Here is a 144,179-nt window from a genome sequence, read left to right on the forward strand (position 1 = left end):
GAGTTTCGAATACCAATCGATTCAACTAGACGAACTGAGCAAATGTCAATATGTGTGTTTCTGTATGTGTGAACAGAAGAGAGAGGCATAGATCCAAGAGATTTATAGTTTCTCAAATTAGGCTATCATCTATATTATTCAGACTAAAGTCTATCATTCTCTTAATTCATATTCACTATTCTTAAGCTTCTGTTGTTTACACGCTTAGGTTCCATAACAAATTATTCGCTGTTTACACAAAACAATACTAGCGAATGTATAATCCGGCATCCAAGTATGCAAAATAACTAGCAAGTAAACGAGACGATGGAAAGCTGCGGCATTTCTCGCTGTTGATCGATCGAACCACCTCGAGCCGAATCGTCATCGTTAGAATCAGAAGTGCCGGTTTTCGCTTGGAAACACAACCTGTTTGTGCGGGTGTACCTGCGTACCCTATAAAAGGCAGCTATGAACTGGCGAACGGAACATGCTACGAACTGACCGCGGTCTGTGACGGTGTTGAATATACTACTGGAGAGAAATATATTCTGTCTCATTAGTTGTGAAAAAAGGATCTATGTTTCTTAAAGCTAAGAACAACGTGTAGATTCACCAACAGGATAAAGGAAAACAAATTACTACAAATCGAGTACGACGAACGTCATCCTATTCCATCAAGTGATAATGGTGAGTGAAGTGGTGCACGAATTCAAGCAAACATGATTTCAAAGAGAATTTAGAGTGAACATGTTTTTCGAAATATGAAAACAATAGTAAGCAGTGTTTAGTGTTATAGGTAGACTAGATCCGAAAAAACATGGGGACGGTTATAGCGTGATGGGTAAGTCAATACCTTTCATGCATGCCACTTGGGTTCGATACCCAACCCCGCACATAGGGTCAGAGTTTTTCTGGCCCGAAGAGGCGAATGACCTTAAGGTTAAAACCTCTATAATCGAAAAAAACAATCGAAAAAAAAACATATTTCTTTCAGGTTGGCTTTTTCCTTTTCCTTCAAAGGAAACCATTTTTCTTGCGTTCGTAAGCAATCAAAGTCGTCTAATATTCAGTGTCAGTGCCAATTCTGAGGTTTGTAAAAGTAATTGTAGTGTAATCGTATTCTAAAAAAGACTTCTGAACAGGACCGTCGAGAGGAAATCTGGGAGGACGAAGTTTCTTAAAAATTTGTGGGCATAGAAATATCATCGAATTAAGAGTTTTAAATACATCAACTTATAAAAATAATCTCATTGCCAAATGTGTTTTTGTTTTCAATATTTTGTCGAGAATCGGATATGTGGTCAACAATTTAGGATGAAACTTTCAGTAGTGTGAGATAGTCACAAATAACTCAAAATTTAAGTTTTCTAAAATGCTTGGTATGAGCGAACATTAAGGTGAAATTCAGTGCCAAAATAAGGTGCGTAACCGCATGAATTGAACGAATCATCGCACAAAGCTTATCATGTAAAACCGACACAAAGAAATATTGAATATTTTCAGTGGTTGAGTGCAGTGGGTTTCAAACATATTTTGTTCGCTAGTAAAACATACACTAACTGGGTATTTTATTTGACTAATATAAGGGACACACATTTATGCATGTTGTTCAAGACGGTCAATTTGTTCATTCAATTAGTAACCAAAATACTCTTTCAATTGATTCCCCGCTTTCAACGAAATCGTGCATTCTTCGTTACAGATAAAAATTTTTGGCATGTTGACAAAACCTCACCTAGCTTATTCTAACTATGTATCATTTTATAAATACTGAATAATATTCAAACAAGATCTTTATTATATGGAATTACAACTGGCTTGTAAGATGTTCACTAAAAATATCTAGGATGGACGCAATATTTTTTTAGATATGTTCGCTTTATTTTAAAAACAGTTCTTTTGAATTTATCTACGTAGAATCTACCTCTATTACATATTTCGCATCAGCACAAGGTTTTCTAAGTAAAAAAAGGTAAAATGATGTATAACTTTTCCAGAAAAAAATAAACCTATGCATTACCTTCTACAAAATAACTCGAAACAAGTTATGATTAGAAAACTAGTTTTAAGGGGGTTGCCATAATTCAATAACTAAAACTAACTTTAAAAAGGCCTAAAAAAAGTTCCATCGAGTTCCACTTTGATTAATTTTTATAGTATTGGGCATATCTTTTCCTATAAATTTTGTAAAAATCAGCTGCATAAAGTTGCATATTTCGCTTCGGTGCAAGGTTTTATCATAGGTAACAAAAGGTAAAATGTTGTATAACTTTGCCAAGAAAGAACAAACCTATGCAAAAATATGGGATTTTCTATTTTCTACAATTATTCCAAACAAAGTATGCATAACAAAATAACAACAAGTTATGAATAGAAAACTGATTTTAAGAGCGTTGCCATAAAAACGCTTTGCATATCCGAAACGGTGCAACCTAGACTTTTGGTATATTTGACAAAGTAAATTATTTTTTAAAGTTCTAAAACTTTGTAAAAGAAAATAAATTCTATCTCTGCAGAAAAAAAGTTTTGGTTATACTACCCTACCCGCATAGCGTTTTTGGCTACCTGGGCAGCCATGGCCACCAGGCGGCTACCAAAATTGATTCAGTGACGGTTGTCAAATCCAATTTGACAAAACAAAGTCGCCTGTATCTAAGTTAGCCGAGCCTTTTCATCTTCTCACCTTCGCTTAAAATGTCAAAGATTTCAATGTTCATTTGTTATCTGGCAGCGGTGAGGCAGTCGGTCACCAGAATGTCTGCCAGCCATATTTTTCCAGCTGGCAGCGTTTAGTCAGCCATCTGGCAGCCATGCGTATGCGGGTATATGCATTAAAAGAACCGTTTGGCAGCTACTGATTTATGTCCACGTTTTTATTGATTCGAGCCACTGTGCAACGCTTCATAATAGTGGAAATTTATTTTCAAAATCAGTGTTCAACTTAAACTGTTTATAGCGCAAAATTCTCTTAAGTGATAAGGCGTATTTTTGGTTGAATGGACACGTCAACAATCAGAATAGTCGCATTTGGAGCAAAGGTATTCCACACACCGTTCAAGAATTACCTATGCATCTTGATACATGTACTGTTAGGTGCGATCTGTGAGCTAGTGGTCCTTTTTTCTTCGAAAATGAAGAAGGGCGACGCGTTGCAGTGAATAGAAATCGATACAGAACCATGATCAATGAATTTTCGTTGCCGAGTCATCCAGATATGGATGTGGACGAAATTTGGTTTCGACAGGTTGGTGCCACTTCGTCATGCTGCGACCGAAACAATCGACTTATTGAAAGAGCATGTCAACAACAACATAATTTCAAGAAATTGACCCGTAAATTGGCCTTCGCATTCGTGTGATTTACCGCCACTCGATTATTTTTGTTGGGATACGTAAAGTCATTGGTTTTTGTGGATAAACCAGCAACGATTGATGCTTTGGAAACCAATATTCAACATGTCTTTGCTGAAATACTACCTCAAATGATTGAACAAGTAGTCGAAAGTTTGACTTGCAGAATGACCTTCGTGAAAAAGAGCCGAGATAGCCATATGCCAGAAATTTATGTTAAATGCCAAGAAATCTACCAAATAAAAAATATTGCCATATCATAATTTGGCATGTGTTCTATCAAAATTTCAAATCAGCCATCTTTTAAAAAACACCCTATACGTCAGTTCTCGGAACAGATAGAAATCTGAATGTGTTGTATCATGGGATAGGTCCAATTTCATTGATGCATTGTCACGGATTGAGATGACATTGTCATGTCTTTTACTAGTTTCCGATCGCTCCTGTTGTAATGCTTAATTTAAACGCAAAAACTGCCAGCCAGGGCCGTCACTAGAGCCTCAAAATACACCTAGGGTGATCTATATAACGTTTGAGTTTCCAGTAAGTATAGGAGTTTCGAGCACTGTTCGATACCCCAATCGACGCGAATCAGCTGCTCCCATAAGATGCTATTGACAAATAAAAGTCAATTATTAGGTGATTTTTTCTAAATAAACTTCATTGTCAAGAGTCGAATGTTTCATTAAAATGAAAGCAAAATCTTGGCATTACATTCCTTTTGTGGAATTTGGCCTTTCTATTTCAACAGACTTCGCAGCCGAAATAGCATACAGAATCATTACATGGCTAGTACTACGATCCTACTGCCACTAGGAACCCTTTCAGGTCGAGGCTCGAACATACGACAACTAGATTGTAAGACCCGTAATAAAATCCAGTTCGATAAAATATTCATATTCAAATGAAACGGTAAACTTCAGGAAATTGTTAAATTTAAGTATTTTCAATTTACTTTACTTTACTTTACTTTACTTTACTTTACTTTACTTTACTTTACTTCACTTTACTTTACTTTACTTTACTTTACTTTACTTTACTTTACTTTACTTTACTTTACTTTACTTTACTTTACTTTACTTTACTTTACTTTACTTTACTTTACTTTACTTTACTTTACTTTACTTTACTTTACTTTACTTTACTTTACTTTACTTTACTTTACTTTACTTTACTTTACTTTACTTTACTTTACTTTACTTTACTTTACTTTACTTTACTTTACTTTACTTTACTTTACTTTACTTTACTTTACTTTACTTTACTTTACTTTACTTTACTTTACTTTACTTTACTTTACTTTACTTTACTTTACTTTACTTTACTTTACTTTACTTTACTTTACTTTACTTTACTTTACTTTACTTTACTTTACTTTACTTTACTTTACTTTACTTTACTTTACTTTACTTTACTTTACTTTACTTTACTTTACTTTACTTTACTTTACTTTACTTTACTTTACTTTACTTTACTTTACTTTACTTTACTTTACTTTACTTTACTTTACTTTACTTTACTTTACTTTACTTTACTTTACTTTACTTTACTTTACTTTACTTTACTTTACTTTACTTTACTTTACTTTACTTTACTTTACTTTACTTTACTTTACTTTACTTTACTTTACTTTACTTTACTTTACTTTACTTTACTTTACTTTACTTTACTTTACTTTACTTTACTTTACTTTACTTTACTTTACTTTACTTTACTTTACTTTACTTTACTTTACTTTACTTTACTTTACTTTACTTTACTTTACTTTACTTTACTTTACTTTACTTTACTTTACTTTACTTTACTTTACTTTACTTTACTTTACTTTACTTTACTTTACTTTACTTTACTTTACTTTACTTTACTTTACTTTACTTTACTTTACTTTACTTTACTTTACTTTACTTTACTTTACTTTACTTTACTTTACTTTACTTTACTTTACTTTACTTTACTTTACTTTACTTTACTTTACTTTACTTTACTTTACTTTACTTTACTTTACTTTACTTTACTTTACTTTACTTTACTTTACTTTACTTTACTTTACTTTACTTTACTTTACTTTACTTTACTTTACTTTACTTTACTTTACTTTACTTTACTTTACTTTACTTTACTTTACTTTACTTTACTTTACTTTACTTTACTTTACTTTACTTTACTTTACTTTACTTTACTTTACTTTACTTTACTTTACTTTACTTTACTTTACTTTACTTTACTTTACTTTACTTTACTTTACTTTACTTTACTTTACTTTACTTTACTTTACTTTACTTTACTTTACTTTACTTTACTTTACTTTACTTTACTTTACTTTACTTTACTTTACTTTACTTTACTTTACTTTACTTTACTTTACTTTACTTTACTTTACTTTACTTTACTTTACTTTACTTTACTTTACTTTACTTTACTTTACTTTACTTTACTTTACTTTACTTTACTTTACTTTACTTTACTTTACTTTACTTTACTTTACTTTACTTTACTTTACTTTACTTTACTTTACTTTACTTTACTTTACTTTACTTTACTTTACTTTACTTTACTTTACTTTACTTTACTTTACTTTACTTTACTTTACTTTACTTTACTTTACTTTACTTTACTTTACTTTACTTTACTTTACTTTACTTTACTTTACTTTACTTTACTTTACTTTACTTTACTTTACTTTACTTTACTTTACTTTACTTTACTTTACTTTACTTTACTTTACTTTACTTTACTTTACTTTACTTTAGCATACGTATCCATTTAATTTTAACGCGTTGAAATTCTACTGTGAAATAATTCGTCCGTTCCTATAATCCTCAGACCACCTATTCCGACAAAGGTCCAAAACCGAACGGCGGCAAATTTTTATGTTTTGATCATCTCTCCTTCTACGTTGGTAATGCCAAACAAGCGGCTAGCTACTACACCACCCGAATGGGTTTTGCTGAACTGGCGTACCAAGGACTGGAGACTGGTAACCGAAAACTTGCAAAACATGTAGTTCGGCAAAACAAAATCACCTTTGTATTCATCTCGGCATATGAACCGGAAAACACCGAGCTAGGAGCTCATCTGGTTCGTCACGGTGATGGTGTGAAGGATGTAGCTTTCGAAGTCGAAGATCTGGATGTGATTATAAAGCGTGCTAAGGAACGAGGTGCCACCATGGTGCGAGATATTTGGGAAGAGAGTGACGAATTCGGAAAGGTTCGATTTGCAACCGTCAAAACCTATGGAGATACTCAGCATACGTTTGTGGAGCGAAAAAATTACCGTGGAGTGTTTCTGCCAGGATACAAAGCTCCACTTTATGATGATGCATTAGGAAAAATACTATCACCAACTAATTTGGACTTTGTTGATCACGTGGTCGGGAATCAACCTGATTTACAAATGGAATCAACCGCTGCGTGGTACGAAAAAGTTCTGATGTTCCACCGATTCTGGTCTGTAGATGATAGTCAGATTCACACCGAATATTCCGCACTACGATCAATCGTGATGACCAACTACGAAGAGACTGTCAAAATGCCTATCAACGAACCAGCTAAAGGTAAGAAGAAATCTCAAATTGAAGAGTACGTGGATTACTATGGCGGGGCTGGAGTTCAGCATATCGCCTTGAACACTAGCAATATAATATTAGCCATCCAAAATCTTCGCGCAAGAGGCATGCATTTCCTCTCTGTGCCGGACACTTATTACGACCAGCTGCGAAAACGACTAGCATTGAGCAATATTAAGATCATTGAGGATATGAATGTTCTACAGAAATTGAACATTCTGATCGATTATGACGAAAACGGATATTTACTGCAAATCTTCACCAAAAATATGCAGGATCGACCAACACTGTTCTTGGAAGTTATCCAGAGACGCAATCATAATGTAGGTTTTTTAATCGTTAAACTTCGGAGTGGTGTAACAGTTTTATTATTGGTTTTTACAGGGATTTGGCGCCGGTAACTTCAAAGCATTATTCGAAGCAATCGAAGCTGATCAAGAGAAACGAGGAAATTTGTAATGCAAGCACTGGTCGAAACCATAAAGCATCAAATTTACATATGCTGGAACATACGGTATTTTTAATTCGAACCGCGAATCTCTAACCTGTTGAAATTAATTTAGAATAAATAAACCGCTCTTGATTATAACATATAGCTTAACTATTTATGAAGAATTTCGTACTTCAAATCACATTGAGTACATTATACTTAAATCTGAGATCCATAGGGTCCAATAAATTCAATTGAAATGTTACGGTTTCGAGGTAAATTATCGTGAGACTGGAATATATAATTGTTATGGACCCAGTAACAACAATAAGAATCTTCTTTTCTAATAATAAATAACGCACAGGCCTGGTTTGAAGACATTCTGTAGAATTAGTTTTTGATATTTATTTTGAATGATGTTCACTTCTTCAGAAACGAAAACAAACGTAGTGCGGCTATCTTGGATTTTGGTCCAAACTATCACCGATGCTGGTTTCTGACGTCTGGTGGCCGTCATCACATCGGCATTAATTGTCCATAAATAGGTAAATATGTTCACTACCAACCAACCAACATTGCAAAATGGGCTTCTTTGTCATTCTGATGAAAATAATATGTTTTGATTCCATGCACGGAGAACCCTTCGATCATAAAATTGCGATATCGCAGTTTTTGATTTTTTCGATAGTTGATTTAACTAATTTCTTTTTGATTCAACCAATATGGTTTTTGATTTGCATATATTCAAGTAGTTGAAAAATATGTTGTTTTGAATGCTGTCAAATGCCGGAGACAGTTGAAAGCAAAACAATAATTGCAATGCAAAATCAACAACTTTTTTAGTTGAAATCTGTTCGCGTCGCTTCAAAATGTCAATGAAAACAACATCGATGGTTAAAGCGTTTGGTGAAATTGTGTTCATTCGATTTGAGAAATTTATGATAACAAGTGTTTATCTAACAGCAGTGTTGTGATAAAGTTAACCTTGTTTAAGATGAAAAAGATTTGGTGACAAATTAGAAAATGTTAATGAATGATCATCTCGTAATCTTTCAGGTATGCGCAAAAATTTTATGCTTCAAATTCGATCATTGATTTACTTCCAGCAGACTGTTTTACTTCCAGCTGTTTGATACCGATGATGATGTTCATGCATTTGCAATAAAACGCTTTTTGACATGACTTTAATTTATGAAAGTAACAGGAGCGAAGGGTTTCAAACACACAGAACGCGCTGCGATTGAATGGCGCGTTTGAATTGCCGTCGCAAAATTCCAATTCCCAGCGGTTGATGCACCCAAGCTCATATAAATTGACTAAAATTTTCGCAAATCAATAACATTGTTCGAGTTGATTCAACTATTTGCAATATCTTAAACAAATAAAACCGATTTATTTTTCAACTAACAAAATTTTGTTTCAATAACAACACCAGTTATTTCAACTAAAATATTTGTTGAAATTGAAAGGTATATGTCCTCACTAATTGACAGCATTTTTTTTTCTCAAACAGTTAAATTAGTTGTTTCAACCATCGTTTCTGCTAATCGAAAAACAAAAATGACAGTTTAGTTAAAACAACAATCGATTAGTTGTACCAAATTTTAACCAATCGAATTCAGAAAATCAACTTATATTCTGGTTTAAATTGGATCGCGGGTGGCCGGAAGTCAAGACAGGATAAGAGCTTCGGAGAATCAATATCGCCGTTGAGTATTTTCGCAACAAAAATTGCTTGCTGATTTTTTCTGCGCCGTTCCAGTGAGTCCAGACCAATCAGACGACTGCGATCGGGATACGATGGAAGATCATGCGGATGTTGCCAGGGAAGGTTTCTTAGAGCAAGTCGAACAAATCTTTTCTGCACGCGTTCAATTCGTAAACTCCAAGCTAGCTGATACGGACTCTAAACTATGCTAGCATTTTCAAGTATAGGTCAAACTAGCGAGCAATATAAAGCCTTCAAACAGTGAGGATCCTTAAAATCCCATCCGATTTGCAATATAATGAGTTGGTTGTAGTAAATTGGATTGTTTGCTCACTCAGGAGCTAAACTGCTGAATTGTCCGACTCTCTTCAAGAGAAGAATGCCGAAATTGCTATGTTAACTGAAACTCATCTTAAACCTGAAATTTCTATTTTTATCTCCAATTACAGGATTCACAGGCTCGACAGGACAACTACGAGAGGAGGGGGAGTTGCTATTGCCATTAAACGATCCATTCAGCACATGCTTCTGCCTGCCTTTAAATTGCAACTTATAGAAGCCATCGGGATCAAGATTACAACGACGATGGGACCCATCATCATTATTGCAGCGTACTGCCCCAAACAAACCAATCTTCGAGATGGTAGGTGTGCATCGTTGAAGCGAGATTTGGCTATGCTCACTCGACGACAGAACAAATTCATCATTGCTGGGGACCTGAACGCACGACATGAGCTGTGGGAAAACAAAAGACAGAATCGAAACGGTCCACCATCTTCATTGGAACTAACAAGATCTTTTTTTTTTGTCCCTAACTATTCGTTCACCCTTTCTCCGTCTCTTCACCATCTCGATGGCAACTAATTAGATCTTTGTAGTTTTCAGACATTTTGTTTCCATACCCTCTTTTTACCTCGGTTTCCACAATATTTACTGTTTTTTTTTTATTCTCTTCCGTAACATCATCATCACCGCCTACGGTTCTACGCTCCAGTCGATGACCAGCATGCGGGCCACCCGCCGGGCCTTCGTAGCCTGGGGGTGTTTCTCGCGGATCCACACGAACCGAAAGGAAACGGCCATAGATAGCGCCATCTGGAAGACCCATGCAACATACAATGGATTCTAGAAAATCAAAGACGACATAATCTAATGATACTATTCTAGTTTTAAGTTAGTCGTTAATTAAGATTAGAAAATACCCTTGGCATCTTAGAGCTTAAGCGGTGTGCCTGAAAATATATTATATTATTGAATAAAAAAAAAGAATCGAAACGGATTCGTACTTGCCGAAGATTACGAATCTGGACAGTACAAAATCCTCGCTCCGGATCAACCAACACGACTTTCCAGATCGGGAGTTCATTCCATTTTGGATATATTCATCAGCAACATCACCATAGACAGCTCTCCGGTTGTCTTCAACGAGCTCTCTTCCGGCCACTTTCCAGTAATATTGACGTTGGGATCTTCACCAGAAACAGTGCCTATTCAACCTCGGAAGAAACTATTATCGCACCGACTGGGTCCAATTTCAACAAATCGCCGACCAACTTATTAATATCGATTTGGCACTAGATTCCCCGATGGAAATCGATGCGGCCCTATCTTCCTTCCAGCATTCAATCACAGTCGCTCGTGATAGGACTGTTTCAGTACAACATATACCGAGTTCCTCTCTTCAAATTGACAGTGTCACCAAGAAACTCATCCGACTTCGAAATATCTACCGGAGGCAGTATCAACGAACTGGCATCCTAGATAAGAAGACTTATTATAACAACTTAACTAAGATAATCCAGGAAAGGATAACTGAGCTTCGCAACAGGAACTTCCAACAAAAGCTTCGAGAAATTCTCCCGCATTCAAAGCCCTTCTGGTCCTTAACGAAGGTGCTTAAGAAAAAACCGAAGCCTATTCCTCCTCTGATATCACCCCAGGACGCAGCTGAAGGAATACCTTTAATCGCACCAGTAGAGAAGGCAAATGCGCTAGGCCAGCAATTTGTGTGTTCTCACAATTTAGGACTCAACATTGTTAGTCCACATGAAAGAGCCGTTGCTGATAGCGTAGCTGAGGTTGACCAATCAGCTTGGTTCCTAAGGAAAGTAGAGTCACTGCGAATGAGCTGATGGCTATTGTGAAAAAATCCAGAAATATGAAGGCCCCCGGCTTCGACAACACATTCAACATTGAGCTGAAACATTTGAGTATTCGCTCATTTGTTTGCTTAGCTAAAATTTTTAACAGGTGCTGGGAGCTTGGCTACTTCCCTTCAATGTAGAAGTTAGCTAAAGTTATCCCAGTTTTGAAACCGGGGAAAGATCCTTTTCCAAGAGTTATCGGCCCATCAGCTTACTCTCTGCCCTATCCAAGCTGTTTAAAAAGTCAATGTATCCCATGTATCTTATTAAAATTATCAAAAATTATCTAGCAAATAGATTCCAGGTTTCTCTAAATAATGCACTTTCAGACAGATTTACTATTCCTGCTGGTGTACCCCAAGGAAGTATCCTAGGTCCCATCCTATACAACATTTTTACATCAGACATCCCACCTCTTCCGGGTGATGGTTTTCTGTCACAATTTGCTGATGATACTGTCATTCTTTACAAAGGTCGTGTCATCAATGCTCTGAAGAATAAACTACAGACAGGTGTGGACGCTCTAAATGAATATTTTACAAGCTGAAAAATTGTGATCAATGCAGCAAAAACTCAGGTCATCTTGTTTCCACATTCAAGATCTCCAAAACTTGTTCCATCAGACGAATGCCGAATACGATTCGGTAAACAGGTCATCCAATGGTCCGACGAAGTTATCTATCTAGGACTCACCTTTGACCGACATTGGATATTCAGGTCACATGTTGACAAAATCGTTCAAAAATGCAGCATACTCATTAGGTCTCTGTATCCGCTGATTTGTAGAACATCTAAACTGTGCCTGTCTATAAACAAATCATCTACCCCGCAATTGAATACGCAGTCCCTGTTTGGCGGGTCTGTGCAAGAACGCACAAACTTAGGCTTCAGCGCATTCAAAGTAAGAGCTTGAAGATGATTCTAAATTTACCCCCTTGGACAAGGACTAGTGAAGTACATGAGATGGCCTCCCTGGATATACTAGAATAAAAATTCGAACAATACTGCACGAAATTTGAAGAGAGGTGCTCAATCTCTGTAATACAAATAATTCAAAATTTGTACGTATTAGGATAGGAATAGTTGTAAGTAGGAAGATATTTTATTAATAATTAAAATAAATATTATGATTAAACATTAGTATGTAAAACAAGAGTAACTAAAACACCTATTATTAATAACGAATCGTATGGACAACAAAGATGAAAGGCCAAAGGGTCAAAACACTTGTACTGTAAAACGTTGATGTAATACACAAAAATAAGATTAATAAACTTATGCTGTATGTTTTTGGTTTTGGAAAATTTTTCAAATTTTCCTTCGAAATTTTCCTAAAACCATCCGCGCGTGGTACTTGGACGATGGCCTTAAGGAATTAACCTGAGTTTTTAATTTGTGTATTACGTACATGTTGTTTGGTTTGGATGTCATAGATCTATGTATTCATATATGCAGTGCAGCCAGTTTATCAAAGTGGCTTACTCGATTGAGTTTTAAACAACTTTTTAACAACAATTTTTTCTCAAATGAATGTTAAGCCTGACTTTTTGGATGAAATATCAGACACGATCAATTTTTCACCAACGTTTGATGGAAAATTGTTTACATTTATGAATGTAGATTTTAATTCCCTAATAAAAAAGTTAGCAACACTGCTTCAATGCATTTATATTAGATTGCGCTACTCAAAATAAACAAAAATAAATATTTTCTGTTACAAAAGTAGTTTTCCATAAAAATAAATAGTTTAACGACAACATTCCATATCCATTGCCTTTCACGTGTTAAATTAAAGGTTCCTATTTTGCGGGTTTACTTATAGAAGGTACGTGAATCCAGTCACGTACCAAGAGGGGATGCCCCTCCCGAAATCAAAAGCAGATATATAATTATTTAGAAGGTCTCAGACATATGTTACAGAAATAGCAAGACAGTACACGTAAGGAAATGTAATACAATAACAGTTCCAGTGGAAAAGTTAAAAGTGTCTGTTAAAAACACCCGTAAAAGGCACACCGAGAAGTAAATCTATAAGCAATCTTCAGTAACATTATTTTTTTATCTTTGGGCCCCTCCCGAAACGAAATCATGGGTACGGGCCTGCGTAAATCACTATATCGCAATAATTACTGCAAGAGGAAATCCATATAGGAATGTGTTTGTTGCTAATCAAATGTGTTAGTGGAAGTAAGCTGAACAGTGCTGTAAAACTTCATTCAATTCAATTGAAACTGAATGTGGAACACATAGACGATCTCTCTAATTCAGTAAACTTCACTCTCTGACACACATAATTTTTGCTGACGGCCCGAACGGGCAGCATTCAGTTCATCACTCGTTTCTCTTCAATCGAGGCTCAGTTTAACCACCGTCAGTTGATCTCTTGAAGTAACAAAATATCTCTTTCAATAGTGTGAGAGCGGCCTTCAAATGAGGTTCATGTGAACATTCGAATTGGTTCAAGATAATAGATGAAAGACAAACCAGGCAGCTGAAATATCAATCACATAATACACATAAATTAATTGTTTCCTCCTTCAGTTTTCATTTTTAATACTTTACCCCATTTAAAATTCCATTCGTTCGAATTTGCTTACTACCAAGAGCGAAGGCAATGAAGCAGGTAGACTACTTGGCACTCGAAACTGAGCGAGCAAAACTTCAAATGACTAGGTACGATTAATCAACTGACGATGAATTCCGGGAGCTTCACTTGAAAATGGCAGCAAAAATCAAATGAATTAGTAGGGATATGCTGACGGTCAGCGGCCAGAAATTTCATTTTCATCTTATATTATTCGATTGAAAATGAAATTTTACTGCACTGAAGCTGAAACTGAAATAATTTTTCTCGAGCAGTTTTGAGGAAAACGGAAGAGTTTTAGACTAAGATTTTCGTTTTTCTTGAATAGAAATTTTAATCAGAATGAACTGATTGGTTTATTTTTCAACCACATTGAAGATTTGATTAAAATCAGGAAAAGAAGCGCCGGAATTTGTTTTTACGCACACATTGTTGACATTACTCATACGCTTGCAAAGAGTCTTGCTACTTAACTCATAAATGAGTGATAAGCGGTAACTCAAGTTTAGAGTACGTGCACTTTTTATGAATTTGAGTGGTGTGTCACTCAATTTTGAATTATGTCTAATGAGCGTGTAGTGTCTAACATTTTCAAAAAATCATATTTTTTCTTTTGTATTTTGTTATAATGCAACATTTCAATGTTGTTTCGTCAAGTCTTTAAATCAATCGAAGCAGAAATCTTGGGCCTGTGCGCCGAGCTCTTACTTCTTCGCAGTATGAGATGAGCAAAGATATCCCAATTAACAATTTGAATGCCTTATGGTTGTGATTATAATTCATAGGAGTTTTGTAATGGAATTTTGCAAAGTTTATAAGGTAAATGAGGGCTTAAGTAAGCCCTCATTTACCTTATAAACTTTGCAATTTTTTATCAAGCTTAAAAACACTGCACCATTTTGTCATAACCATAAACTAACAGACCGCTATGACCAATATTTGAAAACTTATCAGCGGCATCTTAGAGCTAAGACATTTTCGTTAATTAAAAAGGCATTTCGTTAATTAAAAAAAATATTTTTAAATTAATCGTCAATAAATTATGGGATTACGTTGATAATATATTTAACTTTATAAGTGATGTTTTGAGGCAACAATTTATTTTTCTCAACGTTGGCCTAAAAATGACTTCTCAGATACATGAAATCGATTATTGATTTGTGGTATATGTAGGTATTAATAGCTGTAATATTTATTTTTTTGTCATGAATACGACTTACTTTACTATGGGGTGCCTTTTCAGAATTTGCACGGTACGAGAATGGGTAGAACTTTATCGCGAATATCTCTTGATGTACTTAACCTAACGGCATAATTTTTTCTACAAACTATCGGGAATATGATCAGGAATTTGTGATTAGGTTGCGATTTGTGAAATGAATCCCAACTGACGTGAAGCTTTTGAAATGATCAGTGAATCAAAGGTCAATTTTTCATCCAACGATCGATGTGATTCAAAGGTCAGTTTTTCATCCAACAATACTCCGAATCGCTCACCTGGTTAACTCTAGTCAGAACAGATCCACCAATACTATAATTAAATTTCACAGGATTCAAAATACGGTGGAACGTAATCACCTGACATTTTGTCACGTTAATGATTAGTTTGTTTCTGTGACACCAATCTACGAACAATTCTAGTAGATATTGTAACCGCTGGCAATCCTCTACGGTACGAACTACGATGTACAATTTTAAATCGTCTACATGGATCAAATGAAGACATCGTTGAAAAACAGTACGAAAAGCAATGGTCCCAAATTACCACCTAGAGGAACTCCTGAATTGTTCGTAAATTGAGATGATGTGCAGTTATCCAACTTCACTCGTAGTACTCTACCAGTCAGATACGATCTTAACCAGGACTCGAGCTGCGCAGAGAAGCCGAGACGATATAATTTACAAAGAAGTATTTTGTAATCAATTTTGTCAAATGCTGCTTTTAGATCAGTGTAGACAACATCAATTTGAGTTTTTTCCTCCATGCTAGCGATACACTTAGACGTGAATGTTAACAGATTCGTCGAAAATGATCTTCCTGGTATAAATCCATGCTGATCAAATGAAACGTAATTCCTCACTCGATCTAATATGGCATCACTTACAACCATTTCGACATTTCGTCGATGGTCATCTTTAAATATGGGACAAATGGACGATTGCTTCCATATGCACGGGAAGATCGACTGAAAATTTTACTCAATGGCCAATGCACCAATACATCGATTTAAAACAACAGCGGGTAAACCGTGTGACCCGGGAGAATATGAGCATTTCAACTTTTTTGCAGCGTGTGAAACCATCTCAGAGGTAACGATGAAAGTATTCAAGCTAATTAGGTCAGCAAGAACATCAGTAACAGCGATTTTCGTCTCTTCATTTGAAGTCGGATTACTATAAAACACACTTGAGAAATGCCTGGCAAACATTTCACAAGATTCAGAAACTGATTGGGCAGCCTCATACTCGAGGAAAACATTGGTAGGTACAGAAGAGTTTTTTCTTTTCGAATTAACGAATCTCCAAAAACTACAAGGGTTACGTCTTAGACTCTTAGTCTGCATGCGAAATACATATGCTTTGTATAAACTAGCATTAAGAGCACTATAAGCATTGCCAGATCCCATTTTGGTACTAAAATGGTATTAGGGCATATCGTGCGATAGACCCTTATAAAAGATACGAAAAATAATGCTAATTACTCGAGTTTCAAACATGGAATTTAATCATATTGCGCGTGATTTTGTACACTGGGCTTCCATCTACGTGATTTGATCAATTATTGTGTTTATAAAAGTTGTAGAGTCGAGCAATGAGCATTAAATTTTATAACATTCGCAAGGGCCTATCGTACGATATGCCCTAACCACAAGGCAGTACCGATTTATCACACTTAGTAATGAAGCCAAAGATTGAAACGCTTATTTAAGTTAAATTTTGAAGCTAATTATTCGCATCTGATGATATTTGCAATACCGTCAAGCCCACCAACCATGGGTGGGAACTAAACACATGAATACCCATATGATAATCAAATAAAAATATTGTTAAATTGTGTTTGAATTTATTGATTGTTTTTAGTTCAGATTTCATTTTCATCGTTCGAAAAATCTTTTTGAATTTTATATTTATTCATTCCTCAGTATCTCCAACTCCTCTGGTATCGCGTGAATCCTTAACTGTTTTTCCATCAGCAAATCCAGCAAGTGAGTCAATTCCTGTGGAGCAAAGAAGGCTCCGTCGAGGTAAAGTGCTTTGTTCCATGGACATGCTTCAAGAGACATATAGAGTGTTTTTCGACATTGCTCCAAAACGTTATCTGCACCATTGCCAACCGAAGCCGGTTGATCAAACAATTCTCTCAAATACAATCTCCAAAGCAGCGCATTTTGTCGAAGCAATGATTCCCGCCGGACTGCATGTCTTAACAGGTTGAGTATGCGCCGCTTATAGAGTTCACCCTCGCGCTGTTTCTCGGTGATATCATTGATGAGGTACAGATTTCTAATACGTCCCGCGGTTGTCATCAATAGAACCGATCGTACGGAAATATATTTGCCTAGAATGGTGCGAATCTGAAACCACGATAGAAATTCGGAAAAACTGCACATACGTATGGCAGTTAGATTCTCTGGATATTCATGCAAAACGCGATCCACCACCTGTAGAAGGCATTTGTTGGTAAATTCTTCCGTTCGAAACTCAACGATTTTAAGGTAGATTTCAAAAATCTGTTCACGAATATATACGTGTCGTTGGTCATCCAGTTTATTGAATTGGAAAAGAAACCCTTCGATTTTTTTAATTGTTTCCGATTTGGATTTGATCAGTGCTAAGTAGTAGAGATAAGCTTTCAAGCTGTTTATCAGTGGATTATTTTTGAAATATTCTTCTAATTGCATGAGCTTCACCTGATCTTCAGATTTAATGAAACGAGAAACGCGTTCGCTGTACTTTTTCAGAGCCATCAATTTCATCGAATCTTTTATCTCGTCGTTCGTCACTTGAAATTTGATCTCTTTGGGGTTCAGAGCCAACTTAGTCAACAAATAGATTGCCTGTAGCTTTTGATTATTTTTCAAAAATATTTCCACCATCCTAAGCACCAAAGTAAATAGATCGTTGTCTTCGAGCTGATCATCCTGGCAACAAAACACTTCAACGGAGGTTTTGAATACCTTAAAACAGCTTTCTCCCAGACCTTCCATTTCGAACTCAATCAATCCGTATTCAATGTATAAATTAAGATCGTTTTGATACTTGCATTTTTTCAAAAGATTTTTTACGCGAGATCGACTAGCTTTTTTTCGCTGATCATTCAAGCTTCCAGCAGTTTTGTCATATACAACCAGTATTCTTTCTAATTTCAGGTACAGCAAAAGTAAAATTATATTTTTTTCGTCGGAGAAATGCTCGGAAGTAACTATCAGTAGCTCACGCATCAGCTCCAAGAACGATTCGAAAGCAAGGTTCGTATTAATGAACGTTGGAGGTGTATTGAGTTCTTTGATCAAGTTCAGGATGAATGGATCATTTTTTCGACTTCTGTTCAGATCCAGGAACAGTGACAGTAATTGTTCAGAGTGGTCTGATTCATACGCTTCAGGTTTAAAAAACGAACACCTTTCAAATGTGTTACCTTCGAACGGATATTTCATCAATTTGAGAATTAAAATTACCAAATCAAAGGTATATTCTCGATTGATGAGAGGGTAAATAAACCCAACTATATCCTGATTTAGAATCATCCTCTGGGGATCGCCACACATTTTCGGACCTCTGAAGGGTAAAAAATGAAACGCACCACGCAGTTTTTCAATTCGCAACCAAATTTCATTCATGGGAAGGCCCGATTTCAAAATAAGTTCTTCATATTCAATCAGCTGAGTAAAGTGTTCGGGTGAAACAAACAACTCCTTTCCATTGGCGAAATTTGCACTGACATTTATACTGACCGTCATCTGTACCATTCCAAAAAACTGCTCCCATAGACCTGCTTGTCGAGAAAAGACAGCACATTTCTTGAAAAACTTCAACATAACTTCATCGCTGCGCTTTGCCATAAACAAAGACGAAATACTTTTCTCGTACAATTTCAACACATTCGGAACAATACACTGCGCCATTGCCGACTGCTTGTTATCGATCAATGCATCCCAAAGTAGAACATTCGTATTATCTTTTGCGATCAATTTTTCAATCATCAATAACACTTCATCAGTGGGATAAACTTTTACAATTCCTTCCAGATATAAACTAAGTAATTTTCTATTATCGGGATGCTGTCGCAACGCTTTTTCCACAATTGCTAGTTCCGCTTTATGATTCTGATAACTGTCGAAATGCACCGGATTGGTTTGCTTGTGTCGTATATATTCTATCCATTTTCCTGCTGAATTTTCCAGCCGAGCAGATTTCTCTAGTTCGATTTCCTTATCTCTAGCTTCCTGCATTGAAATTTCATTGCCAACATTAAAATTTTTGGCTTTTTTTAAATACCGGAAATATCGATGTACTCGTCGTTCAATCGAATCGGGCTTGTTCGTAAACCGATACGGACCCAACCGATACTTAGGGCAAGCCGGGCGATGCAACGTATCTACAGTCAGATATATACGCAACCCTTCCAAATCAGTATAGTATTCTAACTCGGAAACATGAATGGGCTCCTGTGTTTTTGATTGTTTATCATCGTCATTGGAACTAGTACTGCTAACATGTTTACGCTTTTTATTCTTTTTCTTTTTGTGTTTACGATATACTTGTGTATTGCAACTATCACTAGGATCTTGTGATTGTGGAATATCTTGCTCTTGTATTGTACTACTGGGAAATGGAATAAAACTTTGGTTCGTTAACCAGGAAAGATCATTCTGTTGTGCATGTGATACTGCGGAACGACAGAAATAGGTCACTCCTAATTAACGTAACAGATCTGATTTTATAGTTACCTGTAGTACTGCTCGCAGCATCATAATAATAAGCAGGGAAAAGCGACATTATCAAACACGTTCGTTATTTGAACGTAATATTATGATGAGAGATCAAACTCTATATAAACAAACAACCCAAACAACGTTTTGAAACCCGCTTCAAAATCGAAACAGAGATGCCAGCTATTTTCATACAAAATCTGAATTCTAAGTTGATTTTTAATTAGGGCGTATAAGCAAGAGACAGTTTCTCTTCAATCACTCTCTCTTTCGATTTTTGTGATGTGATTAAAAAGTTTTTCTTTGATTACACTACTCTGTTTGAAAGTTAAAGTTTCGGGTATCATTTTATGCAAAGAGTTGAGTCGACGACACGACCAGACACTCCGAAGAAAAATTGAGATAAAAAGTGTCTGTGAGGGATTTACCGTCAGTCATCAAAAATATAGCAGCCCCTTGAAAACGATAAAAATAATCTTCTCGAGCAGAGATGCCATTTATACAGATTTATCTGTATTATACAGATTTTTACATGCGCATACAGATTTCATACAGAATACAGATTTTGTACAGATTTCCTAAACTCAATACAGATTTATACAGATATCTAAAAAAAATTGGAAAGAACAAATTTTTTTTTTTTGACACAGAGGCAACTTATTATACAATATTATTGTCAATCCAAAGTGTTGTCAATACCGTCAATCCAACTAGATTGGTAATTTGTGTTCGCATTTTTCGAAAAAAAATCTAGCGTTTGGAGCTTTAAATATTGTACTGAATATTGAAATCTTGAGAAAAGAGTTCATTGCACACCTTAAACAGTTTCGAATCTGGAGAGAAAGTGTTGTTGGATTGATGACAATAGTATTGCCGCGTGTGCAGGCCGCTAGTGACGAGATAAATGTTTCGTAATCAATGGGTGAATCACAAATTGATATTGAATATCCTAAAATGGTGTTAGTATTTGAAATTGAGCACTGAGATCTCCCATCAACTTACCAAGTCAAAATTTTGGAAGTATTTGAAAATGAAACTATGTTTTATTGATTCTGTTTCATTTCATTTCGTCGTTGTATCGTGAGATATAAATGTTGAACGCTCATTCAATTTCTCATTATAAAACCATAAAAGGTTGGAAAAACATTACCTCAGCACATTTTCATTTCAAAATGTCGGTTTTATAGTGATTACAGATAAATACAGATTTTTCATTTAGAGTAATACAGATTTTCTATGAAAATATCTGGCATCTCTGTTCTCGAGCAACACTGATTAACTTGCCACACTGAATAATGAAAATGATACAGCCTCCTGTCACGACGCCATCTTGATGAGATCAAAATCGGAACTTCAAAATCAGCTGATTGCAACGTAAACAAACAAACAGTAATACATTTGTTTTACGCGTTTACCTTGTTTAGTGCACGAAAATTAGTGAATTTTTGGTCGGCTCTCTCACAGTAACTTGTCGGTTTACCTAAAATACAGCAGACAATGTTTTGGGTCATCAAGTGGAGATAATTTTCACAATTTGAGAGTCGCGATGAGTATCAAAACATCGCAGTGTTTGGGGCTCGAAACGCGAGGGGCTCAACGTAATCGGTATACTTTTAAATGGCTGGTGCTCACATACCGGTGTCAGATGGGTGAAATGATAGTAGAATATACCATTTCGAGGGTGAAATTAAAAACAATGTACCATATAAATCTTGTAGAACAGACATCTTGATTAATTTGAATACAATTTATCGTATTTGCCCATTTCTGTGTTCTGGTATATTCAAGCAGAATATCTGTTAATATAGTACGATATACTATGCTTATTTGAAGGTACATCTAGTATTTTTGATAACGAATTGAAATAGTATGTTTTACAATTTTTCTGTTCTAGTAATATTACTTATAATGGTAAGACATACCACATCGAAGTTAAAATTGATATAGTTATTTTAACAGCAATTATTATTTTGCAATCCAAATAAAATTTACTGTACTGGTAATAGATTACGGTTGGAAGCATTATGTATATTAAAACGCAACAGTATGTGTTTAGGCAATTGTAATATTTATCCGAAGGTTTTTATACTTATTATTGAAACTATACATTATTAATACATCACAACGTGTTTATGTTCTGTCCATTTCAGCACCGAAAAAATGTCATTCAGTGTCTTTTTTTCTAAAATTTCCAAATAATCTAGTGTGATACCATGGCCATAGTTATAGTTATATCTTTAGAGTAAAATCGTTTAAATTTTAGATTATGTTTTTTTTATATTTTTTTAATAGAAATCCATACCTAAGATTAAACCTTTATCAGCGATGATATCGTCAACAATTATTTCAATTTTTTACCATCTATTTCACGATAAACACGATTGAAAAAAAAACAAATTTAAACCATACGCAAAGATGGCGAATCATGAAAACTTGTTTTATATTTGCATATGAAGCAACAGTTTTATGGTTATTTTTACTGCAACACGATGTTTAAAAATACTATACCTGTGGTAAACTTAAGAAGCAAGAATTATTATTTGAAAATCGTAATTATTATGATTTCAATTTAATCACTATTGTGGTAAAATATAGAATAAGGCTAATGTTACATTGTAGAATTAACAGAAATATTCTAGTTGTTTCAATTAGACACTGAATTTATTTCAAATATTGGCTATACTAAAATCTACTATGCATATCAAAAAGAATTCATTATTTTCAAACATTGATTTGTGAAATCGAAGAAAATTCTTGTAAAACTTACAATTCATCAGAATAGTAATTTGAAAAACAGCTTTGTTATCGAATCTACCAGAAAATTATTTTCAGTGTACGAAATAGTAACCATTTGAACTGTTCCACAACTTCTTCAAATAGTTTGTTTATTTATTCTGAATTTGGTTAGTAACCAAGGATTCAGAATAAATAAACAAACTATTTGAAGTAGTTGTGGAACAGTTCAAATGATTCAAATTTCGTGCCCTCAGTCCTACTTCTTAAGAGCAGATAAGGGAAGTGGAACATTCAAATCGCCATCATCATTCATAAATGCTCCTAGAGTTGGACATGAACAGTCAACAAGGACTGTATACTATTCCCTAGGAAATCATTTGCCAGAATTATGGGTGGGTAATGTCAGAGTCATAACTGGATGTCGTGAATACGAAAACAACTGACATGTTCCTTAACACTTCCGAATATCAATTAGTTGATCAATTGTATGAATTATGCAAGCATTCCCCTTTTCCACTTTTTTCGCAAATACAAAGAAGGCTTCACTTGATCTCGTTTACTGTGAATTTCACACAGCGTAAAGTGCAAAAATCTAACCAAACTGTTCTAGATTTGCACTAAACTGAGAACATTTCCTTTCGATTTGCAAACAACAAATTCTTTAGAAAGCTTTTAGAGCCATTAGAACGGCTGATTTTGGGTAATGCTCTCCATCGTTGCTTTTTCACCAATGCAAATGACTGGCAGCTGCGACGTAATCGCTCTTGTCGGAAGCGAAACTAGCTTTGCAAACGACACAAAATACATCTGCTCGCAGTGGCGATAGAATCCAAACTGATCCAATTTTTGTCGAGAGGCTTGTTTTTACCTGATTTCGTTTGTAGCTTTTCACTAATGGGCGGTCCTAACGGCTATAAAAATAGCCGCATGCAGAATTTTAATGTCGATTATTTCATTTCGGATTTGCATTTCATTGAAAGAAACTATCCGGATCCTGGACGGAATTCATTCCTGCCTTCAGAAGGACCAAATTGTGGACCTCACTACGATATTAAACACTGTTCGGAACATTTTCTCGAACGATTTGTTGTACAGCAGCAGATATTTTTTTCTCTTCCTCAGAACGCGTTCTGATTGGCTGGTGTTGACATGGGTCAAATGAGACAGGTTTTTCAATAGTGTACTATTGAAAAACTTCAATGCTTGTTCTTTACACGCTTAAGTTGAAAAATTTCGATTCTATTGGTAGTTAGATTATATAAATCCTTTCACAGATCACTGAGCTATGAGCTTTAAAAATACGAGAAAGGCAAACGCGCCTCATGAATTATTCTCTTTGATACTCGTTTATACCAAACATTTCAGAAAAGTTTAATTTTGAAATATTTGAGATTATGTCTCACAACTGAATATTTTATCATAAAATTGTAATCATATTTCCGATGGCATGTAGCAAAAATTATGTTGATTCGTTAGATACAACAAGAGATATTCATGATCAAAAACTTATCACTCTCTCAGAGGGTAAATTTTGAAAAGGCACCCCATAGTAAAGTAAGTCGTATTCACGACAAAACGAATAATTAATCTCGCTTCTCATCAATAATAGGTCTCGGTTTGACGATAGTTCCATAAATTCTGTACATTCTTTCCATCACTTTTGAAGCATTTTCACAATCGCTGGTTAGACGCAAATTAAACACCTCTCAGGAGCGGCCTGTCTCACCGCTGCCAGAAATACAACTCAAACGATACAACCGTATCCACCAGGAATTTTCCACATCGAAATCTTTGACATTTTCAGTGAAGGTGAAAATATGAAAACGCTCGGCTAACTAAGATACAGGCGACTATGTTTGTTTTTGGGTGTTTGGGGTTTCCAAAGCTAGCAAGTCAGTGAGAGCAAAGTAAACAAAATGCAGAAAAATACAACACATCTTCGATTGTGAAAGTCAGTATTACAATTTAGCACCGCACGTTTCATAATGATATCACATTTAGAATCAAACATATAAAAATCAACTTTGTTTTAACAAATCACAGATATTAAGCATCAACAAACTTTTATTTATGTTTTTATACTTCTTCGTTGTTTTCGTCTTTGCGGAAAATATGATGGACATGGGCCCATCAGGGGGCTGAAGAATTCACACCGGTTGAGAAATAAATATCCACTCGATCGGTTATCAGCAGCGTTGCCAGGTTCCTAGACTTAACTGGCGAATGCCAGATTTTTCTCGCTTCGCCAAACACTCTAACCGACGACACGACCTGCCACTCGTCTATTAAAACTGTATCGCAAATCTGACTACCCCTCAGTAACTCGAAATGTCAGAACGAAATTACTTGAAAATTTGTTAAAACTGGCAACTCGATTTGATAAATTATTGATTTCGAATAACAGATACCTTGGATACTGTTATTCAAAAACATGTTTATGTAGATAAACAAAACTAACTCCGAATCGATATATACCAGTCGCGCATTTTACTACTGTGCCTAAAAACAAGAATCGGCCCTTAAAGTTAAGTGAAGCGCTTTGTTTTTGCGATACGGATATGTTATATTATTTTATTTGCACCACCAGTAATTGTATGCACCGGAAATTTGATACCAAAGCAGTTACCAATCAATTACATCAGCATCTCACACCATTAGAAAAATTCAAAAATGAATTGACACCATTGCATAGTTTTCATAAAATCTTCAAATTATGCGACTAAGAATTTCTTCTAAGATCGTATCATTAGCATTAGTATTTTTTCACACCATTGAGACAAACTTTTGTTTTATGACTTTTGCTAACCCTAGAATAGTTTTAGTATGACATCTGAATAATTCTTGGAAAATTCTCTTGAGAAGACTTGAAACGCATCTCCAATAAAGATCTTCATGGAAAACAATCAATCTTTTTAGCATGATTTAGCAGATAAATGACATAGATAAATGCATTTTATTGTTACAGACTCAATGTATAAAGGATCTTTGAAAATAGCTTAAATTTAATACTGGTGTTTCAAATCGACATCACAGAACGCAGCAATTTCATTATCGTTCTTTTCCCATTGATTTAAACTTCTGTAAGGGTTCTTCTAGTGTTACGAAATAATGGTTTTGGTCTCAATTGAATGCATAATAAACAAAATAAACATCCTGCTCCGCGCTTTTTTTTTTGAGAAACAGTAATTTTACTTGATTATTAGCAAATACACATTATAATAAATTCAGTTTCGTCTTGTGTTCATTTTATTGCAACAGATTTGGAAATATGTGGCCGCACACAAGAGAATAGATCGCTTTATTCCGAAATTAATCCTTTTTTCTTGCATTTTCGTGGCAATGGAACGGGATAGTTTTCCAGTTTGTTTGTTTATTTCTATAATTGCGGTTCTTTGACAAATAACGCATAGCAACCAGAACAGTGTTGCCTAAAAAGAATAATTTTATCATTATCAAGGGGCCGCTATATTTGTGGTAACTGACGGAAATCACTCACAGACACTTTTTATTTCGATTTTTCTTCGGAGTGCCTGGTCGTGTCGTCGCTCTAACTATCCAGACCTTTTGCCAGATTTTACAAATTTTACCAGTTTTTGTCAGCTCTGACCAGATCGTTACGCTTTTGGCCTCTAGACGATAGGTGGTGAGACCTTTTTTTTCTACTACTTTGCTCACGGAATATGAAACCCGGTCAAAATTTTCTGGTGTATAGTAGACCCAGACAAATCCAGATAAATTTTCGAGTCAGACAGATTTTTGAAAAAAATGTCCTGGTAACCCTGGTTACCCAATTAGAAAAAAACGTTCAACGGTGGTCCTTCATTGGTCCAATATGTTGGATCATTGGTCCAATGAAAGTCCAATCAATCGTTCAACGGGAGGCCAACACGGGACCTTCGTTTGCCGATTTTGAAACAGACCGTTGGACCGAATGCCATTTTTTTCGTTCAACAAACCCGGCAGACAGAGGTCCATTGTTGAGCCATTTTTAACATGAGGAGTTGGAGCCCCGTTGGACTAGTTTTACTGCTGAATTTCTGAAGTTTCTTCCATTTATTTGTTTAAACTAACAATACATACCTGCACAATACTTCTACTTCACGTAGAATAACAACAAATTTTCTTTCTATGGAAAGGTAACACTTAATTTTCATTCTATTTTTGCAAGAGAAAAAACAACAACAAACCGTTCCAGCAAATTGAACGAATATTTCGTGCAATATATCGTTCAACAAGGGCTCAAAAATCAACAAAATTGAACGGCCTGCTGAGAGGGTATCAGTTGAATAGTACACGGAAAATAAAAACTACATGTTATTTGAGTTCATTTTACTTAATTTTGAGTTCTTTTGAATCTTTTCTTCCGTTCGCTCGTTCCATTGTTGTCAAAATACAAAGAGCAAAACCACCCAACAGCGAGAGTTTCGTTCAATAAGCCAAAATTAAGTAAACCGTACCAACTTGAAATTGAGTCAATACGACTCAACTGTAGAGTAAATATAACTTACCATTGAGTAGATATAACTAATCTTTAAGTATTTTTTTCCACGTGCCTTACGGAAGCTACCCAGAGCCACTTTACCAAAAAATAGGTTATTGAACGGAACCCCCAAATTGGGTGGAATTAGAGTGCCTATAACCAGAGTGACGACATCTCATCCGTAATTTTGGCAACAATTCAAAACATTCCATTAGCTTTACATTGAATTGACAGGTCGTTTGCTCGTTTGGAACTGGGAGCTGTCATTCCAAACGAACAGCTGTCGTCACTCTGATTATAGTCACTCTAGGTGGAATGTACTTAAAATTAGGTTGTTTTGCGGTTCCGTGTAATGCAATGCGTAATCATAATAGACACGCATTTAGCTACCCAGTGGTGGACTTGGTCTTATTAGGTTTTGCACGAACATGACATATGCCCCGTTTACACTTCTGCTGGTTGCCAGCATGCTGGTGTCAGTGTACTGCCCTCTTAGGAAAAAAACGTTCAACGGTGGTCCTTCGTTGGTCTAATACTTTGGATCATTGGACCACAGTTGAACGTTTTTTCCTAAGAGGGCAGTACACTCACAGACTAACAGACAGGACACTCAAATTAGATTCTTCAATCATTTTAACGGTCATTTCGAATATTCCTTTATTTGGGACAGTACTCACATGTGTCATGATGGCGCCACGCTACCCTATCAAAAACATCCTGTCTGTCATCCAGACTGTGTTTATTTTTTCATTTATCAACAGAGTTGCCATTCATACAGAATTATTTGTAATGTATTGATTTGTATACGTCCATGCGAATTTCATGCAGGATACAGATTTAATACATATTGCCAAAACTATATACATAATTGTGCTACTTCTCATCCTCCAACGCAATACAAAATTGAACCCGTTTTGTTACAATATTTACTTGCTTCTGGTCTGCCGCCTCTTAATTTCGGGTGAAAACTACCAACACAATAAAAAATAGTCTAGATGAAGAACGTTGAGTCAAATAAATGGTTACCTTCCAACATCGTGAAAAAGTTAAATATATTATCAACGTAATCCAATAATTTATTGTGACGATTCATTTTCAAATATTTTGATGAAATCAGGCATCCCTGCAAGCAGCTGATCGGTGTTGACGAACGAGGGGAAATCAACTAGTAAAAAAACTTTTACATAACACAAGGGGTGTACAGATAGTAAATAGTTCGCGCAGTACAATATAGATGGCACTAGTGCATCACGAAAAAATATTTTTATAAGAATTTACTCATACTGTCATGTCTGTTAGTCTGTGGTACACTGACACCAGCATGCTGGCAACCAGCAGAAGTGTAAACGGGGCAATAACCTCACAAAAATGAACAGAATGAACTTTTTTTGACAGTCGACGTGTACTTGTTTACAGTTTAAAAGTTCATCGTTCGAATGTAAAAATTGCAAGTCGCCTCACACTCAACAGATTCATACATACATCGCTCCTTGATGCTGGAAACACATACAGGGCAATCTTTTTAGTTATTTTCATTGTGGAATACGTTTTTAACAGGCACTTTTTCGTAGTTGTTTCAATTTTTAACTTGCAGTCGCAAAACAAAACAAGTACACGGCAACTGTCAAAGATGAACTTGATTCATCGGCAGTTCATTTGTGTCGTCATCGTGCAAAACCTAATTAGGTTTTGCACGATGACGACACAAATGAACTGCCGATGAATCAAGTTCATCTTTGACAGTTGCCGTGTACTTGTTTTGTTTTGCGACTGCAAGTTAAAAAATGAAAAAATGACGAAAAAGTGCCTGTTTAAAACGTATTCCATAGTGAAAATAACTAAAAAAATTGCCCTGTATGTGATTCCAGCATCAAGGAGCGATATATGTATGAATCTGTTGAGTGTGAGGCGACTTGCAATTTTTACATTCGAACGATGAACTTCTGATGAACTTTTAAACTGTAAACAAGTACACGTCGACTGTCAAAAAAAGTTCATTCTGTTCATTTTTGTGAGGTTATGTCATGTTCGTGCAAAACCTAATTAGGTTTTGCACGATGACGACACAAATGAATTGCCGATGAATCAAGTTCATCTTTGACAGTTGCCGTGTACTTGTTTTGTTTTGTGACTGCAAGGTAAAAATTGAAAAATGACGAAAAAGTTCCTGTTAAAAAAGAATTCCACAGTGAAAATAACTAAAAAAAGATTGACCTGTATGTGTTTCCAGCATCAAGGAGCGATATATGTATAAATCTGTTGAGTGTGAGGTGACTTGCAATTTTTACATTCGAACGATTAACTTCTGATGAACTTTTAAACTGTAAACAAGTACACGTCGACTGTCAAAATAAGTTCATTCTGTTCATTTTGTGAGGTTATGGCATGTTCGTGCAAAACCTAATTTAGGTTTTGCACGATGACGACACAAATGAACTGCCGATGAATCAAGTTCATCTTTGACAGTTGCCGTGTACTTGTTTTGTTTTGCGACTGCAAGTTAAAAATTGAAACAACTACGAAAAAGTGCCTGTTAAAAACGTATTCCACAATGAAAATAACTAAAAAGATTGCCCTGTATGTGTTTCCAGCATCAAGGAGCGATATATGTATGAATCTGTTGAGTGTGAGGCGACTTGCAATTTTTACATTCGAACGATGAACTTTTAAACTGTAAACAAGTACACGTCGACTGTCAAAAAAAGTTCATTCTGTTCATTTTTGTGAGGTTATGTCATGTTCGTGCAAAACCTAATTAGGTTTTTTATCGTGACGACACAAATGAACAAGTATTCATCCTTGACAGTTCAGCGGTACTGTTTACAAACAAGCTTAAACAAAAATCGAAGAGCACATCTAAAACAATCATCTTCACACTTTGCAACTAGACACTTTAATTTAATAAATATCAAAAACGAACCGTATTCAATCGTGAACAAATGTTTTGAAACTTTATTTAGGCGATATGGACCGTAAATGGTCTGATCCAATTTGTCAATAAACAAACAAAAGAAATCTCTGTTTACAAACAGTACTGCTGAACTGTCAAAATGTGTTCATCCGATTGAGGTTAGCAGTGACGGTAAAAAACCTAATTCCGGCAATGAACATCAATATTTTGACCAAAGATGCCAGGTCTGCAGATTTGTTGGAAAATTCTGCAAATTTCTTAAATAATCTGCAGATATCTTTTCTTGGCAGACTTTTGAAAATCATGTTTGTCACGTACAGTCGTCAAAATTTACAGACTTTTAAAATCTCTGCACTCAGGCGAAAAATATTTAGTATTTCATAATAATTTCGAATGGTTTTTAGCCACAAGAATATCGTATGCGAATCATAAGACCGCCTTATGAAGTCATGAACATTGAAATTCCAATAAAAAGCCTTATGAAATTCAAACGAAATTTTTATGAACATTGTGCGAAATTTCTATGACAAACATAACTTTTCTCATATACTGTGGAACTCAGAAGTTGTTCGTATGAAAACCATAATAGTGATAGATAAGATGTATATTGCAGAGGTATCTTATTCATATTAATCTTACGAAATGGTGATATTGGTGATTTTTTGAGCATCATAGGATCTGCCTTATAATTTTTACTACTCAATTTGCCTGAGTGCAATAGTCTTTTTTATAATTTACTGACTTTTTATACCTTACTTGAAGATATTTGAAATTTTCACCTGGCATCTCTGATTTTGACATAAGGCTACCAACCCATCTGCGTTCGCAAATAAAAAAGTCTCATTACAAAGAAGAAGTAAAGATTTTGTTATTTGATTTTTGGAAAATAGCTCAAATTTCATCTGAATTTTAATAATTTTTACATTGCAGTATTTCCAATTTGTTTAGCTTAACCAAAAGTCTAGGTAGATAGCCAAGGTAGGCCAAACAGTGTATTGTATTGGCTGGGAAACGCCTTCTAGCTCAGAAAGATGCCATCGAAGAAGAAAAAGTATAATGCCCGATTTCCGGCGGTAAGTAAACTTCATTTAGATTCTCAACTGGACTAGAGCATATAACATTTCGGTTTGATAAGTTGTTTTGTTCAGATGCTCAATTCCCGATCAGGTTGTGATTGCATTGGCGATGACCCTGTCCATGTTTGGATAAAGCGTGTTTGTTTTGTTTTCAGGGAAGAATCAAGAAGATTATGCAAACAGACGAAGAAGTCGGTAAAGTGGCTCAAGCTGTTCCCGTTATTATCTATATCCTTTTCAAAATAGATGAATTACTGCTCAGGCTGCCAAACAAAAGAATTAAATATTTATTTTACAACTTTCAGTGAATCGCTTCACATTTTCCTTAACCCTAGCTAGTACCTCGAACACTGGAACTGTTCGTAGAATCGCTGTTAACTAAAACACTCCGAATTACTAACGCTCGTAACGCGAAAACTTTATCTCCATCGCACATGAAGCAGTGCATCATTTCAGAAAGTCGTTTCGATTTTCTGCGTGATCTTGTCAAAAACATCCCGGATATCGGAGTGAATGAGGAGCAACATTCCGGATCGGAGGCTGGGTATGGAAATGAGGCAGCTGTTTCCCCGGCATCTACATCAACATCTTCATCTTCAAATGGAGGTGGTGGTTCTGGTTTCATCGCAAACGCGGCTTCATCGTCCAACGAGGCAAGTTCGATTGGTGCTAATGTCAGTGGAAATTTGCTACAGAGGTCCGAGTCATATTCAACCAGCGGAACTAACTATGCTAGTGCATTACAAACTTCAACGCAAGTGTCTTCGCAACCGCAAACTCACAGTTTGAAACGAGGGTTGAATCACACAAACAGTTTAAATTTCTATAAAGAAATTCCGCTGGACGATTCTAGCGGTAGTGCCACTGTAATCAATAGTCGAGAACCTCCTCCCAAATTAACCAGACTACACTCGGCTCCAGCAGCATCCATCACAACGAGTTCAGTTCCGTTCAAAATTGACATTCTGCCTACGCTAGCTGCATCCAGCAACAACACGAACCCGCAGCAGATACAGAAGGGAAACAGTGGTTCGTCGGCCAACAATAGCAGTAATTATAAGGTAGAACTAGTTTTCTTGAACAGTGCGAATTCAAAATTACCGAACTCATAATAAAAAAGATTCAATTTTTAGATCACATACAACATTGAACCCCTTACACCTGGTACCTCTGGAAGCAATGCTTCTGTCACAACCAAAACGCATGATGCACCGGTTATTAAATTGGACTACTCGAAGCTGAAACTTCCGATGACAATGTCATCAAGCGAACCACCGCAATTGCACACCACAAAGCCATCTTCACATACTCGTCAGCAACAACCAACAATCAAGATTGACCTCAGTAATATTACCAACTTTAGTTCCAAATTACAACCACAGTCACCTGTGACGCTTATAGCGGGAAGCGCGATCAACATGAAACAAGTGCCTTCAACACCAACTGCCAGTACACCGTCGACGCCTCTATCGGCACTGAGCAGCGCATCTTCATCGGCATCGAGCTCAAGCTGCGGTGGTGTAAAAAGTCCTTACATTTTCCAACATTCTCCAGCGCTGGTCGGTTCCTCTTTTGCACCAACTTCATCAACGAACTCGTCCTTGTCGGCGACTGCCATCTCTTCCAGTTCTGGCGGACCGCCAATGCAGTTCTATTCCGGTGCTACTTCCACTGTTCCCGATATGGATGAGGATTACGACGATATTTAACTCCTTGTTTGACCGCCGTTGATCATTTTCCTACCCGAGCATGTAATTTTCTTCTATACTTCATTTGCATTTATCTACATTTGTATGTACAATGAATTACATGTCCCTATTCTTTCTTTAATAACTGGTATGATTGCATATTATCATAGTATTGAAAATTAAAAAAAAGATTTTTTGTGTACAGATTTAGCTGCACCCTTGATAGAAGTAGAAACCAAATTGTTTGTTTTAGCGTTGAGTACTTCGTGAATGTTAGAAAAGGATGGTTTTCCTAGAAGAGTTTGTTTATCGATTTCTTCATGGCACTTATTGAAGATTCCAATAGCAGCAGGTTATCTTTGCCAAGGTTATAAAATTGAACGTGACGGTGGACGGGTATAGCGTGATGGGTAAGTCGATGCCTTCCACGAAGCCCGTCTGGGTTCGATTCCCAACTCCCGCACATAGGATCAGAAAATTTTTCTGGTCCAAAGAGGCGAAAGACCTTAAAGTTAAAGCTTCTATAATCGAAAAAAATTGAACGTGACTATGAGTGTTTCACAGTCATTATGTACAATAATTTGTGCTGATAATCATGATGGACAATTTCTGGTGAAATAGTTACCGGGACTTTACTTTGCTTTAGTAAAAAAACATGTTTTCAAAATTACTCCTATTATGAGCCGTTGTAATCTGCTGGAGAGTGCAAAAATCGCACCTTCAACGTTGTCGTCGTGATCCGTATTAGTACAACGAACGCAATGCATTTGCTACTGTTGATAGTAATCCTTGACTGTCAAAATGCAGGATGGGTTCGAATTCGAAATAAATTAACATTTAAGCAACAGTTTAACACAATTTCTTTTCCTAAAATATATGTATAATGGCACTCACGGTTATCAAAAGGCACCTTTCTTTTCGTGTTATCATTCAAGGTGACAGTGAGAACTCCGGATTCCAGAAACCGGCAGGTGTCTCATGTAATTGCGCGTCCCGGCATCCTCGGCAGTTTCTGGTCATTTTCGAGCGAATTACGTTTTCTGGTAGATCGCAGTCAACCAAAAACTGGTAGTATTTTGCGCATTCTGCACAACGCCGTAGATCGGAAAGCGTTGATCCAACTGGTGGTGCTCCGGGTACTTCCTTCATAGTGTCAACATTGGATAAGAGCGAATTTGTGGTTTTTATTTCTTTGATACCTTGCTCCCGAATAGCATCCATGAATAAGTCATTTTTGTTTGGTTGTGTTGCGTCAATGACAATTATTTCATCAGCTGGCGGTTTAACAAACAGAATGCTGTCCGTGTCCGAATCTTCCTGGGCTTGGGTTTCTTTCGCTAAAATAATTAATTTTTTATTTGTGGATGACGTTTTCAGCTGCGAAAGTTCCTTTTTGACAATAAATTCTGTTGAAGAACTTTTTTCCGTTTGACGAATCAGGTCTTTTTCTACTTCCGAGAAATAGGTCTGATCAATATCGAAATCGTCTTCTCGTGATTCATTTGATTGCTTCTCAACAACGGAAGATTCTCCTTTTTTTTTCGCACTCTTAAGAAAGCGGGAAGCGCCGAGCGGAGCAGGACTTGGAATAACGAAATCGTCCGAATCAGTCGATTTGCTCAAGTTATCTGGAAAACGCAACCTTGTTTGGCGAAATCTATAATACAAAGAGGAAAAAGAATTCGACTAACCTAAAATTTATGTTTAATACATGAACATACCTTGTTCTGTTCAACAAAGTATCGTTTTCGGTGCTGATTGGCGTTTTACGTACACTGGATCCCATCTTCCTAACACTTCCGGGTGTAGACTTTTTCGCTGTCCATTTACCGGGTGGAATCAAATTTTCTAGCTGAGCTATAGCCACTGGTTTTGTTGTGACCATTTTCTGACGCCTCGGTAGATGTTCAATTTGCCTTAACGACTCAGGAGACGATTGGATTGTAGAAGAAAATCGGATCAAGGACAAGTTGTGCTTTTTCTTGCTTTTGGAATCAGAATGCAGCACTTTTTTGTCATCTTTTGAAAAAATACCTTGACAGAGCTCGGTTTTGAACCAGTTCTTTTTTGGAGGAGTGTGTTGAACATTATCTTTCTGCTTCGGAGACAAAGGTACTCTCGATGGGCTTTGCGACAAGGCAAGAAATGAATCATCTGAATCTGGTAGGTTTATGTTCTGATTCAGCACAGAGCTGGACATCTCGGGATCTGATTTATTACGACCTGAAGAACAATCTTCGTACGGCGTACCGGTGAACGGTGAATCGAATGATCGAGCTTTCTTACGTTTGTTTGATGGCGGAGACGAATATGCTTGATTGCACATTTTCTTAAGTTGTATAGAAATATCATCGTAATATCGTGTGACATCTGATGCAAGAACTTGCATTTCTAGAGTACCAATTTTTGTAGTCTAATTTTAGTAATAGAAATTAAAAAACAAGTCAAGTATTTACCTGCAGCTGTTCTCTGTAAATTATCAAATAGTAGTAGAAAGCGCTCGTGAACTTTTCGATGTTCGGTATATTTTGCAATTAATATGTCTTGGTTGTGCATTTTTTAAAATACTAACTGCAAAATACTAAGAACGGTTCAGCAGCTGGAAGTTTTATATCGGCGATCTATAATAGAACTAAAACTGGAACAAACGTATCTCCAGCAACCCGTTTTAGTTTATTTATTTGAACAGTTCTGTATAAAATGTTGAAAACGACTAATGTAACATGAGAGATTCTCTTTGTTTACTTTCTCTTTCGATTATTACTAAACATTCCTGCATTCGGTCATTTTTTCAGTGCAGATTCAAAGATGATAGCTTTAGTTATTATTATCGGTAAATAATTGGAGTGAAGGATTGCTAAGAGTACCGTAATAATCCAAAGATAAAGTAAACAAAGAGAATCTCTAATTGTTACATTCGTCGTTTTGAACATTTCATACAGAGTTCTTCTGTCAAATTTAAAACTAATCAGAGATGCCAGATATTTTCATAGAAAATCTGTATAGTCCAATCCACGATGTAAAATACCTGGTGATCACGTTTTTCTATGTGTTAGTGCGGTTGTCATTTTATTTTGGAATAACAGAGAGACGTGAAGAAGAAAAAACATAAACAAATGACGTTTCGGGAGTTGCTTTTTAAAAATATTTAGTGTTGGTTCTGTTGCGAAAATATTGACAGTGAAATGCGGTGTTTTGTTCCGAGATGTTTCAATCGTTTTCATCACCTGCATTTGAAATGCCACCCACAGCACAATCACTCCATTATTCATAATAACTGTAATAGATACCACAGTGCGATCCGCCAAATCCTTCATCCAACGAAATGAACAGCATCGGATGTGTTTAAAATTTTCTGTATTTCGACGTTACCTTGCAAGTCCTTGAAGAAAAAATGTCCAAATTTTCAATTAGTGCCAAAGATTCGCCAGGCTGCGCGACAACTTGAGTAACTTAGAAGTGAAATCCCGATCTGAAATGGTCGTTTGTTTATGTTTACATGCTTGAATCCCGGCGCGCCATACTTAATTTCGTGAGAAAATTACCAACACAACCAAACCTGTCTTACAACGCCACCAGTGTATTTTACGTCGTGAGTCCAATCCACGTGGGAATGTGTTGGTGTGGCTATTCTCAGCAGTTGCAAGGTTAATGCTAGTGTGAGTGTGACGGAATAACCCAGTGAATTTTGTCGAGCCGCATCGTGCCAATTATTGAAGACATATACGCAATAAAAAACACTGCAATGCCAAGATAACAGTTGAGAAAGACATAAAATCGTTCATGAAATTCTATATCACGTAATGGAACTGTCTTCTTTTACTGGGTCATTAGTTCATAGCTTACGAAATTCTATATGAATTTCTTGCAGTGTATGATTATGAGTCAAAAATGTTTTACCTCAGTGTAAAATTGAACCCACAACAAACCTTGACTTCGGCTCGCACACATTCTAATTTCGTATATGAATAGATCTGCGTACTCTGCATCGGTGTGAGTAACAGAGACGTCAAATTGCTCAATTGCTTTGTATAAAAAATCTGTATTATACCATGTTCACATTAGCTCTGCTATCACTTGATATACCGAGATGATATGCATATCATGTCGAAGTGTTCACTTATGATCTAATAGTATTAGCGCTGATATCAAGTGATATACGGTTGTACTTGATATCCGATGATATCATGTGCGATATCACATGATATCCCATACAATTTGATGTCAACGCGTATCACCATTTTGGCATGATATCCGGGATATCATGAACGATATCATGTCGAGTTGTTAAAAATCGCAACTAGCAACACGGATAATGGCATTGAACGCACTCATTTATGAACGTCACTTTGAGAGTGACAATAAACAATCATTATAATTTCAAATTTTTCATCGAATACTGGTGTTTAGGGAAGAGTTCGGACGTAGGAGATTCTTTGCAGCGGTTCTTGTGTAACAGCTCAAAGCTAAAATGGATTATATTAGATTAGTCAGTTTATAATAACAAGTGTTGCGAAGTTCAACTAACGACTTACATTGAGTCTTCCCCTGTTCAACTATCCGAACGATAAATCTCCCTATTCGCGGTAAACTTGTATCGATGACGGCCTCCTAAAGATGAGACAATAATTCAACAGTAGAATTCAATAATTCACGTGTAATTAACTAATGTCGAGCCCTACCTTCTATTGAGTAAATAATTTGTTCAACTAGAGTGGCTCCTACGTGAGAAGGCGTCTTAATAGCCTAATGGCCAATTCAATTTATTTAAGCACGCCGTCCGACCTTCAACAAGAAAAGGTAAAACGTGAAAATGCACTGAAGGAAGCCACACATAACCTCACTTGTGATAGATGCTTATCAGTATTCGTGATGCTAATTAAAGAATTCAAATTCATATACGTACTACCGTATTCCGTAAAACGGTCAACATAACCGTTAGATCAAACGTATAACTAGAAATTAATAACTGCACTTAAATATATGAGTAGTTGCTCGCTATGTAAGAGCTGCAAATTACTCCGTTCTAACTTCAGTTCTCTCGTTCTGACGTTTTCACTTCTCTTCCGGTCCAGGGCGCCCAGCTCGTTCATCTCTGAAAGGTAGGACAGTGTCACCAGAACATCCCCCCCCTCGTGAATTCGGTCGGTAAGCTTGAGTTCTCTCGCAGAATTCACCGTCAGATATCTCCATAACGGCCAGTTTGACAACCGGTCGCCTTAGTTCATTACCACCGGCAGTTCGCACGATCGCCTGGCGGACTCTGCCGTCACGTCCAGGGATGATTCCTTTAACGCAGCCACGTTCGTCGACTTCCTTCGGCAATATAAACCAAATCACCGACTTGAATTGGTTTGGCCTCCGCAAACCATTTAGAACGCTTGTTCAACGTCGGGAAATATTCTTTTAGCCACCGATTCCATAGGGCTACTGACAAAAACAGCGAACGTTGATAACTGCTTCTTAGCGAGGCGGCCAAGTCGATAGGAAGCCGCATCTGATCGTGAGCGCCCGACGAGCTCCCAAAAATGAAGTGATTTGGCGTTATCGCTTCACCTTCCGCTGATTGGGGCAAGTAGGTTAATGGTCGTGAGTTTATTAAGTTTTCGGCCTCTGCCAGAACCGTGATTAAAATCTCATCATTTAGTTTCCGTCCGTCGTCGAATGCCCGCATCGCTTCCTTAACGCTTCTTACCATTCGTTCCCACACACCACCCATGTGTGGGGCAGATGGCGGATTGAACGTCCATTTAGTTCGCGCATCTGTAAACGTGTCCGCACACTCGTTATTGATATCTCTGATCTGTTTTCTCAGCACGTTACTCGCACCAACAAAATTGGTGCCATTATCCGTACATATTTCTACTGGTGGACCTCGTCGGTGCATGAATCGTCTTACAGCCATTATGCAAGAATCAGTGGATAGACTGTGAGCGACTTCTAGATGCACTGCACGGGTGACCAAACACGTAAACACAGCAACATATCGTTTTTCCTTGCGGCGTCCGACGGAAACTTCCACAGGTCCTAAATAGTCCAATCCGACATAACAGAATGGCCGTACAAAAGGTGTCAACCTTTCTACGGGAAGGGGAGCCATGCGAGGGTTCTGTGGCTGACAATTCATAATTTTGCATCGTTGACATTTTCTCATCACTTAAGCTACAGTGGTGCGCAGATTGGAAATGTGAAATCGTTGGCGAACCTCGTTGACCACTGTCTCGCGATTAGCATGGCCGCAACGACAATGGAAGTCGTTGAGTAGTAATAGGGTAATCGGGTGGGTATTTGGAAGTATGATCGGGAATCTAGCGTCGAACGTTGCATAACTTGCATTGGCAGTCCGACCTTCCATTCTCAACACTCCGAACTCGTCGGCAAATGGAGAGAGCGTGTACAATGAACTGGACCTTTCAAGAGTAATCCAATTTGCTGGTAATTCATCTCGATTGTTTGTTAAGATTTTAACTTCGTCTGGGTAATGGTCATTTTGAGCCATTCGCCATAAGCTTCGTTCGGCCAGCAGATACTCCTGCTGGCTCAGAGGAACGACGTTGGATGGTATTGATTTTCTTAGGAACGTTTGTAGACTCTTGGTTGCTTTAATTGTCTTGACTGGAAGATTATTGACTTTTTGACGACAGTTAAATGCAAAACGAAATACCAGTATCACGGTTCGTAGCAACACATTCCACTTAGAAAACCGCTCAATCTCTATCCAGCGTTCCGGAACTGTGATGTGATGCAAGAGAAGGTGAGCCCTCAACTCTTCTTTAGTTTATTTTATTTTCTTTTGCATCGGCCAATCTTTCATTTCTCTATGAAGAAAGGAATTTTTGCCAGTGAGCCATCTTCCGCCAGAGTCAGGTATGGTGTCCTTACCCCATTTGGTAGACAATCTGCCAAGTTTTCTTTCGACGGAACATGCCGCCAATCTTCAGGTTCAGTGAGTGACAGAATTTCTCCGACGCGATACGCAACAAATTGCTTGTAATTTCGGTGATGAGAGAGGATCCATGCCAAGACGACTTCTGAATCCGTGTGGATGAACTTCTCATTAATTGGAAGCGTGTGATTTTCACATACAGTTTTCATCATCCTAGCCCCCAGGAGCGCCGCTTGGAGCTCCATCCGCGGAATGGATTGGTATTTAATCGGAGCCACTTTGCTGCCAGCCATGACTAACGCACATTTTATGCTATTTCCGTCCTCTGCTCGAAAATACGCGGCACACCCAATTCCCAATTCGCTAGCATCGGTAAAAACATGCAACTGCAAAGAGGAATAGGGGTGAAGTTGAAAATCCGGGAAATAATACCGAGGAATCTCAAGAGCGCTAATTCCTGGGAGAAGATTTATCCATCTACACCACTTGTCGTACTCCACGTCGCCTAATTCAGCGTCCCAATCCAAAGCAATCCGCCAGAGATCTTGCATCAACATACGGCCGTGTAAAAAAAAGGGTACGAGAAAACCCAACGGATCGAAAAGGCTCATGATGATACGTAAAGCTATGCGTTTGGTCGGTCGCAGACCATCCAATACATACGGAGCCAGCTCAGTTTTCCAGTTTGTGGAGAATATGAAGGCGTCTTTCTCGGGATCCCAGATAATTCCGAGAACTCGTTGTCTGTTATCTTCTATGCAATAATCGATGGAAAGCGACCGCTGCTCTGAGACTTCTCCCAAACCCTGCAAGATTTCGACGTTGTTACAGACCCAATTCCTCATATTCATCCCTCCTCGTGAATGATCTAGTTTTACTTGTAAAGCCCGTTGCAGTGCTTCTTCTGGTGTGTCGGTGCTGTCGAAGTAGTCGTCCATATACGTTTTTCCTTTGATTGCTGCGGCTGCTTCGGGAAAGTCGTGTGCATTTTCATCCGCGTTACGATGCATGACGTATTGCGCTGAACATGGTGAACAAGTTGCGCCGAACGTGGCCACGTCCATCATATAAACATCCGGCGGGAGCTTTTCATTGAAGCGGAAAAGGAATCGTTGTGAGTGTGTGTCCTCGGGCAATATTCGAATCTGATGAAACATTTTTTCGATATCCCCGCCGAAGCCAACGGGCCTTTCGCGGAATTTGCAGATTACGCCAGGGAGCAATACTAACAAGTCCGGTCCTTTCAACAGTTGGGAGTTCAATGATACGCCTTTCACTTTCGCGGCCGCGTCCCATACGAGCCGTTTTTTGTTCGGTTTTTTAGGATGAGCTACATCATTGAGCGGCAAATACCACACACGGTTAGGATCGGCCTGACTTAGTTCCTCTTGTGTCGCTTTGTGAACATAGTTTTTGTCAATATAATCGCGTATTTGCTGGTGCACGTTACGTCGCAGGTCCGGATCTCTGAATAGTTTAGACCCAAAACCGCTAAGGCGCTTTACCGCCATAGGTAAACTATCTGGTAAACGTATATCGTCGTGTTTCCATAATAGTCCGGTATAAAATCTGCCATTTTGACGAAAAGTTGTTTTATTCAAAATATCCCTCGCTCTCACGATTTCTGCTGACTCCGGTAGCTGAATGGGTGCTATCCCAGTGTCTTCTAGGACAAACTGTTGGCGGATCATTTTGTTGAGCTCTTTATCAGCCTCTATTTTGCACGTGTGATGTCCCAAGAATTGGTTTTCGTCCAGGGGTCCTCCACACGGTCCGTATATTTTCCATCCAAGAACACTTCTCACTGCGATGGGTTCGCCCGGCTGACCTATACGGCACTCAATCGGCGTCATTAGGTCTAAGTTTTGTAAACCAATAAGAACCTTTGGTTTCGCATTTTTATATGAGGTGACGGAAACATCTTTAAGGTGTTCAAATTGCTTAGATATTTCATCCAGCCGTAGATTTTGGGTCGGAAGATTTAATGAGTTAACTGTACGGGCAGCGGTGAGTTTATATTTCTTGCGTCCACCTCTTCCTGAAATTGTTAGATCAACCCGCTCCGATGCGCACTCTCTGCGACTTACGTCCGAAGTCCACACCAATTGTAACGGTTCTGAAATTCCGATCGTACCGAGTTGGCGCGTTATACTAGCATCGATGAGGGTGTGTGAAGAACCTTCATCGAGGAAGGCAAAGGTGTCGATTCTTCTTGATCCATTGGATAATGTGATAGGTACAACACGGAATAGAACAGATTCCGTTACGATTCTGTGAGTCTTACAATCCGCTTTTATTATATCTGCCGCTCGCTCGCGGTGCAGCAATGGGTGATGCCGCTCATGGCAGTTCGCCACGTTGCACGAAAATCTCGATTTACATGCCCAGCTACCGTGGTTCGAGAGACATGTTTCACACAGTCTATTTTCTTCCACCGTTTTCAAGCGTGCTTCAAGACTAAATCGCCTGAATTCCTCGCAGTTTCTCACGCGATGGTCTAACTTCGAACAAATTGGACACGGTTTTCGCGATGAACTGTTCTCACCCATAGTGGGACTTTCGGCGTGTGTGTGGACGTGTGCTCATTGAGGCTGCTTTGATTTATCGGGATACACCGATACACCTGGTTCATTTTTTGGTTGCACTAGACATGTGACTTCACTGGCGTCTATCACCATTTCGTCCACCAATTCGTCCAATTCGTCCAAAACATCTTTGGTGGTACGGGCACTGGAACTCGCTTTGGTGTTTCCAAGTGTTCTGACGAATGTGGCGCACGGTTGCGTGGAAGTTGATCTTTTACCCATTTATTTGTCGACGAATTGTCAGTGTGTCTAGATTCGGTATCATCTTCCATAGGAAGTTCCGATGAATTCTTCGGAAGGTTGCGTGAAAGTTGATCTTTTATCCATTTACTTGTCAAAGAATTTCCAGTGCGTCTAGAACTGGCGTCATCTTCCATAAGTTGTTTTTCCAAACTGTGCTTTTCATCCAAGAACTTTTCCTGCATTTTAAGCTGTTTCCTGATCAATGCGTTCTCCTTTTCCTCCAGATCCTTTTCAATTCGCAGGCGTTCCTTGGCTTTCTCTAATTCTCGTCGTTGAAGTTTCAGTATTTGTTCTTCCAATTTCTGTTTTTCCTCTAGGCGATGTAGAGCCTTTTGCGCTGAAACTTTAGTATTAGTATGCATAGACCCATTGTCGGTATGCGCTAGTTCCGAGTGTCTATTTCCTTTTTTCAGTGTCTTTTTGGTCGGAGATGTTACACTTCTCGAATTATTTTCCGACTCTTTATTTTTTCTGCAATCGCCGGCTGCATTTTCCCCGTTGAATTGGCTATCGGGCGGTCGGTAACAGATTGCTTTTCATCCGCATTCGAAGGCGAGAGTGGATACGAGCAAGTTTCGCAGTGCCATGGTCGATTTTCAACTCCCGGTGAGACGTTTGCGCAGTCCAGGTGGTACCAACCCAGACAAGTATCGCACTGTACCATGTTGTCGCATGAATTTGACCGTTAACATTTCTCGCAGTCGAATCCATCTTGTTCTTGGGACATCCTATGAATCAATCTTTGAGGATGTTTAGGGAAGAGTTCGGACGTAGGAGATTCTTTGCAGCGGTTCTTGTGTAACAGCTCAAAGCTAAAATGGATTATATTAAATTAGTCAGTTTATAATAACAAGTGTTGCGAAGTTCAACTAACGACTTACATTGAGTCTTCCCCTGTTCATTTATCCGAACGATAAATCTCCCTATTCGCGGTAAACTTGTATCGATGACGGCCTCCTAAAGATGAGCCAATAATTCAACAGTAGAATTCAATAATTCACGTGTAATTAACTAATGTCGAGCCCTACCTTCTATCGAGTAAATAATTTGTTCAACTAGAGTGGCTCCTACGTGGGAAGGCGTCTTAATAGCCTAATGGCCAATTCAATTTATTTAAGCACGCCGTCCGACCTTCAACAAGAAAAGGAAAAACATGAAAATGCACTGAAGGAAACCACACATAACCTCACTTGTGATCAGAGATGCCATTTATACAGATTTATCTGTATTATACAGATTTTTACATGCGCATACAGATTTAATACAGAGTACAAATTTCTTACAGATTTCTTAAATTTAATACAGATTTATACAGATTTCACCAAAAGTATTATGGAAAAAATTAAACTATCTATTAGTATTTGAGCTATCTATTAGTATTTGATTGCAATGACGAGATAAACGTTTAGGAATCAACGTACAAATCACTTTTTAAAATATATATTTTTTGTGCAGATATTTAAAGAAGAACACTGAAATCCATTTATATTAAAATTTGTAACTAAATTGAACTTAAAAGTTAGTTAGTCATGAAACATTATTGCCAGACTGACAGTTGTATTTCCTGGCTCGACGTTGCATATTGGGTTTTGGAAATCCATCTCAACTTATGAAGTGAACATTTTCAAATTAGACAAGCATATGTTGTTGATAGGAAAAAACTATAAAATTTCGTCGATGAATATAATATACGATATGAAATTTAATCTACCACTCTATAGCCATAATCTATTGGAATAACACATTTTAACATAATTGTATTGTAGAAATTTCATTTTATTAGCGAATACAGATAAATACAGATATTTTATACGAATCAATACAGATTTTCTATGAAAATATCTGGCATCTCTGCTTGTGATAGATGCTTATCAGTATTCGTGATGCTAATTAAAGAATTCAAATTTATATACGTACTACCGTATTCCGTAAAACGGTCAACATAACCGTTAGATCAAACGTATAACTAGAAATTAATAACTGCACTTAAATATATGAATAGTTGCTCGCTATGTAAGAGCTGCAAATTACTCCGTTCTAACTTCAGTTCTCTCGTTCTGACGTTTTCACTTCTCTTCCGGTCCAGGGCGCCCAGCTCGTTCATCTCTGAAAGGTAGGACAGTGTCGCCAGAACAACTGGCGTTCGGAGACCATTAATTGCAAGACTTCAACTATTGATTGAATTGTAGGAGAGAAAAGCAATATTATTGATCTTACTCCTAATGGAAACATTCAATATGACAATTTGATTATCAAACGATATTATTTCGTTCATATGTGAACACTCCCACGTGATATGCATATCATCTCGGTATATCAAGTGATATAAGCGCAAATGTGAACATGGTATGAATGATATCGTCGAGGGGGACGACAGATCTGGTTTTTTCAAATAAAATACAAAAAGTCAATGGAAAGTGAAAAAACTACATCTATCCAAACATCTAGATCGATCCGTTTAAAAGCGTTTCTAACCGTGTAAAAGAAAGTCAAAGAACATGTGATCTCTTAAAAAGTTTCTGTTACTGGTCTTGACATTCACTGAGTGTCAACATTGATTCGTCAGCAGATTGGTAAAATGAAATTAGGGTTAAACAACATTGAAAATTTGTTTTCTTGGTAGCTGGGAGCATGAAGATGGAATATAATAATTTTTGGTTCGAGTTGAATATAGAAACTGTGGAAAATGACGCAGATATTAAACGAGAATGGCCAACATTCCGATAGGATATGGCAGATAATCCGGAGCATACGCTCTCGGTGTGTGGGTTAGCTATGCACCAGAATATAACAAAACTGATTTTACAGGACGATAGTTCACAACTTTCCGAACTGTCTGCATCTGGCATCTTCATGTGACATTTGCAACTTTCAGGTTTCATGGCCTATTACGATACATCATATCTCCATGATTATGTTTTTAACCAGCAAAAATCCATGAAAAGACGATCGATCCATATTCAACCGTTACTATGTGTAGCAAAGAGAAGCAAAGTGTGCATAATCGTATGCAGCGTGAAAAAGTCTAATCGAAGCGAAGTGCAGTTTTTTAGTGTCGTCCCCCTCGGATATCGTTTGACAATCAAGTTGTCATATAGAATGTTCCCATAAAAAGTAAGATAAATAATATTGCTTTTCTCTCCTAAAATTCAATCGATAATTGAAGTCTCGCATTTATCGGTCTCCGAACGCCAATATTCGTTGATGAAATCAAAATTATAATGATTGTTTATTGTCACTTTCAAAGTGACGTTCATAAATGAGTGCGTTCAATGCCATTATCCGTGTTGCTAGTTGCGATTTTTGACAACTTGATATGATATCGTACATGATATCCCGGATATTATGCTAAAATGGTGATACGCGTTGACATCAAATTGTATGGGATATCAAGTGATATCGCACATGATATCATCGAATATCAAGTATATCCCAATATCACTTGATATCAGCGCTAATGTGAACATACTATTAATCTGTATTCACTAATAAATTGAAATTCTTACAACAAATTGATCCTTAAAGATGTTATTCCAATAGATTGTGGTTGTAGGATGGTAGACTCAATCAGTCATTGTCATTGTGAGCGCGGCTCAAAAATATTTAACGACGAAATTTCAGTTTTTTTTAAATTTTTTTATTCACAACAATTGAATTGTAATTCCATATAGTTTAAAATTGTTGACTTATAATTTGACTAGGAATTTCAACACCCAATATGCAACGTCAAGTCGGATTATACAACTCTCAGTTTGACAGTAAAGTTTCATGATGCCATTACTTCATTGAATATCAGTTCAAATTGGTTTCAAATGAAAATATAAATGGATTTAACAACAGATTTCCATATTAATTTGTTATTTGTCCGTTGATTGATAGACTTTTACCTCGTCACTGTAATCAAATTTTTAAACGATAGCTCAGACAGAAAAGTTTTTTTTCTTACTTGTTTTGAGATCTGTATAAATCTGTATTAAATCGAGGAAATCTGTATAAAATCTGTGTATCTGTAAACTGGTTTCAAATGTCAAATTGAATATTTTACGTGACGAAAATGAATGTTATACGAACATCCCCTAAAATGAATAGAGTCATCACATAAGGTTTACGTGAATTGACCAAACGTCAAACAATGTACGTGAGTCCGGAAGTGTGCCCGCTCCTGCCGAATGCTTCAAGCAGGCCGTTGGTCCACCAAAAAACGAGTTCAGAATCGGTTTGAAGCTGGAGACATTGGACCCATGTAATGCGAACTCAACCTGCATCGGTAGTGTTGTGGGAGTTCTCGGATCTCGACTTCGGCTTCGGTTGGATGGCAGTGACAACAAAACGATTTCTGGAGGCTTGTCGATTCGAGATCCTACGACGTTATTAGTTGCTTTTTATTTACAGCCGTTAAAATTCTATACTAATTTTCTGAAATAAATGTGTTATTTTTCATGGCATTTTCATTTCCTAGATTTATATAAATATCTATCTCCCTTTTGACTTCAACCAGCATATAAAATAGTAATTCTCTGGTATCTAAATTTTACATGAACTGATAGGTAAATGTGATATGAGCAGTACATTATATTTTACCTATGAAACACGTAGCTTTTACTGGATTATTTATTAAACAGTTTTTAAATGCCAGTCCATTAAAATCTACGTGAAAAGCATTGTGGAAAATATTCACATAACTTTCCACGTAACTATAACATGATTATTATTTTGAGTGTAGAGTGCCTATAACCAGAGTTACGACAGCTGTTCGTTTGGAATGACAGCTTTTGTTCTCACACGCTTAAAAATAGTTACTCAAAAATGAGTAAGATCTCACTCATCTACAGAAAAAGTGGAACAACTCTAATTTAGAGTAACTCCGAAGTTACTTAAATTTGAGTTCTTCCACTGGAAACAATATTTGGGTAAAATCTACTCATTTACTGAGTAATACTTTATTTGTACATGTACCAAAAATAGAGTAACTATCACTCAAATTTTGAGTGAAATTTTATTTCTCATATACCAGATTTGCAAAAAAATGCTCCTTTTCTGATTGTATTGTATTAAAATATTAAGTAATTGAACTCAATACTATATCAAGTGGTGGTCGCTTGGAGTAGTGTGTCAATCGCAAATTAACATACATGTCAGCTATGCTCAGGCACCAATCATACACTTATTCCTCATAAATGACATTTGAGCATATTCGTTTCCATTCTAAAGCACAACACGGAGTTTATCATTCCGGTTTTTGCAGACACAACACTGTTTGTGTTGAGCGACTCACCCTCGGAATACGCGATCTCACTAACAAAAAATACAACCTGTTGATACAAATGGTTATTACAACTTTTAGACTGATCTTGCGAATAGTAACAAAAAAACGAGTTCTGGCGTTAAACTCAAATTTAGAGTAGGAATTACTCAATATCATTGATGATAACTACTCAATTTTTGACGTTTCCATGTATCATTGGAAAATGAGTAACTAGTACTCAAACTCTGAGTAACTTTTTCTAAGCGTGTAGGCACTCTACGTTTCCCGTACCATAATAGCAGATCGAAATCATTTTGGTGAGCAAAAAAAACAAAAAGTCTCACTACTAACAGCCTCTGTACCTTTTTCCTCTACCGCTCTGTACTTTTTTTGCTAAACTGTGCTCGGTTTCAAAAATGAAAATCTGTGATTTTCATTTGAAATTTGAATTTGTGAAAATCTGTGATTTATTGTGTGAAAATCTGTGATTTATTTCAGAATCCGAGCACAGTTTCAGAGCCTGGCATCCCTGAACACGAGTAAAACGATGCTGGGGCTGCTAGTTTTTCTTGTTATAATTTCCAAATTTAAATTTAAAAATGACATACATTATGCATCTAGAACTGGAACACTTGGAACATTGTCTCAAAGTTGATTTACCGGCAGCGACACCTGCCAATGAAAAATGGAACCAAGAAAAGGAGGATTCTTTCGGAAATTTTCATATCGGCAGTAGTGATTTGCAACATTTTTATCGTTTATTCAAGAGTACAAATGTGTGAAATTGGTAAGGTTAGGTTTTTTCGGATCGACATTTTGTTAAACCGAAACCAGTGTAATGTTGATTTCTCGAGTACTAGAATGTATAGCGATCGAGTACTATTTATTTTGGATACTTTATTTTGTTATTTCCAGACATTTGAAAAATGTTATCAAACCATTCTGACCAGCTCTATTCTGAATAACCGGTAGATTTGGCGCAATGAACGAAGATCAACATTACCACCTTAGAGTAAAAACTTTTTCTTCAACTTCTACTATGATTTTTCAAATGAATTTACCCGTTTTCATAAGAAATCGTTTAAAAGGTGGAGTAATTAGAAACTAATTCCTACAGTAATTCCTACCGATTTGACAGCTCTTGCTGAAAGTATCATCTCTAAACAAGCAGCGCATTTACATTTCAGTATTGCGACAATAAGCCACTTCTGAACATGCCCTAAGCAAAATAACGAATTTGTTTCCATTTCGTCCAGCTGACCTCGCTTACACTGATAAAAATTTGCACAATCGATCCATATTCAAGTTTCTACAACTCATACACAACCTGACAGAAATGAGCCTGTTTCATATGTGTTCCACTGAATTCAGGGCGGCGCTAGTGTACCTAAACAATACGGGTGCAAAGAATTACGAAACAAAAAGATTACATAAGAAACCAGTACTTCATTAAGTTATTCACGGTATATTTAAAAGGAGTGTAGTTTTCATATTGTGACTTACAATATTGCGAATTTTTCTAACAGCACTGTACATATAGCAACACACTCATCAATAACACACGTCATGAATCTCCGAACATGCGTATTTTGTAATTTTTCTATCTTTTAATTCACTCTGCCCAACGTCTTCTCTTTGGTCTAAAAAGATAACTATTAATAATAATTGATAGAGTTTGAAATGAAGTGTTTTTTGAAACGTGGTGTGTAACTAAACGCAAGGAATTTGTAGCCATTTGTAGAAGTGTTTGTTATCATTGGATGATTTTCTAACGACTCGGATAAAGATGAGGGAACCATAGTTTAATCTTGGTTTGCAAATTAGTAGTATTGTTCTTCAAGATTCAGTAGAACACATTTCTTCACGTTCATTATTTATTAAAAAGTGACTACTTTTAAAACTTCTATTGATGAAAAGAGAAAAATTATACTTATACTAAAGCATAATAACATGTCATCATAATTATTTTGTTAATGTCAAGAAATGCTAGCAAAATTTATTTTACTTATTCGAATATCAAAATTTGAACCGCAGATTGTCGAAAAACCGATACGTTATTTCAAAGTGTTATTCTATTTACGACGCCATTGTAGAACCAGAGAACCAAAACTTTTACTTATATTCTCGATATATGGGAGCTGTCAAGTTGTCCACGGGTTGCCTGTATTGTAGAGTACAACCGACGACACGACCTGCCACTCGACTATCAAAACTGTATCGCAAATTTAACTACCCCTCAGTAACTGGAACTGGCAACACAAGTTGGTAAATTGTTGATTTTGAAAAACAGTTACCAGTATCCTTGGAAACCACATATGGAATGTAAACAAAAACAAGAGATTCTCAATTAAAACGAAACCACTGAGTGTAGTAGGCCCGCTGGCTGGTATTCAATTTATTCTTTCAGAGATCTGCCATAGCGATTGTGTCGTATGCCGCTTTGAAGTCAATTGCGCGACACTTCTGGAGTACTTGTCTCATAACGAATATGTAATTCGTAGTGGCGTACCGTACCGGCAACGCAAATTATTCACTACCAAAAATTTCGGTTGTTTAAGGCAATAAAAAACTTCTCGTGTGTTATCTTCAGAGGGAATATATTCATCTTACTAAGCATTTATCACGTTCATAACGTTCCCAGAAATACATTCCTCGTTTAAAGTTTCAACTTTTTATGTTGTTCTATTTTAAAGTCCAGCCTGCAGATTTAATAAAAAATGTATCTGTACTAAAACATTTTTACTTTTGCGTTGGGGATCTGAATGACATTACCTTAACGCAAGAATTGTCCGGACTTCGCTAGGTGTCATGTTGTTGAAGACGAATCCTAATACTCAGGTAATTCTGAAACGCTCTCTTGATTCAGAATTGTCGCTATTTGTTGCAATCTAGCAAGCTTATCGCGAACGGACCAGGATGTAGCTCCCGTAAGGAATGAAGCCAGTGCTCGAGCTTCCTGGTCTAAAACTAGTCCACCAAGCCGATTGAATGTCGACTTTTTGATAACTCGCTCCAGACGACTTTTAACTTCACTAGTAATGATACTAACCAATCCATCATAATTTCTTTTTTCGAGGTCGAACTAAAAAACACAAAGCGATTAGAAATTCATTTATACAAAGATAACCACTCACCAAGCATCGGCGTTTGACAAACTTTATATACAACTTAGCCCTCGAATGAATTATTGGTATTTTTTTGCATTTTTTTGTAAATGATTGTGAATAATCATGAAATGTGGAATTTTTCCACAACTGTTTCAAACTGTTTGTTTATTTACTCTGGCGCTCCTTGGTAACTACTAGCTCATAGCAACTTAAACAGTGTTGCTCGAAACGTTAGTTTTTGTCATTTTCAAGGGGTCGCTATATTTATGGTAACTGGTGGTAAATCGCTCACGAACACTTTTTATTCCGATTTTTCTTCGGAGTATCTGGTCGTGTCGTCGGTACAACAGCGTTTGGCCAACTTGCTCGTAGTTAACCTCGAACGGATGTACCCAGTAAGCATTCGGAATCACAAATTTCGGCTGGTAACATTCTCCACCAGTTCGCTTTCACATTTCATCCAAGTCAGTCGATAAAACAAAATTGCTTACGTTCGGGACGGAAGAAACCAAGTATAGTATTGTGTAGTGAACAATAGAACGATCTCGAAATGAGTGAACCAAACGAACAAAACTACCACCGCTACGAAAGAATACAATTATTATTTACGAGAACTTGAAGGTTTGCTTAAGGAGCAAATGCATCTTGACATTAAACGTGTGCATTTACTTCAATGCAATAAGACAAATAATGTTGTTTACATTTGGTTCTATAGAGTTGAATGCAATTCAATTCGCAAAAGACTATAACAATGTGCACTATGTGGAGCACGAAAACGTTCAACGAAAACGTACAACATTCCAGTATATGAAGATTGTGCTATAGAAGTACGTGTGCATGATCTTCCCTCAAGTGTCATCGGTCCTTATATTCACAAAACTATGTCCCAATACGGAGAGATTCTCGCTATCGAAAGAGAAAAGTGGAAGAACTCCATTTTCCATGATAATTGTAATAGATTCCACAGTGCCATCCCCCAAATCCTTCCTCCAACGGAATGAACAGAATCGGATTTGCGTATAATTTTCTATATTTCGACGTTACCTTGCAAGCCCTTGAAGGGAAATTGTAAACCTACTTGTATTGTGTAATGGGGAACAGGAACTTATAAAACCGGAGTAACTTAGAAATGAAATCCAGATCTGAACTGGTCGTTTGTTTATGTTTACATGCTTCTGCTTTAATCCTGGCGCGCTTTTTACATGCTTTTCTCGAGTCGCACCACGACATCCATGCGAGTTTGTTTATTTGTTTCTTTTTTATGAGCTGTTGTTTAGGTCGTTTACCACGTGTTCGTTTCACTCGGAGTCAGACGCCAGCGCGTGGACTCAAAAATGAATACGGTATAAGAAAATACAAATAACAATACCCCTAGGTTCCATACAAACGATGTCAACAACGGGGGTGCAACTTGACAGCTCCCTTTGTGCTCAAGCGTAACCAGAGATGCCAGGTTCAAATTTCTAATATCTTCAGACAGGGTTTAAAAAGTCTGTAAATGTGAAAAAAAATCTCTAGTCAGTAAGCATGCCTTGCTAGCAGCAATTTCTCTATTAAGTATGACACGCAAAACTGACTTTTCGAGCACAAAAAAAGTCGTGGCAATTTCAAAAGTCTGTAAATTTGGACGAAAGTCTGCGAAAAACTCAAAAGTCTGCACAACAAAAAATGTCTGCAGCACTATACCCGAAATCTGAAAATTTACAGACAAATCTGCAGATCTGGCATCTCTAAGTGTAACCAAAATTTTTGGTTCTCTGGTTCTGTCAAAACGATTTATTCGATTGCATTATTTCAAAAGGGCGTTGTTGTTGTGAAAGAAAATTTATTTTGTTTTTAAATATATATTATATCATTTAAATTTTATTCATTTCGGAACAAAATTACCTTTTAAGCTTGTTTCGCATTGATTGCTTTGTACTGTTAAAATTTCTAACAAGTTGCACCATGCGAAGTTTCAAAATATAATCAACGCATAATTTCAACAAGATATTGTTTGAATAAAAATGAAATTGGCTATAGTCCAATCCACATGCGAATGTGTAGGTGTGGCTATTCTCAGCAGTTGAAAGGTTAATGCTAGTGTGAGTATGTCGAAATAACCCAGTGAATTTTGTTGAGCCGCATCGTGCCAATTATTGAAGACATATATGCAATAAAAAACACTGGAATGCCAAGAGAACAGTTGAGAAAGACACAAAATCGTTTATGAAACTCTACACACTTAAATTTTTTAGCTGTGTCTCGGCAAAAAAATGCCGAGATTCGCACAGCTGAGTAATCAGCAATCATCTCGGCAAAAATAAAATAACTGAGCGTCTCGGCACCCTCAAATTTGACAAACGTCAAATATTGCCGAAATCGCCAGCATAAGATTTACTGTTTGCTCAGTGAAACGTTCGCTGAATATTCGGCAATCCAATAAAACGAAAAAATGAAAAAAACAAATTACCGAATCATCAGTAATTAAAAATCTAGTCATTTAATTTTGTTTGTAATTTCTAAACATTATAAACACACCATTCAGGATCAAAAATTCATTTTATTAACACTTGAAGGAGGCTTACAAATTTGTTGCCAGTAGTGCTTAAAGCCTCTACCTTAAAACATGTAGCATAATAAAAAGCGGCGTTTCCGGATGCGGCCACCTCGAGTCGAGCTGGAAATATGAAAATAAAAAAAAATATACAAAAATTTTCAATATTTAATGATGCATATACGGTATTGTTCAAAAAATAAACTTACTTTGATCTATTGAATTTGTCCATGCATTGGGTTATTTTTTCGCATATCCCCCAAAGTTTTGTCTCGAGGACTCTTTGAGCTTCGTGTTGGGTGTTTTTCCCTTATAATGTGATCTGATAAAGTCGCTTTTTATAAAGCGAAACATGTCACTATATTTATTCAATATTTTTACTTGCAAGTGGTTCCACGTTTCTTCGAAGATTATCCATTTTTTCACTCGAGAATTTCATCAGAAAATAATCGCGCAATGCGTAGCGAAAATGTAACGTGGCAATAAATGACAGCTGTCGTGCTGAATATCGGCAACAGCTAGCGCATATTACGAAATCTCGGCAAACGTCTCTGCTGATGTCGGCATATCTGTTGTTTACTGATAAATTCAGCAAGCAATTATGCCAAATTTCGGCAAAATGAAGCAATTTACCGAAATATCAGTGAATGCATTTAACGAAGTTCAGAAACATGCGTATTGATTACTGAGCATTCAGCAAATTTAGGTGTTGCTGATCAGTTTCGGCATTTTATTATGCCGAGCTCAAGAAATGGTTTTAAGTGTGTATATCACGTAAATGAACTGTCTTCTACTTGGTTTATTAGTTCATAGCTTACGAAATTCTATATGCATTTTTCGCAGTGTATGATTACGAGTCAAAAATGTTTTACCTCAGTGTAAAATTGAACCCACAACAAACTTTGACTTCGGCTCGCACACATTCTAATTTCGTATATGAATAGATCTGCGCACTCTGCATCGGTGTGAGTAACTAAGACGTCAAATTGTTCAATGATCGATCTTTTTTCACTCTGTTGTCTGCAGAGATGCCAGGTTTGCATATTTGCTGCAAATCTGCACATTTCTTATAAAGTGCAGAAGACATTTCAAAATCGAGTCTTTCGGAGACTTTCGTCAAAATTTACACTTTTCAATTTTTTGCTCACCGAGTCAGTCATGTGTGTCATATTCTATAGAAAAATGAAAGTCCTCAGACATTTTTTCGGATTCACATACTGTTCCAACCAGCCCAGTGGTAATAATAAGGCGCTTTAGCCAGTGCTATCGTAACTAACATCTTGGTCTTTTGGGTAATGTTGCAAATATTCTTCGCGTAACTATTTCATTAATCGATCTTCGCCGTGAATATGATTCTATTACTTACGAGACGGGCGAATTACGTTGAACTATTCACTGCACGAAAGAGGGAAGGATGAACAAGAATTATCAATAATCGTAGAGAACCCGAATATACATTCTCCGCTGCTGGTATACATCGTACATGTTCGTTGCGTTGGGAGAGTGCTGGGATATGGTTCATCACATATACATAAGACTATTGTAATAATGCAAGGTGAAACGTCTTAATTTTCTTGTTTCAAAGACAGCACGAACGATCATCGAGAAATAGGTTTTGACGATGATCGCTGTATGAATATTCGTTCCATATTCGCGTTAAGTCATTCAGGGGTATGTCAAATGCTAATAACAACTGCAAGGAATAGATCAGCAGCGCCGACAAGTCCGAATACCAGAACGATTATCGAACAAAGGCGAAGGGAAACGAACGATGATCATTGGCGTTTGTTGCATTTTTGATATTCGAGCAACATTACCTTTGGGGCCTTCAAAGCTAGCAAGTCAGTGAGAGCAGAGTAAATAAAATGAAGTAAAATACAACACATCATCGATTGTGAGTCAGTATTACAATTTGGCACCTCACGTTCCATAACGATATCATATTTACAATCAAACATGTAAAAATCATCATTGTTTCAACAAACCAGATATTTAGCATCAACAAACTTTTATTGATGTTTACATACTTCTTCGCTGTTTTCGTCTCTGCGGAAAAGATGATGGTCACAAAAACATGGTCCAATTCACGTGTGAATGTGTTGGTGTGGCTATTTTCAGCGGTTGTGTAACGAATGCTAGTGTGAGTATGTCGAAATAACCCAGTGATTATTGTCGAGCCGCATCGTGCCAATTATTGAAGACATATATGCAACAAAAAATACTGCAATGCCAAGAAAACAGCTGAGAAAGGCATGAAACTGTTTAAAAAACTCAACACGTAATGGAACTGTCTTCTACTAGGTTCATAAGTTCATAGCTTACGAAACTCTATATGCATTTTCCGCAGTGTATGATTATGAGTCAAAAACATTTTTACCTCAGTGTAAGATTGAACCCACAACAAACTTTGACTTCGACTCGCACACATTTTAATTTCGTATATGAATAGATCTGTGCCGACGACACGACCAGGCACTCCGAAGAAAAATCAGCATTAAAACTGTTCTCTAACGATTCACCGCCAGTTACCACAAATCTAGCGACCCCTTGTAAATGATAAAAATAATCTTCTCAAGCAACACTGTTTGAGTTGCTATGGACTAGTTACCAAGGAACCCCAAAACAAATAAACATGTTTTGAAAGCGGTGGAATAGTTCTATTAGTGTTAAACTTTGTCCAAATTAAGCAGAAATGCATTCAAATGGACTCGATTTTCGGAATTTTCACGAAACTATGGATGAAACCAACGAACGAGGACAATGATCTGCTTCCAGCGATTCATCCATACGCTTCAACTGCTAGCTTTTCTGGGCAGTAGGATTCGGTGTAATATGCCGGTGTCAAAATTGTTTTGTGTCGGTTGATTGCGCAGCAGTGGGAACAGTATTTCACCTTGTTGGCCACTATTAGAGGATTACTAGTGGAATTCCACAAAGAAATTATTTTACCGTACGTTATGCAGGTACCGTAGAGCACTGGCCTAGCTCAGATCGTTGTCGGTCATTTCCATGTCTTCCTTCTCACACAACGGTTTCAAGTCAAGACCTGAATTTTGAACTTGGCTTTATAAAAGACATAACTCATACTCTTCAATTTTTATATTCCGCTCGAGTCAGGTAAATCCATTAAAATGTTCCGTAATATAATAACCGATCTGAAATTTATTTTGTTTACATTCATCTTGCCTTCGATATGCAGTAACCAAGGTTAGGGTGACTGTTATTCAAAATCAATAAATGTATCAACTTGTGCTGCCAGTTTAAAAAAATTCACTAGCGTTTTCGATTTGACATTTCCAGTTACTGAGGGGTAGTTAAATTTACGATACAGTTTTGGTAGACGAGTGGCAGGTCGTGTCGTCGTCTGTGCACTCTGCTTCGGTGTGAGTAACAGAGACGTCAAATTCCTCGATGGGGCCCAGGAGCAGGGATGTCAGGTTCACAGATTAATCTGTGTTTCACAGATTTTGAATTTTCTGCACAGATTTTTAAAATGACACAGATTTTCACTGATTTCTGAAAATGATTACAGATTTTCAAAGATTCTTGAATGAATCACAGATTTTGCACCAAAAAGTACAAAGCGGTTGAGGAAAAAGGTACCCAGCGTGTTGGTAGTGAGACTTTTTTTTGCTCACCAAATTGATTTTGAACTGCTATTGTGGACCACAATGAAAATCTGTGACCGTTTTCCGTACCACAATTTGTGGTACGGAAAACGGTCACAGATTTTCACAGACAGGTTTTGGGTTTGATCACAGATTTTTGAAAAAATGACCTGGCATCCCTGTCCAGGAGGAGGCTGGTTACGATCCTGGCCAGGGTTTGGATGAATGAAGCAGTGAATATGAGTATACATGCTTCAAGGCGTATGATATTCATGAATATACCAGCTTTATGAACCATATCTCTTTTGAAGAACGTGAGAACGTGAGCCTTGTTGCTTTATTGGAATGGCTGTCCATGCACGAGAATGGAAGAAAGCAAACAATATTCACCCCTACTAATGTTTCTCTTTCTCACGGTTTCTCAATATTCACGGGGCTAGAAAGTGACGAAGATTATATATTCAGTTTTCGCTAACGGACTGATGATTGGAATATATTTACTTCCACTAGCGTTTTGTTTGTTTGACTTTTTTTTAGATATGACCGGTATGTTAGAACCAGCCATTTGAAAGTATACGATATATTCATTCACCGGTGAATTAATATTCCAAACAGCGCTGCTAACTATACCGATTTCTCGGTAGTTATACCGATTTTTGGACTCGATACAGGAATACAGATATGCTCTCTCAAAATACCGTCATTTCAATTTTCATACAGATAAATACCGATTTTCAGTTTTTGTGTTGAATTTCATTTCCGCACTAAATCGATTTTTGATTTTTCGAGAAAGATATTCTACATCAGAGATGCCAGATATTTTCATAGAAAATCTGTATTGATTCGTATAAAATATCTGCATTTATCTGTATTCGCTAATAAAATGAAATTTCTACAATACAATTATGTTAAAAGGTGTTATTCCAATAGATTATGGTTATAGTGTGGTAGATTAAATTTCATACCTTATATTATATTCATCGACGAAATTTTATAGTTTTTTCCTATCAACAACAATTGAATTATGGCGCCATATACTTGTCTAATTTGAAAATGTTCACTTCATAAGTTGAGATGGATTTCCAAAACCCAATATGCAACGTCGAGTCAGGTAATACAACTTTCAGTCTGGCAATAATGTGTCATGATGCCAAAACTTGTCTAACTTGTAAGTTCAATTTAGTTACAAATTTTAATATAAATGGATTTCAGTGTTCTTCATTAAATATCTGCTCAAAAAATATATTTTAAAAAGTGATTTGTACGTTGATTCCTAAACGTTTATCTCGTCATTGCAATCAAATACTAATAGATACCTCAAATACTAATAGATAGTTTAATTTTTTCCATAATACTTTTGGTGAAATCTGTAAAAATCTGTATTAAATTTAAAAAATCTGTAAGAAATTTGTACTCTGTATTAAATCTGTATGCGCATGTAAAAATCTGTATAATACAGATAAATCTGTATAAATGGCATCTCTGTTGTACGTATAGTCCAATCCACGTGCGAATGTGTTGGTGTGGCTATTCTCAGCAGTTGAAAGGTTAATGCAAGTGTGAGTGTGTCGAAATAACCCAGTGAATTTTGTCGAGCCGCATCGTGCCAATTATTGAAGACATATATGCAATAAAAAACACTGCAATGCCAAGAGAACAGTTGAGAAAGACATAAAATCGTTCATGAAACTCTATATCACGTAGGGTAACAGAGGTATTTTGGCCACTTCATATATTTTCGCCCACCTAACAAACTTTATCAATTTCATCGGATTTTATCGATGTTAAGTAACCCATGTTGCATCAATTTGAAGCTAATCACATTAAATTACCTATTGCGGAAGGGGTTTTCAAAGATATTATAACATTTGGGGGATATTTTTACAAAGTGGGCCAAAATAAAATCAATCTTAAAGTTGGCCAAAATACCTCTGTTACCCTAATGGTACTGTCTTCTACTTGGTTCATTAGTCCATAGCTTACGAAATTCTATATGCATTTTTCGCAGTGTATGAATGTGAGTCAAAAATGTTTTACCTCAGTGTAAAATTGAACCCACAACAAACTTTGACTTCGGCTCGCACACATTCTAATTTCGTATATGAATAGATCTGCGCACTTTGCATCGGTGTGAGTAAATGAGACGTCAAATTGCTCAATTGATTTTTAAGCTAAATACAGATTTTTGGAAAAAAAAACAGTTGACAGCCCTGATTCCAAACACTGATCCTGGCTGTAGATTTTTGAAAATTTTAACTGGCATCTCTGGTTGTCTGACATACAGATCAGAGTTACCATATTCACAGATTTTTCTGTAAAATCTCAGTTTTTTGCCTATTTTTTCAAACTGCTTCTGTGTCAATGATTTTATCAAAACTACAGATTTTTATTGCAAAATATCATAGCGTATCATATACTTTATATAGAGAAATGGCTGCCAGCAAGACATACTTGCTGACTGCAGATTTTTTTTCGGATATACAGACTTTTCCAACCCTGTCTGGAGATATTTGAAATTTATACCTGGCATCTCTGCTAAGATCATAGTAACTATCAACTGTTGATCCATCTCTTTATCGATAACCTATACACGCTTAAAAATAGTTACTCAAAATTGAGTAAGATCTCACTCATCTACAGAAAAAGTGGAACAACTCTAATTTAGAGTAACTCCGAAGTTACTCAAATTTGAGTTCTTCCACTGGAAACGATATTTGGGTAAAATCTACTCATTTACTGAGTAATACTTTATTTGTACATGTACCAAAACTAAAGTAACTATCACTCAAATTTTGAGTGAAATTTTATTTCCCATATACGAAATTTGCAAAAAAAATTGCTCCTTTTCTGAGTGTATTGTATTAAAATATTAAGTAATTGAACTCAATACTATATCAAGTGGTGGTTGCTTGGAGTAGTGTGTCAATCGCAAATTAACATACATGTCAGTTATGTTCAGGCACCAATCATACACTTATTCCTCATAAATGACATTTGAGCATATTCGGTTTCATTCTAAAGCACAACACGGAGTTTATCGTTCCGGTTTTTGCAGACACAACACCGTTTGTGTTGAGCGACTCACCCTCGAAATACGCGATCTCACTAACAAAATATACAACCTGTTTCTACAAATGGTTATTACAACTTTTAGACTGATCTTGCGAATAGTAACAAAAAAAACGAGCTCTTGCGTTAAACTCAAATTTAGAGTAGGAGTTACTCAATATCATTGATGATAACTACTCAATTTTTGACGTTTCCATGTATCATTTGAAAATGAGTAACTAGTACTCAAACTTTGAGTAACTTTTTCTAAGCGTGTAAGACAAGACCTGACATCTGGGGGGGCTGCTTTTGTTCCAAAATGGACCAGTTTCTGATTGGCTGATTTTGATGTTGCTACCTGCACATTGTGAAAAGAAAAAACTTTTGCAGGGTACGCGAGCAATGATGCCAGGTATAAAGATAATCAGAAAACAAGTTTATTAAAATATATAATGTTAGCTCACCAATGAAAATGAAAATTTTCGGAGAATGTTTCACTTTTTTTCAATCTCATTGGTAATAAATGTTTATAGTGGCAGCACTGTGTAATTAAAATAAGCATCAAGCCGTTCTTCTTTTTAGTGAATTAAATTTTAACCAAAAAAGATTTGTTAAATTAGTGTAAACTCGAAAGTGTGTTAACTTTTACGAGAAGAATGAACTGTTGTGTTCCACACTGTGGTCGCACTAAGCATTTCTATCCAAGCCTGACTTTTTCCGGTTTCTAAAAGATCCGGTAATACGTCAACAATGGATTCGATTTTGCGTTCAACATGAGATACTTCGTGTTTTGTCATCAAAGCTCAATTAATGGTTTTTAAGCATTAATATATAATAAAGAAATGCATTCACCAAAACAATTTTCATGTTTATTTAAAATCAAAAACCGAGTCTATAAATAAATATTTTTTTCCTAGCAGAGTTGTTAAAAAATCTGTGAATATGGCTACACTGTAGCCGATACGTTGGTATTTATTCCACAGGGCGAAAATGACGAGAAGGATGATTCGGAAGGAAGAATAAGAAGCCAGTTGTCAGGTCTTGTCTTAGTCGATAACATTCATGAAACAAAACAAATCATTGCTGATTATATAGTTCAATTTATTAATCTTCCTAGCTTATCTTTTTGCACCATTTCTATATTAAACATATTTAACAGTTAACAGTATTTGAGGTCGATATTTCAGTAAAAGTGAAACGAGCAAAGTATTCCGCCGAAAATGGCAAACGACCGAGAAATTCTTCGGGAAATCTGGGAAGGCAAAATTCCAATTCACTTTCAACTTTCGCCGGACGAGACCGATGTAGCACCGGATGAGTTTTTTCTATTAATTCCGAGACTTAGTTATTTTCCGTTGGTAACTGAAAAGGTGAAGGGGCTTTTCGTAGATTAAGATGATCACAGAGTTTCCTAGCTGACTTGTGTATTTTTTTATTACCAGGTTCGTAAGCACTTTCTGAAATTCGTTTACAATGAGCAACAGGATGGAGAAATGTGGCTAGATTGCAACGGAACACCTTTAAAGTGGCATTATCCAATAGGTGATTATTGAAAATACTGTTGCTGAAATTTCTATCCATTTAACCTATTTTACTACTGCAGGAGTGCTCTTCGATCTTCTAGCCGGTAGCGACGCCATTCTGCCATGGCATATCACAGTGCATTTCTCTAAATTTCCCGAAGAAGTGTTATTTCGATGTCCGAATAAGTAGATATATTTTACAGGGGGTGTGTTCGCATACTTCTGATAAATTTTATTCTTGAATAATTGCAGAGATATCGTAGAAGCACATTTCATGTCAAGTCTAAAAGAAGCTGACGTGCTGAAACATCGTGGCCAGGTTGTTTCAGCTATGCAGAAAAAGGACCACAACCAGCTCTGGTTAGGATTAGTAAATGGTAAATAAGATAATTGGTATTATGGCCCTTATTACCGTTCTCACTTCCATTTGATTTTAATTATTACCAGTATCACGCATAAGTGATCACTGTAGTGTAAAAAACTCATTTTTTAACAAAATATTAGTGGCATGATGTTCATAATATCTTCAAGTTCATCCAAGTAATTACTTTTCTCTCTAAAGCGATTTCCATACAATTATACAGATACAGATAATAAGGGTCATAATCACTTTTCTTGGTTTTCACCATGTAGTGATACCGGTAATAAGGGCGTATAGCTCATAACCGAGGAAGGCAGAAAATTGGATGCTTTGGACAAAGATATCACTAAGATCATCAAGGTTCAAACTAGAAAGATATCGGTGATATTTTTGCAGTTTGAAGTTTATGATGATCTTGTAATACAGCAGCATGCAAAAATTGTAATTACCAGATTGAAATTAACACATTAAGAACAACAAATCGTGGATGGAACACAATTTCCATAAAAATGGGAACATTTTTTATATATTTCTTTATCAAATTGCTTTTTTAAATTTCAGATAAATTTGATCAGTTTTGGGCAGTAAATCGTAGACTTATGGAACCCATTCCGGATCAGGATGGCTTCAAGCACATTCCAGTTAGATGTTATGCAGAGGTGAGTCTAACAAGCAGAGAAAAAATCTCATTAGAAAATTCAACTTATCACTAGATTCATATTCGGCTCTTAAAAATTTAGGCTGTTGGAAAAAAGGATGCCGGGTCGTATTTTTTCTTTCAAAATATTTGCCGCGAAAAAAACTGTGTAAAAATCCCATATAGCGAACCTTACACGATCATTAAAAGTATCATTATTATAAAATAATCTCATTTTAATAGCGGCCCTTACACGATCATTAAAAGTGTCATTACTAAGTAATGTCACTTCTGTTCAAACGCTCGTCATTACTGCATTACTGTACATCATTACTTTTTAGCATCACACGTTCAATATTAATGATGAGTATTTGTAACTACTTCAGCACGCGGTTTGTAACCAGAATAACTTTTCCTCAGTAATTAAAGAATATTAGCAATATTCTTTATCTTCGTTTAGCCGAAAATAAATATTATTTGCCATTGAAACGTTCAGGTTAATGAAAAAATAATAATTTAAATCTACACTGAGTTCTGAAGAGAATGTTTACTTCATGATTGTCAAATTTTCTCATCTAATACAACTGACGATATTCAGCACTTCCACAAAAAAAGAAGAAATAATGTTGGTAATGATGGGAAATCCGGAATTCCATCATTACTCGTTTCATTACTGAACTCGCTGACCTTACACGATCATTAAAAGTGTCATTACTTTTTAGTAATGACACTTTTAATGATCGTGTAAGGGCCGCTATTGGGTACACGAAAGAATTTCCTTTAATTTTAACTCACCATGTATGGCAGGCGCGTATACAGGGGGGTGTTTTAGGGGTTCAAACCCCCTCCGAAACTCAAAAAAGTATGATATTATGTGAACTCTTTTTTTCAAATAAGTAAAAAATAAAATGAATAATTTTCAACAAACGACTCCACAATAAAAAAATTTCAAATAATTATATAAAAAGTTCCATTTGTATGGAAATTGATCAACATGTTCTGAAACACCCCCCGAAATTTTTTTCTGGGTACGCGCCTGATGTATGGAGAAGCAAAAACCGGAATACGTAGTTGCGTCAATGCGGGACAGTTACATCAGATGCTATGAAGTACGCATCTCATTATACTATTCAGCACGCGCAAGTTTGCAAGCTGTAGCTGGAATGTTTGGATGCAGCCGAATCCTGTGCTTTATCCAACTAGTTGCCAGTGACAAAGTTGGTAAAATCGTTCGAGATAGTTCACGACTGACAATCTCCAGCATCCGAATTTTTATCGGCGGGTGAAAATTCAACTGCATCATCTTACTTATGAGGTGCTGTCTGAAGATGCAATAGTTACATCATCCCGCATTTGAAACTCAGCACAATTTCATATCTGTAAATACAGAAATATCAGAATCAAAAATAGCAATAATAATCGAGAGTGGATCCGTTATATCATTAATAAAATTAGATAAAGTAAAAGAAGAGCAACTAGTTAAATTAAAACGAAAAGGATTTTGCTAACCGGAATTACAGATTAACAAATCGAAACATTAGCCAGTACAGCAACCACAAAAAATTTGATAACGGAGTTCCAGAAGAATTCACAATCCAAATCGATGAAATTCTTGGACGCGACTTTCTAACTTAAAATAAATACAGGAATCATGACTGTTACATAACAATATAAGAAAGGAAACTCAATCCGTTCCTATTGAAGACAATTATATAAGTGGATTTATTCTTCCAGCAAGAAGTGAATCCATTCGTCGATTAAACAAAACCAAAATTAAATGGTTGTACATGCACAAGAAATTCAACTAGGAGTTTTCTTGTGGTAACACAATTATCGCAAATCAATAGTCCCAAAGAAATCGGAAAATATCACCAAAAATTGCAGTAGTTTCGGTAACTGAATAAAAAGATTCGGGTAGATAAATTTACTTTGCCAAAAATTGACACCATACTTGATCAATTTGGCGAGCTAAATATTTCAGCTCCCTTGATCTCATGTCCGGATTCCACCAAGTATCGATTAACGAAAAGGATTTTCACAGCATTTTCAACACAGTCAGGCCATTATCAATTTACGTGAATGCCATTCGGACTGAACATCAGTCCAAATAGTTTGAAGCATATGATGCAAGTTCTGAGGTTAAACCAAGCCATGTCTTTGATACATCGATGTCATTCGATAGTCCGATCTGCTTGGCCTCAGCTTTTAGTCCGATGTACGTATCCACGTATCCATCTTCTCAAAATTGCGCGCTATAATGTCAATATCATCAGCGAAATCAAGTAGCTAGACGGACTTTGTAAAATCGTGCCACTCGTGTCTATCCTCGCTCTACGTATTACACTTCCAATGCAATGTTGAATAGTAGACACGAACGGCCATCACCTTGCTGTAACACTCTGAGAGTTTCGAAGGGACTCGAGTTTATCCTCGATACTCGAACAACGCACATCACTCGATTCATCGTAGCCTTGACCAATCGTATCAGTTTGTCCGGGAATCTTTAGTCGTGCATGATTTTCCATAGCTGATCTCGATCGGTTGTGTCGTAGGCTGATTTGAAATCGATGAATAAGTGATTCATCGTAGCATTGATCGGCAGTCACCCAATCACTTGCGGACGCATCTTACCCAGCACTCGTTGTGCCACAGCTTTGGTAGAAGTCAGCCGCTCGATGTCGCTTTTCCATACCTTCTGTCCCGTCCAACGAAGTTCTTGCAGCACTACGACGTCGAAGTCGCGAGGATTTAGTTCATCAATAGCATCATTTAGAAAACCTGCATAGCCTTTCTTTATGAGAAAGGTAAAAAATAGATTCACAGTATATAGGACCCTACAAAGTAAGGGAAGTCGTTCAGTAAAAACCATACAAGCGAATAGGTTGTGTTTCGATTATACTGGCTCGTGAGTTAACGTCTGCTAGTCTAAGCTCCAGGTAGTTAAACTTCTGGTGCTAATCGCAAAGGCAATATTCGGGGCGTTTCCCGACTATAAAGCTAGCGACGAAGGCCATCCCGTTCATACACACAGATGTGTAGAACACATAGATGCGAACGCATAGAAGTCACAGAGGTACTATCGCATAAAGGCGAAGACGCAGGGGTGCAAATGCACAGATGTGCTAAGGCAACCCAGTGCTGATCTACCAGGTACCAGAATTTGTCCTCTGCGTAGGATCGAAAGAGACTATACATATCGCGTGGTGCTACACTGCAAGCATCACATTTGATCGCCACCAAGAGCAATAACACTGTACCTGTACGCCACCAAGAGCAATAGCACAGGTACAGGCAGCACACCAAGTTCAGTAGTAACCACAACGACGGCAGAGCAACGGAGATAGCAGGAAACAATACCAAAAGACTGCCAATTGGAAATCGTTGGGTGAGCTTCACGTCGTTCTTTACGCCAGAGGAACAGAGACAACAGCAACAAGGTAGATTTAATTTAATTTTTCATTTCTCTTATAACTGGAATTTTACCATACAAAAGTTTTCATTTTGATATTAATATACAAAAAAAACAGTTAATGTCATGGATGATCTCATGGAAGACCATCCGAATCCGATTCCGGATACTAGTAAGAGTTTAAATACTCCAAGAGCTAAGCATTATCCAGAGGGTACCACTGGGCCATGGATAGTCCTTTTCGACGCAACTAAAGGCATTAAATTTGATGCAAATTACAAAGGATTTGACATCACATCTCTCTGAAGTTGTAGAAATCTCTAACAGAGATAAAATTCGAATTGTAGTTAACGATTTGAAACAGTTTCACGAAATAGTAACCTGTAAATTATTCGTTATTGAATATCGAGTTTACATTCCATCGAAGGAGGTGGAAATTGACGGTGTTGTCACTGAAACAAGTATGACAACCGATGATTAACTTAAAAATGGAGTTGATCGTTTTAAAAACTCCATGCTTGAGGGAGTTAAGATACTCGAGTGCAAGCAATTGTACTCAGCATCTATTGTCGATGGAAATAAGTCTTATCGTCCCTCAGATTCGTTTCGAGTAACATTTTCCGGATCTGTGCTACCTAGCCATGTCTATATCGATAAAATTCGTCTTTTCATAACGTATGTTATGAATTGCAAGAACTTTAAAAAATTCGAACATACAGCTACTTATTGTAGTAATAAGTCTAAATGTATAGAATGTCAAGCGCCCCATAAGGATAATCTTTGCGATAAAGATATTGAAAAATGTGTTTATTGTGGGGAGAGTCCTCATGATCTCTCAGTATGCGCTGCATTCAAGTTGCGTAAAGACAAAATTAGGCTTTCTTCAAACGTACGGTCTAAGCGCACATACGCAGAAATGCTTAAAACAATTATTGATGTCCTTCCACTCGAAACAGAAAATGGTTTTTCAAATCTAGAGCCAGAGGAATCTGACTCTGATGAAAAAAGTGAAGGTACTTCGTTTTTCACTCCTCAAGGTTCTGTTAAGAGGACAAAGTCCTCCTCCAAATTACCATCCCCGTGTTGAATCTAAAAAGCCAAATTTAAAACTAAAAACTTTGCCTCCTGGTTTATGAAACTCTTAAACCAATCCAAGAACTAGCACAAGAATAGACAATAATCCTGTGGGTTCCGTTTCATATTCACCAACAGGATTACTGAAGTTTGCAGAAATGGTGGAATGGATTTTCGCAGCATTCAATATTTCTGAACTTCTAAAGATCATCATAACGGCATTCCTCCGAATAGCTAGAACTTTTTAGAAGCAGTTATCAGTTCAATGGATAATTCTCTCAGGTTTTGTATCATTTGATGGATAATTTATCATCCGCCGCAAATGATTCAATCACTGTCCTGCAGTGGAATTGTCGAAGCAACATGCCAACACTTGATTCATTTAAAGTTTTATTGCATAGTCAAAAATGTGATGTATTTGATTTGTGCGAAATATGGCTTACATTAAACATAGCTTTAAATTTTAATGACTAACATTATACATCTCGATAGAGACTCTCCGTATGCTGGAGTGCTTTTAGGAATTAAGAAATGTTATTCCTTTTATAGAATAAACATTCCGTCTACTTCTATTACAGAAGTTGTTGCTTGTCAAATAAACATTAAAGGAAAGGACATTTGCATTGCTTCAATATATATCTCTCCAAGAGCTCAAGTTGTACAACGACAGCTTAATGAAATGGTCGAAGCCCTCCCTGCTCCACGATTGATTCTGGGAGATTTCAATTCGCACGAAATTATGTGGTGTTCCGTTTACAATGATAGCAGATCATCTTTATTATATAATATTTGCGACAATTTTAGCATGACGGTATTAAATATGGGTAGCATGACACGGATTCCCCCGGGTTGGCGGTTCAATGCATACGGCACTGGTCTTACAAACCAGTTGTCGTATGCTCGAACCCCGACTTTGGAAGGATTCGTAGTGTCAGTAGAATCGTAGCACCAGCCATGCAATGGTTCTATACACTCTGAATCTGCTGCGAAGTCTGTTGAAACAGAAGGTCAAATTCCACTACAGGAATGTAATACCAAGGTTTTGCTTTTTATGATACGGATTCCAAGACCTCCTGTACGTCCAAGTGCATTAGATTTATCTCTTTGCTCAACTTCAATTCGACTAGATTACACTTGGAAAGTATTTCCTGATTTACACGGTAGCGATCATTTATTAATCATTATCTCAATTAGCGGTAACAAATGTATTGCAAATTCAATTAATGTTCCATATGATTTGACCAAAAATATTGACTGGATTAAATACCAAAGTAATTTTTTGTCGTGAATACGACTTACTTTACTATAGGGCGCCTTTTCAAAATTAGCCATATGGAAGAATGGGCAGAACTTAATCGTGAATATCTCGACTTGTATTAATGGCAGCAACATAATTCTTTCACTTTTTCATCAAAAATATGATCAGGAATTTACGATTATATTTTAAACAGTTTGAGATAACCACAAACAACTCAAAAATTAAGTTTTCTGAAAATTTTAAATCAATGCGGAAAACTCTTTACTTTTGCTTGGGGTTTTCGCGCAAGGACGACGATTTTGAGGTAGTCAGGCACATATCTTCAACTGAACATTATAAAAGGGGAACCGTCGAAAATCGATCATTTCTTCTTGTGCGTTGGATGAAAGCAGACGTTGGGGCTAGAAGACGCATTCAAAAAGCGGCATCGGAGAGCGCACCTTCTGCGTGGTAAAAAACCTCAAACGCTCAAGTCGTAGTTCTCATTTGCCTTCCGGTCGTCAAGGCGAGAAGACGCATTAAACCAGTTTCGCATCATTTGGCACTGCGTGCGGATGTGTCGGTTTGTACGCAAAGCTAGTTTCAATTCAAGTAAGAACGATTGCATCAGCTGCTGATGGTTTGCATGGAAGAGAAAGAAAACAAGAAACGAAAAGTGGACAACATTACAAATCAGCCGTTCTAATGGCTCTAAATGTTATCTAAGAACTATTAAGATTACTTCTTTGCAAATCGAAGGTAGAATCACCAGTTTAGTGAAAATCCAAAATAATTTGATTTGCTTCGTGCACTTTTTCTGCTCGTACATACTGCGAATCGTTCTGCATTCTTCCGGGAGTGCAGAATGGTGTCGCTTTTGTAAGATCTCTAAATCCTCTCGGGGGTTGGAGGTTTTATAAACAGCAGACTGTTCGGGGCCTCGTAGAGGTTCAGAATTTACTTCTGCTTCCACTAAACGTGATCCTCAGCAGATTGTTCAGCATCCCTTAGGGGTGCAGAATTTACTTCTGCTTTTATGTGTTTTTGTGTCGTCAATTTTTCCCATCCTCCTAGTCCAACCCTTACCATTTCCTTTCAATCCTTCCCTCTTATATATCGGGAAAATGATGCTAAAAACAAATTGATGGAAAGGCACAAATCTCCAAATATCAAGGGGAACGCGCCATTTGAGTCAATTTGTTCTGATTCCTGGTGTGACGTTTTTGGGTAGCTTGGACAGAGAAGAAGTTTGGATGTAAGGTATCGGTCGGGTGATGGCCAGGATGTGGACCAAGTTCGATGTACGTTCTACTATGTCTGACTGGCGTTTTAGAGTGACTAAAACAAGATTCAGAGTGGCGAAATGGTAGCGGAATGCATAAGAACGCAAGTTCGAGTCCTGTCTCTGAGCGTATCTTTTCCAATAAATCATCTTTTCTGTTAGTTTATCATTATGTATATTGCATATGAAATAAAAGTATGAAAAAAAAAGATAGGGAAGTACAACAACAAAATTGCAAATAGGAAGAAATCAGTACAAGAGAGATTATCACCGAACACAAAAACCGAGTAATAAAAACGTAAAGCATAAAATAATATAAATAATATAAGATATAAAAAAGGTTTACACAGGAATGAAAATTAAAAAAAAAAAAAACTGGAAAAACTTAAAAATAGTTTGAACCTGGAACAGGTAATGAATGATTCCATATATTACATCATTAAAAACCTGTTTTACTCCACCTAGTAGTGTAATGATGCCTTTCTCATATTACTCATAACATCATATAATATTACTGTAGAATTTGCATAAACAACTGTTCATTGAATAATTTGAACAGAAGTTTGTTCGAACGTAATCTAACAAAATCTACAAATACTGTTTACCCTGTAGTTCCGAAGCCGGAAGTAGTATCCACAACGTATTCAGGAATCTCGTATGAAACTGTAAAGTAATTCTAAAGCTTTATATGGGACTATAAAACCTATAGCTTGAACCTAAGTTTGTGAAAAACTCTCACGCTATATCTGAGGAAAGTAAGTCATCTGAAATTGCAACTCAGTCAAATATACTAATCACCTTGTAATTCCGGAACCGGAACTTGAAGTGAGTCTACTTTTGGAGTTTTTCTTCACTACTTTCGGTGCTTCCGGAACAGAAAAGGGGGGACCAGTAGTGCGGAATTTAATTTAAATGCCCACAAACTAACAAATTCTGCAAACTAGAAGAATGTATCAGACAGTTTTATGGGATTAGCACCTGTTTTTGACCATCGTTTGTGGAAAATGCTCATGAAATTGAAAAGTTTCACTTATCACGCTCTAGTTCCTGAACAGGATGTCGGATCCAGATAAAATGTTCCAGAAATTAAAAAAAAAACTATAGCACCATTCATTTGAAGCTTAGTTTGTGAAAATCAGTTGAGCCATTTCCAAGAAAATTGAATGCACCATTTTTCCTTAATTATCACACATTACCCTGTAACTCCTGAAACTAAAGTCGGATCGCAATGAAATTCAATAGCTCGCAAGACCTTCCCGTTGAATCTAAGTATAAAATCTATTCAGCCAACTCTGAAAGAAGTGAGTGCATATTTTTTAATTTTTTTTTTAGTATACCTTATATCTCCGGATACCGGAAGTCGAATCGGGATGTTTCTTGAATTCGATGGAGTCAAACAAAGCTGATGAATAGACGAGAAAAGGTTTGAGACTAATATTTGTACAACATCGGCCGTGCACAGTGAGATCGTATACCAAGTTTTTTTTTCACTGAGTCTTCTGAGTTGTGTTTCATAACATCCAGAGTAGTTCAATTGGCAGAACGATTTCCCCGGATCAGAGAAGGTTTCGAATTATAAGCTGTCCGATAATTTGTGTCGCCAGATTGCCTCGCATATAATTTCACATCATCCGAAAACAACAGCAAATCGTCAGTAATTTAGATTTGTAAATTACATAACTGTGACTTCGTAATTGTACGAATTTATAGAAGAAGATTTCTATGAACAATTATCTCCATGTATGACCAAACAGAAGTTTTAAAATTTTAAATATCGTCAAATCACGAAATAAAGGACTTCTGAGGAAATTCTAAATGTTCGCTAAATTCCTGTTTCCATCTTTAACCAGTCATTGAGAAAGATTCGGGCATGGTGTAAACTTCTGACATTCGCGTTGCAACTGACTTACATACTTACAATGGCTGACTTACATACATTACGCTATGTTGCCTTTCTACATCAACAAGCATCATGTCTATTGTTTAATTTTCAATCACTCTTGTTTGGATCAAATTACGAAGGTAAAACCCTTCAAGTTTTCAAATGCTCACTTCAATTTTCTTTCTTTTGAATAAGCAATGCGCAAGCCGTACGCGAACGGTAAAAAACAAGTTCTTTTAGAAGAATAGGTAAACAGGAGTTTGTAAAAAAATACATCGAAGTGAAACACTTTCAAAATACATCGAAGTGAAACACTATAAGATTAGTTAATTAATTCAATTAACTCTGGTTTTAATTTAAATAGCCATTCGTCGCCAAGAGATTAAAATTTTGACCCTTTAGAAAAAGCTGTTAATTATTATAGGGTTACAATTCTTAGAAATCGCCCAGAAAAAATTGACTATTTATATTTTATTTTCAATTTGATTTTGATCACTAAAATGACTTTCCAAAAGAAACATTGAAAAAATGATATTGTTAAATGAAATTTGTTGTCACTGTTTCATCAAAAACATGCAATTTTTTTAAATAAATAAACATATTTTAGTTAACACTTTTACAGATCTCAGATAATAAACTTAAATTAATTATACAGAAATTAGAAAAAATCCCGTTGAAAAATTTGCACTGTGTCAACGTTCACTTGAGAGTTTATAAATGCCCGCTTCGCAACACCTGGCAGGTGTGAAAATTATGAATGTTACGAGTAATACTTTTCATCATAAGTTTTGTAATAATGTCCACAAATTTTTCAACGGATTTAGATTCTACGATGGTTTATTATATTATTTTTTCCCGATTGTTGAAAAAAATAATATAAAAAGTCATTTTAATAATCAAATAGAATCAAATTATCAACACAGCTACCATAAGTTATTTTTTCTTAGCGATTCTACGAATTCTGATCTTATAGTAATAGTGACATTTGAAATAGTACACAAAAGTACAAATGTGTTTGTTATGGTAATTTGCCCGTTTTCAATGTAATTTTGTATTGATAAAAAATGTTACGATTAGTGTTAATAATATTTTTTTTTTATTTTACAGGACGGTACCTATCAGCAAAAGCTAGTCGCGCCCACCAGTGAAGTGGGACAGAAACGTACTTTACAGGATCTGCTCGAGGATTTTTCGACACCTGTCCGGAAAGCAGGTAGGTTGACAAATGTTTATTCTGTTGACACCTACTCATTTCTTTGAAGGAAAGTTTTGCATGCATTCCGCTGTGAAGTCATGCTGTTCATTTTTTCAGTTTTGAGTAACCGTCAAAGACCGGTCGTTGTCTTTTTCTACCTGTCCAGAGTAAACCAGGAATGAAAGCGAGAATAAAAAGAGACGGTAAATTCTACGTTTCCTGAACGTACAGAACCTCTGGGAATATCCCCTTTATTTGCGAAGGATCCTGTCTCAAAAAAGAAAAAATCGGCTGTATTTCTTCTTTCTAGTTGTGAGCTATGGCAATATTGAAACTTCCAAATTTGAGGTTTATTGTTTTCACACGTCTAAATTGAGCTAGAAGTTGATATTCCAACGGAAACTAACCGTAAATGTAAGACTAAATTCCAGGAAGAAGTTCCTTCTGGTGTGTATCAGGTGTACAAATTGGCTAATATAACATGTTCGTTTGTCTTGTTCGCGAAAGTTGGGATATGATCACGGCTAAGGATTTTTATTCTTGAGTACGGAAAAAATTATGACTGTCGTCCAAATAATGGAAAATTGTCCGAAGAATTTGTAGTTTCATTATTATTTTCGATATTTTAGAAATAATTTAACTTGAAAAAATGTGCACGTGGAGCCCCCACTTAGTTTTTACAGTGATATTGATTTAATTTTCGGTAAATATTCGTAAATATGTACAGATATATAGGTACTTTAGATTTAAACTTATAACAGAGAAGCTAGACTAGGCAGACTCATACAAGCAAGATCAGTAGAAATAATTGAAGGCTACTTTCATCTTAAGGAAGTCGAAATCCTCAAGCATGCTCGGATAGCAAGTATTGTTCTTGCCCTATAAAATAATACAGTTAAGCCAGTAAAGGGAAGCTGTTAATGTTATTGAACTTTTCAGTAGAAGAAACGATAACCAACATTTATTTGAAGCTTTAGATTGAGGCTGCCGCATTATGGATTGAATCTACGATATTTTACTTAGTCAAATATTCTCGATACAACTTGCGAGCCCGGGTTTTAACCGTTATATTCTGTTTATCATTAGGCACGCAGAGAAATCGAGCTTGTTTAAAATAACAAATCAGTGAGTAGATTTTCATATCTGATTCATGTTAATTTCGAGCTAGAATATGATTATTTGAAACCATTTTCTGCCTTTAACATCAACCATGATCTCTGTTAAATGTGAATTAAAATTTTGGTATTGCCAACCGGAAAAAAAAGATTGTTTCAGCTGATTTTATTGTTGAAATTAATTGCGTATCAACAAAAGTAGAGTTGATTTTCTTGGCAATATATATGTTGATTGAACTCTGCTTTACCTTTATGTTAAGGAAAAAAATGATTCATTTTATCTGTGGTCTTTTTTCCATTTAATAATATATTTTATAAGGCACACTGCTTAAGCTCTAAGATACCGAGGTCTTTTTCTAATTTTAATCAATAAATAACTTAAAACTAGGATAATTTTATTAGTTAATGTTTCGTAGTGATCGACATCTGGCAGATTCAGCCTTCAACTGGCGATCGGCAGTGGTAGGCGGGTTGAATATTACATGGCCGCATCCTTCGGTTCGTGTGGAACACCCCGGGTAAAGGAAACCTGGCTAGTGGCCCGCATGTTTGTCATTGACAGGCGCGTCTCTCCGTGAACGCCGATGGTGAATTTTCCGAAAGAGAAAGGTGGGGTAAGGTAACTAGGTAACGGGGAACGAAATAATTAGTGGCAGCAGAAAGATCGTGCTAGTTCTGATGAAGATGGTGAATACACGGAACGACCGAAATCAGCATTTTCGCGAAAAATTTAGTTGATTTTCTGATTTTAGTTAGTTATTTTTTTTCTCATTCCCTTAATAATAATAAAATATTTTTTTTTTTTTTTTTTTTATGACGCACTGATGAGTCGAAGACGAAACGTAAAGTTAAGAAAATGGTTATGTGCACCTAGCATAAACTTGGGGGTAAAAGTAAGCCTTTTCCCCTTCAAATTACCACAATCTGTACGGCCAGTAAGCCGAAACTTGTTTCGTTCGAGACGTCAGGTTAGACGTTACACTTCATGTGTACAAAAAAAGTGTCTTGCAAATAGCATTAACTTTACGTCTGCTCAGCGGATTATGTTGATCCGGGGGTTTGCGTCAGCATAATCTGCTGACGCACTGATGAGTCGAAGACGAAACGTAAACTTAAGAAAATGGTTATGTGCACCTAGCATAAACTTGGGGGTAAAAGTAAGCCTTTTCCCCTTCAAATTACCACAATAAAATATTTGTTGAAATGACTATTTTTTTAGTTGAATTCACAAATTAAACGTGCTGTCATTTCTTAGCTAAGTCACATTTCATTTCCATTCAACTAATTTTTTAGTTGAATCAAAGAAATAAAATGTTGTTTTCAACCAATATGAATGGTTGAATTGGCTTCTGTAATCTGCAGCTATATGGCGCCCTGTCACCGAAACGGTAACACCGTAATGACTACTAGCCACTAGATGGCACACTACTGCCGAAAAAATTTCAGACGCGGTTGTCTTTTCCATATTGGCAGGTATAAATACGATGTTGTATTGGAGAAAAAGACATAAACGAAACATAAACATCTTTTTGAATTTTTTTTCTTTTAAATCACTGTTTTCTTCATTCTCACTGAAAACTTTGAGCACTCGGAAAACAAAAACCGAATACAAGTAGTACACCGGACGGCGCAGCTCGGAAGGTTTGAAGATACAAAAAAACTTCATCACAATTAGAGTGAAACATTCGAAATTCACTTCACTGTTCCGCGTAAAAACATTATTACGCACAATCGCTTCAAGTGCGCACAAATTCTGAATAAATACGATTTCCATTAACAGTTTACGACATTTTTACATATCGGTTTAGAAATTTAAATAAAGATATATCGAACACATGCGAAAAACATCAAAACAATTTTCAAGCAGTTTCAATAAGACTGTCCTTTTTAGCTTTTTAATGGATTGTTTTGCTTTGACACTTCTCATGAGTTTTCGGCTAATAAACTTGTTAATAATACCCATTTCAGTTTTGTTTTCTTTGTGCTGTCTTTCAGTAATGATGGTGATAGATAAATAGAAACAAATTTTCTGATTTTAATAACAAAATTAGTTGTCAATGAGAATTTCGTTTTGGATTGAAATATTGCTGGTTTGTGTCCAGCATATTCACCAACTAAACACATTCTCTAAAAATAAGAGTTTTTTCAGCAAAGTAAATTCTCAATTTTAACTAATTTTATAGTTATTTTGGAAATTTTGTGGTTAAAATCAACTAATTCAAAAACAGTAATACGAATTAGGCGCAGAGCTAATTTTGGTCGTTCCGTGTGTAAATACACGAATTGAAACGTTAGTAAAAATATTGGAGTCTGTGCACGGAACCGGAAAAAGGCGTGAATAGACATTCATACATTATACCCGAGTAGCAAATGTAACTTATTAACATTTCAAGGTGAATTACAATTGTTGTTGAATTGTTATGTATGTTAAATATCTTCAGATAGATTTTTAAACATATCAAATCGGTTGTGCAACATAGCATTGTTAAGTTTCACAATACTGCCGTAAAAATCATTGAAGAACAACTTTGGGTATATCTAAAACAACTACACAGCAAATCACAAACTTGTCTATGTTGCACTAGTAGTTAAGGAAGTTTTACAAAAATTTTCACATCGTCATGTCAAAAGGAAGTAATTATAACGATTGTGCAATTTATCAAACATTTTCTGAAGGACTGATATAATTGTAACGGACACCATATAAGCCGACATAGTTATAAATCTCTCGAGGAAAGAAAATATATGAGCGGAATGATAAGGCAGATTAAGAACCTTTCTGTAGAAAGTATTTATCTGCTGAGTGTATAGTTTTCACAGCTTCATGTACTTTTAGGTCGGTGTGTGTAGTTTTCTTCATTTCTTTTATAAAAGATTATGTGGAATTCAAAACTTGCAATTTAAAAACAGTTGTGCACGATTAATCTATTTGGAATGAGTGCAAAACTTGCAGACATGAGGACATTACAATAAAAGTTGTAGAAATGCACAAAAAAATATTAGATCATTAAACTTTGAAATATATAAAACATTTTTAGGAAGAGAGCGAAGAGGTTAGCCGAAAGCCAATTTAGTTTCTCTTCCGAATGTGTTGATACGATCACAAACATTTTCCTTACTATTCCAGTAATAAGCAATATTCGAAAGTGGTAAAGTATAGCACATTTCACATTGTAGTAAATTTGTTTGAAAATTATAGTAACTATTACGGAGACGAGCTATGAGGGTAACAGAAAAAAGCGTTATATCATAAGATATTTCTAGCAAATTTTCAAATATTTATTCCATGGCATGCGCACTCCAATAAATTTTTGTAGGAGCAAAAAATGCTTTGCCAAGAATATTCTCAGAGACCAGTCATCCAATTTTTACAAGCTTAGGTTCAAATTAAAGGTTGTACAACTCCATATAACACTACCATTTTATCCGGATACGACTTCCGGAATTACAACAGGCTGATAAGTCTAAAATTCCATTTTCAGGATTATGTTTTTTTACTTGGCAAAGAAAAATTAAGTTAAATATTGACGACGGGTGTACTGTGATGGGTAGGTCGATGCCTTTCACGCAGCCCGCCTGGGTTCGATTCCCTACCCCTCACATAGGGACAGAAAGTTTTTCTGGTTCAAAGAGGCGAATGACTTCAAGGTTGAAACCTCTATTTCAATAAAAACAAGTCAAATACATTCGAATAGCCGTATAGTTCTTCAATTAGGCAGGTATGGTTAGTTAATGACCAAATACGGTATAGATTGAGTTGAGTGGGTCATCGTTTCTGATTCCGGAAATACCGGAAAAGCGCTCGTGTGCTCCAAACCGGTAATCACCGACATTTCTCAGAAGCGACTAAACAATGAAAAGTATTATGTTTCCATGAGTTAATGTAGAATTTTATTCAGATCCGGCTTCCGGTTCTGGAAATTGCAACCTGTCATATAGAGCAATACTGCAAAAGACGTAAAAATCCTTCTAAACTTGAGCCGTTTTTGAAAAGATACCCTGTTTCAATTTATAGGTTATACTAGTTGTAGGCCAAACAAATCGATTTCAGCTATGTCAGTTCCCAGCTCCCGGCTCGGAAGTACCAGAAATAGTAGTCGAAAACTCAAAAACGGAACACTCTTCATATTCTCAGAAAAAAACTAAGTCGATTTTCGAAAATTTTGGCTCAAATGAAAGGGTCAACGTATATAAAAATAGAATGCTTTTGACTTTTGTTTGGATTTTTCGGTTCCGGAAAAATAGGGTGAGATGTGTTCAAAATTTTAAACCGCCATTTAGAGCGAAAACTTAAAATACGAATTTCTATTAACTTGAGTTAAAAGTCTTCAAAATTGAAAAGGTTATGTTAATGTATGCATAAACAAACTTTTTAGTTCCTATTCAATATTCAAAGAAAAGTTATTTGAATACAATGAAGAAACGATGATATTTCTTTTCGCTTTTCTCATACTCATATTCAATACGCAAAAATTCACAGGCTTATGTCTGGACCTATCAATTTTGTTAACATGCCTAATGAATCTATATAACATTTCCTATATTTTATTGCTTAAATCGATATATTATCTGAGAACATGATTTCAAAGCTTCAAAATCGAAATTGAAAAACTTTCGGAGATATAGTTTTTTTTTAAATTCACTCGCGCTCAGCCATGCCCTTGAGGCGCGTTTTCTCGAAACCACTCTCGTTGTCTATTTATACAATCAATTCATTTTGTATTTTTACACTCATTTTATAACATATTGACACAGAAGTGCAGAAACGTTGTGAATGCATTACATATTATTTAAATATTTTAACACAAAATGCTAAGTGTCATATGAATATGATCGTTAAATAGGTGTAAGTTGTGTTGATCACGAGAGGTGTGAAACTATCCCACTGTAAACGCGTTCCTTTATTTCCGGGACCTGTAATTAGTCCTCATTGAAAAATAGCGAGCAAAATGTGCTACCCTCATTAGTTCTTTCCGAATATCTGCAAAAGATTAGAGGATTTCAGTCACCATAAAGCCGTTTCCACACTCACAAAGAATCACAACACATGTTTTTGAAACTGAAAATTTATGCAAATTTTTTATTATCTTCTCAGCCTGAGAAGAGTTTTTAGTGCACCGGAGTAGCTGTCGGTAATGCCAACACCCTTCAGTTTTTCTTCAGGTACAGCAGATCTTTAAATATCCCGAAAATTACCATATTTTACCTACATTGATCCACCTTCAGAACGCACAGCACTTGCAGTGTGCCATAAGGTGTATCCTTTTTCCCAAGTAACCTGCAACTAGTGGCCAGGCAGGTTTTGTTTCGAACATTCAAATCCTAAATAACAATTACGATCAGGAACCTCCCCTCGGAGCCCTAAAATTACACTACACAAGTCGAATCCTCTTTGGCAATGATTCGAGATTGTATTATTATTTTTATTGTTATCTTCATACCGCCGTCACCAACGTGCACCAAATCTTTCAAACAATTCAGCGTTTCAATTGCACTCTTTCTTGCCGGGGGGTCGTTTCAAGCGATGTACGTAGTGCCTGGAAAAAGGAAACTATCCTTCTTACTTTCTTCCTTGTGCTATTATATGCGCTCTGTCGGTTCGGTAATTTATTCATTTGTGATGGCAATAAAATATTCACACCTCTAGGAATAAACATGGGAAAAATGAGAAAGGTTCCAAAAAAAGTAACAAGGGAATCTAAGGATCGTTTTTATGCCCGATGGTGGTTTGTTTATGCCCACATTGCTTTCTTTCGGCTCTAGAAACCGGTGCGCAATTTGTGGAAAATCAGAACAACTTTAATGTTTATCAAGAGTAATTGAGTGATTTTTTTTATCATAGCATTAAAAGTAAGCCGACAGTGGGTATTATCATCCCAAACAGTTTTATTACTGATTAGCGAGATTTACCAACTGAAAAAAAAAAATTTGTGCGTGTATATAAATGCGTAATTTGCACATACAAAGAACTGAATATAGGTAGGTGTTAGCTCAGTCGAATTCCGATAACCCATTTCATATACGAAGCAATTCGAGCTTCAAGATCATTGTATCATCGCCCAGCCCAGACTGAATACAATATCTGAATCAATGGAATCATTAAAACATTAAAGGGAGACAATCGATCATTGAATCTTATGCCAATTAGATTGATTTCGTATTTGTCCGAAATCCACGAGGGTGCAGCAACTTCATAATCTATGCATGAAACATTGAAGCAAATAAACCTAAACTGTGGAAATCGAAAGTAATTTGAAATAATTATATATATACATATATACATATATATATATATATATATATATATATATATATATATATATATATATATATATATATATATATATATATATATATATATATATATATATATATATATATATATATATATATATATATATATATATATATATATATATATATATATATACCATGAAGTTTTATCAAAAAACCATCGACTCCACTAATTTGGCTGAAATAATGTAATAAATAATTACTGAATTGAAATCAAATCTAAAGTTTTCAATTTTTCAAATAAATCACTTCACGCTGCCCACCTGGATTCGATTCCCAACCCTGCACATAGGCTTAGAAAGTTTTTCTGGCCCGAAGAGGCGAATGACTTTAATGTTAAAGCCTCTTTAATTGAATAAAAAAAATCACACCTGATTTATGCTCCAATTTTCACTACACTCGAAACTTTTTTATTCGGGGGATATGAAGAAAATCGAAAGTAATTTGAAATAATTACATATGTTATGAAATTTTGTCAACAATTCATAGACTCATAACTAATTGTTTAGAAATAATATCGGAAATCGAAAAAAATTTGAAACAATTACATATGTTATGAAGTTCTGCCAGCAATTCATCGACTCATAACTAATGGTTAAAAAAAATAATTACTGAATAGGAATTGAAAGTAAATCTAAAGTTTTTAACTTATTCACACAACACTTTAGTAAACGGTTAGGCTTTCGACTTTATTCTTCAATTTTCAATACCCTCGTGTCTTTTTTTATGCGAGGGAAACGTACCACATAAAAACTGCATAACATCCAAAATTCGCATTGAAAAACCGCAAGACTTTGAAAATTCATACAAAAGAACGGCAAAACCACAGAAACTAATTTTACGTAGTGTCTGGTGTTATCCCGAAAAAATAATTTTTTTTTAAATGTAGATTTTGGGGTTTAGTTTGAATTTGGGTAGGTTTTGCCCTTCTCATATAGAAAGGCTATGCAATCACTGTGAAAACCGACTTTTGAACGGAGACCCGCAGTGTCGAGTGTCATATATCATTCGACTCAGTTCGTCGAGATCAGAAAATGTGTGTGTGTATGTAACAAATAATGTCACTCAATCTTCTCAGAGATGGCTTAACCGATTTCCAAAAACTCAGAAATGAAAGGTCTTTTGGTCTCATAGACTTCTGTTAAATTTGATCCCGATCCGACTTCCGGTTACAGGGGTGATATACACAAAAATGGAACAAATTGTCACTCACTTGTCTCAGAGATGGCTGAAACGATTTTCACAAACTTAGATTCAAACTAAAGGTCTCATGGTCCCATAACTTGCTATTGAATTTCATCTTTATCTAACTTCCAGTTCCGGAGTTACTAGGTAATATGTGCAAATATATGAGAAAATGCTCACTCAATTTTCTCGGAAGTTTCTTAACCGATTTTCACGAACTAAGATGCAAATAATAGGTCTCAAAATTCTTTAAAAAGTTCTCAAAAAGTTGATCCAGATCCGACTTCCGGTTCCGGTATTATAGCGCGATAAGTGGAAAATTATTAATTTCTTGAGCATTTTTCCACAAGCGATAGCGAAACGAGGTTCAAATTTTAATAAAACTTATTGATAAATTCATCTAATTAGCAGATCTTGTTAGTTAATGGATATATAAACTAACATAAACTCCCGATCGGTACCATACATCCAAACATTTTTTGTTCATCAAACACTAGTCTTCTCGCTGCATAAGAACGCAGGTTCGGGTCCTGTCTCTGAGCGTATCTTTTTCCAAAAAAAATCTTTTCTGTTAAGTTTTTCATTCATTTGGCTTCTCCAATATATGTTTGCACTCCGTCATTGCAAAAACTAAACTTAGTTATGGCGACTTTACGGCAAACCAACTAAAATTAATAAATCGTTAAATTATTACGGTTAGATTTTCCGTAACAATTTGGTAGGAAAGGGCAGACTATCAATACAATCTTCGTAGACTCTGTCGCTGAGGATATCCAGCCAGCGACTAGCACCAGTAAAGAATATACATATATGGGGCATTCCACGCAAAATTAGCCACCCAAATTCTCGTTTTTCATCTAACTATTTTTTTCGGTAAAGAACTCGAAAATATTCGACACGTATTTTTTTATTTCAATATGGTAAGTTGAATTTTCGAGATATGATTTTTTTAAACTAGCGTTTACAAAAAAGAGCCTTTTTCAACAGCCTGTACTGTAAAATCTAATAAAGATACAAAAAATCTCCCAAGACATGAAATGTGCGTCTTTTATTTAGCTTTTAAATTAGCGATTCCAAAAAACAACCTTTAAAAATTTATTATTTTTACGTTTCGTCTTTGATAACGGTTATGTGCCCTAGCACAAAATTTGGCTAACCCCTAAATAACCTTTAAAAAAATTGAATGAAAAAAGTTAAAGGGTAATGAACAAATAAAAAAAATTCAAACTTGGCCCTAATTTTTTCTCTTTTTTTAGTTGAAAAAAAAAGGATTAGGGGCTTAACTCAATCTTGGCAAAGTTTCAGAGTGGAAAGAATAATACTTTTGGAGCAGTGAATTTTTCAATCACGACACGCACGCACGGAGCGTACCGCAGCGTAACTCGCTCGAATACAGGCTTAACTTACCGACACATGTCGCGCCACTGATCGAATCCTAACTTTGACATTTTATTGTTTGCAAGGTTACAGTGAAGATCGCGATGTAAAAATGAATTCAAAAATCAAAAACATTCGTTGCGTCCAGTTTCTTTTTCCCTTCTTGAGAAATTCGATGTTTTGCAAGCAAATGATGTTCTGTGTGTACCGTGTTAAATTGTGACTTTAATTGTTGTTTCAGGGGAAAATTGATTTTCTGGAAAATATGAATATTCATGATCGGATGCTTGGATTTATATCCTTGAAATTGTATATTTTTATCTACTTAACCTAAACTAACCTAACGTAACTCTAGCTGTGAAGCGCTCTAATAATGGCATGTTCAGAAGTTGAACATTCAGTTTTGAACTTATTGTGTGTGTTTTCAAATTTCTGCTCTATTGTATGTACATGAAAAGTTCTAGTCCATGGAGGTATATTCAGAATCATTTTCACAAATTTGTTTTGAACGACTTGGAGCTTGTTTGTGTGACATTTTGCGCATTTTTTTCCAAACTGGAAAAATACTCAATGACTGGATAAACTATTTGCCTATAAACAGCTAGTTTATTTTGAGGTGATAATTTAGATTTTCTGTTCCAGTAGAAAAGATGACAAGCGATTATAAAACACTCTCCTACTCAGTGCATGCCTAACCAGTGCATGCCTAACCGTGTATTAGAACTGTGTATATCACAAGGTTCAGGGTGGCGAAATGGTAGCTCGTATGCACGGAATGCATAAGAACGCAGGTTCGAGCCCTGTCTCTGAGCGTATCTTTTTCCAAAAAATCATCTTTTCTGTTAGGGTTTTTATTCATTTGGCTTCTCCAATATATGTTTTAACTCGGTCATTGCAAAAAACTATTTTCTTATTTTTAGGTTTCATCTTTGACTCGTCAGTGCATTAGCAGTTTATGTTAAACTGCTAACGCCACCTAACGATTCAACATATATCGCAAAAACGAACGTAAAGTTAATGCATACATAGAATAACCTGAGTTGTGCTTCTTTTATATCAATTAATTTGATGATACACGCAAACATAATCTTAGTTTTACATAAATTGTGTGACATATATTGAACGTATTTTAACAATAAACCACTATTGAACGCCACGTGCCACATAGTATTACCACATTCATTACTAAAACAAATTGCAAAAATAATTATTATATGTCTCGTGCATAAATAAATTTGTATGTAAGATGTGCGCTGGTTGGTTCATCATGAAGGATAAAACAAATACCTTTTACAAAGTTCTTCTGGGTTTGATTCCCAAGCTTTACAGTCAAAGAGGCAAGGCTAAAACCTTTATGATCGAATCAATATAATCGGTGTCTCTATAACAGGTTTAACAGGTTTCTTTGCATTATACCTTGCTATCATTTTAATGAACAAAATACCGATGTAAAGTATAGGTTAATAGTCATAGTGCAACTCGAAGATGCCCCATTTTTTCGAATATGTGAATACTCTGTTCCGGGTCACGGCATTCGTGCGCCCTGGTCCTAATTTTGATAGCAGAAATTTCGCACGACTTTGCTTTGACTCGTTTGCGTGGCTATCGATGCTGGTGCTGCTAATATGCGGTGACTCAATGTCTGAAAATATCCAAGCAAAAGCAGCACTACTTTAGCGACCAGATCGGATGAAAATTCAATCATCGTTTCGAAGAAGCTGTGGAGTGTTACGACAGTGGAGAGAATGCGACGACAGCAGAAACGACGACTGCTTCGACCAACCAACCATCAAACATCAAAAAGATCTGTCCGACTGTCGTTTTTTATGTGCTGCCTCTTGGACGTAAAATTATGAATAATTATCTACTCACTGCGTTTACCGTCGCAATCACAGTGTCCAAACTCTGGACGAGGAAAGAACAGGTGATAGATTTGCTCTTTTAGAAGTGAGATGATTTACACGAAAGCTACATATATAAGTACAACTGTTGCCACGCAGTCTACGCTGTCTAGGCATTTTGAGGAAAGACTCATAACGTTAGAAGACAAACTGAATATCGGAGGAAAGTTAACGACCTCACTTGAGTTTTCGGGGAAAGATGATGACCTACACTCGGTCGTTTCGAGTGGACGACAATCATTGATTTCGGCTAAATGGTTTCAATGATTGATCTCTGCTAAGTGTGTAGCATTTTTCAAGTCGCTTCTTTTATTACTTTGTTTCTAAGCCCGCCCGATTTTCTCACAGCTTGTCATACACTATAAATTACTGTTAATTTGACTTGACAGTTCAAGAGCTTATTATCAGCATTCATGATTCTACTTCAATCTATCTTGAATTATTTCACCTTGCACATGTAGATATGACCAAAAAAACGGGTGAATCGGTCTTGACGGGAAACGGAAAATAGCTCGCTCGTATCAGGTCAGTCCCGTGCACGTTAGAGGCTCGTCTAGCTATTGTCCAATGACGGTTGAAGGGTGTTTTTTTTTCGGTGGTTACCATCGTCAGCAGCTCTTGCAAACGAACGAACAACCGTTGCCGAGGTAGACTACGTATGCTGATTGATCACGAAAATAGATCCGCTTGGTTAAGTAAGCCAATTCGATCACGTCAATTGGTTATACGGTGAGGTGTCACCTGATCAAAATTAATTGCAGTTCGTGGTGTGTCCTTCGTCAGGCGATGTGTTGCGAGAGTATGCTGACCTGGCGAGTAGTTTTAAGCTCGATTCTCTCAATTAATCTCGATGTACAACAAGCCAAATCTATCTCGGGATTGTTTTGATGAGGCGAAAAAGTCAAAATAAAGGGTTGACCTTCAAGAAAAAAGTATAAACAGTCTAATTCCTTTTGGTACCATGGAATGGAAAACTTTTCTTGAAATATCTTGCATCGTCTTTTGAATATTCATACTCTATTCTATGCATCGTCTTTTGAACATTCTATTCAGCTGTCATTGCATTATCGCATAATTTTATCTTTAAAGTATCCCAAGTCCAGTCTTTGTTGTTTCTGTTTAACAATTACCAAGTTATGTTGGAGTGAATCATGCGAAATTGATGGCATGGGTGGATTGTTGGAGTAAATCATGTGAAATTGAATGGATTGAGATCCTTTATGACGAAATCTGTCCAGTTATGACGTTTTCAGGTATACTTCCCTGTACAGCAACAAAAGCATAGGCTCATTTATAACGAAAACTTTTTTCCGAGTTTTTTGTATGTAGCTATAAATCGCATGTCAAACAAAACTAGTTCAAATGGTGAACTATTCGCAAAGTTGCAGTTAGACAGGTCGTAAAGTGATTCGGAAGTATGCTGAGAAGTTTTATTTCCGAGCAACAAAACTTAGTACCTAGTACAACATCGTAAAATATTGCACTCGTAATTTGATGCTTCTTTGCGCGATGAGTCCAAGAAGATTGGAATCTGGAAGAGTAACGTCGACCGAGCCATTTTGCGAAATGAACTAAGGAAGGGACGGGTATAGCGGTTAGTCGATGCCTTTCATGCAGCTCACCTGGGTTCGATTCCCAACCTCGAAAAGCAATATTAAGCAAGAGACAAAAGATTCCATCACCTTACCGTAGCCCTCTCCAGGATTCGAAGGGACTCGAGAGCGTTCCAGATACTCGGACCTAACACATCACTCTATCCATTGTTGCTCAGCAATGTGATTGCGCGATAGTTGCAACAGTCAAGTTTATCATCCTTTTTGTAGATGGGACATATTACTCCTTCCATCCATTCCTGCTTAGAAATCATACAGTACAGCACTCTAGCCAGTGCCTTTTCTTTATGTTTGAGCAGCTCGCCTCAAACGTATCTCAGCTTACTGATCTCCTCACTTATCTCCGATAAATCATGTGCTGGGAATCTGTCGTCGGCTGAGCGGGCAACCAGATTGATTCATGTGTCGTTCTCTGTATCTTGCGCTTCGCCATTCAAATGTTCGGCGTATGACTGCTTCCACCTGTCGTTCACCTCGCATTCGTACGTGAGAAGGTTACCACTGGTATCTCTGCACATTTCAGTCTGTGGCGTGTGGCCTGTACGTGAACGGTTCTCCTTCTCATAGAGCCTCCGTGTATCATTTGCGCGGTACAGCTGTTCATCTTGGTCTTCCTGGTGGCGCTTTTTACTCCGGGATACTGATTTCTGTCTGTTCCGCGTCGTATGTTCGAGCCCCGACCTGAAAGGGTTCATAGTGTCAGTAGGATCCATAGTACTAGCCATGCAATGATTCTGTACACTAAGAATCGGCTGCGAAGTCTGTAGCATTCTTCGTTCCTCACTCCAGCCATCTTTAAGAGTCGCCGCGCCAAGCTGCTCTTCCGTTAATAGCAGTACGAACGCTACGTAGATGCTTAAGATTGAATCTCGGCGTTCGTGTGCGACGAATGTTGTGCACTATAGATAGTTTTAAACGCATACAAACTGAGACAAGATAGCGGTCAGATTTTTTTATAGAGGATTTAACCTTAAGGTCATTAGCCTCTTTGAGTTAGAGAAACTTTTTGACCGTATGTGCGAGGTTGGGAATCGAACACAGGTGGGCTGCTTAAAAGGCATTCACGAGTTTTACATCCCGCCGTGGACAACAGCTGTCGTAGGTTGCGCATAGTGAAAAGATTGGGTGTATTTTAAAAAGCTCCATTCTCTTCATCGGGCCTCGTTTTATTTGGGCGGTGCACGTTAATAATGCTGTAATCGAAGTGCCGACCCTTGATCTTCAATACGCACATCCTGTCACTGATTGGCTGCCACCCAAACACGCGCTGGCGCATCTTGCCCAACACTAGAAATTCCGTTCCTAACACGCTGGTTGTGCATACGACAAGAGATGTCCATCTCCTCTGTGTGACGAAGAGCAAGCGAAATTTCTCCCCTCGCACTGACAACTTCAACGAGCTCTTCTCTTTTACATATATACACCATTGTTGTAAAAAGTGTGCACGCATCATGAGTGCGCGTGTTTATTTTCTTTTACTTCTAGCACTGAATCGCACCAAAGGGCTAGAGCAGAGTTATCAAATTCTCTGAGGTGGATGCAGATATTTTTCACAGAGGTTTACACGTCGGTGAGCACTCTGGTGCATGGTTTGCGTAGAAGAAGCGTGGGGCACGCAAAATCAGCAGAAAAAAAAAAACAGTTTATCGTTGAGCTTTCGTTTTTCCTTGCAAGTTTTTCATAGCAAGGCCAGATCTACTCTCTATTAATTGAAGTTCACAGAAGTGTTCGCTCACCATCACGCGCCAGTGATCACTTGGGTGTATTTAGGCGAGAGCACGTGAGAGCGATTCATGCGAAGAGAAAGTGGTTCTCTCGCACCAGCTTCTTTCAACACAAACACACACACACACACACACACACACACACACACACTCAAAGTCTGTCTATTGGACACTGAGAAAAAGTGCGCTTTCCTTTTTGTGTGGAGCCCACCGAATGTATCCGCAGAATAGAAATGAATCTTACACACTGGTGTATCACTCTAGTGAAATGCCATCACTGCACACGACCAAGGGCCCACCGGGGTTGGTTATCCGATCTTTCCTATGGTTACTTGTACCCCAGCCGGCACCGCGTGGAGGTAGGGATAGGTGTTACTGGACAAGGGAAAACTGCCTGCTTGGATTTACGCCATGTGTAATCTTTATGTCTTTGCTGACGTGCCGAACGAAAACATTATTTTCAGCTAATACTGGCCGATTCAGGTATGGTCATTTGAACTGCTCTGCACTGCCGAGTCTAAGACGAAACGTGAAGAAAAGTAAGTCATCCTGTAGTTCCGGAAGCAGAAGTCGGATCCAAATGAAACTCAGAAACCTTATATGGGAGCACAGGATTGTTCATATGAGTCTAAGTTTGTGAAAATCAGTTAAGCCATCTCCGAGAAAAATCAATGAAATTATTTTTACACATAAATTGTCTTATCTCGACGAACTTCTTCGAATGGTATAAGGGTGTAAGAAGTTGTATTCTTCCAGCAATTATTGTTGCAAGCAGTATAAATCTTGTAAAATATGAAATTGTTTTGAATTTGAAAATACTGCCATCTTTCTAATACATATGTCATGTTCGAACGATTATGTTCCCAAAAACGAACCATGCTAAAATCGAAACGTCATGAAAAAGGGTGCTTTGCATAGTCTTTTAGGCGCTAAGAAACAGTTGCCTAAAACAGTATTGAAAATCATTTTGCTCCGAAAGCACGTAAAACTACTGGAATACGGGGAAAAGTCGCTTACACAAAAATATCCGAAAATCTATGAATGGATATTAACAATCTAAAACTTGTTGGATAGCTTTTACCGTGCGGAATCTAAGTCTAAAAACGTATTCTGTTTTCAAGGTCAATTGTGGCAGATATTGTCAAAAAACTGAAAATTTTGACATAAAACATCGTACAACTCAAAAAGTAAACATCCGATCTCAAAACCATTCAATAGCGTTCAAGATGACGTGGAGAGCTTTCATTTGCGACTAGTTTGATAAAAATCGGTCCGGTCATCTCAGGTCTCGACCTTTTTGTTGACAGCACACATATACACACGGACATTTGCTCAGTTCGTTGAGCTGAATTGATTGGTTGAGCAAATTCTATACCTATTTTTTATACTTATAAAAGAGGTAAAAAATTCAATTGAGTCGTTAAGTCGATTTTTAATAATATTTTTTGAGGGACCGCCAGATATCTCGTATTTCAAGATATTCGTATATTTATTAGACATCTGCCGCAGAACAAAAATATGCCGAGATCAGTATTTGCATTTTTTGAGATTTCAATCCATGATCTAGCTTTTTTCAATGTTCGGGGAGATATTTATCGTATAATGTCATTTGCTGATTTTGCATCGCGTCATGTCTCGTGAAATAGAAAAATATAAAAAAACGCTGAAAAAATTGATAATGCTGAAGCAAAATTAACGATATATCCATTCACAGTTGCAAGGAAACCTGTAAAATTTCATTGAATCAGCTGTAACAAAAAGCATCGATCAGAAATAACAGGATTTTACATGCGATTCTAATGTAATTTGCATGGCTAAAAATCAATGAAATAAAAAACAAAAATGATTGGGAACGACGGGGATTTGAAGCAAGAACCAGTTGATCTCAAAGAGCGTACGTGTATCTATTGAGCCACAGAAGCACAAATCTGCTGGCCAGGTAAATTGTGTATGGGGCATTCCACGCAAAATCCAAGCCACCCAAATTTATTTTTTCATCTAACAGTTAGATACGGTACGTAAACTCGCATAAAAAAAGACTTAGGTGTATATACAAAATTCGAATACCGATAATTTAAACAAAACTGTGTTCTCTTGCATTTGTGTGTCGTACGTATGCTTTTGTCGAGCAAACAGTAAAACTTTTGCTGACGTTTTCAGTAATAGTTGGTATTTGGAAAGTTTGGGATTCCTGGGATTCTCGTCGAATTCATGTTAGCTCTCAAATCTTGGTTATTTCAAGCGCCTAGTTGTATTTCGATTGATAATGTCATACGGGTCGAACGTGTACAATGGTCAAGTCATTCTATGTGACTAATGATCCGACCAAACTCGGATAGCAGAGATAAGGGAAAGTGCGTTTTATTTCTAGCCGCACCTATAATAGTAGGTGGTGAACAAACCGTTTGAATCAAGGTTGATGCAACCCTTGTGAAATCGTTGCTTTTTTTTTGTTCGGATGATCTAATACCTGATGATGCTTACTTCGCTACGACTGACGTACTGCCGTTACGTGAATTCTGCGCCAAATTCATTTATATTTTTGGTTGTACACATACCTGCTTAGCCAGGGACCGTACTTAGTACAATTCGCTCAATGAGACCGCTTGGCGACAGAGCTGTGATTGAGTGTCTTTTGTGTTGCAATAGATTTCAGATTGTAAAAGTGTTACCTTTGAAAGAACACATTGAGCTTGAACACAACTTCAAACGTCGCAGTTGAACAACCTGTGAACGTGCTTCGATAAGCGGAGTCACGTACGATTAATTGCATGGTTCAAATCGTAGAACAAGAGTTGCTCATATACAACATTAAAATTCCTCCCATCCATGGATCCGCTATGATACCATAAATTATAGTCAAAGAAACGTACTACGTCAAATACTAAAAATTCAGTAGGAATTCGCACTTACCAGCATCAAACAACTTCGATTATCGTCAGAGAATGTAGGGTGTTCGTTTACCTAGGAAAAGAAACGATTATTTTTAGCGAACCCTCTTTACTTAAATGCGAGCTATCAGTGAACAGTGACTGTTCATTGGCACTTGTTTTGAAAGTGCGCTGGTGGCCCTAATCGATGACACAAAGAAGTAGAACTTGAGATTTGTTTGTCGTCATTTTTTTTAAATCAAACCTAACGTTGTTCGCTCTAAACTATCAATAGCTTTGCACGCATAATGAATTAGTCGATGCGTTTGTTTTTACGACTGGGAGTGGTCTAACACGGAGCTAGTAGCGGAGGTTTCAATATATAATTAATGAGTAGCATTGGGTGGGGTGATTTACCGCCAAATAATGTGAAACATGCAACACAAAACCCCCAATTAATCGTGTGGGTACACACACGTACACTCGTTCCCCACCTGCAAACCCAGCAGAAGGAGAAGCAATAGTGAAAACTCAATATTTACGATTGGTGAAACCGCAAAAGTGTATGCAAATTAGAAGCTGTGCTCTACACATTGCGCGCCAATATTTGGGCGGAGCGTGAACGAATTGAAAACAAACAGAAAATTAATTTTTGTCGCCTTCTATGAAGAGTACTGACTCCTGGATCATTTGCCGTACGTCGTTTGCATTTTCAAATAATTTATTTCACCCGAGAAGGATGGGCTGCTATTTTGGAGAGCAAATTTTAGCACGTTCCAGTAATTTATAACATAGAGTTATGTCAACGTACCAATGCTAGAACTGGACGCTTCGGAGCGTATCTCTAATGCCTTACTATGATCTTTTTGAATGGAATTTCCTTCTTACGATTTATGTGTGTTTATGCAATTATTATGGTCTAAGCATATGTTCCTCTTATTACACAATTAGACAAAATTCAACTTTGGATATATCATTCGACTCATGGCGACGAGATTGTGAAATGCCAGTTTGTATGTGTGGGCATCTTTTCTATGCTCACAGTTTTCTCAGAGATGGCTAAATTGATTTCAATAAGCCTAGGCTTATTTGAAAGCTACTGTTGGGTTATTGCTAATATTAAAAGATTGCCAATATTTGTGTCGAGAATTCGTTAATAAATGTTTTAGTACAACTGTTTCAATTTTTATACGACCACGTGGATTAAGAATAGTTTTTGAATAGCGTCATATATGATATTACGTCACTTATGAAATTAATATTTTTTCGTTATTTATTATGAAAGTATCATTACAGTACCATAGCTTGAAGTATTGTCCATCGTTATCCGGAATGAAACGGAACAAATCTTTATCTCCGAACTTGTCTGGTTGTCGGGGACGATCCTAGTCTTCCAAGTCAAAATTTCAGGTGGTTTCACTTCCAAATGTTCATGTTTGCTCCGCGAATGCATGTTCACCGTATTTATTCAATAAAATACGATGACTTTTCGCGGGACTTCTCTTCATGAATGAAGCAAAATTCCCTGAAAAAACGATTTTTTAGGCACAAACTTTGACATGTTTATACTGCACATCAAATGCTACGAGCATAATAATGAAATGTCATATACTGGTGAAGATGTGCTATGTCAGTTGTTTCCAGAAAAATGTTTTCTTTTGTATGTGCGACTATGAATAGTTGGCTAACACCTTCTTTTGTAAAACGCTACTAGTAATTTCCAGCACCTGGTATGATAAACTTGAATTCTGCAAAATTGGCCTATCAGGAACTTAAACAGTCAATAACACTACTTCAGGACTGGTTTCACTGTGTTTACATGGATATTTCGTTATACAACTAGTATCGGACACAATGCGTCCATGTCTGCTTGAGGTATACAATTTGAATTATTGCATTAGATAATACTAAAATCCTGTTGATCTTGTCTTCAATTAACAAAGTATTCCAAAAGAATATAAATCCATCTTCAATCAATTCTATATTCTAATTGACATAAGCTAAAAACAGACACATGTTAATATCATTGTTTTAACAACACACTCAAAACCGATTCTCGAGCTCGGCCTAGTGAAATGCCGAATTAGATTGGCAACACGAAATTTTACTGATTATTCAGTTTGGCATAATATGTTGCTGAACTTGTCCGTAAACAATAAATATACTGAAATCAGCAAATTCGTTTGCCGAGATATAGAAGTGTGTTAGAATTTATTGAAATTCGGCGAGACACTTGTCATCTAATGTCACCTATCGATTTTGTATAGCACCGGACGTCGCCAAGTCGTGTAGTTGAAAAATATATATACAAATTGGGCGAAAGAAAAAGATTTCAGTATTGTGCGAAAAGCTAAATGGAATCCAAATGTTCTTTTAAACATTTGTTTATTTCCGGGTAGGAGCACTAAAAACAATTGTTTTTATCTGTGATATTTCTTCTCAGGATATGCATGTTTTATGGTGAATTAAAGTGAGCATTAAGGAAAAAACTCTTTCCCCAAACTTGGCTTTTGTGATCATTATTTCATGCAAAAATAAAGCAAAATTCTTTCAACGCTCGATTACTGATGAGTGATGATGACTCGGCAATCCATGATTCGATCCCGATTACTGAGTTTCGAATCGAATTGATTAAGGAACTAAAACTGAATTCAAAAACTAAATTCGAAATATGGATCAGACTTTGAATTCAGCTACAAAATTCTGGTTCGCAATCCAAATCAACAATTCAGATGCATGATTTTGGTTCCTTCATGCCGGTTCTGAATCCTAGAATCAAATTCTGAGACTGGATTCAGGAGTTAAATTATGAAACTGTATTCAGGAATTAAATTTTGTTTCAGTATTCAGTCCCAAAATTTATGTTCGAAGGGCATTAGTAAAATACAGATTAATCTGTAAATGTGTCTACTCTGTCTAAGCGTCTGAGGCTTTATACCACGCAGAAGGTCAGTTATTGCAACTGTTTGTAGAAGGTCCAGTTCCGTGTTAAGCACAAGAAGAAATAAAATATTATTGTAAATTACTGATTATATTTCTGATACGATAGAGAGAAAGATTTATGTTTTTGTGTTTAGTTCAATACGAGACATTCACGATTAAATTCTACCCACAGTGCGAATTTTGAAAAGGTACCCCATAGTAAAGTAAGAAAAGTATTCACGTCAAAAAGGAATGCTCAAAATACTATATACAGGACGAAGAGTTTTCCTATAACCAATGTTCATGGCCTGCTAGCTTGACATCAGTTTAGACATTGCAGCTCGGTGCAACTAGAAAAATGATACACTCTAGTAGAGTTGAACCGACGACACGACCTGCCACTCGTCTATTAAAACTGTATCACAAATTTAACTACCCCTCAGTAACTGGTAATGTCAAAACAAAATCGCTTAAAAAATTGTTGAAACTGGAAACAAATACCTAAAATGGTTGATTTCAAATAACATTTACCAATGTTTTTTTTTTTTCATAAATACGTATTTCTTAAGGCAGTTAACATAAGTTTTTCTTCGCCGTAGCATCACTTTTACATAAAATTCTTATCCTAATATACCTTATGATCAAAAAAGAACCGGAATTTTCATTTTCGCTTGTCCAATCGGTAAACTTTTATTCTCTCAACGTTGGCAACACTTTTATACATATTCTGTCAAATTTTGACGCATATCGTACGATTAGTTTTTGTTTGGTGTCTATACAAAGAAGTTGAAAAATTTTCGTGTGGCGATTTTTATAATGGATGTACGATATGCGTCAAAATTTGACAGAATGTGTATAAAAGTGTTACCAACGTTGAGAGAATAAAAGTTTACCGATTGGTCAAGCGCGGGAATTTTTAAATGAAAATTTCGGTTCTTTTTTGATCATAAGGTAATTCTAAAATAGTCACAACGATTTAAATTTATTAAAACATATTCCTCTCATTACTCAAATATCATATTAGGTAATTCGTCATTAATTATGAAATCTATATTATTATTTGAACCAAACGAATAACTTCTATAAATTATAAAATAAGCTGTTATTTTCAGACATTTTGTTGATAATTTCATAAACTATTTCGAGCTTGTTTGTATCATTACATAATTTCTATTCTAATTTAGCTATTGGTTGAATTCATGGACGCAGCTGGAATCAGAAATTTTCCAATGTTGTTATGTTGAAACATAAAAAAAGTCTGAAAAGGATTTTTTTTTACAAGGAATCGTTTTCCAATAACTTGAAACATTTTTGAGGCTTCGATTGATCTGAAAAAACTCATGCAAGAATATTTCTCTATAATGCTTCTAATCGTACGAGTACGATGATGTCCATGAACAGTACTCCACCTGTATCTAGCAAACTCCAACGTATGTGTTGAATTGCTTAAAGTAGCGTGATCCGTCGAAGACGAAATGTAAATAAAAGTAACAAGACCTGCATTCTCTAAGAATATCGTCTCGTTTTGAAAATTCCGCTTCTTTTTTCCTTTCGCATATAGAAAGAATTTTCAATCACTGAAAACAGATGTGAACTTAGCCCCAGACGGTCGAGATTCATATACCATTCGATTGAGTTCGTCGAGATCCCAAAATGTGTTTGTTTGTGTATCATTGAACATTGTTGAGTTCTATCATAATCCGCCATCCGGTTCGGGTGATACAAGGTGAAACGTTAGGAAAAAAAATCTCTGTGGTAATATTTCGTCCACAAGATCGCTTACAAGATATTTGCTTCTAATATCGGATGCCAGCCAAATTTTGATGCCGAATTTATCCATCTTATTCGGCATGTACTGTGTAAATCGGTATCTGGCGGCAATTTTCCCATATTTTTGTGATCAAATTAGCCTTTCTTCAGTCTTTCACTGCGTTCATTTTTCTTATTAAAACATATGAAGCGAAGTATTTCTATGAATTTATCCGTAAACATTGTCTGGGCGAAAAAGACCGGGTCCCACTCGCAGACCACAAATATGAACACATCAAATTTTTGCCTCATATGCTCATCTAGCGAATAAAATCCACCATTGTGATTTCGTAACCGCCCATTCCTTATGATTCAAACTTGACGAGTTTCGAGCTCGATACATGATTTTATATATGCCATCATACTTTCGTCAATTAATAAATTGAATGCGCTACTTGCCTTCGTTCAATGTTACCCATAAAGTCTCGTCAATAGCTTTTTTGGTTGAAATTTCTTTATCAGAAATTTCATCGATAGCGTCTAGATCATTTTCGTTTTTAGAATTAGAAATAACTCTAGCTCTTTTTTTTACTAGGAGTTGTGTGGTCATCTTCGTTTTCAGACATTCTTTTTTGGTAGGAGTTATATAAGAAAGATCTTTGCTGCTTATAGAGTCAATATTATTGACTTCCTCCTCTAATTGAATTTCGTTATCACATTGGTCTATATCAGCATCCGATTAATTATCTTGGTCTTTCTTTACTTTGATTAGTTTTTTCAACAAAATACATTTAATTTTTTTATTGTTCCCCATAATAGAAACCTTAGATAATCAGATAAAATAAATATGAATTGTAATATTACAAAATTACTTTCATCGGTCATTTTTTTCGGCGAAAAAGGTAATTTCATAAAATTATAAATTATATATTACTTGACCGCACGGCTTGCACCCGATGTATGAATCGGAATGATGACAAAAATGGCCTGTCGTGAAGTACAGAAAATAAATCTCGGTTGATTTTTCATTAGGGCGTATAAGCAAGTGACAGTTTCTCTTTAATCACTCTCACTTTCGATTATTGTCATGTGATTAAAAAGATTTTCTTTGATATCACTATTCTGTTTGAAAGTCGAAAGTTTCGGGTATCATTTAATGCAAAGAGTTGAGTAATAAACATGGAAACCGCTTGGTAATTAATAGAAGTGAAAGTAAACAAAGAGAAACTGTCACTTGCTTATACGCCCTTTTAAAAAATTAACTGAGAAATAGCAATGACTTCTTTACAAAGATAAACTCAAGATAGATTTGAAGATTTGAATAGGACCCCTCGACGAGCTCGGTTCACTGACAGTTTCAGTCTTTTGAAGCAAAACAACAATCGTCTGATGATATTGAGCAATTTGGCCTTATATACAGTGATTCTTACAATAAGAAAGTAAAAACTACTTAGAACCATTGCCTAGAATTTATTTAGTTTGTTATTGTCTCATCTAATGAAGCAATAAAGTCAGTTGTGCCGAGGAATCGTTATGTGCTGAATGTAAACATATATTTGCTTCCTTCATAACTTGTATTGTTTCCATGGCATTATGTCAGAACTAGTCGACGCTTATTAACGGAGGGTCAATAAAATTACATTATTACTAAACCAACTGGTTCCTGATTACTGATCCAACATTTTTCAATGAATCGTATGGAACATTGTAATCTTGAGTTTATCTTTGTCCCTTATACAGTTCGAACAGAACGTCGATGGGGTCTGCGGAGGAGAGGAATGAACGTTCACATATATTTCATTACTTAACTAAAAACCAACGTAGATTCTCTAAAAGTAGTATAAAAGTTTTATCAACATATAGTGAACAAATATTTTGTGAGTTAAATTGGCTCGGTCCGTCAATCTAGTGTTCATGTCATCATTGTACATCTTTAGATATTAGCATTTCAAATAAATTTAAAGAATCAAAAATTAGTTGATAGCATTTCTCAACAATACCTTAACGCTTTTCCTACTTTCCATTATTCGACGGTACGGTATTTATTCAGTCATAGCCATGCTGGTGCAACTCACGAAAACTGCTGCAATAGCGCCTGTGTATCAATCATCGGCGGCACTTGAAATATGTGCTAAACGGGACCAAACGTACACCATCCGCTTGCATCTACTTGGCAAGCTCTTTCCTAATCGTCTCTGAGGTTACCGAACTACCGTTGAGTTAGTTCAGTAGATCCTTTGTCATACTACACGAACTTATGTGCACATTGTTTTGCATTCCTCATACAGAAAGGCTATGCAATCACTCCATAAAAACGGATCTGTCTAGTATGAAATCACAGTGATTGGTACGAACTTCACTACAACACGTAGTTTGTGAATTTATCCGTCTAAAAAATACATTCCTCTTAGCAAATGAGGATTATATTGATAAGTATAGTAATCAAGCGATTTCATTATCCCAAGTAAACGAAATGCGTAATTGAATAATACTATCACTACAGTTAGAAATACATAAAACAAATTCAAGTATGTTCAACTATTAAGGTACCAGGTCGTTGCAATTATATTCAATCTAAATATTAATACAGTAAAATAATGCTTCAGGTGAAAAAATTCATACCAGAAGACATGTTAACGCCGTTAAGAGAAATAACGTAAGATTTTTTTTCTGGCACGTCAACGATGAATTCGACGACGCGCGAAGAGCTTCTAAGAGGAGGCGCTAAGTAGATCGTTTATTACCAATGAGGACGCTTCGACATAAGTCTTAAAATAAACTGATTTGTTAGCATTGTAGAAGCACAACAGAATAGTATGATTTTGGTGATGCTGAAGAGTTAGTCAGGTACATTCCGAAGTGAAACTAGACCTTCTTTTTTAACACACCTCGCCGTCGATTTATGCAATGCACAGGATCCTTTTATGTTAGGGCTTGAACATAAGACATTTGATGTGCGCAATATTTGGTGCTTTGACATTAGGTTTTCAAGTTTCGTTTGAAGTTTTCGTTGTGGAAATCTGCTGATGAAATAATTGAGTAGTGAGATAATAAGTCGTCAAATCGATCATAGCAATCCTTCTAGCTAACAACTGAATAAGAATGTCGTTTTCGTTTTTAAATTACCGGAGTAGGTAAGGTTGCACTGAAACCGTTCGTTTATGCCAATTGCACTACACCAGTGCTACACTTTTTCTGCGCCGATACTGTTTATGTTTTTGTCAATTTTGTTCGTTTATTCATGCCTCAGTGTAGCACTGCACCGGTGTAGTGCAAATTAAAAACGAAAACGCCATAAGTTGATTCAATCGATTGAAAAAAAAATTATTATCAATTTAGTAAAGTGATAAATTTTGGCCTTTTCAAAAAATGTGTTCGGTTACCGGCACTAAAAAATTTCACTAAAAATGGGAAAATATAAGTAAAGAATGCAGTTATTCAAAGAACGACAGATTTTTCTTTCTATTTGGAAAAGTCTTTATTGTCTGATGGTGACTTCACCTTGGTTCTCTTGCTTGATGATTTAGATGGTGACGCCTTTGGTGTTGATTTGTGCGGTCTTCCACGTTTTTTTTCTTAACCGGAGCATCTGCTGTATGTGAAGCTAGATGTTGGCCAAAACTTTGGTTTGCTTTGTCTCGACAGCAGCCTGCATATCACTAGCAATTTTTCACGATTTGTCAAAAAAATGGAGCGCCGGTAACTGAACAGCTTGGGGTGCCGGTAACCGAAATCGGTAGACATTTTGAAAATGACAAAACAAATCTTTGGCTGTGAAAATTTTGTTAGCATCCGGTATTAAATCACGAAATAGATCGGTTTCACCTCATAAATAATCAATCCACTCACCTTTTCGATTGATGCTTTTCAATTTATGATACTATAAAAAAGTCATAAAAAACTTTTGTGTTGATTTTCACGCAATTAAAATTTATTTTGAGCGCAGCAAAAAGTACAAGCGTCTGTTTGCTTTGGTATTCGGCACAAAAAGAACGTGCTACTATTACACACACAAGACATTTGTCGGAATGACGCTATCTACTTTCTGTCAAAAGTTACGGTGGGGTGCCGGCAACCGAACATCTTCCCCTACTTTCTCTGAAATCTCGTACAAACACAAGACAATAAAATAGCCCGACCACAAAACTTTCCACGGTGCGAATTAAATCAATAAAGTTAATCAACAAGAGCAAATATACCATTTTTTTTATTTCAATGGAATAAATATCGAAGTTTTTTTTTGGAATAAATTTACTGATTCTAAGAAGAATCAATTTACTATATCACTTCGATGTTTCATAATGTAGATGGAAATTTCTTCGAGCGCTCATTGCTGGTTTCTGGACTAGGATACTTGAGTTCTAGACCTGGATTCATGAACTAATTAACCAATTAACTGCGCAGTTCTGAATGAAAGAAACGGATAATTTTTCTTCGTTTTATACTATGGGTATAAATGGTATGTCGCTCATCACATCGAAACCGTCGTATGAGCACGAGATAGGTTATAAGTTTTTCTCTTTGATGCTCGTTTATACGAACGTTCTGAGAAACTTAAATTATGAGTTTTTTTATTCAATATTATAAAATAATTTTAAGGCACACTGCTCAAGCTCTAAGTTGCCAAGGGTATTTTCTAATCTTAATTAACGACTACCTTAAAACTAGAATAGTATCATTATGTAATGTAGTGTCGGGGTAGCGGATTCTCGAGAATTCAGCTTTCAGCTGGCGGTCGGCAGTGGCCGGTGAATTGAATATTGCATGAGAGTCTTCCATATGGCGTTGGTGAATATTCATGTTGGCCGCATCCTTCGGCCCGTGTGGGTCCGCGGGAAACACCCACAGGCCCGGCGGGTGGCCTGCATGCTGGTCATCGACTGGAGCGGTCTTCCATGGGCGGTGATAATTATGCTACGAAAAAGATTGAAAGTGAAGTAAATATTGTGGAAAACATGGTAAAAAGGGGGTTGTGGGAACAAGATGTCTAAAGCCGGCAGAGATCTAATTAGTTTCATCGGGATGGCGAAGTGACGGGGGAAGAGGGAAAAAATTATGAGTTATTTGTGGTTATGTCATACTAATAAAAATTTTATCATAAGATGCTTATATTTCTGATAGCTGGAAGCAAAAATTATGTTGCTACGCTAAGTACAACACGAGATGTTTGCGAACAAATATTTATTACTCTCCCAGAGAGCAAATTTTGAAAAAGCGCCCCATAGTAAAGTATGTATGACATCTTATTTGTCATAAACTTGTTAGGACTTGATGATCGGGATATTACGCATAAAAACCACATGGAAACAATATTAGTGCTACGCACCATGTAAAGAAAAACGAATAGAAGGAAATCCATACAAAATATTCGCATAAAAACCGTTTAACTTTTAAAATTTGCGAAAAAAATAGGTATATTATTTTACCTTTTGAGTTGATGAAATGACACGAAGTGCATGCGATTTTTTAAATCTGAGAAAAATCTCCGTTTTTCCAACGCAACATGATCGCAACGCCGAAGGGCTACGCCGCAAAATTTCTCAAATGCTTTAAATCGTGCGCTGGTTTTCCCGTGAGTTGAGATTTTTGAATCCCCCCACACATGTTCAGTCAGGTTGAAAGCCGGAGATTGTCTACGCCCGGTAACTGAGGTATTTTTTTCTTAAACTTCAATTATTGTTTTCGAACATTTCCATAACTGTCTTCAGGAGTTTGGATACTTGGGATTTTTTCCATAAATACGTTTATTTCATAGGCAATATACATAAGTTTTTCTCCGCCGTGGCATCTACAATGCATAGTACTTTAAACCTAATACATTTCGAATATCATATTAGTATGTTGGTATTCATTAGTTAATCTAAACACTGTTTTTATCAAGCGATTTGCTATTATAAATTACATTTATTTTGTATATGATCTTTTAACTATTTAGGTTTGTTTGTATCAGTTCATCATTTTTATTCATTTAATATAGCTGGCTATTGGTTGAACTCATGGAAGAGAAAAATTTTAATTGGAACTCCAATGGACTTAATGAAATGTTAAGGAAGTTTCATGTAAGAAAGGTCACGACAAGCAACAATCGATCTGGGACAGTGGATAGTTGAGCAGAGCTAATAAAAGTAATTTTCATTGACTCAAAATAGACGAACATGACGAGAAATTACTGTCACTCTCAGCTTTGCTTGCAAACTATGAGAACGAAATCCATGTCCAGTCAATGACATAAGCGGGAGAGTAGTTTCAAAATTGTGTTATTTCTTTCATTTGCCCTTTCAGTCATTTGCAGTTTTCAGTGAAAATCCTCTAGTATGCAGTGTCGATATTCTACCGAAGCCGAAGTGAGAATCGAAAATGACAGAAAAGGTTTCACAATAACTTTTACCTGTTGGTGCTCGAACGAACGTTCTTTAACGAAACGCGCTATAGAATTCGTTGAAAGCAATCGGTCTCTCATAAATTTCACCCTCAATAACACAACGTTTGGCTAAAATATCGGCTCTTTCATTGCCTGGAATGGAGCAATGAGCCGGGACCCAAACTATTGTGATTTGATAATTATTATTCAAAATGTCGTTCAGGTATTGTTTTATTTGCCCAAGAAAAACGGTTCATTTTTGCCAGAAGCGTTTGAGCGATCAATTGTTATCAAATACCTAATGTGTCCACCCCACTTGCATTTGGAATCAAACCACACCCTGAGGTGTTTGAAAGTCAAAACCTGTTGGATCATTCTTCCCATCCTATGAAGCTGAAGCTGCGCGGGATCATGATTCTTGAAAAGACGACCAGCTCTGTTTTCTTCGCAGAGAATTCGATACCCAAATGAATAGTTTAAACGGACAAGTTATCTAAGGTATCTTGCAATGGTTTTCGCAGATCAATAGCTTTGGGTCCAGTAACTGAAACCACGCCATCATCTGCCAATTGTCTTAGTGTACATGAGGTTACTAGACAGCTGTCAATGTCATTCACGTAAAAATTATAGAGGAGCGGACTGAGGCATGAGCCATGCGGGAGACCCATGTAGCTAATTATGAATGTTGCCAAATCGCCATGTGAAAAATACATGCGTTTCCTTGACAAAAGGTTGTGCAAATGATTATTTATAATCGCTGGAAGTCCATGTTGATGGAGCTTGTCTGAAAGAACATCAATGGGAACTGAATCAAATGCTCCTTTAATGTCTTAAAATAAAGATGTCATTTGTTGTTTTTGAGCGAAGGCAATTTGGATGTCAGACGAAAGTAATGCAAGGCAATCATTCGTCCCTTTATTTATTCGGAAGCCAAACTGAGTATCTGACAACAAACCGTTCGTCTCGACTCAAGTGTCGAGACGTCGCAGAATAATTTTTTCTAACAATTTTCTGATGCAGGACAACATTGCATTGGTCTTTATGAGTTGTGATAGGAAGCTGTTTTCCCCGGCTTTTGAATGGCGATAACTTTCACTTGCCTCCAGTCAGGTGGAACAATATTTTGCTCAAGAAACTTGTTGAACAATTCCAACAAACGTCATTTTGCAAGGTCGGGCAGATTCTTCACCAAGTTGAATTTAATTCTGTCCAACCCAGGAGCGTTATTGTTACAAGACAAGAGTGCTATAAAAAACTCCATCATCAAAAAGGGGCTATCAATTCCTACGCAGCGTACAAATTCTGGTACCTGGTAGATCAGCACTGGGTTGCTTTAGAACCTCTGTGCCTTTGGACCCTTTCGTCTTCGCACATTTATGCGATGGCACCTCTGTGATTCGTCACTTCTATGCGCTCGCTCCTCTGTGTCTCTAGACCTCTGTGCGTATGAACAGGATGGCATTCGTTGCTAGCTTTCCATTCGGGGAACGCCCGAATATTGCAGTTGCTATTAACATTATTTGAAATAAAATTGTTTAGTTTGGTTTTCCTTATTAAAAAATTTTTAGTTGAAGGCTGGTTTGTCTCTGCAATCGAATCAATCATGAACTTGATCGAAATTCTGTATGAAAATTTCACATTTGATTGAAATATGTCAGACGATGAAATATGGAATCGGTTTTTACTGATATTCACAATATAAACATTCTTCATTCGACATGTACAATCTATTAACCTAAACGTCAGCTTATAATCGATTCCCGAAAAGAAGCGAGAAACTCAAATACCGAGAGGAAGCTAATTACAAATTTCTTGGAACTAGCCAACCAAATTCAGAGCCGGTACAGCATCTCTAAGAAGCTCAAATTTTATGTTCATTCTTTCGCGCTTCGCGGAAAGGCCGAGGCGGCTGTGACGGAATAACGCAGACGGCACTTCTGTGTTGAGAAACACATGAAATTTTGAAGTATTATATGGGCGCTTCTTCAGATTGTTAGATCTGTTTTTTTCTTGTTGTTATCCACCGGTAATTTCCTGGAAACTCCATTCTTGTAGTGCATTCCTATTTCGGAATTCCTTGGTAGATGAAACTAATGTTCTTCGTTTTGATTTCATACACTGTTCTTGCTTGATCTTTTGGACTGATTTTACTTCCAATTATTCCACACTAATGTTTTGTCATTTGTGCCGCCGGTATTTTCCAAGTTGTTTATCGATGTTAGTAGCTTGCCTCTAGAGTAATCAAAAATTATATTTAATAATACCGATTGATTTATTGGTTTTTGATAAGACACATTCGAGAGGTGAGTATCTAATGTGTCTCTTTGAGTATCTTTACATAAGATATACAATTAGTTTATTTTCAGTTCGGATTTAAAGCTTTTGAAAACAATCGCTTAGAAATACTGCAAATTTTATCATTTCTCTCATATTGTTTTCAGTTGAGGCACGAACCCACGGTGTAACCGTTCCAGAAAACACTCCCCTGCAGTGGCTTTCGGAGCATCTTAGCTATCCGGACAATTTTCTCCATCTTTGTTTAATATACGCTTAGGGTATTACTGACAGTCGGACAACGCGCGGGTACGTTCGGAGCATCATCGACTGCCCATTTCGGCGAGTATCCCTCGTTTGGGGGAAAAACAGCCACACTAGTCTCCAGATGATGGTATCGATCTATAAGCATCAATAAGTACGGTAACTACAACAACAATCGCAGCAACACAAAAAGGCGTAAGCCGGCTCCAATCTAGTTTTCCAACACTCGCTTTTATTCGTGGCTACTACTGACTACTGACGAACGTAGGATGGACATTTAACCGCGTAGGTATTTGTATATGGGAACTAAGAACATATATTTAATGTGTAAATCTAATTAAATACTATAAAAGAAAATCATTCTCTGTCACATAAATTATCGCTTTCATCTTGTGTTCTGGTGTTCCATCCACGATGGGTGTGAGACATCGGCGATGGCAGGGTACGGGAAGACTAATGGGTAATAAAAAAGAATCCATCAACGGCCTCTGATCATCTGTGAAAGCTTCTGATTGTCACCGACTCATGTATGTAATGAACAAGAAAAGAAAAGTCCACACGATTAAAATCTTGAAACGGAGGCCACCCGCGGGCGTGTGTTGTTGAGCTGCAGCGGACATCCAGATGCTTATGCCATTAAACTGCTTGCGCTGGGTAGTGAAGGACGTAATCGATTATGCACGGTGGCGTTATACAGCTTATACTCGAAATACGTAGAATAATAATCTGCATATATGAAATTAAACAGTTAATTTGGGGTCAAGACAAATATTTTCTTTTGTATCTAAAAAAAAAAGGATTTGGTAGGCGGGCTTAATGTGACGGAAAAGACGAGATCATCATTCATTTCATACGAAATGCTTTTTCAGTTTCGTCACAATATTTTTTATTAAGAAAAAAAAGATATATGATCTTTTTACTCAAACAAAACGCTATGAATGTACCTGGTGTGTCTGTTAATAGTGCGGGATTTGTTGAAGAGATGTCTCTGCAAACAAGGATTAGTTCACCGTTGAAATAATTTTTTATTGTACCATCTCATTCCAAAAAAACTATTGCTGTTTTGTCAATTTCGTCGTATACATTTAGTGAATTTCCATCGAATTCTTGTTAAAGCTTACAGGGAGCATGCTCTTTTGGTCGCGACTTGTGAATGTTGGTTTAAGCTATTTAAAAGTAAGGATTTCAGCATGAAAGACAATGAACACACAGATCAAATCAAAAAAATTTGAAGCTGGCAAATCGCCAGGATTGTTCAACGAAGACAATATTCAAAGTCAAAAACAAATAACGAAGATGATAAAAATTACGCAGCAAGCCATTTCTGATTTTCTACACGTGAGAAGACGGGAAAATGTGTTCCGCATGAGCTGAATAGTAGCAAGAAAAGCGAAATATGATGAGCGAGATGTCGCTTTCTCTACACAAAACGAAGGATTCGTGACGGGAGATGAGAAATGTATTTATTTCGAGAAGCCAATCGCAGAAAATCGTAAAATCATAGGTTGACCCTGGCCGACCATTGTAATCAAACGCAAAACCTAATCGCTTTGGAAAGAAATCGATGGAAGTATGAAAAAGGTTCCTTGTACTACTACCCGAGGAGAGTGTGAGATTAAATAGAAAACTCATTTTGATGTGATGTTCCCATTTTTCAATTACTCAGTTTGCTGTTGTTTTGATCGCTTTAAGTGTTTGAAAATCAAAATCACAAGCGAAAAAATATTCCAAAACTATTGCAAACGAATGCAAACTAAAAATCTAAATAAGATTTAGAATTTCTCGGGTTGATAGCAAAACTTGTTCTCAAGTTGATGTTATCAGGAAACAACGAAAACCAAACTGGAATCAGTTATTGATTTGCGTTAAAAAGACGCTACCGTAAACAAACAAGTCGCGAGCATAAGCTAAAAATAGACTGGGTAAGAAAGGTCAGGGACAGTATACGTTAAAGTGAATTAATATATAATAATACGCTTTGATGTAACCACCACCTCCACAGAGGAACTCTGGGTTTCGAACCTTGGTGATTTGTATTCCAAACTCTCTGCGAATGCACAAGGCTGTATGCAGGTAGTTTCAACCGATTTACAATCGTGTCGTCGCATCAATCGTGAATAGCAGCGACGCTATTCCATAAGTATAAACATGTGTTCATTGATTTCCTCGTATCTAAAAGCTGCACCATGTGAACATCATAACATTAAACTGAGTTTTCTAATTTTTTTATTCATTATTATAGTATAATTCTAAGGCACACTGCTTAAGCTCTAAGATGCCAAGGGTATTTTCTAATCTTAATTAACGACTAACTTAAAACTAGAATAGTGTCATTAGGTAATGTCATATCGGGATTCGCGGATTCTCGAAAATCCAGCTTTCAGGCGATCGGCAGTGGCCGGTGAATTGAATAAAGTATGAGAGTCTTCCAGATGGCGTTGGTAAATATCTATGTTGACCGCTTCCTTTGGTTCACGGGAAACATCCCCAGGCTACGAAGACTCGGCGGGTGGCCCACATGTTGGTAATCGACTGGAGCGGTCTTCGATGGCGGGGATGATGATATTACGGTAAAGAAGTAAATATTGTGGAAAACGGAGTAAAAAGGGGGTTTGGAAATAAAATTTCTAAAAACGATAGCGATCTAATTAGTTGCCATCGAGATGGCGAAGAGACGGAGAAGGGGAACGAAAAAAATAGTGACAAAAAAAAGGTCTTGTTAGTTCCAATGAAGATGATGGATAGGGACGGGGATCGAGAGAATCGGGTGGATGTTAGTGTCGAACTTGTTGGCGGAGATTATACTTTCTGAGCGAAATATAACAGATTATACTTGTATAATTATGTGTTTGAGATAATGGTATATGAGAAGCATATATGAACTATCCCGACTCGCCAACACATCCCGAACCGGAACCTCAGGCGGTCTACCTCGGGCCCTAAGGGATTCCAGTAGCTTCGACCTGGTGTCACGATACTCTACGCACGACCCCACGACATGCTCGATGTCCTGATAACCGTCGTCACAGGTGCATAGACCGCTCTCCGCGAGCCCAACAGGCAGTGAGATGTACGTTGAAAGTGTAGTGATTTGACATGAACGAAAGAAATCGCTCTCACGTTCACCTCCCTGAACCAAGGTTTCGTCGATATTCTAGGGAAAAGAAAGTGTAGCCATCGTCCCAGTTCGCCATTAACACATGGATCAATAAGTCCCGAGACTGAAACAGAGATGGCGTTCGTAGTAAACCACTAACCACGTCTTTTAAGAGTACTAACCTTTGCTTGAAACGGGTCAAAATTTTATGTCGATCCGACCAGAAACAGCTGAGTTATCGAGGTTGAAGTAAAGTCGTTTTGTAGTTTGTTTAAAAAATGAAAAAAACCGAGTTTCGTGTTTTGATAAAACATTGTTTTTTAATGGATAAAAACACCGTGTAAGCGAAACAATGGATTGAAAAATGTTATCCGGACTCTTGTCCATGAAAAGCAACGATTTGTCGGTGGTTCGCCGAGTTTAAACGTGGTCGTACCGACACAAATGACGCAGAACGCTCGGGTAGACCTGTGGAAGCCGTTACACCGGAAAATGTGAGTGAAGTGACAAAAATTATAATGAAAGTGAAGTGACAAAAATTATAAAGATCGTAAAGTGAAGCTCCGTGAGATTGCCGAGATGACACAGATATCATATGGAAGTGTATTTACTATCCTTCATGAAAAATTGAGCATGAAAAAGGTTTTTTCCAAGTGGGTGCCGCGATTGCTTTCGATGGAACAAAATGCACCCTGCCACAAATCGATGAAAACAATGGCGAAATTGAACGAATTAGGCTTTGATTTGCTTCCCCACCCCCCATATTCGCCAGATTTAGCCCCCAGTGACTACTGGCTCTTTGCTGATCTTAAAAAAATGCTCCAGGGAAAAAGATTTGGCTCAAATGAGGAGGTCATCGCTGAAAGGTGATTATGTTGATGAATAAAAAAAATTTTGCAAAAAAAATGTTGTTTCCATTGTTAGTCTCGGGACTTCCATGTGTTACTCCATGAAGATTACCAACTTTCGAGAGTTTTCTGACGAGATCTTTCATAAATATCACTTAATGCGCCCACCTTAGCCAACGAGTCTGTCAGACTAACGATATTGAATAAGACCGTCCAGATAAAGTTCTCAAGTGCTCCCGTATTTTCCCCAGGAAATATGGGGGATGCTTTCCTGGCTTCATCACCCGGAAAGCATCTATTGAACTAAGACTGTCCGTGACAATGAAATAATGGTCTTTGGGCAAAGTTTCAATGATCTCAAGGGTGTATTGAATAGCAGCTAATTGTGAGACGTAAACTGAAGCAAGATCACTGAGTTTGTACGAAGCGGTGATGTTCTGATTGAAGACGCCGAAGCCTGTGGACCTGGTAATGTTTGATTCGTCAGTGTAAAACACCTTTTCACAGTTTACTGTTCTAAATTTATAATGAATTATAAATTATTTATAACTTATGAATGATATTATGAGCCACTTGAGGGCCCCGTATGTGATCCGGAATTCCGTGAATCTCTTCTCTCATGGATGTGTCGAAAAACACAGTAGAATCAGAAATATCCAAGAAATGAGCACGGCTGGAAACAAACGAAGAAGGATTAATATTCGGAGCCATGTAATCAAAAAAACAAGGACATAAAACGGGTCTGAGAATTGAGCTCGACAAGCCTTTCGAAGTTTTCTATCACCATCGGATTCAAGATATCGCATCGGGTTAGCAATCGATGTGAGAAATCCCAGAAGCGAGTTTTCAACGGTAAAACGCCCACGAGGGCTTCGAGACTTATCGTATGAATCGACTGCATGCAAACTAAGCCAATACGCGAACAACGATACTGAATTCTTTTCAGTTTAATGAAATGGACGCGGATCGGAAGCAGAAGCATCCATATTCCATTACGGAAAATATCGTTGTTTGGTACAGCCTGATCAGGTCTCCTGGGTGGGCACCCCACCTTGTTCCGGTTATTGTGCGAGGAAATCTGATTCTCTGCTGACATTTTTGTTTCAGATATCTAATGTGAACCAGGTGCCTTTGGGGTCAAACCAGACCCCGAGATATTTAATTGTGAAGATCTGAGCTATGGTTTCACCCCCTAGTTGAAGCTGTAATTGTGCTGGTTATCGCTTCCTTGGAAATACATCCATCTCAGTTTTCTTCGGGTTGGCAGTTCAATGCATAGGGAACTGGTCTTACAAACCAGTTGTCGTATGCTCGAACCTCGTTGCACCAGCAATGCAATGGTTCTGTACACTCTGAATTGACTGCCCCATCACGTGCCGTGTGAGTTAAAGTCTCCTAAAACCAACGTCGGTACGGTACGGTACGGTAGCTCTATGATATCACTGAGCCGCCGATGCCCAACCGAGGCTCTTGGAGTAATATAGATGGAAGCAATGCAAAGGTCTTTGCCTTTGATTGTAACACGACATGCAACAACTTCAATACCTGGTATCGAGGGGAGGTTCATTCGATAAAAAGAATATCACTTTTTGTTCCCCAAAAGTACTCTGTAGAGATCATCTCGCTCCAGGCAAATACTGATCAAATCGTGGAAGTTTATCGGTATTTCAGAAATTAGCCAAGTTTCGCAAAATGCGTCACATTTCAGATTATTTATTAGAAAATTGAAAGGGTCTATTTTTGGGATGATACTTCTACAATTCCACTGTATAACATTGATTGTATCCGTGACCTCGGTGAGTGACTTAGCCATCGAATGATACGATCGCTGAAAATAGGGGCCATATTCCAGTCAACTGCTTCAAAAATGTTTTAACTGTAGGAATAAAAGCTATTAATAGGCTTTTATTGAAGGTATATATCCTCAATATCAGAGAATTTAACAATTCCAGTATCTGGTAAGTTTTCTGATTGATCTTTAGCAACTTTCGGGGGTTTCGAAGTTCTTGCTCGGAATTTAGTTTTCCAAGATCTGGAGCTTTTTTCTCCGATTTATTGCCATCACTTCCAGTTGTTTTAATTTATTGAGACTCAACAGAAGACACCTTCGATTGCTTGCAATCCAGTATCTTAACTTCTTCAGTAGGGGTTTTTTTTTAAAAAACCGCCTACCCCATGCTCAAGAACGTCCACGCATGTCAGACTCGGATCGGTGATCACGCCGTCTATCTCGAGTTCGCGAGCTTGTACTTATACGCGATACTCCCGCGTGAAAAGCTCACTTTGAACGATCTCATAAACCTGTTTTGAACTGACTAACAAGACTCTAAGCTTGTACGGGCGTACACTTTTTGGTACTGTGTTATATCGCGAGGTCAGGTATTATATCGCGAAAGTCGAACAGGTTACGAGCGGTGCTGTGGCAATTTGTGGTGGTGGAGCAGCGGTGGAAATGTCGCCAATATGGGTGGTACTTATTGATGATGGTGGTGGATGAGCAGTATCGACAGTTGAAGATGATGTTGTGATGGCTATTGGCACTGGTGTGGTACCAGTATCAGCGACGATGTTTATCGGATTAGTCGATTGATCGTTAAAATTCAGGTCTGAAACGAGTGGAGCAGAATGAATTGAAGAGGATAGATGTGGTATTGGAACATCAACTCTCCTAATTTTATCTGCTTGAGGCAAAGAAGGTCGGCCGGTACTGCTAGTGCGTGGACGTTTGTTATTGTCTTCGAGTATTGATTCGAAGAGGTTTGTTAGGTCGAGTTGAAGATCGTCAAGCCGTTCGAAGAAGCGAGTACCATCATTGACAGAGCGTTCAGAGTGATCCTGTAGTCTGGAGCGATGATTGCAGCTTGGTCTAGCGCAAGTATTAGAATACATTCGACAAAAAAATTGCATTGTATCCATTAAAGAGCCAACTAGCTTCAGCGTTGAGGTAGTACGCTGAAGAATTAGCTGCAGAGTTCCGTCAGCGGATTCATTCCGGTTTGGTAATTCACGACACTGGGAGCACAACCAATACATTCCTGGGCAATCACGAATAGACTTAGCTATCGAGGTGTTCAAATCTGCGCATTTAATGTGCAAACTTCTAGAGCAAAGCCGACAAGCTATTTTGTTGCTTCGTGAACCAGAACCAAAACAAACATCGGCATCACATTTGCTTCTTGTCATAGTGATGAGAGCGATCAAGTTGACAGAATCGTGAGAGATAGAGAGTGCCCGTGAGTGCCGCTGAATACAATGTTCTTAGCACTAATGGCGGTCTTTTTATTTCGCAAATATAAATTGTTCACTGATAAAGGCGCACTAAGTGAGTTGCCGGAACACTTACCAAAAGTTCACGACGAGAGATACACGATTATTTAACAAGCGCGAAATGAAATTATGATGAAAGCGATAACTTTACACTATTTAATGATAATTTATTGCAGAGCGAAACTCAAGGACTTGTATTGACTCGATATACACTGAACCGATACACTGAACTCTTCTAAAATGTGTAATCACTTTGGAATACAACTTTCGAGGCTCAGAAGATCGAGCGCATTTAGAGTGACTTCAATTCAACAACACAGCTCACTAGGGACGTGAATTAGGAATTCGACAATAAGGAATCCCATATAGCGCCATACTGCCTTTACTAAACTTTTAGTTCTTGTGTAGACTTAAAATTTAGAATCATTTGATGAAGCGTTAAGATGAGCATTGAGTAATTCATTTGCTTGCTACAGATAAAATGGGTTAAATATCGATACTTCGCGAAAATCTTATTATTTTAAAGAATAGGGTATTCAAACATGTTTTCTAAGTCTTTCAAATATTAATGAAAAATCACTGTACTATATGGAGCTAAAACATGATTTATCACATAACCTTTTCAAACCTTTTTCTGTGGAAAGTTGTTCGGGACGTCAAGGTCTACATTATGAAGAATATGTTAGTCAAAAGCGATGTATTTTAATATTTTCAAACTGAAAAAGAGCACTTTCAGAGAACCTGATGCTTAACGTATCCCACCAGAAAGAAATCGTTGACGTCAAATGTATTTCTCATATCAAGTTCCTGAGTAACGTCCTTCTGTGGCCGTTTAGCGAGATGGAAAGCCGCTATTCGTCCTCGAAAGAGAATGAGGCTTTTTGGCCGAAACTGGTGAAGGTTTTTTTTATATCGTTTATTTATACCCGGTTTAAACCTAATTATGGTCGTTCACCGACTGTAGGTTGTTGCTTTTAATATTATCTTTTTTGGAATTCAATGAAACTTTTGTTCGTAAATTTTTTCCCAAAAACGAACAGCAAAATTATAACATAATGTGAAATCAATTGGAAGACTTATGCGCGCAAATTAAGATTTCAATTTAATGTTGCTATCATAATCCGATTTCGATTTGTTCTCTTTTTGATAATTGACTTTGATCGGATAGCTTCTAAAACCTAAAGAAATTCTGAATACTAATTGCTATCAACAGCAAATAGTAAAATTGAATCAAGTATTGCTCGAAGCACAACAACGCCCTCGCACAAATTGAGAAAGCGGTCAAGAACATCATTTCTGAGCATAGATAGGAACTTTACTCCTCATACTTGGTCACTTTTACGATTATCATTTGTTTTCATTGATGTCTCACGCACTTGCAGAGCAGCACTTCGCTAGATACTAAGATGCGAAAAAATGGTGGATGAGATAACAGGAACTAAGAACCTGATAGTGTTTTGAACAATAAGACGACTTCGAGCGAACCTTACAAAAAACGAACTGCATTGATACTTCAGCGATCAAGCTCATTCTACAATAAAAACCAAAAATGCCAAAAGTGAAAATTCACCTCGATATAAAGAATGTACAAATGATACATTCTACCAAATCTAACTGGACTGTTTACATACAATTCCTTGCCCAGTACGAAGACAAAACTTGTAAATTCAGTCTTAAAATAACTTTTTTTCGCATGGACATATCCACTCATCAAGCACTACTGCTTGATTTTATTTAAATATTAAGTGCTTGTAAAACTAGAATTTTTGAAATTACTAGAACAATACACTTTTAAAATTTGTTGAAATGTAATTTATATGCATTCAAAGCTAGTCAAATCCCAGCCAAGAAAGGTGTAGAAGTGCGTGAGCAATGGTCGGATGATAGATAAGATCGAGGATTCAGGACACAATGCAATGAAATATCCTTTTCTTCCATCAGGAATAGCGTATGTATGTTGAGTGTTATTATGAAATGTTCCTCCTTATCACCTATGAGACGTCCCGGGTTGGCGGTTCAATGCATAGGGCGCTGGTCTTACAAGCCAGTTGTCGTATATTCGAGCCCCGACCTGGAATGATTCTTAGTGTCAGTAGGATTCATATTACTAGCCATGCAATGATTCTGTACACTAAGAATCGGCTGCGAAATCTGTTGAAACAGAAAGGCTTGAAATCCACAAAAGGAATGTAATGCCAGGACTTTTTCATCACCTATGAGAATAAACCGGCGACAAGCTGCCAATACAGTAAGCAAGAGAGCCTTTCAATAAAACTAACAAAAAGACAACTAAAGATAAAGAAAATACTCCAACACCAATTCCAAGTAACCTCAATATAAACACTGCAGCCTAAAGGTGAGTCGCTTATTATTGCAACATTTTGGATTGATTGATAAATCTGCAAAAGTTATCGAAATGAAATCAATTTGGTTCGGTATATGTATTTACTATAGCTGCCTTCGGCGGCTAAATTTAGGAATAAGTTTGATTTTTTGCCTTTCTCATAAGCTTCCTATTATGCAATCACTGTGAAAACCGATTTTTGAACCGAGGCCTGGAGAGCCAAGTGTCATATACCGTTCTACTCAGTTCGTAGAGTACGCAAAATATCTGTATGTGTGTATGTGTGTGTATGTATGTAACATACAACAACTGTTTAAAACTCATATGGATGCAACTGTCATCAGTAATTACGCCTCATTGGAATTTCGTTAGCAGCTTTTTGTTGCATTCTGAGCACTCGAGATTCGAGTGGCGTTCGTCCCAATTCTTGAAGTCGCGCCTTGTACGTTTTCAATTTGAATCATATCTCAACCCTCTGGATGAAATTTTATGAAATATTATGTTTTTGTTCAATTCTTAAGTAAAAATACTCGGATTTTGCTTGAAATGAGTAATCAGAGCTTTCGTTTATTTGCGCATTGTTTCTGGTTTCCGTCAAGTGACTGACATGCAACTTGATATACTTGATATAAAATCATGTGTTCTCTCAAGGTACTATGTTACTACCCAGGACTCTATTGGTTAACAATTTCTTACACCGAACTAACTGAAAAATTCAAATTCGCAAATCTAAGCTCATGTAGACAATATCAGGAATCAAGCAGGTAATGGCCAAAAGTCGGTCAAGTTTTTTCATAACTAGTTACTCAAGTTTAACAGTGCCAAAACCCCGAGTAACAATAAAGTTTGATGAAAACACAGTGAACGATGCGAAAACGAATTAATGGACGAAACCCCATTGAGTGAACCAAATGCCCCTAAAATGGTCGTTGAATAGTTATGAGAATGTTTCTTCCCCAAAACTAAAAACAATAAAATTCTATTGCGTTGTCATTAACGCACAAATAAATAAACGATTATGTTCTTGCTCAGGCGTTGTCTCCGTCGCGACGAATTTACGACCCATAATTTAGAGACTTTTACAGTGCGAAAATTACTGAATCAAATTTAAGATCTATTTTTATACTCGTATTCGGAGGGAAAAAATAGGCAGGTCGGGAGCATTAAATCATTAGCATCGTTTGTACGCAAGATCCTGCCGAAAAACCCAACCTAAATAACGAGTGTGGATTGCTTGGTTTGGGGAGATCAATTTACACGGAGACACGCTGGTTTCGGGGTCCACCGCACGTATCAAATCGGCCGGTGGTCCATGGTAACGGCAGTGACAATCCGACATTCGTCAGTCGGTTCGAAGATCTTCCTGGTCGATCATCCCAGACTGCGTGTTGCCAACACAGACGAGGAAGACAGACCGCAACAGCATCAGTTTTGTGCTCGGAGTGACGATCATAAGCGGTCAACACGAAGAAGATGAAAAGGCAAGAATGTTAACCCGAAAATTCTAATAATATCTCAACCGTGTAATTTGAGGGATCCAAAAGCAGTGCTCTGGGAGCATAAACTAATCATGGAAATGGAGGCAAAGAGTTGAAATGGTTTACCACGGGAGGGTATTAAACGGCGCAGAAACCGAGCTTCGTTCGCGCTTATGCCAGTCAGTGTCGGACGCAAACAAACACAACATGAAGTGTAAATAAATATCACATAAAAACGATTCGGTGGCAGAGGGCAGTTAGGACTAACGAACGCCACGATGATAAAACAGAGCGACATACCAAGTTTTAATAAGAATAGCACCATTGCATCAGCGAGTGCATATAAGATGTAAACAACTTTGGGAAGAACAGTACGCAGAGGAAGAAGAAATAGACAGCGGCTAGCGTCAAGAAGTCTGGCCTGACTCCGACTCGTTTGGTCGATGAGCCGGAGTCCGGAAAAAAGCGAAAAGATGTATGCTATGTACATTTGCCGGTCGAGCCCAAGATGTAAGCAAATAATGTAGATGAAGGCGGTAAGGCGAATAGAAAACTATTTTTGATTAATTTCGGTAGTTTGGATACTGTCTGCGACAGCAAAATTATTTGGATAGTTTTTAAGACATGCTGGTGTGCCACAGCTGTGCTAGTTTTTAGGTATATCACAAATAGTAATATTTATATAATAGTAATATAATTTCGAATAAAATCTCTCTAGTAACCCGAACCAAGATAAATCATTGCGCCGGCGGGGCATACCCAAATGTACGAATCGGACTCCAAACCAAGTCAGCGCTCTTGTAGCGTAAAGTCCCTTGCTTATTCCATTCTTGCACCGACGTCGTTTCATTCCGTTTCATTCCGCTCGCTCAAAACTATCGGAAAGCATTCAGCCGTCTTTATGCTTTTACCTTTTTTGATTCATTTGGTCTCGCCTCATTGGTATGCTTCGATACTCGATGGTAGGCATGATATGGGGTATTGACTCGTGGTCTTCGCACGTCGCTCCGATCATTGCAGACATCCCGGCAGCAGGCAGCCAACAATACCTAATATGACCATTTGGTTATGTTGGAAGTGACTGTAACGATGGAGACGATGAAGGTGTGTAGTACAGTAGTAGGCTGGCCGTACATGGAAAAGCAAATAATGAAAGGTGGGCTCAACCCACAGTAATATTGCATTAGAACCGCACCAACTTGATCCGGTCACATCATGTTGGTCGTGTGATATAATATTCTATACTAGAATACTGCACATATCAGTCTTATATCAATTTTCGCTATTTTTTAAGTTTACTCGAAGAATGCAGTTCATCCTATCTATGTCAGAAATTTTAGTAATACTTGCAGTTTTGTTCTGTGTAACTTAGTTTGGAAAACCCATTTAAGTATTTTTGAATGCGAAAACCGGATAAAAACTTGAAGAGCGAAAACCGAACACGGATTTCGCAATGCAAGAATCGTTTGAAACATCTTAACATCTTTTTTCCAACTACCAGACAAAACCTGGAGCTTTGAATGCAAGAAATGGACGTAAACTTAACCGATTCTTCCATAACAAATGTTTTCATCCGATTTGCCATTCAGTCGGTACAAATTTTGAATGCAATAACCGGATAAAAACATTTGGAAGAACCGGTAATGTTTTTGTACGATTTTTGCATTCAAAGTTTGTCCGGTGCTTGCAAAAATGATGTTTTCAAACAATTGTTGCACTGCAAAATCCTTGTCCGGTTTTTTTCGATTCGCAAAATGGATGTGTAGTCCTATGTTAACAGATCGAACAAACTCATTGAGCTGTCCTTTTTAGTATATAAATTTAATACACATACACACACACACAGTTTAGGGGTGCTTTTTTCATCGTCTATCGAGAAACCTGCTCGCCTCTCATTTTCGAGATGTGTATTCAGAATCATTCTCATTGATTATTGATTTTGACATTTGCTCTACAGTTGTGAACATGGCATCGAAATTAGATGTAAAAATTTTGCAACGCGTCAAAATTTTGCTCGCACGTCGCGAAAGTTCGAATTACTCGCACATCAAGTTAGCCGAAAACACGAAATTACCGAATACGTAATAAATGTGTAAGAAAAACGTTTGAGAGACTGGATCGGGAGAAAATCGAAATCGGAGGTAGTAAAAATGTCGAATAGAATCCATCCGCGTGGTTGTTTGCAAGCTGGAAGTGGCGTCTTCAACCGTGTATCGAACCAAAAAACCTGACCGGCCTGTTGGATTACAAGAAGAAGAAGACTTCAAATCGTGACGATAAGGTTAATTGCGTGGTACAGGATAATGAAACCTATGGGAAAACCAACTTTTAACAGCTTCACGGACAGAAATATTACACGGCAGCGACAATCGGCAAAAGCTAAATAAAAAGTACGGGTGTGTAATATCAGAGACATAACTAGATATTGTGATTACGCATAAAACTGACATCATTTCTTTATACTTAAAGCAAAGCCTTGGTATTACATTCCTGTAGTGGAATTTGACCTTCTGTGTCAGAACTTCGAGCCGATTCAGAGTGTACAGAACCATTGCGTGGCTGGTGCTACGATTCTACTGACACTACGAATCCTTCCAGGTCGAGGCTCGAACATACGACAACTGGTTTTTAAGACCAGTGTCCTATGCATTGAACCGCCAACCCGGAACTTCCGAGTATCAATTAGTCGATCGATTGTGTGAATTGTTCAAGCTTTCCCTTTTTTCACTACCTTTAAAACGATACACCTAAACTAAAGTACAGATTAGTTACATTAAACATTCTGACATATGTATGGAAGATAAGATTTGCTCTCATTACTGACGACTGCTGCTTACGACGATCGAAGTCCAAATGAAAGTTCCTGAGCGTTACACGCTTTATACTTGGTTTATTCTTACTGATGTTGATGGGAGCACTTCACCTCGACATCCTGTTCCGTCGATTTGTTGTGAACGATTTTCAATCAAAGTTTACCTTTTATACTCGTTTAGTAGATAATCGGAACTGATATGTGCTTTACAACCTCAAAACCGTCGTCCGGTTGCGAAAAGTGCAAGCAAGCGTGATGAGTTTACCTCATTACTTCTAAAAGTTTTAGAAAACTTTATTTTTCAGTTATTTATAGTTATCTCACGCTGTTGAAATTTCTTGTACAGGGTGAATTTTGAAAAGGTGCTCCATAGTAAAGTTTCACGACAAAAAATTTGTTTTGGAATAACTGGCTAAGTTGATTCGTCCTTCATCAACAAAAAAAAATGATTCACTCATTTTTAAAAAAAAACTAGTTATTTGAACCTGTAAAATTATCTGATCATTCAACCAATGTCGATTTCGCCCGCGCATTCAAGCATCTTTGTTGGCTAGCAAATTTTCGTTTGATCAAAATAAAAATGATTTGATATCAGAACTATTTATCCATACAGAAAATCAGCTTCTGTTTAGAAAACAACTTCCCAGTTGTATTAGATCGGCTGAATTGATCTAAAGTCAAAAGTACCAATTGTTTCCAACTACCCAGCGAAAGTAGTATTTCGAAGAAAAAGGGACAACGAACCACTTTAGTTCGTGGTTGGCTGTCGAATGAAAATTCGCCCACGAATAAAACCAGTCGGGGAAAGGTAGGTAGGCATAAGGAATACGGAGCACAATTGGGCCCATTCGAAGAAATCAGACATAATAATCTGATGAAGAAGAAGGATAAGTTGTTCTGTTGAAAAGAATAACGAAAACGAAACGAAGTTGAATTGAAATTGAACGAACCTTCAATCCAAACTGTTGAAATCTGGAAGACGGAAAATATGAAACAAAAAAAATCGTGTTGCTGGCGCACAAAACGTGGAATAAAAATGCTTTCAAAAGCTACATCAAATGCACGATTCAAAAAAATCACTCGAAAAACAATTTTATGTGTAAAGGGACGCCGTTGGCTCTGGATTCGTGGGTCGTTATCGAACAAGTGGAACAAGTGATGTTTTAGGAGAGTATCTCGAGATTTGAGCCGCGGAGATCAAAAGATGAACTAAAGATTCATTTTCAAAAGAAGTTGGAGTATTTGATGATTCGCTTTATGGTAGTGTTACTCATTATGAGTGCAATTCAATCATGGTCGCTCTGGACACACGTTCTCCATCGGAACGAATGTCATTTCGTTGGGATAATGAAATATTTTCTGGCACAGTTTCAAGAATTTTTGAAACGTCTTGTGCGCGTTTATAAGTTCAGTAGCATAAAACAACAATCGAGTTCCAACCCGTTTTAAACTCATCCAATCAGCCGGATAAAATCGGCACCTTGCAAAGTCGATTTTCCCGCTGTGGCGACTGGTTGTCTGGCGTGGACTGTGTTTATAACACTTGGTCGAATGTTTCACTCTGCATTGCTTTCATCACCGAACGGACCAAGCCGCATCATTCCACACATGTACGGATAAGCCGTCCCTTCCCCGAGCCTCCTTACGCTTGTTACGTGCCTCAGATCAGTCTTAAGGAGGGTGTTACGAACCGATCCCCGGAGGCATCCATAGCTTGCCACCCGGCGCGTGAAGCGAGAAACAAGGCGAAAAGAAACCAACTGGAAGACATAACGAAGTGCAAGTCAAAAGTGCACGATAGAAGATCTTTTGGACAGTTTATCCGCTCGTTTTCGTTGATGTTTCTGCGATGTCATGTTCGCGACTTTTGCTGTGCTACTGGTTGGGTTTTTCGACCGAATCGATTTTATAACTTTTCCAAAGATCTATTTTCATATGCATGAAATTTGGACAGCAGTGTTTTGGTATTGACCATTTTCATTCAAATTGGCTTACTGTTTGTAAAGAATGGTAATGGAAATTATTAAACAACGAGCTTCGAGAAGTTAGAGTTAGGCATTACATCTGCCGAGAGGCTCAAACTAAACTACTAAACTGAAATTCAATTTGAAAAGCGATTACTTCTGTGAATCATGTCAAACAAGAAACAAGCAAAGTGCGCTTTTCCAATCACACAAACGTTGCGGAGAAAGTGAAGAAATCCAATACAAGCACAATGTATGCTACTTGGGCAGTGAATAGCAGCTCATGTCGAACGTCCACGCCATCGAGCAGTTCAACATAAATCGTTAAGCAAACATTCTAACATATAGGTGCTGAATCCGAATATCCGGATGATTTCTTGTATTTTGTTAGATACGGGAGTATCCAACCAAAATTATCTGATATCAAATATTAATTTCCCACAACATTGTTCAGCATTTTTGAAATTTCCATATAGGTCTGTATTTTTGTGTATGATTTTTTATAGGTTCTTTAGTCGGTTCGTAATCTACTCCGGCAGGAACAAGAAGAAAAGAAGCTCTGTGAGCAAAACGGATCGATCAAGTGGAGGGTGATCTACAAAGCATTTGTGCCTTGAGACGATCAACCATGGACCGAGTTATGTGGAGACGTATGCTCGCTACAACCAAAGACACCCCAGGATTGTAGGTGTTAGTTGAGGTAAGTAATGTAATGATGCCTTTCTCATGCAACTCGTGATTTTATGATTCTTCAATAAACTATTTTTTGAATCTTAATTTATGTGTCGTCATTTATATGAAAATTAGACATTTCTAACTTTCATCACCCTGTATTTTAAGAACGGATCCGGATAAAATTCAATCAATCAATAGGATAAGAACATATGTTTTTGAATCGTAGTTCAATCGGCTGAATCACAGTGGGATTGTTTAATTATAAGCTAATAAGACCTAGAAAAATTAAATGACTAGTTTTAAGGAATTCGTTACATTTTCAATACCCACTTACAATAAATTTAATGAAAAAAAAATCCATTTTGAATATTTATTATGAAGACTAATACTTTGTTTTAATTCCGGTTTGTTGGCTTATCTTTCATGCTCTTTTTCTATTAAACCATTTAATCACTAGAACTGAATTGAATTTTGATTAAATTTTAGTCACAGCATGAATATTATTTTCTGTTTTCATTGACATCATAATACCACCACGATATAATTGCACTACTTGGTGTGAAAATTTCATATACATCGCGAATCATAAAATTCAGGTGTATGTCTTTTCTTTTCAAATAAACTTCATTCAATTCAATTCTTTCATTACCCGGCGAACAACCGTAACTAGGTTAAAGCCGGTTATAAATAAACGATATAATCAATCAATCAATTCTTTCATTCTTTCGGGTGCACTTCCTGTAAAGTAGTTATGATTTGTCTCAACTTCAATACCTTGTTCAACAAAAATCACACACCGGTAACAGACATTCGTACCAGCACCGTGACTATGACATCTTCAACTCGGTTAAAAACTTGTGCTCATGTGTGCTCGGTGCCAATTTACTCGGTTGTGTTTTCGATGTTGGTTTTCGTTTTCTTTGCAGCTGGTACAAAATTGAGCACCGCTTGTGGGTTCCGGATGAAAACCAGTAATTCCGTATGGAATCATAAAAGCTATCATTTGATTCTAAGTTTGTGAAATTAGGTCAACCCAGAAAAGTGAGTGAGTTCCATTTCAGAGTACGTGAACACAATTTCCGGTACTTCCGGAACCGGAAGCCGGTAGTTGGTAAAACCGAAGTCGGTTCGAATTATCATCAATTGACAAGGACTATAGATTGGAATAGATAAGAGCCTAGTTTTGAAATAGTTTTCCGAGTTTTGCGTCACCGCTTTGTATAACCGTTTAAAATATTCAGCATCTTCTCTGTATCTATTCGGTATCTTATTTTTCCGGAACCGGAAGTCGAATCATAATAAAATTCAGTAGTTTTGTATGGGACCTTGAACCCAAATTAGTAAAAAATCGGTCCAGGTTAACGCTCTAAGTAAATAATTCGGATTGAAATTTTCACACTTATCACCATAGTATTCCGGAACCGGGAATTGGACCCAAATGAAATTTAGGTTTTTTTCCGATGCACCAACAACAAATGTTTTTACTAAAGGGTGAAGTTGATTCGTTCGTCCCGATAACCGTAGCCTGTAGATTTTAAGCGAAAAATTTTCTCTCCTGAACATAGTATAATATGCAACATCGGCACCAGAAAAAGGTATTACAACTTGAAGTGCATAATTTTTCTTTTGTGTCTGTGCTGTTTTTTCAAACGGGTCGCGTTTGATGCATACATTCCGTGTCGCGTTTGCTTAATAGGTGTGTATTTTTGTTTCAGATTTATTAATACCCCCGCGGCGATACTTCACTGGCTGATAATATTCGTTGAATTCGTTTTATCAAGTCGGTTATTGAACAACATATAAACAAATCTTAGTTCATGCGGAAGTAAAGCAAAGCATCAATAATAAAAATTGCCAATCAAGGCGCTAGTGTGTGGTATTTCGATAGAAGCGCGGACGAGCTTTTATACTTTAGTTTATTCGGTTGCATAACTTAAATCCAACGACCTTGTCCGTGCTGCAACTCGCCAGATTGTTAGTCTCAGTAATCGCTGTTACATGCCGCTTGAGATTGACAGCTTGTTAGTAAAATGGCGCGCAGAATAGCCAATAACTGATAACGTCCTAGCTAACTCAATTCTGAAGTCTACCGCTGAATGGTATCGTTTTACTGGAGAGCAAACCAAATCATGTCAAACCACTGCTAACAGTGTAGTAACTTCAATAAACCAACGATCACGATATTCTTAAAATGAGGTTCGGTTGCAATCGTAATATATATATATATATATATATATATATATATATATATATATATATATATATATATATATATATATATATATATATATATATATATATATATATATATATATATATATATATATATATATATATATATATATATATATATATATATATATATATATATATATGTAGGGAAATTTGATGTTAACCAATTCTATCGTATTTGGTCTCGTGTCAAACGGTACGTCGATTTTACTACTTTCTCAGTTTAATCACCTTGTTTGTGCAGATTTGCGCAATATTTTGTCATTTGTGAAATGACGAGTGGAGTGACTTCGTTTCGATAACAAAATGATAACGTAGATAACGACATAACCTTTGCCTGAATGAATGAGATTCACCACAGACAAACTGGACACGATTAGTTTTGTCTATGGCGTCGTCATAGTTTATTAGTAATGAGCCATTGCATGTGAAACCTCCTCACTGACGAACTGTTATGACAGATGCGCCGGGATTTTCCACATAGTCAAATAACCCGCAAGACTGTGTACGGTCGGTGTTTCGAAGCCCTGATAGTCACGGGTCGACAAGCGGCATGTGGAAATAAAATCGAAGAATATTTACCCTAGTTGTCCTCTTACAGCTGATGTTGCTGCCCCTGATACTAAATTGCCTCAAGTGCAAACGCCAAGCGCACGTTGTCTTCACGGGGTGCTCTCTGATGTGTGTTGGCTGTTGGCAATGCCAACCGGACAGGGAGGCGTAAATGCAGTTCGTGGGATTGTTTGACACGATGTTGAGAATTATACAACTTAACAGTTTACGATCAGTCAACAACAGCGAAGCCAAATGTTGATGGAATGCCGCCATTAGCAGGACGTGCCAGGATGACATCATTGGGTCTAGGAGCAGGGTGGTGAAACATAAGGTACAGATTATTTTAATTTCATTTTGTTCATGTCACGGTCCTTAGTACAGTTTACCTCTTGCTCAAGTATTTGGAGAAAAAAAAATAAACGGTTCGTGAGGCTTCGATACGTCAAAAAGTATTCGGTTAGTTTAATTTCTTAAGCGCAGCTTACATTTGGTCACATGAGATGTGTTTGATAGTCAAAAAAGGCGGGTAGGTAATTGTTTCGAAAATACAAAATGTATAACGATTTGAAAGAATATCCACAAACCGAATTCAAGAAAAGTAAAATATAAATTTTTGATATCCATTCGCCAAGCGTGTCTATAATACCTTAAAAAATTCAAGAGAAATGGATAAATAATTTTTCACCTATATTCGGATATAATATGTATTTCACAAACAAGTTTGGTAAACTTCTTACAAGCCAGTTCTAATTCCATATAAAAAAACATATGTGTTGAAACAGAATTTTGAAGCTAAACTCTAAAACTGAAAGAAAGCTCAGAATTTAGATGGACCAAAATAGATTCGGAATTCAGTTTTAGAATTCATTTACAAAAATCAATCCAAAATTCAATTCCTGAATCCAGATACTGTATTTAGCAGATGAATGCTATTTGCGTCCAAACGAGAGCACGACCTTTGTACCACGCAAAAGGTCTTCTCTCATTGCTGGCGACTGTTCCTCCTGACGACCGAAGTCCAAATGAAAGCACGACCTGAGCGTTTGAGGTTTTATACCACACAAAAGGTCTGCTTTCATTGCTGACGAATGCTCCTTCTGACGACCGGAGTCCAAATGAGAGCACGACCTGAGCGTTTGAGATTTTGTACCTTGCAAAAGGCCCGCTCTCTTTTTAGACGACTGTTCCTCCTATCCAAATGAGAGCACGACCTGAGCGTATGAGGTTTTATAAAACGCAAAAGTTCTGCTTTCATTGCTGCAGAGTGCTCCGTCTGACGACCGAAGTCCAAATGAGAGCACGACCCAAGCATTTGAGATTTTGTACCACGCAAAAGGTCTGCTCTCATTGCTGACGACCGAAGTCCAAATGAGAGCACGCCTTGAGCGTTTGAGGTTTTATACCACGCAAAAGGTCTCCTTTCATTGCTGATGACTGTTCCTCCTAACGACCGATGTCCGAATGAGAGCACGACCTTAGCGTTTGAGATTTTTTAAAACGCAAAAGTTTTGGTTTCATTGTTGCAGACTGCTCCTTCTGACGACCGAAGTCAAAATGAGAGCACGATCTGAGCGTGAGATTTTGTACCACGCAAAAGGTCTGCTCTCATTGCTGACAACTGCTCCTCCTGACGATGAAAGTCCAAATGAGAGCACGACCTGAGAGTTCCACGCTTTATAGCCTGTTCGCACTATACCGGAACGACCGGAACGGGATAATCCGGGACTATCCGGGACGTTTTTTTCCTCATCGGCGATGACTGAGCTGCCGGCGTGTGTATGTATTGGAATCCCGAATCCGGGATAATATCCATTTGGTTGCTACCGATATTCTTCGCCGAGTTTTTTCCAGCGCCAACGAGGTCATCGTGACAGGCTATTATACTGGTCTTTTCTTACTAATGTTGGTGGGAGAACCTCACCTCGACATTCAGTTCCGTCTAAAACACTAGAAGAAATGAACGATTTTCGATCAAAGTTTACCTTTTATACTCGTCCAGTAGAACATCGGAACTGATATGTGCCTGACTACATCAAAACCGTTCTCCGGGTTCGAATAGGGCAAGCAAGCGTGAAGAGTTTTTCTCATTATTTCCAAAAATTTTAAAATAATTTGCTTTTGAGTTCTTTATGGTTTTTTCACACTGTTAAAAATTTAATCACCAATTTTATGATCATAACTCCGATAGTTTGTAAAAAAAAATTGTTGTCGGATTAAGTACAACAAGAGATTTTCACGATTGAGTTCCTCCCATTCTTGTACAGGGTAAATTTTGAAAAAGCGCCCCATAGTAACGTAAGTCGTATTCAATAATGAGATACACAGTGAAAATAGGAAGTTCACATGTGACGCAAATCCACTATATCACAATTAAAAAAACATAGTTCGTTAAATAAAGTAATTTTACTAAAGATGAGAAAACATAACCAGCAAAAGTTGTGCTAGTGACATCGGACCTAAATTCAGGCACATACTCTGTTGAATTTCATAAAAGACCAACACAGTGTACCGAATGTTGATTATGTTTAATAATATGTGTATATATTTGGGAAGAAAGAAGTATTCACTTCTATACTCTGTGTAATACTAGCTTCATTTTCTAATTGAAATAGTTTTGAACCAAATTTAAAATAACATTACTCTTTTGTGACAATGCTCTGAATGACGATTTCAAAATTTTAGACATGCACAGTAGCTCTGGAATGCGATGTCGGATTCGTATTAAATGCAATATCAGCTTATGTGATCATAATACCTTTCATTTGAGCTTCAGTTTTCAAAAATCGGTTAAGGTGTATCTGAGGAAATGAAGTGAGTTTTGTTTTTGATTGCTATTAATGTTACTTCCGAAACCGGGAACCGAATCTGATATAACTAAAATCGGTTCGTTTGACAATTTGAAACAGTTTAAAACACATTTTGAGGATTTTGATTAGTCGCTGTGTATGACAGCATGTGATTTGAAATACGCTTCACACTGTAATTCCGGAACCGAAAGTCGGATTCGGATGAAATTCAATAACAATCTAACACCTTTCATTTGCGCTTAAGTTTGTGACAATCGACTCTTGCATCTCTGTGAAAATTAAGTGAGTTCCGTTCTAAAGTTTTTGACCACTGTTTCCGATACTTCCGGATCTGCGAATCGATATATTCAAAATCCTTTTTTGCCATCAACTAACAAAACATAGGGAGCGGGTATAGCGTGATGGATTAGTCGACGCCTTTCACGCTGCCTGCCTGTGGTCGATCCCTAACCTCCGCTTAGCTAGCTAAACTTATTGTACTAACTGGCATCTCTGGTGATATGCAACACGTGGACAAATTGACAACTTCAAAACACCCGTCACAAAAGTAAAAACTTTGGTTCTCTGGTTCTGTTAGCCATGGCGACTCCAGACAAATCGTCAAAGTCGAGGAAAACTTCCATTTTCCATTTTCAGCGAAATTTCTTGGGGTGCCGGTAACCTTTTTGAAATGGTCAAAATTTATCACTTTACTAAATTGATAATAAAGTTTTCCCAATCAAATAAATCAGCTAAGTTGCTTAATCAGCTGTTAGCTAGGGACTTTAGTTTTCCATCGATGTATATATGTCCGCATATTGTGTACTTAGTCAGAAGTTATAAGCTTAAAATTAAAGGGTGCCGGCAACCGAACACTCTCCCCTACCTCTTTCTTAAATCTGTCCCAGTTAATTGGTGCAACTCCGAAAATTTTCCGTTAATGACTTCAACAAATATTCAAAGATTGTTTAAAAATGTTCAAAAAAGATAACTTTTTATACTAACTTAACTAAGTTTCCGGTGTTCTTGAAAAATTGCTCGAAATAGCATTAGAAAACGGTCTTTACACTTGAAGATCCCCTTAAGCTTTCCCGAATTGCAATGGTTACCAGTTATTTTCAAAAAAAAAACAATATTTATAACTTTTTGTCAGGGATCGAATTCCGCTAACCCTTTACGTGTGATGACATTCCCACACATCGTGCTATCAACTATCCTAATCTTTCTGCAATGTTTCTATCAAATCGAATCAAACGGCAGGAGTTAACTATACACTTTTCCGTATTCGTCGTTTTGTATATCAGCAACTGTACCTAATATACTTACCCAATAGTGACAGCATAAATCGATAACCTTCTCATTTTCCGCATAAACTTAAAACGGTCCAAATCAATCTAGATTATTTTTAATTATTGTCATATTAGATTGATGTCAATAAATTTAGAACAGAAATATAGAAAAAGTAAGTTTTAGTGAAAACAGTCAAGGCGAGAATTAACGATTGCTATATTGCATTTTTGTTATTGATAAGTTCTCCGTGCAGAACAAATTCTTCTCTTGACTACATGTCATCGGGGAGGCATGAGCTAGGAACTTATGGGTATTTGATTATCGCATCATTATTGAAAGGAAATACCTCAAATTCTGATTGATTCCTTATTTTTTGTCTTTCATATGACGAAAGTTGAGATTGTTCAACAAATTGTCCTGATAAGGCTCAATTTTAAAGTTGCTACTCTATGCCTCATCTAGCGGGATACAAAATACAACCGATAGAAACTTTGTTCAAAAAAATAAACAATCTCCTTGATTTCTGTGATTCAAAAACCAGATGTCAAGCTTCCCAAACTCAACTTCTTTCCGATCAGGCGATAAAATGTGCGACTTTACGAACAGGCAATGGTAAGCCAGACTTAGCTTAGCTCAAGTTGCGCTGTTAAATATATTTACGTGTCGAGGGAAAATAAAATAAGTAAAAAAGCCTGTGCAATACATACCTACCGCAGCACACCATCCCCTGACCGCTCTACACACCATTGAACAAGAAAAGGTAACCAAACTGAGCATGTAGCATGCATATACATACGACCCATTCGTTCATTCCGTTTCCCTCTGGCAGCCTGGCGATCCGTACCTTATTCCATCCCAAACCACCAATCCTGCCCTGCACCACCGCCATTATTTGATCGGTCGGTTGGTCGGACGGTCGGTCGCCATGGTAAGCATATAGACATATTGGTTCCGCCGCTGCCAGCCCAGACAGTATGACGCCAAGCAGTCTCGCTTGAGAGTGCTCTTTTGACTTAACTCTTCGAACCTGATTCCCTGCCAGGGTTTCTTGGACCGGGCAGACGCAGGTGAGTACCGTTGAGGAGAAGAACGATTCCGAACAATAAATACACATTGGAACGGAAAATTCCATTAGCTGGAACTCTCCCATTCCATTGCGTGCCCTGAATTACCCCTCGACCGAAGAACCCTGGCAAACGGGTAGCGTCCGATTGGGCACCTCGAGAGCAGAGTGATCGTTAATAAATTATCACGAAATATACGACCTCTTTTGCTTTTTGCTGTTTGAAAATGTACTGCTCTGTGCTGATATGTTAGACGATAACGAAATCTGGGTTTACAAGATGCCTTAGATGATAGATTGGAAAATTACGGCGTCGATGATGGTGATGATGATGATTAGAATACTGTTGATTCGACCATTCCACGGTTCTTTTTCTACACGTTTGGCTATGTGCAAGATTTTATGAACCTAGCCACAAATGGTTTTCAATTTCCGTAAATTAATAAATGGCCCCGTTCAAACGAGTGGGTTTTTCTTCCTATACCCAGACTCATGCTTCGACGTAGGTCGGATGATGCAAGGGAGGCCTGTGGGAGTGAATGATCTTGATCCTCAACCGGCAATAGGAGAGTAGTGAAAAAATACGTGGGAGAAGGGACCGTCAAGCTGGTTTGGAGCTACGCACGTAGGCTTTGTTGAAGCTGGCTCCAGATGGTCTACGGATTTTCTTGATGCTAGAGGAACAGCGCTCCCCCTTAAATTCCATATCCGTTAGAGTAACGTAGAGTGTAGATGTGAATGAGTTGAATTTTATACACACTTAGTTTTTTCGCTGAATCTCGGCAAAATAATTGCCGGTAATCTCTAATTTAACAAACGTCAGTTATTACCCAAATAATCAGCAAATAGTTTACTGTCTGTTCGGCATAACCTTTACTGAACGTTCGAAAAAAAAACAACGAACTGAAATTTATGAACAAAGAACAAGCATTATGAACAGTGAACAAAGAATTCATTTTGTTTTTAATTGTAAACATTCAATTGGGAATTATCGTATAAACATGCAGAAAATATATGTTACATTAATTATGTTTCGACTGCGTACAATGGTAAAATGTGCAATTCTAACTAAACGCCGATTGTCGAATATGCTGGTTGACATGTCGATGAAATTCTTCGACATATCCTATAATGACTTCTCGACAGTGGAAGCAGGATCTGGAAGGAGCTTTCTATAAATAATCAATAATATTTTGTAGTTATTACATTTACTGGATAGATCGTAGATTTCCTTTTGGACTAATTCCATGTTTTCTAATGTCCACCAGAAATTTGCCAAGAAATATTTCGTAAGAAAATAACTACGTAGTGTCAAGCGAAAATATAAAACGTAAATGAAAATTGTCTAGCCGAATTTTGGCAAAAGGTAACACAAGCAGTTTGATTCCGTAATTTCGGCAAACTCTTTTGCTGATTTAGGGATAAGTGTTAATCAGCGATGAGTTCAGCACAAGATTCTGTCAAATCTCGGCAAGAAGATGAAAATTATTTTGAAATTTATTTAAATAATTAAATAATTTCCCCGGTTAGGAGTTAGCTACGGGATCGAGTCACATCGCTGCGGTAACATTTTTGCGGTTTTTATTACATCATTGTGTTCACATGTCAATTTTCCAATCTGTTTTCCCCGTTAGATACTGATCATATTTAAAACTAACTCAAGACGGCTCTACGTCTTAACAAAGATTAAAAACACAAATCGTTCATTTTAAAAATTTTAAGTCGATTTTCAAAAAATTCACTAATTTTGATCTCGATAATATTTTGCCCCAAGGTAGGTTATTATGTTCCCTATCCAAGATTCATACATTGTAAGATGAGCAGTGTTAAGGAAAGCCAGTTCTTCCAACGAAATCTTGTTCAGTGTCTCAATTTGAGAGTAGAATTCACAGAATACTCTATCGCTAGTTGCCCGATATTTACAAACAAGTATAAGTATTGGATTAGATCAAGTGTTAGTTCGAAAATCCCTTTTCCCATTTTTTAAATTTAAAATTGAATTTTTCAGTGTAATATTACGACTACTAATTCTTTTAGTATTTTTATTCGAAAGTTTGATCTGTTTGTGAACATCGCTAGTACAACACTTTTTTCGTCATTTTATGTCATTTTTCGCCTATAAATATTTGAAAAAAATGTAAAAAAGTTAAACCCTTTTCAAAAGACAGTCTAGATCAATTTTGGAAAAACGAAGTATTCAAAGTTGCTACTTGTGACAAAATCTACTTCTCCAAGAAGTCCAGAAATACGAGAGGGTACTGCCAACTCCAAAACGATTTGGAGCGAAATTGTTCTATTTTAATCCAATTAAGTGTTACACAATTTACACACAGAGAAATGTTTTCATCCATCTAGTGGTGAACTAATGCCTTTCTCATTTAACTCATATGCTCAGAAATATTACAGTGCTATTCTTGAAAAAAATGCTCATCGAATAGAATCAAGAAAGTTTGTTCGGCGTGAACTAGTATAACCACAAATCGGTCTAAAATAGAGCTGGGTATTAGTCGCATTCGGGCTCAGAAAAAAATATGTTTGTCAGGTTCGGGTGATGATTTTTTCATTATGAACTGGAACGGGTCGGGTATCTCGGTTGCGAACAACAATAGTTTTGTTGTTTTAAACAACTGAGATCATGTGTGTCGCCAAACAATAAATTTATGATTCAAAAATTACTTATCTTAAATGTAGAAAACCCGTATGGGTTAGAGTTAACATCTGAAATTGTCAGGACTATCTACACTAAGATTCCACGAAATAAAACAAATTCTCAAAAGACTTATCAGTGTCGCAAAAAGGGCTGACCATGGTCCAAAAATACTGGTGGCTATCGAAAATCTTTCCTTGAACTTTTTAAGTGCCCTGCGAAGTACAGTTGCAAACTCCTCGAACCAGTTGTTTGAAGCGGGTGGATGCAGGAAGGTGTGTTACGAGTAAGCTGAAATGCAGGAATCATACGCAGACTTGGATTCAAAAGGTTACTTATTTTATGTTGCTTATGCGTTTTTGGCGATTCGGCGTTTCTTATTTTTTGTATTGCTTATTTTTTCCTATGCCACTGCACTTTTTCCATGAGCGCGTCGTCCCTTTTTGTACATTTCCTTCTTCTTCTCGAAAGAAGGAAAATGACGACGCACTTGCAGCTTAAAAGTGAACCGCGCGCTATGTTTTGTGAATGCTAAAGTTATTTTACTTCTTTTTGGCACTGCCTCAGTATGTTTGGTTTTTTCTTCATGATTTTCTTATGATAGGATTATTCTCGTTCGACTGGCTGCTGACTTTCGGTGCAAGTCCCAGTACGATGACTTAGCAGAGAGTGCAAAGTGCCTTCATTCGAAATGAATAGTGGGACCAGAATCTTCTCAGAGGTCAAAGAATCCTCACCCATAGTCTCTGGATTTTTGATTGCATGCAAAAAACGTAAAAAACGTGCCGAATTCTGTACACATTAACCCAATGTGCATCGGACTCTGCCAGCCAGTGAGTCTCCGTCGTCTTTGACTCTATGATTTTAATTTCCTTGCCTTCGTCTCCTGTTTCTTGTTCTTGTTGTCCGTTGCCTTCTTTTTCCCGTGAGGTCGTTATGTGTTTTCTCGATTTCTCGCTTTAAATTTATGTTTTTATGCGCAACGCATACATCCTTAGCACTCCTCGGCATCATCGTCGGGCAGGAAAGGCAACCAGGGCCAACTCGCAGTTATGGTGTTCTGCTTCTTGGCCGTTGTTTTTCTCTTCATCCGCCTCCAGCTTTTCTTCTGTTTTCTTATTATGGACGCTTCCTTTTTGAGCATTGGACTCGGTGTTTGCCCGACTTGGCGTTTGCCTCTCCGCTCCCGACCTTTTTCATCCATTCATCCATCCGTTCTCGCAAACACCCGGTTCACCTCCCCGCTGCGTTAGCCTGTTTTGGATTTTAGATTACGGATTCGAGCCGGACCGGACAGACTTGCTGGCGGCACCGCAGTGTACCCTTCATACTCCCTTCCAATCCTCAACAAGTGGAAGTTTAGTTCAGAAAGAAACAACTAAAAATGTTATAAACCCTTCAATATACAGTCTGCCTCCCGATGCCCACACTCCGCATTCCAACGATTGGTTCCTTACTTCGATTTTTGAGATGTTTCGTTAAGTCTCGACGACTTGGTCGACGTAAGTGTTATGTTACAGTTATGTATTTTTTTCAAAACTCGGTTTTCTTTGAATTTGCATTGGAGAGTCTTTTATTTCACAGAATTTAAGACTTGTGTTTGAAGTTTTTACTCGATTTAGATTCCCTCACCACTATGCCTGGTTCATATAGCATTGGCAAAAACTTACTCTTAAAATTATCGACATAAACCAGTGCAAATAGCTCTCATCGATCCGCTAGTTAAAAACGTGTTTAAAATAAAGAAGCGTGCATCTCAGAGAAGTCTGCAATACTTATGTTGTAAATTCTTCATTGTCTTCGAATTCAAAGTGATAACCCATACATTTTTATAATTAAATGGATTACAAATGTCTTCAACTACAACCACCGAAAAAACGAAATTTCCATATCACTCAGATATATTCAAAAACATATGTATATTTATTGAAATTGTCCTGATTATTTTAATTAATGTTTTGTCCTACTTATTTTAATAAAGAAATCGACGACCAGTCTTTCTAATCACCATTTTTGAGAGAAAGTTGTCTCGGATGGGAGTATCAAATTTTCGAACTCGATTTTTTAACGTCAGATGTCTTAAAAATGCGTGAATCTGGTGTTATACCGAAACATTGTTTTATACGGCTTTTATACCAATAGTCGTCTCATTAATTGAGTCGCTCTGTTGTTTTGACGATTACTCGACTTTCAATCAACGATTTGTCATAAAATCGGATACAACATCCTTGCTTGGGCTCTAAAATGCAAAACAGCCCAGAAAATAGATCGGAAGTTGTGCAATACTCCTGTTATAGCGACGCGAAAACTCTTAACGAATGAACCTATCTGCATCTTACCTTTAAATTCAATCTTAGGGATCTTAGGTTTCGAACCATATTATGTGTGTAAAGTACGCATATAAAAGTTTTTTTCAACTGACATTTGAAACAGTTTTTTCATTATACTATTTTTTTTTAACAAAACACTTTTTCTTAACAGCTAAACTCAACTGACTTATGTGTTTTGAATAGTTTTGAATGAAGGCATTTTAGCTGTTTAGGGTGTTTTATAGAACATCGTGGCGAGGATTTTTATTAGTTTTCTTTTCGGATTTGTTATTTTGTCTTTGATGTGCTTGAAACCGATGTAGAGGGGTTTTCATTGTTCTTGGTTCTAGATATCTAGAGTTATCATACTCGGATGAAATACAATAGCAGCAGATGGAACCATGAGATCATTAGTATTTCCACGGTCCAGAATGTCATCAATACGTTGGTCCTTATTACCGTTCTCACTTCCACTTTTACATTCACTTCACTTACATGTCACTTAACTTGATTTTCCCTTTTACCAGTATAGTGAAGTGATCAGTGTAGTGGAAAAAAAACTATTTTTTTCGACAAAATGTTGGTGGCGTGATGTTCATAATGACATCGACCCTTATTATGGGTATCACTTCACGGTGGAAATCAAGTGAAGTGAATGTAGGTCCTTATTACGGAAGTCGCTTCAGAGACAATTGTAATTACTTGGATGAACTTGATGTCATTATGAACATCACGCCACCAACATTTTGTTGAAAAGATTAGTTTTTTTTCCACCACAATGATCACTCTACTATGCGTGATACTGATAATAGGAAAAATCAAGTGAAGTGACACATGTAAGTGAAGTGAATGTGAAAGTGGAAGTGAGAACGGTAATAAGGGTCATAAAGTTCATCCAAGTAATTACTTTTGTCTCTGAAGCGGCTTCCGTAATAAGGACCTAAATTCACTTCACTAGATTTTCACCGTGAAGTGATACCGATAATAAGGGTCACAACCACTTCACTTTGTTTTCACCGTGTAGTGATACTGGTAATAAGGGCCGTTATGTCTCTTTTTTTTGTTCACTTCTCAATAAATACTTTTCGTCATAAGTTTTTAATTAATTTCACTATTTTGGAAAAAGAAAAAAATACCACTTATATGGGACTCGAACCCGTAACTTTTTCTATTTTCAACTTACAGTATAAAAATATTAGCACCCCAATTGAACGACTCGGATAAGTACAACATAGTTTGGAAACCCCATTAATGTATTCTTGAAGACAAACCCGGATAAAAAACATCGGGAACGGATTTTTCAGTGCAAGAATCGTTGAAAAACTTCTTTTTTGCAAGAAACGGATAAAAAACTTTGAATGCAAAAACCGGATAAAATCATAACCGGTTTTTCCTAAACAAGGGAGGGAAGAATAGTTAAGAGGCTTAATAGTTAAGAGACTACCTTTCTTATAAAGAAAAGCTTATCGGAGAGACCCAGCACTAAGTAACATTGCAATGATTTATTTATATCTAAAATATAGGGGAAGTTGGGATAAGCCCGCCACTTTATGCATTTGAGGATATTTTTTAATATCAGATCTAGAATTACAAGTCAATCTAGGCCATATATTAATATAGGTACATTACAACAACATTGTTATTTCATCAACCAACGTGTTTCCAAATGTGCTTCGACGTGTTGAAAAACCTACATAAATACATCACAGTTATACCATCTCGTGACGAATAAGGTCACTACTTCAATATTGTTTAATAGCTTGCGTTTAGCATGCACCAGAATTTTAAGTGTCAAAAATAATGTGCATGATGTCCACTTAAAGGTGAGAGCTTTTCTATTTTTTAAGTGTTGTTTTTCCTGATAACATAAAATATTGCCTATAAACAATACGACAATCAAAATAACAAACCGTCCAAAGTTTAAAAAGCCCAAACAATTAGAATTGGTGAATGAATGAGGTGGTGATATTGTTTATTAAAACCACCATAGTGGACCTGATTATAAGTGAATTGATTTTCTAAATCGAGAAATAGTAATACTTAATTCAAAAATGTTGGTCACATTCTGGGATTAGCTTAGCATTAAGATGAATTCGTTTAATTCTGCGTTTACATTTACAGTTAGACTGAAAGTACATTTCAAATGCATTTATTTGAATTTGGATTTTTTATATAACAACTAGCGAACCCCTGCACAATTCGTAGCTCAATAATATTATAATAGATGTAAATGTAAATAAATCAAAACTAATTCTAATTATTATTGAAAAAACAGTGGTTCCTAAAATTGTAATATCGCGCCCACAGGTTGGGAACAGCTGCTCTGTGATAGACAACATTTTCTTGTTTCTCCATTTTCAGTAAAATCCGAACTCAAAATTCACGACATAAACTCCTAACGATTGCTCTAGAAATTTATTGACAGTATGTAACATATAAGCTTAACGAATGGGAAATTGACGTTTAAATTTAAAATACGTATCAGTGGGTATTATTCGAATGCGTGGAATAATAACTTTTCACCTTTAAATTTGCCAGTTAAGATTGTTCCCTCAATATCAATATTTTACCTTTGAACTTCTTTTCTGCATTTGCTTCTGTACTTCCTTACTTATTGGCTTATTGCTATACTTTCTGCACCTGTTCCTGTAGTTTCTGTTCTTGCTCCTTTTTTCTGTACCTGCAGTTGTTCCGACGAACTTCGTACCGCTCAAAAATTATCTTTGGATAGAAATTATTTCGAGCATTCCCAAAATCAGAATAATCAAAAGATCTTTGTATAAGTTGGTTTCAGAAGAGCGTGGTCATTATTGCTCGCGATCAGTGAAGTGGAACGGTAAAATTTGTTTTATCGCGCACAGTGGCAGTGTTGTTTTTCATGTTCTGTCAAAATGAATCAACATTTGTTTTTTTAATTCGATCTCAGCAAATTTTCAAAATGGGTACCGTGTAAAGCTTGCTTCAAATAGAATTGGAACAAAGACAATTGCCTGTATTTCAGTTATTTATTATTGTATTCAAGATCTTTTTTTATACAAATGTAGCGTTTTCTTCATACTTTTAAGATACGGATAAAATTATTCGTCACGGTTTTGAAGGAATTCTCGAATTTTTCCTGTAACACGGCTCAGTAGGCGGCGCACACCTTCTTCGTCCATCGTTTTAGCTATCTTATTCCACCAGGTCGTCATCTGATTGATGTCTTTGACAACGTTTCCCTTTGCCTTGAGTCTCCTCTTCATGATTGCCCAGTATTTCTCAATAGGGCGGAACTGGGGGCAGTTGAGTGGGTTAAGATTTTTCGGAACAAACTGGACCACTTTCTCTGCATACCATTCTTAAACGGCTTTGCTGTAATGACAGCTTGCCAAATCTGGCCAAAACATTACAGGATGGTCGTGGGATCGAATGAACGGCAAAATTCGTTTTTGGAGACACTCTTTTTGGTATAGTTCCGATGTCATTGTCTTATTTGTAACGAAAACTTTCGTTTTTTTGCCGCAGCTGCAAATGCCCGGCCAAATCATAAATTTTCTTGCAAATTTGTCGGCAAAAACAAATTTAAATTTGGCTGGAACATCCCCCCGAGCCGTTGCCAAGTAAAATTTTTGACCTGGGATTTGACCGAAGTCAGCCTTGACACAGGTTTCATCGTCCATCAGAAGACACCCGTTGAACTTGGTCAGCACCTGGTCATATAGTTTCCGAGCACGAATTTTGACCACACTATTCTGTTTCATGGTCCGATTTGGCTGTTTGCTAGCTCGATACGACTTGATTCCTTCCCGGAGTCGAGTTCTCCTCACGGTACTATGGGCAGCACCGAATTTTCTGGCCAAATCACGGTCCGACAGATTAGGATTCCTCTTAATCGTCTTCAAAATCTTACCACGCAATTTCCGGTCGTCAGTTCGACTCCGACGATCGTCTTGAGGCTTCCGAATCGTCGTCAATGTTTTCTTATACCGTTTGATAACGCGCCATACGGTATTTCTGGGCAATTTCAGCTGTTTAGCTAGCCTAGATGCAGACCACAATGGATTTTCCAAATAACTGTGCACAATTTTTTTTCCTTCTTTCGGCTTCCATGTTGATTGTTTACAAAGTACAGTCGATTTTCGGAATGTCAAAAATCATACGTGAAGCTGACAAAATTCCCGACACGTGGGCGCCAAGAGCTTCCAAATCCGTCCACCAGGAGCGCCACAATATGAGCAAAAGTTTGTTCCAATTCTAAATGAAGCAAGCTTTACACTTGCACTTCGAAGTAGCGTTGAGAGAAAAATATGTTCGAAGTGCTGTTGAGAGAAAAATATGTCCAAAAACATCTTAAATGGGTTGATATAATTTGGATCGTGTCTGAGCCAATTAAATACTCACGCTTGGGTTAAAAAACCGTACTTGAAATTTGAAACATATCCCAAAATTTGGAAGTCATTTTGAGAAAAATACCCACATAATCTCCAAAGCACAAAGACATCTTTCAAAGGTTTCAAGCCATTATTCATGCTGAAGATGAATAGATTTGCTATTAATGTATTTGCCTGAAAGTAGCAATATTTGAGAGAAGTTTCGCTTACGCGATTATGATCTTATATAGAGCTATTGTACCAAAAGTCATCTCAGCCATATAGTTTTTTATTCAACGATAGATTCGCCATAATATTTTGACGATTGCTCGACCTTCATTGAATCAATCAGAAATAATACCTTCGTTTCGACTCCAATAAGCAATATCACAAACAGAAATAGTTCGAAATTTGTTCAATACTACTCGAACCGAATACACCTATTTTCAACTTACACTGAAAGTCAATCTATCGAACAGAGACGGCAGATCTCACTCTGACAATTAGTTTTCATGTATGAGATGACTACTGAAGTTGTGATGAACTGGGGTGTTGTTACCCTACCAAATTATATTCGCATTTCACTCCAAATTTTTTTCATTTATCAATTGAATGTACTTTTTGTAACACAGTTGCGTTTGTGTTAGTCTAATGAAATTCAAGAAGTATAACTACAATTGGTGATGCAAACTTTGCTTTTTGGGCATTGGTAATGCATATGTAAAATTTAAGCCAAAAAAAAAAATTAAAGGGTTGTATGCAAGACACGACCGAGCACTATTACACTAAAAATGAATTAATTCTAAGGTATCCATAATAAATACAAAAATAAAGATGATGGTGGATAAATAAGCGATAAATTACAAACTTACTCTAATTTTTCATTTCAAAATTTTTGAAAATATCCTTTAAATGAAAGTCAATTATGATAATTTCAAAGTTACTTAAAAGACCAATTTTGGATACGAACAACATCTTGGATACGAACAACAATGGAGATTTCTGTATGCACACTACCCGTTGACAAATTAAAACATTTTTAAACTTATTCAAATCAAGTTAAATGAGAAAAATCCAGCAAAAAATCACCGAGATACAAGCGCTTCAAATTAGGTTCGAAAAATCTATCGCCGATAGTTCTAAGTTGGCCTGCTAGTTGCCGGAGAATCAAGATAAGCCATGGGTAAACTAAAGCAGAAATGTATTCGGGCATACATTTATAGATTCCCTTTTGTGCTATAGTTCATACTGTGCAAATCGGACGAGAGTTTGACATCATCAACTGAGACTGTCATTGGCTCGTAAAACATAGATCAACTCAATCCAATTTTTCAATGATATGCAATTGAAATACTTAAATGACGTTACCGCATAAGTTTAAGTTAAATGTTTTCGAATCGATTGGTAGTTAAATTATATAAAATTATCAACAAATGACTGAGTTATAAGCGTTCAAACTTATGACAGAAAAAGGTTACGCGGTTAGTTTTGTATTTTTTTTAAATTGACACCCAGCCTCGTACAGTGAAGAGTTAGCGAAAGCGACAATTCAACGAGCGAACGCATATACAATCTAGTCATCACCTCACTGGGCGAGCTACTTGTTTCATTCACAGTCAAGCATCAACTGAAATCAAGAAATGATTTGTAGCATATATTTATAGATTCCTCTTCAGACTACGCAGAATGATGCGGTGTTTTTATGCATGACACCAAGCCTCCTATGCCGAACAAGAAAATGACGTCAATTTGGTCAGCTGGGATTGGTGGATGAAAACATAGGCCAATTCTAACCATTTTTTCAATAGTATGCTATTGAAATACTGAAACGACGTTGCCATACATGTTTAAGTTAAAAGTTTCCGAATCGATTGGTTGTTAAATTATGTCAATCCATCAACAAATGACGGAGTTATTAACGTTCAAAATTATGACGCAAAAAGGTTACACGGCTTTTTTTTTTGAAACTTTTAATTGATCCCCGGCCCCGTATAGTGAAGAGTAAGACATTTTTAATGACAAAAAATAAAAAAAAATCCTTCGTATTCAAATGGAATTGTTCCATTGCACACTTCAATCCTATTATCTCTGGATGAAAGTTCAGCACATTGTGACAGCAATGATTACACCCATCGTGGAGATCGAGATTCACATTTCTGGAATTTTAAGAAAACAAAGAATCGTAAAATAACGCGCTCGTCAATTATTTTCTTTTCTCATAATCGTTATTCATATCAAGGGGAACGTGCAATTTAAGCCAATTTGTTCTGATTTCATATGATTCTCTCCAGCGAGCAAGCATTGTACAACTCCATACGCGCCAAACAATCATCGAAGATCTAGTATGCATTGAGTGGAAAATTTTCAGTTCCATTGAAAACAATTTTCTAGACTTTTTAAGCTTTCCCGAAGGACTTTCCTTATGTAATATAGCATAAAACCTTCGCGTAAACGTCACCTTTCGAACAAAAAAAAATTAAAACCCACGTGCTACTGTCATGTTCCTTGTGAATCACAAGAATGATCCATATTTATATATTTTATATATATGTGGTCTGTATTGAAGCAGTATCGGTTTTCGATACTCGCTTAAAATTTTTGTAGTTTTAAGTACTAAAGAGACCAATTTGATAAAATTGAAAAAAATTGATTTCTTTCATTAACACTTAATTGCTTACTTTGATCAAAGCTGGTTTCTTTCATAAACTTTTTATTGCTTACTGATCGTAGTATGGGTGAAATAAGACTAATATTTATGATTGGTAAAAACAACACATTGAGTGTTTTCTAATCACATAAAGTAGTCGTTATAGCAAAGCTTACATCACTTTTGCACACAGTCAAGTGCACAGTTAATGAAAACGACTGAGATTATAATTATCATTGCTACCATTGGAAATGACCATCAAAGCACCCATACGACAGGCATTCCACGCTTCACTTCCATTGTTTATAAAATTATGTTCGTCGACTAGGGCTCCAGCCTGTCTAGATTAGCAACTCTAGAACATCCGCTATACACCAATTTGAATATTCCATCGAATATGCAAAAACAAAAATGCAAATAAAATTCAGCCTTTGTTTGGTTAGTCGTGAGGACATCAATAGTGCCGAATATAAATCGAATGCCAATGCAAACGAAATCTATAAGCAGATTATTTTCGATCATGGTAGTAAACTGTCAAGTCAGTATAGAATTAGATATTCCTAGAGAAGAAGTGATCCGGCAACAACTGAGGCGTTAAGTGTCAGTCTAAAGTGCGTCAACACGACTCGAAAGATAAACCGAGGCGCTACGGAACAAAGCAACCTCCGCTGTTTAGTATACTGACTGGTTTGCGAAAAAAAATTACAACACTGAACATCGCAGAGCTAGAATCTATTTCCAACAGATGATGTAATGTCGAGGTTGCGGGGTCGATTTCACTGTGGCCCTGTGTTACACGCAACACAAAAAAAAGACATCGGGGCAATTTTTTGTTGTTGCTCTCGTGCGCTTTGTGCTTTGTTTACTTATTTAATCGATGTTTAATTATTGCACGAAATTGATAACAGGGAATGCCAATATTTCAACGCTTCTGGTTTCCTCGAAGAATTTAAAAAAATCATTTCGTATTCGTTTTCTAGAGCTGATAATGGTCGCGCTTGACGATGTTGCATTCCTTTGTTTGACCTTGATTTCGCAGTCGATTCTTAGCTTACAGATCAATTACGTATCTAATGCTTAACGGCGAATGATACATCAATTTAATATTTTGAACACTAAAAGTGTCTCCTCATTTTTTCGAAAACTTTCAGTAAACAAATGGGTTTGTACCATTCAGAACGAATACGTTACATATTTACGGTGTTTTCGAAGCAATAGAATAGTTTGCTTCGAAATTCTTGGTGTGCCAACAACTTTTGTTGGATTCGGAACGTTTCGAAGTACTCATAAATTTGACTGTTGTTCAGGCTCGGGCTCATATGTATAGACTCATGATTTGTCACCCTTCGCGATCTTACGGACGTCTGTTGAAATGACGCGATTGTATATGCTCACAATTTCCGCAGACCACTGAAATGTGGATAGTTTTGCTCAAGTATAAAAAAAGTTATTGGCACTACAAAATGTTTTAAACAAAACAGGCGACTTTCTCACAAAGGAATGTTATAGCCAGACTTAGCTCTGTTTGACAATACAAAAAATGGTTGTTTGTCAATGAAAACAAAACCTTTTCGGAAAATCCATCGTATATAATAAACCAAACATTGTACATTTATCAGTACCGTTTTTACTGATATTTTTGCTTTTGTTTTCTGTGTAACTCTTCTCATGAAATTTTCATTTTACATTGCTGACACCTTAAATGTTCATGTATTTGTCGGATAAAAACTAAAATTGCAAAGCTGTTTGATAGTTGTATTAAGAGGTGCAATACATATAAGAGAAATAACATTTCTCGCTAATTGTTGCCTTTCAAAGGGTCTCGCGAGATGAGGTACTTTGAAGTTACAAAAAAATAATAATAATTTCATGAAGATGCTGATGTACAATATGCACGCGATTACAAGCTCAGTTTAAACACGCTCCCCTTAAGCTCAGTTTAAACACGTTGAATCAATAAGTAGAGTTTTTTTTGTAAACGTCGTGATACTTTAACTTTCCACCAATCATAAAAACTTGTACAGTCATATCTGATACTTTCACTTCCCGAATATAGCTTTTGCATCCTTTACTCTTTCCTCGAGTTTCCGCTCAATCATGATCTAATAGTATCCGATTGGTCGTAGTTTATTTCGGTAGTTGTATGTCCTCGAGGATTAATTTCACCCACAGTGGGTGCCGCATTTTCCCAATGCACGATGGGACAACATTAAATTTTCATTCAGAAAAAAACCATCAATCAAAGAGGTGATGTTTCGTGATTACTAGCTCGTGAGTTAACGGCTGCTACCGAAACGAAGACAACTCTAGCTGCAGGTAAAAGACCTGTTTGTGACAATCGCAAACGCTGCGGTGCAAGCAAAGGTTGGTGCACAGCAAATTTTCGGGGCGACTCCGACTTCAAAGCGGAAAAGGAAGGCCATCCCATTCATACGCACAAAGGTGCGAACGCATAGAAGTGCTGAGACACAGAGCTGCTGAGATGCAGGGGCGCAAAAGTGCATCAGTGTTGAGCCGCAGAGACATCCATGGTACCCTATTGTGTGCGGTGTACAGTACCTGGTGCGGTGGATCGAAAAAGACAACACATATCACGTGGTGGTACACAGCAAGCATTACATTTATTCGCCACCAAGAGCTATAGCGCTGTACTGACTGTCAAGTACAGGCAGCACATACCAAGTTCAGTGATGGAAGAGCAACGAGTACCTGTGGCAGTTCGTCGGTTTTCATCACTGCAAAGCAACAGCAACAAGGTAGATTTAATTTATTTTTATCTTATTATTTGATTTTTTTTTATAATTGAAATTTAACTATTCTAAAGTTCTCATTTTAATATTATTAATTTCAAAAAATCAGTTAATGTAATGCATGATCTCATGGAAGATCATCCGTATCCGATTCTGGATACTAGCAAAAAATTTAGTACTCCAGGTCGAACATTATCCAGAGGGTACTTTTCGGCCATGGATAGTCTATTTTCGGCGCAAATTAAAGCCATTGCATTTAACGCCAATTACAAAAGATTTGATGCCATCGATACGTACTGAATTCAAACCAAAAACAACGGGAAAGTATTTTGTTCAAACTTTTACAACTGTTGGATTATTTATATGTAATAATGTACTCAAATGAGTTACAAATTGGTCATTACAGAAACAGACTTCATCCTCTACCTCGAATTTTACAACTACCTCTGAGAAACAAGCAGGGTCGGTGAAAGAGGTGGGTACGGTGGGTAGTAATACCCACCCGAAATTCTCGATGGTGGGTAAATACCCACAAACAATTTCGAACAGAATACAAAAGCAATGCTATTAATATCAATAATAATATCTTTTATAACTGTGAATAATAAATTAATCTTTTTCCATTAAATTTGAAATACTTCTAAATAGTGTCCATTAAATTTGAAATACTTCTAAATTAAGTCGATCCGACCAGAAACAGATGAGTTATCGAGGCTGGAGTAAAGTCGTTTTGTAGTTTGTTTAAAAATGGAAAAAAACCGAGTTTCGTGTTTTGATAAAACATTGTTTTTTAATGGGTAAAAACACCGTGCAAGCGAAACAATGGATTGAAAAATGTTATCCGGACTCTTGTCCATCAAAAGCAACGATTTGGTGGTTCGCCGAGTTTAAACGTGGTCGTACCGACACAAATGACGCGGAATGCTCGGGTAGACCTGTGGAAGCCGTTACACCGGAAAATGTGAGTGA

The 144,179-nt window shown here is 36.9% G+C and overlaps 6 protein-coding genes across 8 annotated transcripts; 3 read left to right on the top strand and 3 right to left on the bottom strand.

The window, feature by feature from the left end:
* The first annotated feature begins 448 nt into the window (after positions 1–448).
* LOC131436282 (4-hydroxyphenylpyruvate dioxygenase) lies at positions 449–7,489 on the top strand. Its single transcript, XM_058604921.1, has 3 exons — positions 449–669; positions 6,156–7,223; positions 7,285–7,489. The coding sequence occupies exons 1-3, from the start codon at positions 667–669 to the stop codon at positions 7,357–7,359; spliced, it is 1,146 nt and encodes a 381-aa protein (XP_058460904.1). The 5' UTR covers positions 449–666; the 3' UTR covers positions 7,360–7,489.
* Positions 7,490–15,541: 8,052 nt separating this feature from the next.
* LOC131437281 (nuclear exosome regulator NRDE2) lies at positions 15,542–20,021 on the bottom strand. The gene is made up of 2 exons (XM_058606526.1): positions 19,718–20,021; positions 15,542–19,656 (listed from the first exon to the last, which is right to left on the bottom strand). Exons 1-2 carry the CDS (start codon positions 19,764–19,766, stop codon positions 16,895–16,897), a joined length of 2,811 nt encoding a protein of 936 aa, XP_058462509.1. The 5' UTR covers positions 19,767–20,021; the 3' UTR covers positions 15,542–16,894.
* A 10,609-nt stretch (positions 20,022–30,630) lies between these two features.
* On the top strand, positions 30,631–32,735 carry LOC131435999 (dr1-associated corepressor homolog). Of its 2 annotated transcripts, XM_058604357.1 has the most exons (5): positions 30,631–30,682; positions 30,757–30,899; positions 31,058–31,130; positions 31,245–31,963; positions 32,036–32,735. In XM_058604357.1, the coding sequence occupies exons 2-5, from the start codon at positions 30,858–30,860 to the stop codon at positions 32,609–32,611; spliced, it is 1,410 nt and encodes a 469-aa protein (XP_058460340.1). In that variant the 5' UTR covers positions 30,631–30,682; positions 30,757–30,857; the 3' UTR covers positions 32,612–32,735. The 2 variants fall into 2 exon arrangements, with proteins under 2 accessions (XP_058460340.1, XP_058460341.1); XM_058604358.1 differs by lacking the exon at positions 30,631–30,682 and having other exon boundaries at positions 30,689–30,899; positions 30,975–31,130.
* A 698-nt stretch (positions 32,736–33,433) lies between these two features.
* LOC131435998 (uncharacterized) lies at positions 33,434–35,519 on the bottom strand. Of its 2 annotated transcripts, XM_058604356.1 has the most exons (4): positions 35,458–35,500; positions 35,047–35,281; positions 34,312–34,981; positions 33,434–34,247 (listed from the first exon to the last, which is right to left on the bottom strand). In XM_058604356.1, exons 2-4 carry the CDS (start codon positions 35,144–35,146, stop codon positions 33,521–33,523), a joined length of 1,497 nt encoding a protein of 498 aa, XP_058460339.1. In that variant the 5' UTR covers positions 35,147–35,281; positions 35,458–35,500; the 3' UTR covers positions 33,434–33,520. The 2 variants fall into 2 exon arrangements, with proteins under 2 accessions (XP_058460339.1, XP_058460338.1); XM_058604355.1 differs by having other exon boundaries at positions 35,047–35,519.
* Positions 35,520–39,783: 4,264 nt separating this feature from the next.
* LOC131439056 (uncharacterized) lies at positions 39,784–42,025 on the bottom strand. The gene is made up of 2 exons (XM_058609585.1): positions 39,909–42,025; positions 39,784–39,862 (listed from the first exon to the last, which is right to left on the bottom strand). The coding sequence occupies exons 1-2, from the start codon at positions 42,023–42,025 to the stop codon at positions 39,784–39,786; spliced, it is 2,196 nt and encodes a 731-aa protein (XP_058465568.1).
* Positions 42,026–60,870: 18,845 nt separating this feature from the next.
* On the top strand, positions 60,871–104,601 carry LOC131436884 (autophagy protein 5). Its single transcript, XM_058605853.1, has 7 exons — positions 60,871–61,218; positions 61,291–61,390; positions 61,452–61,557; positions 61,624–61,748; positions 62,294–62,391; positions 72,361–72,466; positions 104,001–104,601. The coding sequence occupies exons 1-7, from the start codon at positions 61,069–61,071 to the stop codon at positions 104,111–104,113; spliced, it is 798 nt and encodes a 265-aa protein (XP_058461836.1). The 5' UTR covers positions 60,871–61,068; the 3' UTR covers positions 104,114–104,601.
* Positions 104,602–144,179: the final 39,578 nt, after the last annotated feature.

Source organism: Malaya genurostris, chromosome 3 (assembly GCF_030247185.1).
Source record: "Malaya genurostris strain Urasoe2022 chromosome 3, Malgen_1.1, whole genome shotgun sequence".
Taxonomy (NCBI): domain Eukaryota; kingdom Metazoa; phylum Arthropoda; class Insecta; order Diptera; family Culicidae; genus Malaya; species Malaya genurostris.

Bases quoted from the DNA above. Each gene is read 5' to 3' on its own strand.
- LOC131436282 (XM_058604921.1), top strand. The intron at 7,224-7,284 runs GTAGGTTTTTTA...TGGTTTTTACAG, and splicing joins TCCAGAGACGCAATCATAAT to GGATTTGGCGCCGGTAACTT.
- LOC131437281 (XM_058606526.1), bottom strand. From the start codon at position 19,766: ATGTCGCTTTTCCCTGCTTATTATTATGATGCTGCGAGCAGTACTACA. The intron at 19,657-19,717 runs GTAACTATAAAA...GTCGTTCCGCAG, and splicing joins TGCTGCGAGCAGTACTACAG to TATCACATGCACAACAGAAT.
- LOC131435999 (XM_058604357.1), top strand. From the start codon at position 30,858: ATGCCATCGAAGAAGAAAAAGTATAATGCCCGATTTCCGGCG. The intron at 31,131-31,244 runs ATATCCTTTTCA...CCTAGCTAGTAC, and splicing joins AGCTGTTCCCGTTATTATCT to CTCGAACACTGGAACTGTTC. The intron at 31,964-32,035 runs GTAGAACTAGTT...TTCAATTTTTAG, and splicing joins ACAATAGCAGTAATTATAAG to ATCACATACAACATTGAACC.
- LOC131435998 (XM_058604355.1), bottom strand. From the start codon at position 35,146: ATGCACAACCAAGACATATTAATTGCAAAATATACCGAACATCGAAAA. The intron at 34,982-35,046 runs GTAAATACTTGA...TTGGTACTCTAG, and splicing joins TTTACAGAGAACAGCTGCAG to AAATGCAAGTTCTTGCATCA. The intron at 34,248-34,311 runs GTATGTTCATGT...TTTGTATTATAG, and splicing joins ACTTTGTTGAACAGAACAAG to ATTTCGCCAAACAAGGTTGC.
- LOC131439056 (XM_058609585.1), bottom strand. From the start codon at position 42,025: ATGGGTGAGAACAGTTCATCGCGAAAACCGTGTCCAATTTGTTCGAAG. The intron at 39,863-39,908 runs GTATTATTTCCC...TCCTCTTTGCAG, and splicing joins AGCGCTCTTGAGATTCCTCG to TTGCATGTTTTTACCGATGC.
- LOC131436884 (XM_058605853.1), top strand. From the start codon at position 61,069: ATGGCAAACGACCGAGAAATTCTTCGGGAAATCTGGGAAGGCAAAATT. The intron at 61,219-61,290 runs GTGAAGGGGCTT...TTTTATTACCAG, and splicing joins TTCCGTTGGTAACTGAAAAG to GTTCGTAAGCACTTTCTGAA. The intron at 62,392-72,360 runs GTGAGTCTAACA...TTTATTTTACAG, and splicing joins CAGTTAGATGTTATGCAGAG to GACGGTACCTATCAGCAAAA.